Here is a 144,179-nt window from a genome sequence, read left to right as displayed (position 1 = left end):
TTCTTTTTTTCTTTTGTATTGTGTTCTTGTTTATTAATTGGGGCACATCTGATAAAGCGAATCTGAGTCAAAAGAGAAAATATGCACCTAAAGGCTTCCAGATGAGGCTAGACTTCCCAGCTGGGCGTGGCGGTGCACTTCTGTAATCCCAGTACTTCGGAGGCTGAGAAGGGAGGTTCGAGGCCAGCCCCAGCAATTTAGCAAGACTCTCAGCAACTTAGTGAGACTCTGTTTCAAAATAAAAAAAAAAGAAAGAAAGGGCTAGGGGGTATAACTAGGAGGTAGAATGCCTCTGGGGTCACATTACCATACCAAACAAAAGAGAACAAAAAATTGCTCTTCCCTTTCACTTCTGTACAAACAGGCACAGGTGTGGTAGCCCAGGGGAACGGATCATAATTAACACTTTCACTACTTGTGCACAGCTAGAGGCAAATGTCTCAGTCACAGAGGCTCATTCCCCTCCTCAATAAATTGAGAGTAAATAGTACATTCTGCCGGGCGTGGTGGCGCACGCTTGTAATCTCTGCGCTTGGGAGGCAGAGACAGGAGGATCGCACAGGTTCAAAGCCAGCCGCGTGCGCTGGCTTAGGAGACCCTGTTTCCAAATAAAAATGTAAAAATAGCTCTCAGCAACTTAGTGAGACCCTGTTTCCAAATAAAATATAAAATAGGTCTGGGAGTATAGCCCGGAGGTAGAAAAGCCCCTGGCTTCCACCCCCAGTACCACCCCCCCCCAAAAAAAAAGTAAAAATAGGTCTGGGAGTGTAGCCCGGAGGCAGAAGGGCTTCCAGGAACCCTAGTACCACCAAAAAAAAAAAAAAAAAAAAAAAAAAGTACATTCTTCACAGGACTACTGTAAGAATTCAAAACGTGTACCACAGATGCCTTAGTCCAGCCCCTGCAAGTCACAGAAAGCTCTGAGTTAAATGGTAACTATCAGTCATCATGATTATTTAAAAAAACAACTTGGGGTAAGTATCCAAGGGCTCAGCAAAGCAGGCAGCTGCTATGGTATTGTAGGAATTCTGTCAGATGTTCCAGTTACTGGGCAGAGGCATTAGTGTACCTGGCTTTCCTTCTAACTCCTGTTTTTATTGTATCCTTTTTGTATTCTGATATTTAAATGATATAGAAGCTATGAAAGAATTATGCTGTGTTTTCAGCAATACTGAAATTACCTCCTGGTCCCTGATTAGCTTGTTTTCTACTATTCCCAGCCCTGTGTACTGAGAGCACACGATAAAGTACCTATAATAGTTTAGAGTATGTGTTTGCAACAGCACTTTGAACAACTCAATTCCCAACAGACAACTCTCAGTTCGTCTGTTTCAATGCTTCTATGTATGCCTGTAAGATGATTTGACATTGAATATTTTAATTACTTACTGAAGTTTAAAATTTACTTTTTTCTGTTTGCTCATTACCTATTTTAGGATAAAAGCTGAAAACACTTTATTACGTGTATCTAAAATAATGGCAGGACATTCGTGCAGAGAGAGAAAAGGGGAGAGAGAAAGAGGAAATGATTTATTCTTTATAATAACATTTGATATCAGGAAGAGGAAGAATGAAAGAGGAGGAGAAGACAAGTAGGGAACAGGAAAGGCCCACACTAGGGTGGACCTTCAGTAACTGTTCACTGACTAATCCAGTGAATTGGAACAGGGTGTTAAGCGGGAAGCTTCTGCGGAAGACACAATAGCTATCAGATTCCCAAAGCAGTGGGGCAGACCACCCAGAGGAACTTAAGGTAGAATTTTGCCAGAAAGTGGTTAGATGACTTACACAGCTACCCCCACAGAGGCCCAAAAGAATTCAAAGAGGATTTCTCTGGAGGGGGCAGCTGGCATGCTAAGAGCCGCTCTTGGCCCCAAGGGTAAGGTGTGTGTGGGTGCCCACCTCACCTCAATAGGACCACTCAGAGTTGGATCTGTGTTCCTGTAGCTGGGGCCCAGGGGATTGGACTGACTGGAAATTTACTGGAAAAGAGCAGGGCTGGCTAATGCTTTGGCAGCAGAGATGCTGCTGCTTGGGGATTGGCCAGGACTCCCAGGGTCTATTCAGGCAAGGAATGCTCTTAGGAGCAGCTCTGGGCCCCTGTGGGAACGCGGTGTGAGAAGATCTTAGATGGAGAGCTTATGGAGACCCTGGATGTGGGCTGCAGGGATTCTAGGGCCTGGTGGGGAAGCTCTGACCCACTATAGGATGCTTTTGCTCAGATTCAGGAATCCTCAGGCCAGAGATCATAGGCTGGGGGTGAGCAGAGGCAGATATCTAAGGAACCACATAAGAGAAAGTACCATTCCTAGAGGATGTGACGCCATCTTGTCTGGGTTCCCACCAAGCAAGGACTTTCTGCTGTCTTCTCTCTCCTTCCTCTTGCCCCATTTAGCAAGACAAGGTGACGATCTTCACTTTCTGTGGCTTGCGTGTGTGTGAGGAGGGGCACTGGGGATTGAACCCAGAAGCATTCCACCTCTGAACGCTTTTTTATTTTTTGTTTTGAAGCAGAGCCTCTCTAGGTTGCTTAGAGTCTTGCTAAGTTACAGAGGTTTGTCTGCAATCTTCCTGTTTCAGCCTCCTAAATACTGAGATTACAGGTGTGTTCTACCACACCCAGCTTTGTGTGTGTGTGTGTGTGTGTGTGTGTGTGTGTGTGTGTGTGTGTGTGTGTGTGTGTGATGCTGGGAATTGAATCCAGGACCATTCTACCTCTGAGCTACACCCCCAGCCCTATTTCATTTTGTTTAATTTTTTATTTAGGAAACAGAGTCTCGCTAAGTTTCTGAGGCTGGCCTTGAACCTGTGATTCTCTTGTCTCAGTCTCCCAAGTACAGGGATTACAGGAGTATGCCACTACACTCTACCACACCCAGCTTTGCAGTAGATTTTGAGGTAGCAGGAAACCGACAGAGCAAGTGAAGGGGGCTACCAGTGTCTATTCTTTACTCCTTAGGCCTCAGCCTCCTTTGACTCTCCTACTACATTCACGGCCTGTTCAAAACTTCAGCCTCCTGTTCTGCTAAGAAGCGCTGATCATGCATTCATTGCTAGGTGTAAATGAGCTGCAGAGGTGGCTGTATGTTTGTTTCCAGGAACATTGTTTCTCTACCAGTGAATGTGCCCGAGTTCAAAGAACTCAGTTCTTCATGGTGGGTTTTGGGTATCTGAAAGCAGACAAATATCAAAGAGATTGCTTTGGAAAGAGGCTTCCCATGTCTCTGGGAACCAGACTTGGTATGCACCTGCCAGCCTGTTTTCTGTTGCTATAACAGAATACCACAGACTGGGTGGTTTATAAAGAAAATAATTTTTTAAGTTTCCCAAAGTGGAAAATCCAAGGTTGAAGGACCACATCCAGTAAGGGTCTTCTTGCTACATTATAGGAAAGGAATTACATGGGGAGGGAGCAGGTACCTGCAGATGAGAAAGCACCAGGGTAAATTCACTTTTATAACACCTTGTTCTGCTTCCCTGATAATGAACCCACTCCTGCAAGAAGGGCATGAATCCATTCACAAGGGCTCCGCCCTCATGACCCAGCCACCTAGAGGGCCCTGTCTCCCAACACTCTTACATTGGGGATTAAGTTTCAAATACATGAATTTAGGGCCTCATTCGAACCATAGCAGCCCCCGAGCTCTGAACACCAGGGCAGCTGCTTACTTTGCTTTGATGTTAAAAGCAGAAGCATGTTGTAAACTGTAAGGCACCATGTTGGTGCGAGCCACAATGGTTATCGTTGTCCTTTAACAGCCGTAAGTAAGGACAAGAGATTTGTAAACTCTTGTCACAGGGTTACCCACACAAATGCCTCTGCAGTCCTTATCAAATTTTCTCATTAAAATTGGAATTCCTTGAGCATCCCAAAGGGTCAGTAGCATCCTGCATACATCAGACAGACCCAGTTTTAAAATCCAAAGGCTGCATCTCTCCCAGGGCATGTCTTCTTTTTCCTTTTGTCTACTGCCACCTGTCCAGAAGCATTTCTCCGATGGATTCTACCAAAGCCATCTTGCAACCGAGGCAGAAACTCCAGCCTGACCTGAGCGTGTGTGTGTGTGTGTGTGCGTGTGTGTGTTCAAAATGATAAGAAACAGCTGTCTTCATATTAATGCCATCATCCCTGTTATGACTCAGCCATTCAGCTTGCAGCAGCAACTGCGTGTTCGATGAATGTCTCTCTCAATCCAATCACTCCAAAATAAATACACTGCAGTAGCCTCATTAAACAGAATTGGATGCTAGGGGAGGATGGGACTGACTGATAGGAAATGAAAAAGAAGTAGGATCTTTCAAAGCTGCATGCATTCATTTGCCCTTCAGAATTCTCTGTTAAGCCCTCCTTCAGCTTTAGCAACATCGAGTTGAAAAAAAAAAAAAAAGCTGATGTATATGGTACGACTTTCCCCAAAGAGAGATCTTTTTACAAATGGCATAGATGAATTGCATATGTACATGTGCCCCTTTCCCTTGTTGATGAGATACCTTATAAATGAAAATAAAATGTAAACAAGTGGCATATGAGAAAATAATATACATTCATATTAAGGGGTAATCATAGAAAATATGTAAATATGCAGATCTCATGTAGGACATTTAGCATACATTACGAAGCTTGTTTAGTCGATCACTCAAATATTGTAGAGTCTAACCACATGGTAGACACCGTGTTAGGTGCCAAGGTGATGCTAAATTAGATCCATTCACATATTTATTCACCCAGTGCATGCACACTGAGAGCTGCTCTGCACCACGTCCTGTGCTCATTGGAGGCATCATCAGGAACCAGATAGCCCCGACCGGGAGAGGTGCTTAGCATGGGCTGCGGGGCAGGATAAACAGAGATCAGTGTATTGAGAAGTTAGACATGCTACGCACCATAAGAAAGGGAAAGAAAAAGACCAATGAGACTTGCAAAGAGAAAATGGTTGTTTATCTCTGTAAGGAACCTGAAAACCATCAGGCAGGGGACAGGGTTTGGTTAAACCTTGGAGTCTTGTGAAGAATTTCAAAGTAAAGGCCCTTCTAGTCTCAGGGAATATGTGAATAAAAATTGGAATCACATGTTTAGGTGCAGTTTAGGTGAGAGTACAGAAACACACGGGTATAGCTAGGCATAGAGGAGAGAGCCCTGTGCCCTGGGCTAGGGCATTTGAACTTTATTCATAGCTGTGGGGAGCCACTGTGGGAATGAAGTGACCAGAATCATGCTCCAGCAAATTCAGCCCAGTAGCAGGCTAAGGATTGAAGTGTCAAGAGGTGGCAGGCTTTAAAGATGGGAATCGACTTAGGAGACAGACCATCACACAAGTTCAGGTCTGGGAGAAACAAGGGCCCAAGGCAGGACTTTGGCAAGCTGGGTGCAATGGCGCACACCTGTAATCTCAGTACTTGGGAGACTGAGACAGCCTCAGCAATATAACAAGACCCTCAGCAACTCAGCAAGATCCTGTTTCAAAATAAAGAAAAGGGGATGGCAGTATAGCTGAGAGGGGGAATAGAATGCCCCTGGCTACAATTTCCAGTACCAAAAAAAAGGGGGGGGTGAGAATCAATGAATTTATAGCTATAAATGTTTTAGGCTCACTGTGTTTTTCTGGGCATATATTTGCAGATTAGGTCTATGGTGGAGAGGGGTGTATATGGGTCAGGGACTTAGCAGAAAGCAGACTCTAGCTAAGATGACTCAAGAGACTTCAGTGAGGCACACTAGCAGAGGTGTGGGCAGGGTCGAGGGGCCAACAGGGGCTCTAAGAATAGGAAGCTGTTAGCCCATAGGGGCAACGGGAGGAGATAGTATCACTAGTTTCCAGTGAGAGCTGGGACCCAGGAAGAGGATGCCCAGCAGGTGCTGAGGTCTAGAAGGGCAAATAGGGAGTGGGAAAGAAGCAATCCTGCCTCTCTTAGTTGCTGCCCTTTCTCTCCCGCTGGTTCCTTTCATTGGCCAAACTCATTTACAAGGTGACCTGGTGATGCCGCTGTAGCTGTAGCCCGGAGGACTCAGAGCAAGAGGAAAAATGGACAAAAATGTAGAAACAGTAGAAAAAAAATCACAGAGTACTAAATTGTGCCATGATTTAGGTGTTAGTGTCTTGGGCTTCCTAAATCCTAGAAATTTTAGACAGAGAGATCAGCCTTGAACCTGATTCCAGTATGATGTTATCACACACTTGATGAGAAAAAAATAGTAAAAAAAATCTAAGGGCCAAGCCTGGACACAAAATTTAATTGGTGAATCTCAGTTTATCTATGGGATGATATTAATTTCTGCTGTGCCTACTCTGTGAGGGTATTATGAAAATGCAATGAGATGGGAGTGTTTGTTAAATTAACTCAGGATGTAGGCCACTGAAGAGATCCAAGGTGCTGTCCCATTCTTGCCTCAGGGCTCTCCTCCCTGCCAGCCCAGGGTCTGGTCCAGGGGGCTCCAGGGAACTCCCCGAGTGATGGCATGGAGTAACCAGAACTGATTTTTTTCTTTTTCTTTCTTTTCTTTCTCCTTCTCCTTCTCCTTCTCCTTCTCCTTCTCCTTCTCCTTCACCTTCTCCTCCTCCTCCTCCTCTCCCTCCTCCTCCTCCACCTCCTCCTCCTCCTCCTCCTCCTCCTCCTCCTCCTCCTCCTCCTCCTCCTTCTTCTGCAGCACTGGGGACGAAACCTCTGAGCTACACTCCCAGTCCTATTTTCCATTCTTTATTTTGAAACAGGGACTCATTGAGTTGCAAAGGACCTCACTAAGTAGCCGAGGCTGTCCTCAAACTGTGATCCTCCTGTCTCAGCCTCCCGAATGCTGGGATTACAAGTGTGTACCACCACATCTGGCTACTGGAACTGAATTTTGAACACATACCCTGTCTGCTATGCTCCTTGTGCAATCTTTTTGTTGTTACTTTAGGACTTCTTACCTTTCTTCACATACTCTATCCTCAAATGACATGTTGGGGGAAAGTTCAGTATTATTTAACCAACTCCTGATTAAAATAGTTGGGAAATATTAAACTTCATTCATCAAAGGAACATTCCTTCATCTGTTCTTTTTCTTTTTTTTTTCTTTTATGGTACTAGGGATTGGACCCAGGGGCATTCTACCTCTGAGCTATACCCCCAGCCCTATTTTTTATTCTTTATTTTGAAAGAGAGTCTCACTAAGTTGCAGAGGTCCTCACTAAGTAGCTGAGGCTGGCTGCAACCATCATCTGTTCTTGTGATAAGACATCATTAGTAGCTGAGTATCCCCCAAGTACGGATGCAGAGGCCTGGGGATACAGCTCAGTGGTAGTGCGTTTCCCTGGCATGTTCAAGGCCCTGGGTTTTCTCCCCGGCACTAAAATAAACCCAAACCTCAGAGCTAGTGGTGGAGCTCAGCTGGAGCACTTGCCAAGCACATGTGAGGCCCTGGGTTCAATCCCCAGTATCATAAGAAACTATTTTTTTTCCAAGTATGAGCATGCAATCCTTACCCGAACTTACTAGTTTCCTTTCACAGCTGGGAAGAGCTGCACATGCTGTGACCTGAAAGAGGAAGCCCTTAGAGATAAAAAGCCCTCAAAGCTGCTTGAAATTTCTGAATCCCGTGTGTGAAAAGACTGTTCTTGTACTGTAATTGCTTTTCTTAATCTGATCCTCAGGGATGGGTCCTAAATGAGATAGTAGGCTGCTTCCATCTCTAATACTGATGCTTTTGCTTCAGAATCCAGATCCAAGTATGTCTGATGAAATGCAAGCAGAAAGCTACTGGGAAGTCATTGGAGGGAAGTCCTCTGTACTGCTCACTTCAGCAAGTACACGGAGGAGCCTGGGCTCGCAAGGTGTACTCTTCCTGACCCTAGACATCAACGTGAATGAGCAGAGCCAACAGGCCTGTCATCCTGAACCCTGGGTGCTTCCTAAATGCTTGGAGCATCAGCTGGCCATGGATGTGTCCCCAGGTCCTATTGATATAATTGCTTAAAATTGCTTCCAGCACTGAAGGACTGGAGAAAGTGTTTCAGTGGTTTGAAGGAGCTGCAGGCAAAGGGCACAGAGAGGAGAGCTGGGGTGAGGGTGTGATGCAGTTCCCCCCGTAGGGATCTCAGGGGAGGCCCCTCCAATGAGGGGACCTCATGGTGTCCATGCCTTTGCCCCTCCTGCCCAGATTGCTCCTCCCCTGGCCTAGCTGTGTGGCCACTACACCAAGTGTGACCTGCAGGGCAGAAACAGCAGCACCCTCTGGATGCTTGTTCAAAGTCCAGCAATGGCCCCAGAATCTCTGGGTTGGGGCCCTGAAATCTGTGTTTTAGCAAGGCCCCTGGGGGTTCACATGGACTTTGCAGTCTGAGGAACAACGGTTCAGAACACATGTCTTGCTTTGCCACTGATGGTACGTTTGTTTTCATTCCCTTTTGTGTAACATAGATTTGCACATAATTGGGCTTTTTAACATGTGGCCAGTTCCTCCACCTTTCTGGTCATCTTTGCTAACCCAGTTTTTCCTATATTTTCCTAGGATTGTTCTCTTCAGCTCCCAGGGTCCTGCAAGAAGCACAGCCCTTGCATTCTTCCCACTGCGTGCCAGCCTGAGCCCCTGACCTCAATCCCCCGAGCTGCACAATGTCCCTTGTGCTTTGCTTTCCTGGTTCAAGGGCTGTGTTAAATTCCCCAGACACCTTTTGGCCTCCCCTTTCTTCTTCTACCTCTACATTCTTCTTCAACTTCTAAAATAACAGTTCTCTTGACAAAAGTTTATTTCTTGCACATCTGTAATCCCAGTATTTAGGAGGCGGAGGCAGGAAGATTGCAGATTCAAGACCAGTCTCAGTAATTTAGTGAGACTCTCGGTGACCTAGTGAGACCCTGTTTCAAAATTAAAAATAAAATAAAATAGGGCTGGGAGTGCAGCTCAGAAGTAGAATGCCCCTGGATTCAATCTCCAGTATCCCCCACACACATGCAAAAAGAGTTAGGGACCTGTTCTTTCATCTCCATTCATTGTTGGGTTTTCATTTTACCATATTTGATCTTAGCCAAAGGCTGAGAAGTGATTTTTTTTTTTTTTTTTGTGGGTCTGGGGATGGAACCCAGAGGCATTCGACCTCCAAGCCACACCCCCTGCCCTATTTTTATTCTTATTTTGAAACATGGTCTCAATAAGTTGTGGAGGGACTCACTAAGTAGCTGAGGCTGGCCGCGATCCTCCGGTCTCAGCCTCCCGAATGCTGGGATTACAAGCGTGCGCCACCATGCCCAGCCTGGTTTTTCATTTTAAATGGCTCAAGTTTATCACACCTTTCTCCTGATCACCCAGATTGGGGACACTGGGTGGCAAAGGAGAGGTACTTAGGTGCTATGATCAAACTTCCAGATTCTGGTTGGGGGATCCATGTCCTGTGTTGGCCACGGGAAGAACGGCGGGGGGTGGGGGCTCTGAGCTGTCTGTAGGTTCCAGCAGGCTTAAATTGTGCATAAGTAAGCAGATGCTTGTGAATGCCCCAACGAGGACTAGGGTTTGTATTAGGTACTCAGGCACAGTGGAAAGCAGAGCAAGGCTCAGACCTTGTTCTGAGGGCAACACCAGCAGCCCAGTTCCTAACAAGGCATGTTCTTTTGCACATAGTAGAATTTTAAGAAAATGTGGGTTAATGAAAAAAAGAATTTTCAGCCCCACAAGCCTTTGCTTATGTGTCTTTTCACCTAATTGCTATGACTTTGGATTTCCCCAAAAGCTTGCTGTCGTGCTGGAAGGCTGTGAGCGCCAACTCCTTCAGTCCTAGTTGTCTTTCTTCTGCTCCTGTAACAATGGATGGGGCAGCAACAGGATGGAGTTTTACCGGAAAATGTGAAAGAGACACTTGGACTCAGAACAAAAGAGAAATTGTAAACATATTATTAGTCTTTGGGGAAATCATACTGCAAATTGCTCTGAAGAATGTAGACATGGGGAAAAAGAAAGACAGAAGGGGGAGGAAGAAGTCGAGTTTTAAAAGCAAACAGAAATAATAGCTTAGAATGGATGGATTTGTTTTTAATTAATAAATCTAATGATCCAAGGAGTCTCATTTGATTTTTAGCAACTGTACTTAAAATTTAAATACAAAACACATTTTAGTAGGTATGGTGGCACACACTGGCAATTCTAGTACTTGGGAGTCTGAGACAGAAAGATCCCAGGTTCAAGACTAGACTCGGCAGCTTAGCAAGATCCTATTTCAAAATAAAAATAAAAAGGGCTGGGAGTTTAGCTTGGAAGTGGAATGCCCCTGGGTTCCATCCCCAGTACCCCCAAAATATAAATATGCATATATATATACTTTGAAACAAATATATATATACATATATATATGTGTGTGTGTGTGTGTGTGTGTATGTATGTATATATATATTCACCTATGTTTATAAGCCATCCAGAATATGGAAATTTTATTTTTTATTGGTGAGGTATTTTGTTACAGTATTCCCAGTATCTATTTATTTAGGTACTATGTTTTATTTATAAAAATATATGTTTATATATGTATATAAGTTTATATATGTATATATAACATATATGTATATAGCACACATATAACACATATATAATTCACATACATGTAGAAACATATATAAGAAACATGTTTTATACATATAAAGTGCTTATCACACCCTTATTGCCCTCTCTTGGTAGACAACTAATGCAGCTACTTGGGGGAGGTAACTTGATGAAGCAGAAGGAGCAGAAGACACCAAGCTCTAAGCTCTGCTTTCCCATAATCTTAGGGTTTGAATTTTGGCAAGATCGTTCCCTTTTTGGTGCTCTAGTTTTTTCTCATAAAATGAATATTTTATTCATTTTTTTGTCGCACTGTGAATTGAACTCAGAGACATTCTACCTTCAAGCTAAACCTCCAGCCCAATTTTATTTCTTATTTGGAAACAGGGTCTCACTAAGTTGTGGAGGGCCTCGCTAAGTTGTCAAGGCTGGCTTCGAACCTGCAATCCTACTGTCTCAGCCTCCCAAGTGCTGGGATGATAGGCTGCAGGCCACCTCACCCTGTTTGATCAGGTCGGTGGTTCTAAATGTGTGGTCTGTAAGGCAGCAACATTAGCATCATCTAGGAACTTGTTAGACATGTAAATTCTACTCAGTCAGTAACTCTGGGGTAGGACCCAGTGATCTGCCTTTTAACAAGCCCTCAAGATCTTTCTGATGTATGCGCGTTTGAGACCTACTGGGCCAGGCTTTTGTGTATCTCTAAGTTAAGTAATTGAAGCATACACAGCAGATGTAGGCAGTGGAGGCCGATGTCAGTGCTCTGGACCACTGATTCGCAGCTGCTGGGATGGGGTGGGGTGGGGGCCACTCTCTATGGAGCAGATGGAGTCATGGAGCTCATCCTCCCCTTCTTCCAGCACTAGATGCCCCACCCTAGGCATGCCAAGTGCATGCTCAGCACCCTGGCAATGCAGGGCCACACCCCAACGTTAATTTTGTTTGGAAAACAATTGAAGCCAGACATGGTGGTGCATGCCTGTAATCCCAGAACTTGGAAGGCTGAGACAGGAAGGTCAGAGGTTCTAGGACTGCCTCAGCACATAGCCAGACTCAGCAACCTAGCAAGACCCTGTTTCAAAACAAAAAGTAAAAAGGTCTGGGAGTGTGGCTTGGAGATAGAATGGATCTGGGTTTATTCCCCAGTACCACATAAAAAATATAAAAATATCCTCAGTGACTTAGTGAGACCTTGTTTTTTTTGTTTGTTTGCTTGCTTGTTGTTTTTTTAGAGACCTTGTTTAAAAAATATGCAGTAGGCCGGGCGTGGTGGCGCACGCTTGTAATCCCCGCGCTTGGGAGGCAGAGACAGGAGGATCGCGCAGGTTCGAAGCCAGCCGCGCGTGCTGGCTTAGGAGACCCTGTTTCCAAATAAAAATGTAAAAATAGGTCTGGGAGTGTAGTCTGGAGATAGAAGGGCTTCCAGGAACCCCAGTACCACCAAAAAAAAAAAAAATATGCAGTAGGACTGGGAGTGTAGCTCAGAGGTAGACCACTCTGGGTTCAACACTCAATAACACACACACACACACACACACACACACACACACACACACACACACACACTATATCTGATGCTTTCCAAAAACCATTAAAGTAATTCTCACAGGAAAAATCAGAACTTTATCAGATCTCCTTATACTTAGTTTGTAGTTTCATGCTTTCTAAAAAGAAATTTGAAATTCTCAGGGCAGGAATAGGGTCATGGTGTGGGCTATATAACCTTTAGAGTCTAGGGTCTTTGTACTTCTCTATCCTGCCTTGTCTTGCTTCTTCTTGAAGCATATAGGAAGTAATTTACTATCTTAGTATGTCTGGCTGCTGTCCAAAACACCACAGCCCAGGTGGCTTATAAACAATAGGAATTTATTTCCTGTGGTGCCAGAGCCCAGAAATCAGAGATCAACATGCCAGCATGGCCGGGTTCTAGTAAGGACCGTGTTCTGGGTTGCAGACTGGAAGAAGAGAACTCTGGTTTCTCCAGCTCCTTCTAAGGACACTGAGTCCATACATGAGGACTCAACTCTCATGACCTAACACCATTATGTTGGGGATCAGGCTTCAACAAATGAATTCTGGAAGGTCACAACTGCTCAGTCCATTCACAGCATATACCACACTCCACCAACTCTCAGAAGCACACCATTTCTACCTGAGATAGGATGTGCCTTGGATCCAAGGACACATTGGATCCAATGATCCTGTGGTCCACTGTTGGTACTATAGATGTTCCTTAGAAGCTATTCTCTATCAGGCCTTTCTCCATACACTTCACTAGTCTAAAACACTCTCATAGCTCTCAAGTCAGGGATCAGAGCTCATCACAGAAACTGTGCACTATGGTTTAGGCATCTGACAAACCCAGGCAGAAAATAACTGGTTGGTTCTTTGTTGAGCTTCCAGTGGCACCCATGATATTCAGTACTCAGCTTCCCCTAGGCAGCTCGACCACTTCTTGGCAATGATTCACTTCTGGAAGACAGCACAGTGTGTAGAAATGGCTGTAGACTCACACCCTCCCCTCAAGAAGATTACATTCTAGCAGGTGTGACTCAAATGTCAACAATTATAATGTGACATCATGCTAAGTGCTATAATAGAGGCAAACAAACTCTTACAAAAGAAGATAAAAATTAGGTCTATCTGGATGTGTTGAGTGTGACTTCATGTAAGTGGTGATATCACCTGGGTCTTGAAGGAAAAGAGGAGATCATCGAATGGAAAAGGAGGGAAAGAACAGGATGTTCAAAACCACCTGGGGAAACTTACAGTGTGAATGTGTGTGTGTGTGTGTGTGTGTGTGTGTGTGTTATGCTTCAATGAAGCTGATAAAAAAATTCTTAAAAGAAAAGCTTTTAAGCCAGGCATGGTGGCGCACACTTGTAATCCCCACGCTTGGGAGGTGGAAACAGGGGGATCGCACAGGTTTGAAGCCAGTCACGCTGGCTTAAGAGACCCTGTTTCCAAATAAAAAGTATAAAAAAGATTTGGAACTATAGCCCAGAGGTAAAAGGGTTTCCAGGAACCCCAGTACCACCAAAAAAAAAAAAAAAAGGAAGAAAGAGAGAAAGAAACAAAGGAAGGAAGGAAGGAAGGAAGGAAGGAAGGAAGGAAGGAAGGAAAGAAAAGCTCTTAGACCCTAAAGTGCAAGGCACATTTGTGAAATGACAAGAAAATCCTTGTGGCCAGCCAAGAAGGCGCTTGTGTGAAACGGCTCACTTGTAATCAGATTGTGCCATTTTGTACCTCACGGTTTACATGGTAAGATTCTCAGGACTGAGTGGGAAGTAGAGACTGAAGTCAATAGGACAGACTGGGAGGCCCCAGGATTGGCTGCTGTCATTCAGCCCTGAAAGTAACTCAAAATTTCATGGCAGCCTGGGCAAAAAGGATATGCGTGATAAGATAGCTTTCATTAACTGATAAAGGGAAACAGGCCAGTTTGTCAAAAGGGACAAATTATCTTTTTAGCATTAAGCTCTTTTACTCTGTGCACCCTGGTATCGGGGTCACTGAACAACACAGTTTAGAACAATAATCTCACAAATTCCACATTTCTTTAAACTTATCTTGAAGAACTGTTAAGATCATAATTTTCTTAATTCTTCCAGATAACAAAAGTAATACATGATCATTATGATACATACACTGGTAATAAAAGAAAAGAGAATTTCTGGCCATGCTACTCTTGTAGTGTTTTGCACACATAGATATGCTATTCAGCATGTACAATGATGAGATTGTTTAATACATCTATTTGAACCTACATTTTCTTAACTTAAAAATATTTAAGAGCCGGGCGTGGTGGCGCACACTTGTAATCCCTGCGCTTGGGAGGCGGAGACAGGAGGATCGCCCAGGTTCGAAGCCAGCCAGGTCTGGGAGTGTAGCTCGGAGTTAGAAGGGTTCCATCCCCAGTACTGAAAAGAAAAAAAAAATTAAGAGCCGGGCATGGTGGCGCATGCTTGTAATCCCAGCATTTGGGAGGCTGAGATTGGAGGATCACAGTTCGCGGACAGCCTCAGCTACTTAGTGAGGTTCTCTGCAACTTAGTGAGACCCTGTTTCAAAATGAAGAATAAAAAATAAGGGCAGGAGATGTAGCTTCGAGGTCAAATGCCTCTGGATTCCACCCCCAGACCCGCAAAAAAAGTATTTAAGAACATTTTCTCATATTTATCCTTCTACAATAAGTTTCTGTTGTACCATTTAATAGGCTATATCATAATTTAACAAAATCCCATTGTTGAGCCTGCATTTACTTTACTAATGTGTGTTCAATAGGTTCATAAGCACTCTTATAAATAAATCATTGGGCCTATTGACGTTATTTCCTATATTGTTTTTGCTCTTTGGGCTGCTAATATCTGAAACTCAAGTCAAGCTTTTAAACAAGCTGGGTGTGGTGGTGCACACCTGCAATCCCAGTACTTAGTAGGCTGAGACAGGAGGGTTGCGGGGTTGATGACAGTCTCAGAAATGGAGTGAGACTTTCAGCAACCTTGTGAGACCCTGTTTCAAAATAAAAATAAAAAGGGCTTGGAGTATAGCTCAGATGTAGAATACCCCTTGGTTCACTCTCCTATACACACACACAGTACTACATACACACACACAGTACTATACACACATACACACACACACATACACAAAGGGGCTGTCAAATTTTAAGAAAGGAATTTATTATTGTAATAACTGAAAAATACAGGAATATATTGGTTGCAGGCATGGCTATGTTCAAGTGCTCAAAGATGTCCTGAGTGCTTTTTTTTTTTTTTTTTTTTTTTTTTACCCTTCTCAGCTCTACTCTCTTCTCAGGCAAGCTCTCTCTCCACAAAGTAGTAAAGATGACCACTGGCAGCTGCCAGCTTATGTAGTTTTAATAATTCACAATTCTAGAGAAAGACAGCATTTTTCCTGGTAGCTCCGGCAAGCCTCAGGGAAACACTGATTGGCCCGCCTGGCTCACATGACCATCCCCGAGCCAGTCATGATGACCGGGACCAGAATACTGTGATGAGCCAAGGCTGAGTCGTCTGCACGCCTGGTGGGTGTCTACCCTCAAAGCGCATAGATAAGCAGGATTGCCACCTGATGAAGCTAATACAGGATGACATGTTTTTAAAAACTGTTTGAGAGCTGTCCCGGAGCCAGTCTTTTCTGGCTAACGTCACCTGTATCTTATACTTTATCTGTTCTGGACCTGAAGTCTCACTGCTTTCTAGGATTAGATGTTAAATGGCAAATCAACATGAAGATGTTCAGAATATAAATAGTGTTAAAATCATGGATGTTATTGTACCTGGATTTGGGATATTTGCCTAACTGGTTTCTCTTGAATCTAAAGAGTTTAAAGGTTTTTTTGTCTTTCTGGGCGCTGACAACCGCTTGGGAAGAATCAGGAACTATCAGGAGAGAGCAGGCACGTTGGCTTCTGAAGCACAATTTCCTTATCAGTGATGCGAAGGTGTCTGGTTTTCTATTGCTATGTAACAACCACCCAGAACAGCGTGGTTTCAAGCAATAAAAATTAGATATTTCATTTCCAACACTGCCATTTGGACAGGACTCTGCCCAGCATCAGCTGCACAGCACAATTGAGGTCTATAGGATCTCCATTCAAGGTAGCTGGCAACTTGGTGCTGAATGTTGGCTAAGAACCCAGACAGGTTTGCAGATTGCAGACCTTGATTCCTCTCCTATGGCCCGGGCATCTTCGCAGCATGGTGGCAGAGCTCCAAGGAGAAAATGTTTTCAGAGAGAGCGAGCCAGGTGGAGGCTGTGTTGCTTCTTTTTTTTTTTTTTTTTTTTTGGTGGTACTGGGGTTCCTGGAAGCCCTTCTTCCTCCGGGCTACACTCCCAGACCTATTTTATATTTTTGAAACAGGATCTCTTACGTCAGCACGGCTGGCTTCGAACCTGCGCGATCCTCCTGTCTCCGCCTCCCAAGAGCGGGGATTACAAGCGTGCGCCACCACGCCCGGCCTGTGTTGCTTTTGATGCCTTCGCTCAGAAGTCACGTAGTGTCACTAATAGAGCAAAATGCAGGTATCCCATACAGTCATCCTGAGCCCAAGGAGCACTCTTTTTTATTTTTATTTTTATTTTTTGCGGGTCTGAGGAAGGAACCCAGGGGCATTCGACCTCCGAGCTATACCCCCTGCCCTATTTTTTATTCTTTATTTTGAAACAGGGTCTCACTAAGTTGCAGAGGGCCTCACTAAGTAGTAGCTGAGGCTGTCCGCGAACCGCGATCCTCCGGGCTCAGCCTCCTGAATGCTGGGATTACAAGCATGTGCCACCATGCCCGGCTAGGATTACTCTTCTTAAAACACAAATTTCCAGGTTATCCCTTGGAGATTCTGATTCACCAGTTCTGGATAGATGCCTGGGGACTGTGGCCCTGCTAGAATTCACCTTATAGGGTTGCTGTAAAACACTGGGTGTTGTGGGCCTCGCCTGTAATCCTAGTACTTGAGAGGCATAGACAAGAAAATCACGGGTTCAAGGCTAGCCCTGGCAACTTAGCAAGACCCTGCTTCAAAACAAAAACTAAAAAAGGCTGGAGCTGGAGCTCAGAGGTAGATTGCCCCTGGGTTAAATCCCAAGTACCACACACATGCACACACACACAAAAAAATTTAAGTGAGAGAGAGAGAGTAGTCTGGCAAAATGCTCATGGTGAAAGTAGCTGGTATATTTTTGTTATTATCTATATTATTAGTGACATAACTCTGACCTCAGGTATATATAATAAAATGTATCAAGTTGATAGGTCACTAGACGTAGTGGCACAAGAGGATCACAAGTTCAAGGACAGCCTTAGCAACTTAGCGAGATCCTCAGAAATTTCGCAATATTCTGTTTCAAAAAATATTTTTTTAAAGGGCTGGGGGTGTAGCTCAGACATAGAATGTCCCTAGCTTTAATCTCCAGTACCCCTCCCAAATGTCGATAGGTCTTCTGGGTATTTAATCCATTTTAGGCTAGAAACAGAACAAACCCATTCATTTTCAAAGTCCAGTGTATTTCATAAACATTTCAAAACAATGGATCATTCTTGCTTATGTTGTTAATAAAATAAAAATTGTTGGGCAGTTAGTAAGGCTTTAACTTTTATACTACTTAAATTATTTAGAAATATCGACTGATTGATGACATGGGAGTTACTGTGTTGAGTGATGAATGCAGAAAAGACCTGCCTTCAGAGAGGGTGTAGTCAAAGGCTGGGACACAGACATCTAGCTTGTATTTCCTTTGTTTCTTTTTTTGAACTGGGGGTTCAGCCTACCTCTGAGATACATCCCCAGTCTCTTCTCTTTTATGTTTGTTTGTTTGTTTGTTTGTTTGTTTGTTTGTTTTGAAACAGCGTCTAAGTTGCTGAGGTTGGCCCCAAACTTTCAATCTCCTGTCTCATCCTCACAAGTACAGGAATTACTAGTTTGTATTTCAATTCAGTGAAGGAACCCAAGTCAGGCATAGTGGCATACACCTGTAATCCTAGTACGTGGGAGACTGAGACAAGAGGATCACAAGTTCAAGACCAGCCTCTTAGCAAGTCCCTCAGCAACCTAGACCCTCTTTTAAAATAAAAAATAAAATAAAATAGGGAAGCCAGGGCATAGTGGCATATGCTTGTAATCCCAGAACTTGGGAGGCTGAGCTAGGAGGTGAGAGCGCAAGTTCACAGACAGCCTCAGCAGTTTAGTGACAGTCTGCTTCAAAATAAAAAATAAAATAAGGCTGGGGGTATGGCTTGGAGATAGAGCACCCCCAGTCCAATCCCTAGTACCAAAAAGGAAAAAAAAAATTAAAACGGACCCAAGAAGACTTCATGGAGGAGGTGGCATTTGAGTAGCCTTGAATTACACTGAAACGAATGAGCCAAGAGCATTCCAGGCAAAGGCGACTGGACTGTAAGTTCCCAGGAAAGACGCACATGCTCCGCCTCCCCTCTCAGGCTGCGGCTCACTCTCTCAGGCTTAGAAGGAGCCCTTTTTCTACTTGTTTCCAAAGAACTTTGCCTTCCTGAGAAGCTTCGTGGATGTGCCATTTGGAGCCTGTCTATAGATGAAAAGAGAGAAGCAGAGTAAGTCACATAGGGACTCTAAAAATCAGAACTGCTTAGATCCTCAGGTCCAGTTCACCTGCTGTAGACTCTGCCGCCCAGAGTCCTGGCCTCAGAAGTGCGGCAGACGTGGACCTCACAGGAGAAAACCCTGTGTCCAAAGATGGGGTGATAAAGAACTTGGAGGCTAGGTGCTGGTACATGCAAGTAATTCCAGCAATTTGGGAGGCTAAAGCAGGAGGATCACAAGTTCGAGGCCAGTTTGGGGAACTTAGCTAGACTTTGTCTCAAAATAAAGATAAAAGGGCTGAGATGTAGTTCGGTAGTAGAACATTTGCCTTCCATGCAGGAGGCCCTGGATTTAGTCCCCATGACTAGAAAAAATAAAAGCATGGTGAATACTTTTGTATATATGGAACAATTGTGTAAGTACATCTGTTGAATTAATTATTTGAAATGGAATTACTAGACTAAAAGATTTTTTTTTGCTGGATGTGGTAGTGCACTGTAGTTCCCATACTTGAGAGGCTGAGGCAGGAAGATTGCAGGTTTGAGGCCAGCAATCTCATGTAGGGAGACCCTGTTTCAAAGTAAAAAATAATTTAAAAAATGACTTGGGGTGTACCTCAGAGGTAGAACACTCTGAGGCTCAATTTCTAATGCCCCTTTCCCCCCAAACTAATAATATATCATGATAATTGTTTTCAGTACCTAAAGAGCTTTATTTTTTATGGTTACTTGGGATTCCACTAAGTGGAATAATTTATCTGTTCTTTAATAATGGATATTACATTACTTAAAAATTTTAAAAATTTCATAGATATTGTCAAATTGATTCCTGTAGAGATTGTATCAATTTCTACTCTTACCCATAAATAATATGTTGTAGTTGTTGGAATCTGGAATGTTCTCCAGAGGCCCGTGTGTGTGTGTGTGTGTGTGTGTGTGTGTGTGTGTGTGTGTGCAGGGCATGGTCCCAGTGCAGCAGTGATCACAGGCGGGGCATTGGAAGTGACCGGTCAGGAGAGCTCTGACCACATCAGTGGATCCAGCCATCCATGGCTTCATAGCTGACAGCATTACTGGGAGGTGATGGAAACTGCAGGAGATTGGACCTAATTGAAAGGGATGGATCCTTTGGGGCATTCCTTTGGAGACTACATCTTGTCCCCAGACCTTCCCTGGCCTCCTTCCTAGCCACCATGAGGTGAGCAGTTTTGCTTCACCACACCTTTCCACCATGATATTCTGCCTCATCTTAGGCTTAAAGCAATGGAGCCATACGACTATGGACTAAGCCTCTGAAACTCTGAGCCAAACACATTTTTTCTACTTTGCTATTTTTCTCAGGTATGTTGTCATAGCAACAGAAAAGTGACTGAGACGCACAATGATATCTCAGTGTTGCTTTTTTGATGATACTGGAGAGTGAACCCAGAGCAGCATGCATAGTAGGCAAGTGTTCTACCACTGAGCTATGTTCCCAGCCCCTTTATTTCTTTTGAGGAAGGGTCTTGTTAAATTGCCTAGGCTGGCCTAGAACTTTTGAATCTCCTCTCTCAACCTCTTGAGTAGCTGGGGTCACAGGTGTGTGCCACCATGCCCAGCTTCAATGTTGCCTTTTTTTTTATAATGTTTTAGAATGTTGTATATTTTTTATAATAATGAAGTTGAGTATTTCTACAAGTACTAGGGCCATCCACAATTGTTTCCTATAAATTTTCTATTTCTGTCTTTTGTCCATCATCTGTTGAATGGTGTTTCAATTACTCTTAGTGTGCAAAGGCCACCCCAAACTGTCACCAAACAACTGTTTTATTATGCACAAAGATTCCAGGGGCAAGTAATTTGGACAGATCATGGTAGGACAGCTGGCTTCTGTTCCATGACCTCCAGGGCCTCAGTTGGGAAGGTCCAAGGCTGGAGGTGACTTGATAGCAGAGCATGTGATCATTTGGACAGTGGTAGGCTGAACCAGGCTCATACTGGCCATGGAGAGTCAGTGTGCGTCTCTTTTAGTCCCAAGTTCATGTTTAGTAGAAAGTTTAAGTCTTAAAATCAGCCATGGCCAGAAAATTACACCATGAAAATTGGTAAATTTTCTTCTTCTTCTTCTTCTTCTTCTTCTTCTTCTTCTTCTTCTTCTTCTTCTTCTTCTTCTTCTTCTTCTTCTTCTTCTTCTTCTTCTTCTTCTCCTCCTCCTCCTCCTCCTCCTCCTCCTCCTTCTCCTCCTCCTCCTCCTCCTCCCTCCTCCTCCTCCTCCTTCTTCTCCTTCTCCTCCTTCTCCTTCCCCTTCCCCTTCCCCTTCCCCTTCTTCTCCTTCTTCTCCTTCTTCTCCTTCTTCTCCTTCTTCTCCTTCTCCTTCTTCTTCTTCCCAGTTTATTAATGCAATGTTGATCTAAAGGCCTCTGCCCTCTCGTGCTATTGCCTGGAACCTCCGCTGAATTGAGGGTTGAAGACTTGCACTGGCCTCTCTACGTAGTGTCTCTGCAAGGGCTAGTTTGTACCCACAGCATGGCAATTAGCTTCAAAGAGTGAATAACCTCAGAACACCAGTCAGAAGCTGTGTTCTTTGGTCTTGGAAGTCTCATAGCATCACGTCTGCCAGAGTCACGAGGCTACCCAGATTCAAAAGGAGAAAAATATAGCCCCCTACACACAAACTGAACAGAAGTCTAATGCGTCAAAGTCACATGACAAGAAAAGTATGTGGGATGGAAGATACTGCAGTCATCTTTGGAAATACAATCTGCCACCGATAGCTACCTCCTGCAGCTCTCCATACCTCTAGACCCTGGCTAATTTCCTCCTGCAGGGAATAAAATAGTTTGAGACAGTCACAGATTGTTTTCCATGCCAGTTCACTCTGCCCTCTAATTGGCTATGCCAGCTGGTACCCTTGGTAAGCATGCTTATTAGGTTAGTAAATAACTCTTTCCTCCCTTTCCGGCAGCCCTTTTCTGCTCCATTACTATCGTACTTCATAAAGCTCTCATGAACTGGTACCCTAGAAAAGTTTTCGGGAAGTCACATAATCTCACCAGGCCTCAGTTTGCTCATCTGTAAAATGGGCGCTGTATCACTGTCCCCTCTGCCTCTCAGATTTAGTATGAGAACAGAAAGTCTTGCTAGACGAGAAGATGCACTGAGAGGGGTAAAGTTCTACACAATGATAAATGGCCAGCCACCATGATAAAGACTGAGTGAAAACTAGTTCAATCATTGGGTATTCTTAGCTTTTCTCCTTCCTTCCTTCTTTTCTTTTTTTTCTCTTTTCTTTTTTTCTTTTTTCTTTTTCTTTTTCTTTTTTTTTTTTTTTTTTTTTTTTTTTGCGGGCCTGGGGCTGGAACCCAGAAGCATTTGACCTCTGAGCTACAACCCCTGCCCAATTTTTTATTCTTTATTTTGAAACCGGGTCTCACTGCAGAGGGCCTCACTAAGTAGCTGAGGCTGTCTGTGAACCGCGATCCTCCAGTCTCAGCCTCCCAAATGCTGGGATTATAAGTGTGCACCACCATGCCCGGCTCCTTCCTTCTTTTCTTCCTCCCTTCTTACTTTTCCTTGACACTGGGGATTGAACCCAGGAGCATTCTACCTCTGAGCTACACTCCTGGCCCTTTTTATTTTTTTTTATTTTGAAATAGGTTCTTGCTAAGTTGCTGAGGCTGTCGCTAAATGCTGAGGCTGGCCTTGAACCTGCAATACTCCCATCTCAGCCTCAGCCTCCCAAGCACTATGATTACAGGCATGTGCCATAATACCTGCCTGGCACATAGTACTTAACTTTTTATCACAGCAACTGATGAAAACTCAGCTTTGCAAAGATGTGCTGCTATACAAAGGACTGAAGCGTGGTCTGATGGAGGAAAGTGTGAACTGCCCGGCATGTCCACTAGATTCTGAGCATCATTATGTTTCCCTTGAATTCTCAAGGTATCCCACAGTAGCTCTGTGTAATAGCTGCAGCTCCCCTGGCACATCAGTCATAGATTGGCCCTAATGCTTCTGTGACTCTGATAACAAGCACATGCTACCTTCTACGGCAGCTGCTTGAAAACATACAGTGTATCCCCTACTGGAGTCTTGCAGAGGTCAGGACCATGTCTGATCCATTTCTGTGTGCTCCATAGCACCTCTCCGTAATTGTAACTAGCTAGCACTTAATGGGCGCTTACTAGGGCCAGGACGTCCATACATTGCAAGGGCTGCATAATTCCAAAGCTCATGCACTTTCTGGTGTATCACTCCACTCAGCACAGGGCCTCACCCAAAAGCTCCCAGGCGATTTTATTTGAATGAATAAACTGCATATACTTAATTTGGACCTCACCTTGATTCAGGCCAGCAAGGCAAGCAACTCCTAAAACCCAGCAGGCCAAGGAGATGCTTCTGTAGATCCAGTGTGAGGCTGCACAGCCCTCAGCTCAACATGGCTGCTGCACTCACGTCTAACCTCAAGCAAAGAGCTCAACTATGGTGAGCATCCGTTTTCCTCATCCACAGGATGGGACAACAATACTTTATTCAGAGTATTATGAGGGTCAGATGAGATACTGTCTGCACAAGGGCTTTGAAGGGCATGAAGGTGGTATGTTTTAAAGGATTATGGTTCAGGTGTGAGTTATGCAGAACCTATTAAGGACATACCGTGTGTGTGTGTGTGTGTGTGTGTGTGTGTGTGTGTGTGTGTTACTAAGTTTGAACCAAGGTCTCTCTACCTCTGAGCTACACCCTTAGTCCCTTTTTTTTTTTTTAATTTTGAAAGAGGGTCTAGCTAAATTACCATGCACTGATTTTGAAACTGAGATCCTCCTGTCTCCGCCTCTCAAGCCCTGGCACTACAGGCACCACAGCACCCAAATAGAGACACCACACCCTATTCTAAACCTCTCCTGGTAGGACCGAAGGAGGAAGAGAGGCTGAATAGAAAACAAAGTTGTGGGGAAGGTGGGGCTGTAAGTAGCTATTTCTGTTCCCCAGTTGACCATTTTCTAGGCTTGTGAAATTCCCTCTGGCGCTGCACTAATGGACAAATTAGTATCAGTTGACAAAGTACCATGTGCTTTGAAACGTTCTTCCATTAAGCTTCATGGGAAATGGCAGGAATTTCTGGTCCATCGTAGGAACTTGGCCTTGACTTTAGCCTCCAGCAAGGCATATTCCTAGATCTCCTGGCCTCTGAAAGTTCAGGCTGTACGTCCAGCTACACCATGATGCATAAGACATCACTTATTTTAAGACAAAAAGCCTGTAAAATAAGGTTTTCCTCATCTGGCAATACTAGGCTCATAAAAGCATCTTTTATTTTTGGAAGAACAATTAATTTATGTTTTGACAATGGATTATTTTGTGAGTGCTTACTGTTTGGTTTCAAGCTAATCAGCTTATGTGATAGTCATTAGGATCCAAATTATGAAAATATATTGTGTCCTCAGCATCATTAAGTATGTGATTCTCATAATTTCCCATGTTATATTTATGCAAACTTTAGCATTTCTTTGTAAGAAATATCACCTCTCTCTCTCTCTCTCTCTCTCTCTCTCTCTCTCTCTGCGGGTCTGGGGATAGAATCCAGGGGCATTCAACCTCTGAGCTACAACCCCTGCCCTATTTTTTATTCTTTATTTTGAAACCAGGTCTCACTGAGTTGCAGAGGGCCTCACTAAGTAGCTGAGGCTGTCTGCGAACCCTGATCCTCTGGTATCAGCCTCCCGAATGCTGGGATTACAAGCATGCGCCACCACACCCGGCTATATCATCTCTTTTTAACGCCAACAAATATGTATACAAATGAATGAATGAAATTTAAAAAGGAAATAAAGACCCAAGTCTACAAATTGTGAAAGAAAAGGTAGGCAGTGTCCTGAGGATCTGGGGGTATCAAAACATGTAATAATAGCTGCCACTTATTGAATGCCTACGATATCCCAGAGCCCAGTCCAGGGCTTTATCCTGATTATTTCACTTAATCCTCACAGCACTTTCCAAGATCAGTGTTGTCTTCGTGTTATGATGAGAAAACTGAGAAGTTACATTAGTTGTTCAAGATCACAGCTAGTAAGAGCTAGAGCTGGGATTCAAGCCATGTCTAACTTTCTCACCCAAATCCTTTCCAGAACATCCCCCTGATTCAAAGAACAGACTGAAACAAAGTGTCACAGTACCCAGTACATGGTAGAAACATGAACAAAGTCTGATTTAAAAAAAAAATCTAGGTCACACATTCTCTCTCTCTCTCTCTCTCTCTCTCTCTCTCTCTCTCTCTCTCTCTCTCTCTCTCCCTCCCTCCCTCCCTCCCTCCCTCCCTCCCTCCCTCCCTTCCTCTCTCTCCTCTCCCTCTCTCCACCTCACCCCCTGGGCTAAAGATGGAAAGGAACGCCTTCATGACTCCCCCTGTGCCTGGAGCCCTTCTATGCCCTGGATCTCAGAACTCCTGGGGGCCGGAAGGAGTTTTAGCTGAAAGGGGTAGAGGCTAGAACCACCCTCAACACTCCCCGGTTCAGGCTCACCCTGTTTATACCTGTCTTCCACATTGGCTTTCTGATGAACAGGATTTGGTTGAGCAAAGGATTCTACTGGTCTCCCTCCACCAAAATGAGACCAGTGCTGCCGTAGCCCAATTCTCTCAGAAATCGATACTTGGACTTAGTACAGTCTCAAATCAAATCATCCAGAAAGGCAGACAGACCTGTTTCTCTTTCTGGATCACCACAGGGAAATCTTTGTGACAACAAAGAATACTGATGGGAAATATGGTCCAAAGGCCATTCTAGCCTGATGACCTATTGGGATGGTGGCAGATGTAAGTTCTGACTCCAGAGCCTGCTGGCTGGCTGATCTTGACCAAGTTACTTAACCTCACTGAGTCTCTTCATCTGCAAAATGGACACCTTAATACCTGCTTGTTGGACTTTTATGATAATTAATAGTATATTAAAAATACCTAAGCCGGGCGTGGTGGCGCACGCTTGTAATCCCTGTACTTGGGAGGCGGAAACAGGAGGATCACATGGGTTCAAAACCAGCCTCGCTGGCTTAAGAGACTCTGTTTCCAAATAAAAGTATAAAATAGGTCTGGGTGTGCAGCCCGGAGGTAGAAGGGTTTCCAGGAACCCCAGCACCACACACACACACACAATACCTAGCATAGAGTCTTTTTCTTCACAGCCTATTGGTACTGACATTTTACCACTTCGCTGGAAATGCAGCAACATTATTTGCACGTAAGCCCCTTTGTCCTCGCTCCTTTTGAATAGAATATTTTTACTTCTACATAGACTGAGATTGACATCTGACATGCTTTCACCATCAAACAAAAATTTAAAAAATTAAGATGAAAATGACAATCTGTGGTATTGTCTATTATTGTTTACCCTTTCTGATATCCTCTCTTCATTGCTAATATTTCAAGTTTCCTTCTTTTATTATTTTCTTTTTCTTTCTTTTATTTTTTTCAGTACTGGGGATGGAACCCAGGGGCATTCTACTTCCGAGCTACACCCCCAGCCCTATATTTTATTCTTTATTTTGAAACAGGGTCTCACTGAGTTGCAAAGGGCCTCACTAAGTAGCAGCTGAGGCTGTCCTTGAACCTGACCCTCCTGCCTCAGCCTCCTGAATGCTGGGATTACAAGCGTGCGCCACCATGCCGGCTTCTTTTATCATTTTCATTGCATGTGAAGCATTTCCTCTAGTCATCCTTTTATGGTAAGTCTACTGGCCACAGAGTCTTAGTTTTTCAGTTTTATTCCTGAAGGATATTTTTGGTGGGTATAGACTTTGGAGCCGAGACTGATTTTCTTTCAACACTTGGCAAGTGGTGTGCCGCCTCCTCTGGCCTTGGTGATTTCACTGAGAAGTCCACTGTTGTCCACTTTGGTGTTTCCCTATAGCTCACGTGCTTGTTATCCCAGCTTTCAAGATATTGTCTTTGGCCGGGCGTGGTGGCGCACGCTTGTAATCCCCGCGCTTGGGAGGCTGAGAGAGGAGGATCGCGCAGGTCCGAAGCCAGCCTCAGCTACTTAGTGAGGCTCTCAGCAACTTAGTGAGACCCTGTTTCCAAATAAAATATAAAATAGGTCTGGGAGTATAGCCCGGAGGTAGAAAGCCTCTGGGTTCCACCCTCAGTACCACCACCCCCCCAAAAAAGATATTGTCTTTATTTTTCAATTTTAATACGACTATGATTTTTTTGTGTGTGGTACTGGGGTTCCTGGAAGCCCTTCTACCTCTGGGCTACACTCCCAGACCTATTTTCTATATTTTTGAAACAAGGTCTCTTAAGCCAACGCGACTGGCCTCGATCCTCCTGCCTCTGCCTCCCAAGCACGGGGATTACAAGCGTGCGCCACCACGCCCGGCTTGACTATGATGTTTTGATGTGGATTTGTGTTTATCCCACTTGGGGTTTGATCATCTCGCATCTAGGTTGTGTGTGTGTGTGTGTGTGTGTGTGTGTGTGTGTGTGTGTGTGTGAAATTTGGGGAAATTTCTACAATTATTCCTTAGAATACCTTTTCACCTTTTCTGCTCCATTCCCTCTTTTCCCCTTTTTTATTTTTTGAGAGGAGGGGGAATCTCAGCATGAATGTTAGCCAGTTAATGTTAGCATGTGACTGTGCCACTTTTTTACTCTTTTCCGATCTATTTTTCTTCTTGTTCAGGTTATGCATATTGATTCTGTCCTCAGGCTCGGCGATTTTGCCCTCTAGTACCGCCTCCGTTCTGTGGAGCCTATCCAGTAAGTTTTTAATTTCAATGACTGAGTATTTTCAGTTTTGTAAATGTCTATTCACATCTTACCTTCTGGTTTTTAGCTTGTTGAAGTATTCTTTGCAGTGGCTGCTTTAGAAACCTTGTCCAATAGTTCTAACACCAAAGCGTGTTCCTTTTGGCATTCATTGATTGTCTTTTCTCATCCAAGGGGCAATTCTTCTGGTTCTTGATGTAATAAATGATATTTAAAGCTGGATCCTGGAGCTGGGCATGGTGGCCCACCCTTGTAATCCCAGCATTTGGGAGACTGAGACAGGAGGATCACGGTTCACACCAGCCTCAGCTACTTTGTGAGGCCCTTTGCAATTTAGTGAAACTCTGTTTCAAAATAAAGAATTGAAAAAAATGGGGCTGAAGATGTAGCCCCTGATTTCCATCCCCAGTACTGAAAAAATAAATTGGATTCTGGAAGCTGGGCATGTTGGTGTATGCTTGTAATTCCAGTACTTGGGAAGCTGAGACAGAAGGATTTCAGGTTCGCAGCCAGCCTCAGCAACTTAACAAGGCGCTCAGCCACTTAGTGAGATCCTGTTTCAATAATAATAATAATAATAATAATAATAATAATAATAATAATAATAATAATAATAAAAGGCTAGGGTGTGGTTCACATATGGAATGCCCCTGGGTTCAATTGTTCAATCGCCAGGACAAAAAAAAAAAAAAAAAAGAAAAAGGATCTTGGACATTTGGATTTTATGTTATGAGACTCTGGATCTCACTTGAAACTACTTTCGAAGGCCTCAAGTGACAGTGCGCTGCTAGGGGAAGAGAGACACCACTGCATCAATCACCTGGTGGGGAGGGAGGGCGGGATCTCGCCCCCCTCTGCTGACACCACCCTGACCTGACGTGGTGTGGGAGGTATGCCTTGTTGCCCAGGGGAGGCGTGCAAGCCTGAGCCAGGGCAGGGGAGCAGGTAGAGTGGCGGGGGAGGGTTACATGCTATTTTTTTCTCATAGTGTTTGGCTGGAATTGGGGAGCGGGGAGTGCTGTCCCCAAGGTTTCTGCCTTGTTAGGCTTCCCTTCCTGTCCCTTTGGTTGCAGAGATCAAGCTGTTCTCTTCTCTTTTTCTTTGTCTGTGCCTATTGGCATTTCCTAATCCTTGGCTTCTCTAGTGCCTCACCTGGGAGAGAATGCATTGCCATGCTGTTCCTTGAGTCCTGGGGTCCTCAGCCAATTTTTCTCCTGACTCCAGCATTCAGAGTCCTGGATTGTTATATCCATATGCTTAGGGTTTTCAGCTATTTATTTATTTGTTCACTTATTTACTGTGGTACTGGGCATTCTACCACCAAGCCCTGCACCTTTTTATTTTGAAACAGGATCTCACTAAGTTCAGAGGCTGGCCTCAAACCTGCAACCCTCTTTTCAACCTCCCAGGTACTGAGATTAGAGAGGTATGCAGCCACACCAGGTTTTAGCTGTATTAGGACTGGAGATCCTAGATATATGCTTTTAAATCAATACAGTGTAGCAACCATTGAATCTTTTCCAACTGATCTTCAAGTTCCTTCAAGTCCATACATTTTTCTTCTATTGTTTTTGGGTTGTTACTCTGCTCCGCTGGCTTCTTTATTCCATTTGATCCTCCTGTTATTTGCAGATCTTCTGCACAGTTCATCTGTGTGTTGTTGGTTTTTTTTTTAACCTTTTCACTCATAATTTCCATTTCTTTGTATCTTTGGTTTGGGATTGTGGGATAGTTCTCCTTTTATATCTTTCAGGTCAATAAATAAGCTTTTAAAGGTGTCTGGTCTGTTTTTCACTTTCACAAGTGTTTAAATTTAAAAAAACTAGCCAGGCGTGGTGGCGCATGCTTGTAATCCCCACGCTTGGGAGGCTGAGACAGGAGGATCGCACGGGTTCGAAGCCAGCCTCAGCTACTTAGTGAGGCTCTCAGCAACTTAGTGAGACCCTGTTTCAAAAAAAAAAAAAAGGTCTGGGAGTATAGCCCAGAGGTAGAAAACTTCTGGGTTCCACCCCCAGTACCACCAAAACAAACAAAAACCTATCTATTTAGCTTCGAAATGACATTTTTTTTCTTATTCTTATAATTTATTTCCAATTTTGACTTGAATCTCCTTAAAATCCTTATTTTTAGAAAATGTAAGCCAGGCATGGTGGTGCATGCCTTGTAATCCCAGTATTTGGGAGGCTGAGACAGGAGGATCACAGGTTAGCAGCCTACCTCAGCAACTTAGTGAGACCCTGTTTTGAAATAAAAAATTAAATAGGGCTGGTAGTGTCGCTCAGAGCTAGAATACCCCTGGGTGTAATCCCCAGTACCAGATAATTAACAACAACAACAACAACAACAACAACAACAACAACAACAACAAACATAGTCTTTCTTTTATTACATCTATCTCAGAATAAAATGATTTTTCTCTTTTAGTTTTCCAGCTTGGTCTGCGTTGGTCAAGCTTTTAACTCCCTCTCAATGATCTCTGATTAGCTTTGACCTCTGATAGAAGCATCATGTGGGCAGGTCAGGCTGCTTTGGCCTCTTGGTAGCAGGAATTCAGCAATCATGAGAGGAAAGACACTTCTTTTCCATCAGTCTAGTGGGGAAGGAGGCTGGTTGGCTGGCGCCACAACTGTCCCAAGGAGGAGAGTTTGTTCTCTCACAAAGGTATCTGACAGAGAATGCCCTTTAAAAAAAACCCACATAAAGGTGTTGTGTGGGCCAGCAGTGGTCTTGGGAAAAGTATTTTGGCCCAATTGTGACATTTCTCTATGTTGTCAGTAGAGTCAGGGACAGAAATATGTGCAAGACAGGGACAAGGGAAGTTTTTCTTCACCTGCTAAGGGGTCCTGCTCACTTGGGGTCAGCTGGGTCCTCAGGTAGCCCCAGGATTGAAAGCCTTTACAGAAAAATAGTGAGGCAGGCTACCTACCTCTCAGGCTCCTGGGACTTGATTCACTTTTTTTTTTTTTTTTTCGTATTGAAGATTTAACCCAAGGACATTTTATTTCCAAGCTATATCTTCAGTCCTCTCTCTCTCTCTCCTCTCTCTCTCTCTCTCTCTCTCTCTCTCTCTCTCTCTCTCTCTTTCCATATATATAATATATATACACACTATATATGTGTGTGTGTATATATATATATATATATATATATATATATATATAGTGTGTGTGTGTGTGTGTGTGTGTGTGTGTGTGTGTGTGTGTGTGGTATTCGGGTGGAACCCAGGGGCTTTCTATCTCTGGGCTATACTCCCAGACCTAAGACCTATTTTATACTTTATTTGGAAACAGGGTCTCACTAAGTTGCTGAGAGCCTCACTAAGTAGCCAAGGCTGGCTTCAAACCTGTGAGATCCTCCTGTCTCAGCCTCCCAATCTCTGGTATTACAAGCCTGCGCCACCACACCCAGCCTTTATTTTTATTTTTATTTTTATTTTTATTTTTGTGGCATTGGGAATTGAATCTAGGGGCATTCTAGCTTTGAGCTATACTTCTAGTCCTATTTTTATTCTTTAATTTGAAACAGAGTCTAAGTTGCGGAGGGTCTCACTAAGTACCTGAGGCTGGCCACAAACCTGTGATCCTCCTGTCTCATTCTCCCAAGTACTGGGATTATAAGCGTGTACCACCATGTCCAGCCAATTAAATTCTGAAAAAGTTTTAATATTAAGACTTTCATGGATGCCTCTCTTAGTCTGCTTTTTTTTTTTTAATTTTGAAACAGGGCCTTGCTAAATTGCTGAGGCTGAGCTGGAACCAGCAATCTTCCTTTCTCAGCCTCCTAAGTAATAGGGAATTACAGGTGTGTACCGCCACACCCAGCTCGCCTCGTAATTTTTTTTTATTTTATTTTATTTTTGGTAGTACTGGGGGTGGAACCCAGAGGCTTTCTACCTCCGGGCTATACTCCCAGACCTATTTTATATTTTATTTGGAAACAGGGTCTCACTAAGTTGCTAAGAGCCTCACTAAGTAGCTGAGGCTGGCTTCCAACCTGTGTGATCCTCCTGTCTCAGCCTCCCAAGCGCGGGGATTACAAGCGTGTGCCACCACGCCCGGCTAGCCTCGTAATTTTAAATAGCCTGGCAGAAACACCACACTTCCCTGGACCTGCACTGGCTGTCTCTCAGCCACATACTCCAGGGATCTTGTGGGGGCCTCTGCTCCTGCCCTGTGCCTCTGTTCACAGCACACCTCACAGTTTGTGTCGCCTAAGCAGGGAACTAGGTGATGAGATATGCATTGCCATCTTGGATCCCCCTGGGTGGCCATCCTAAGGAGACTGAAGAAATTTCTTTATAATTTGATTGGTTGCATCTCCCTGATGGCTAATGATGTAAAACATCTTTTCATGTATCTGTTGGCCATTTGTATCTCTTCTTTTGTGAAGTGTCTATTCAGTTCAGTTGCCCATTTCTGGATTGGGTTATTTGTTTTGGTAGTATAGAGTCTTTTGAGCTCTTTGTATATTCTGGATATTTGCCCTCTATCAGAGTGGTGGCTGGTAAAGATCTTCTCCATTTTGTAGGCTTCCTCTTTAGGTTCTTGGTGGTTTCCTTGGATGAGAAGAAACTTTTTAGTTTGATGCCATCCCACTTGTTAATTCTTGCTTTAATTTCCTGTGCTTTGGAAGTCTTGTTAAGAAAGTTACTGCCTGTGCCTATATGTTGGAGTGTTGAGCCTATGCTCTCCTCTAATAACTTCACAGTCCCTGGTCTAATTTTGAAGTCTTTGATCTGTCTTGAGTTGTTGATTCTTGTGCACAGTGAGAGATAAGGATTTAGTTCCATCTTTCTTTTCTTCTTTTTTTGGTGGTACTGGGGATGAAACCCAGGAGCCTTCTACCTCTGGGCTACACTCCCAGACCTACTTTATAATTTTTATTTGGAAACAGGGTCTCTTAAGTCAACTGAGGCTGACATCGAACCTGCACGATCCTCCTGTCTCAGCCTCCCAAGCGCGGGAATTACAAGCATGCGCCACCACGCCCAGCTAGTTCCATCTTTCTACAAATGGTGAGCCAGTTCTCCTAGCACCATTTGTTGAAAAGGCTGTCTTTTCTCCGGCGTATGAGTTTGGTCCCTTTGTCAAAGATTAATTGACTATAGGTGTGTGGATTTTTTTCTGTATCTTCTATTCTGTTCCACTGGTCTGTATGCCTGTTGTTGTGCCAATACCATGCTGTTTTTTTTTTTACTACTATTGATCTATAGTATAATTTGAAGTCCAGGATTGTGATGCCTCCTGCATGGTTCTTATTGCTGAGAATTGCTTTGGCTATTCTGGGTCTTTTCTTTCTCCATATAAAATTCATGACTGATTTTTCTAGGTCTATGAAGAATGTCATTGGTATTTTAATAGGAATTGCATTGAATCTATAGATCAGTTTTGGCAGAATGGCCATTTTAATGATATTTTTTCTGCTGATCCATGAGCATAGGAGATCTTTCCATCTTCCAAGGTCTTCTTCAATTTCTTTCTTTAATGTTTTATAGTTTTCTTTGTAGAGGCCTTTTACGTCTTTGGTTAGGTTTATTCCTAGGTATTTTATTGGTGTTGAGGTTATAGTGAATGGAATTCTTTTTATCTAACCCCAATCAGAGTGGCAAGCATAAAGAAATCAAATAACAACAAATGCTGGAGAGGATGTGGGGAAAGAGGAACTCTTTTACACTGTTGGTGGGAGTGCAAACTAGTTCAGCCGCTATGGAGATCAGTGTGGAGATTCCTTAGAAAACTGGGAATATGATCCAGCTCTACCACTCCTGGGTATTTTTCCAAAGGGGTTGAAATCAGAGAACTACAGCAACATATGCATACCTATGTTCATAGCAGCACAATTTGTAATAAGCCAAAATATGGAACAATCTAGGTCTCCATCAACAGATAAATGGATTGCAAAATTATGGAAAATACATACAATGGAATTCTATTCAGCTATAAAGAAGAACAAAATCATACCATTCACAAGAAAATGGAAAGATCTGGAGAACATTATGTTAAGTGAGATTAGCCAAGCACCAAAAGAGAAGGGACATATATTTTCTCTAATATGCCCAAACTGGTGAGCACTGGGGATACCAGAGGGACTCCAGATAATAGAGGGAAAACCTCAGCAAAGCTGGAATGGAAGGATAGGAGAAGAAGAAGGCTGAGGTTGATTAATGGAGGAGCTATATCCGAATATGTGTAAAAGTGTGAATACAGCATGGTTAACCTGGACACTCATTGTTGGGAGGGGTAAGAGGGCACCAAGCACAGTCTAAATGTATACCATTTTTATACCATTTTTTATATGCTCCACATATAAATAAAATTTTTAAAAAGAAAAAAATTAATTTGATTGGTTGCAGTCATCTTTTTCCCACCAAGGCTAGAGCTCTGTTACCCAGATACATCTGAATCTGAATCCCATTTACCAGCTCTGTGACTTCATGCAAATTGCTTGACTTCTCTGAACATGTCTCAGTTTCATTATGTGTAAAATGAGGACCATATCTCCTGCATAACTCAAGGAGCTGGTGAAAAACCAACGTGAGGTCACTTCTCTGTCTGGTGTGTTATTCATTTTAAATTTCTATGAAGGAGTAAAGGAGGTGAAGGAAACAGTGTGGGGCGTGGTGGAGTCTGCTTCTGGGGCTCTGGGGAACAAGGCAGACGTGCAAAGTTGCAGTCACCCAGCAGAATCAGAGCAGAAAGCAATCTGTGGAAATTGGACCAGATGCAGTTGGCGAGACCAGGGTAGGACCACACCAGAGACTGGCCACAACCTCGGGACATGCATTCCTCCCAGAAGCCTACCTTCCAAAAGCTGAACCAGCAGAGATGAAAAGAATTCTACAAAGAATCAGTTGGGTGGGGTGGCACACACCTGTAATCCCAGTACTGGGGATGCTGAGACAAGAAGATTGCAAGTTCGAGGACAGCCTCAGCAATGTGGACTCTCAGCAACCTAGTGAGATTCTATGGCTGGGGGTATAGCTTAGAGATAGAATGTCCCTGGGTTCAATTCCCAGTGCCCCCCCCACACACACATGAGACAAAAAAGAAATGGTGGAAGAGGCTAAAGCCATTCCTACATATGCAAAGCTGTCCCCAGACTCTGAAAGCTTTATCACTGGAGGAATGAAACAAAAATACATTTGACAAGAAACATAAAGACCTTGAATATTTTTCAAAACTGTGATAACCACTTCCAATTCTGTACAGATATCCAACCCTCTCCCTTTATTTCTGTGTCAGATCTATCACATTAGCAATAGATGAGAATACCAGTTTTATCAAGGAGCAGAGACTATGATTAGGGACAGGAAAAGAAATTTAAGCAGACAAGGAAGTGATCCAATAAGAAAATGTTATCTAGCGCGCGGGGGCCGCTGGGTAGCAAGGCTTTGCCGACAAACATAGAGGACTGGAACTGAACACAAATGGCCTCGCCCTTGCAGAGTCAGTAAGGGTAATCAGCAGATTGGAGACAGAAAGATGGTTTGTTAGAGCAGGACTTCTTCCTGGTGGCCCTGATGACCAGCAGGGGCCTGAGGCCCGCCACCAGGCTGCAGACCCACAGGGGCCACAGCTTCTCAGACCTCCGTGACCGTCTAGCTCCTTATCCTCAACTTGGGGAGCCGGCTGGACACTATTGGGTGTCCCTTATATATAGCAGGTTGTATCTGGCTTCTGTTCCTTAATATAAAGCTTTTGAGATGTATGTATGTACGTATGTGTATCAGTAGTTTGTTTCTTTTTGCTGTGTAGTACTCTGTTGTATGGATACACTGAAATTTATTCATTTGTAGGTATTTGGGTTTTGGGGGTGCTATGAATATTTGCGTGCAAGTCTTTGGATAAACACCCAGAGGAACTGCTACTTACATGGTTTGAACCTTTAAGAAATTGCTCAGAGGTGTGGTGGCACACAGCTGTAATCACAGGATTGAGCGTGCTAACCTAGCAAGACGCTGCTCAAATACAAAATAAGGGCTGGGGGTATAGCTTAGGAGTAAAATGCCCCTGGGTTAAATCCCCAGTATCCCTCCCCCCAAAAAAAACCCAGCAACAATGTCGAGTCTTCCCAACCCATGAACATGGTATATATCTACATTTATATCTGCATTTCTTCTAGCAATTACATTTTAATGTTAATGGTTTACTTATTTATGTATTTATTTCTTTAATAGTACTGAGGATTGGTTTCGGGAACATACTACCTCTGAGCTATACCTCCAGCCCTATTTTATTTTTTACTTTGAAACAGTCTCACTAAGTTGCAGAGGGCCTCATGAGGTTGGTGAGACCGGGTGCAAACCTGCAATCCTTTTATCTCAGCCTCCAAGTCCTGGGATTACAAGTGTGTGCCACCATGCCTGGCTAAGAAAATATTTTTAAATATCAACTTTTAACTCTTCATTGAGGATATGCAGGAATGCAGTGGGTTTTTTGGGGGGGTTGTTTTTATTGTTCCTGTGGTTTTGTTTTGGTACTGGGGATTGAACCCAGTAAGTACCAAAGCTATGTCTGAGCCACACCCCTGCCCTATTTGTATTTTGAAACAGGGTCTCTCTAGGTTGATGATAGTCTCAGTACTTGCTGAGGCTGTCCTTAAACCTGTCCTTAAACCTCCTTTCTCAGCTTCCCAAATTCTGGAATTGCAGACATGTACCAGCACACCTGGTCATTGCAGTGGCTTTTATATTGACTTGGTACCCTTTGTTCTTGTTAAACTCATTCTGGTAGCTAATTTTGCAGATTCTTTGTATATATATTATATACACAGTCATGTTTGTGAAGGTGTGTGCCACCACGTGCCTGGCTCACAGTCATGTTTTCTGCCAATAAAGACAATTTTACTTTTCCTTAAAAAAAAAATAAGAAAATGTTATCTACCCACTCAGCCCCTCCCACTATTAAGAAACACTGAATGTTGTATACATGTATGTACGTTCCTATGCCTCAGTCTGATGTATAACTGCAGTGCACTAATAAAAGTATATAAAATGTTTCTAACACCTAATTTAAAATCACTACTCCATACAAAATGACAAGGTCAGGGTTTTATTTTTTACCATATGGAATTTGATCATTATGAGAAAGAACAGAAACTTGTCCCAAATCACCACAGACAGTGATGCTGAAATTTGAAGCAGTAAACTCTTCTATTTTGGGAACAATAGATGTGCCGTCAGGAAGAGTTAGGCACTCTAAGAAGAAAATTGTATAGAAAAGCTAACTATTAAGTCAGCTCTTAGAAGTATCTGAATGCTAAGTAGATTAATACAGATAAAGGGAAGGTATGGGCACTTAGCAGATGACAAATGGCCCACTCATTGCCATAGAGAAAGCAAACTTTTAGCCAAAATGGTACTTATGGGAAATAAATTCAAACCTCAGATGTTTTAGTCAGGAAGTCTCATTAGGATGCAACATGGCGTCTCATTAAGGGTTATTACATGGTGTCACTAAAAAAGGGAGAGACACCCGAGAGGAACAAGGCACGAGCAGATAGCTATAGGAGAAGCTGCAGTCTTGTTACATCTTGCTCTAGATTAATTCTGGATCATCTGATGCTCTCCTCTCATCAAAAGTGACTCTTCAGAGATGAAAACAGATATTAAAAGTGGTCTCTCTTGAAAAGACATCTGTTGGGTAAAGCTCTTTTGAGAATCTTATGTATATTTTATTTGCTGATTTATTCATTCATTCACAAATATTTATAGAATTCTAGGAGACAAAAATAAATGACACTGTCTTTCTTAAGGAGGTCTCAAGAAGATAGACATGTGAACAAATCACTGTAATGAGTGTGCCGGGTGCTTCATTGGAGCACCCGGCACATATATACACCGCATGTAGCAGAGGCATGAGAAGGGGCTGAGAAGACTTCATGGAAGAGAAAATATGTTTGGCCCGGATTTAATGAGAGAAGAGTTTAGCAGGATAGGGTAAAGATGGGGAAATAGGAACGTCCCTGCCCCTGGAGGTAAGAGCTTATGGGAAATCTTTAGCAGTATGAGATTTAGAATCCTATATGAATCTCGCTGGGCTTGGTGTCGCACGCTTGTAATCCCCGTGCTTGGGAGGCGGAGACAGGAGGATCGCACAGGTTCGAAGCCAGCCGCGCTGGCTTAAGAGACCCTGTTTCAAAATAAAAAGTATAAAATAGGTCTGGGAGTGTAGCCCAGAGAAGGGCTTCCAGGAACCCCAGTACCACCAAAAAAAAAAAAAAAAAAAAAAAAAAAAATCCTATATGAATCTCTAGGCAACCACTTTACAGCTGTGGAATCTTAGGTAAGTTACATTACTTCTTAGAGCCTTGGTGGCCTTTTCTGTAAAATAAGCAAAGCAATTGTCACTGCATATAGTGATTACAAGCACCCCTAATAGGTCTGGCCAGGAGGTAATTATCTTTAGAAACTCTGAATTTATAAAACAGTGCTACATTGTAGGTAGGTTTTATTCTTTTTTGTTCTGTTTTTACTGTGCTGAGGATTGAACCCAAGGCCTCACGCATTCTAAGCAATGAGCTCTACCACTGAGCTACACCCTGAGTCCCTTGTTTCAAGTTTTATTTTTGTACTTGTTTTGAGACAGGGTCTCTCTAAGTTTCTCAGAGTGGTCTAGAACTTGCCACCCTCCTGCCTCAGCCTCCCAAGTAGCTGGTATTATGACTGTGTACCACCACTGGGCCTGGCTTAGGGACACAGTGGTACACACCTGTAGGTATTCTCATTATATTCACTTCCCAGAACAGAAAATGTAGGACTACGTGCTGTATCTTTGGGTGGTGAATTGGCTCGAACCCCCCCCCCCATGCCATTCTGGCATGGGGCTGTAACTATCTTCTGTATTTCTATCTTTTTAATAAACTTCTTTAAATCTTAAAAATAAAAATAAAAAAAAGAAAATGTAGGGCTGAGAGGTTATGGAATGATCCTGAATTACACAGGTTAAAGAGGGCAGCACTGGGATTGGATCCCAGATGGTCTGGTCGAGGCTACATGTTTTCATTTGTTTTTGTCTTTTTCTCTAGGCCCTAGGTCCTTTATTGCATGATATACCCTGGGAACATAAGGTGTTCAATGTGGGGGTCTGGACTGCAGTGGTAATAGGTTGGAACATCATACTAAAGCCTGAAGACTTTATCACTAGATTAAAAAAAAAAAAACCAATGGAGGCATAGTGAGCAGGAGAGTGCCTAGACAGATGTGTGGCGTTAAAAGATCCCCGTAAGCCGAGCATGGTGGCGCACACTTGTAATCCCAGCGCTTGGGAGGCTGAGACAGGAGGATCGCACAGGTTCAAAGCCAGCCTCAGCTACTGGGTGAGGCTCTAAGCAATTTAGTGAGACCCTATTTCCAAATAAAATATAAGATAGGTCTGGGAGTGTAGCCCAGAGGTATAAAGCCCCTGGGTCCATCCCCAGTACCCCCCCCCCCAAGATCCCCGTAGGCAATTGAGCAATGAACTGTGAGTAGATGAGACTGGAGGCAGATACTACAAATTGCCTATGGGAATTTTGGGGGGGGGCAGCTACTACAAACTTGGCAAGAAATGTGCAGGCTCCAGTGGAGGCCAGGGCGGGAGGAGGAAGAGGAAGAGCATTAGAGATGTCAGGAAGGCAGAGTTGACCAGACTTAGTGACCAGCAGGGTATGAGGGCCAGGAAGAAGGAAGCAGCTAGAATGTCCCTTGGGTTGCTAGTCACATGCTTGGGGGGAGACAGTGCCAACATCAGGAGAGTGGAGAAACTACCAAGAGGGTCAACTGGGGGAAAGCCATGAATTTGGTTTTTGGTTCTGAGATGTCCACCAGGCAGCGTGTGTCTGGGTTTGGAGCACAGAAGAAGGTCCAGGTGGAAACCTTGGGCAATAGAATTGCTGAATGAGAGTGAAGAGAGAAAAGAGACGGAGAGGAACACGAGGAACGTCGGTATCCGCCAGGCTGGCCGATGAGGAAGAACCAGCAGCGGAGGCTGTGATGAGAACGGGAGCCCGAGCGACACTGTTTGTCCAGAGACACACCAAGCACCTGAGGAGGCAGCACCTCTGCTTAGGAGGCTTGGAAACTGAGGAGGGTGGACCAAAGGCCATGGGGAAAATTTGTACTCGCTGGACAAGAGGGTAGAGCTCTCTTCTTTTCTGACAAGGACTCTCTTTGTTTAACCTGTACCAGAGACCATAATTTGGTTATTAATCTTTATCTACAAGAGACTTAAAACTAAAACTCATTGTGAGAAAACTGTAGATTCATATGTAAGAAACAGTGCAGAAAGATACGTTTAATCTGTAAAAAGCTTACTTTATCTCCACCATGGCTTTGCACTCTTGCATTTTGGTCCGTTTCTCCCGGTGGCGCGTACCTGGGGCAGAACCCTGTGCATCGTGTCTAGAGCAGGGAAGGGTGAGAGGAGCGGCCCCCGAGGAGCGCAAGGCTCACTCAGCCAGGGGTCAGGGTGGCAGAGGACTGGGCAGCCAGAGAAAAGAAAGCCTTGGGTGCAGGTCCCTAGGCCTTTAAGAGATGGAGCCACTCAAGAGGAAGGTTCTGGATAGAGGCCTGGACTTGGGAATGGAGGATAGAGAGGAGGTAGGCGTGGCTGTCTTCATCCAGACCAGGCTGACCCCACAGTGCTGCAGTGCTTTATTACTATTATTTTTTGTGTGTGTTGGGGGGGGTCTGGGGATGGATCCCAGAGGCATTCGACCTCCGAGCAACACCCCCTGCCCAAGTTTTTATTCTTTATTTTGAAACAGGGTCTCACTGAGTCGCAGAGGACCTCACTAAGTAGCTGAGGCTGTCCGCGAACCGTGATCCTCCGGTCTCAGCCTCCCGAATGCTGGGATTATAAGCGTGCGCCACCATGCCCGGCTTTATTTATTTATTTTTTTTTATGAAGGACATCTTTCTGTGCTCCCTTTGATTCCCACAATGGTCTGACATGGCAATTCAAAGCCCCTTCCATCCTCAAATTGCCTCCCACAAACTCACCATTGCGCTGAGAACAGAGTGCCCACTTCCTGACCAGGACCTGGCCTGTGGGACTCCCTGGCTTCAGCGCTCAGTTCCTTCTCCCCTCTGCGTGGGATCTGGCTGTCTTGGGATCTTTGTCCCTGTGGCCTCTGCCTGGAATGCCCTTTCTTCCATTGGCCGACCCACCTGACTTCTCAGGTCTCTGTGTAGAGACTGTCCCCTTCTGGAGGCCTGCACGTAGTCAGTGCCATGGTGCCCTGCACACCCTGGGGTGCTATTGTTATTAACAGCCCACTAGATTGTACCTCCAGAAGGGCAGGATCGAGCTTTGCTGGAGGCAGCATCTCCAGTGTCTTCTTAACACAGCGTGCCTTGTCTCTTGGAGATAGGCACATGGGTCTGATGGGCAGGGAGGTGGTGGGACTGGAGCCCGGGAGTGGGTGAGTTGACCCAGGGCTCAGAGGAGGACCGAGTGCAGAGCCGCAGGGGACCCCAGCAGTTTAAGCCTTTTAGGTCTGAGACGCCTTCAAGGAGTCCAATAAGGAGGGTTGGCGAGGCATGAGGGGAGTAGGGAGCGCAGTGTCCAGGCGGGCCAGAAGGGTTGCAGAGGCAGGGAGGAGGTCCACGGTGCCAAAAGTGGGTCCAGCCCCCATCCCCTCAGCCCAGGGCCTGCAGGGCTGGGGCTGCGGGTGGCGGAATAAAGGAGGCGTCGTCTTTGTCCCCCAGGGGCTTTGGAGCACCGGAGTGACAGGAGGCAGGGGGAGAAAAGGGTCCTTCTGGGCTCCTTATCGGGCCGGACCACCGCGGTTCTCGGCGACCTTGGGGAGTCGCTTTCCTCTCCCGGCCTCGGTGTCCCGGTGGGTGCTTGGCCGGCGCAGGCCGGGCAGGGGTGGGAGCAGGACCGCCCACTGCGGCGGCGGCGGGCCGGGACCTCGGGAGCCCGGGCTGGGGGCGGCGGCGCGCGGGGCTCCTCCCCCGGGCGGGGGTCGCGGCGCCGGCAGCTGGCGGCCCCGCAGCTGCAGCCTCAGCACCTGCCGCCGCCAGACGGCGCGGGCGCGGCCGGCCCGGCGCCCCCCCTCCGGCTGCAGCCGCGGCGCGGGAGGCGGAGCCCGAGCCGAGCCCGAGCCCGAGCCCGAGCCCGGCCGCCGCTGGGCGGGGCCGCCGCCGAGCGCCCGCCCTCCCGCCCGCCAGGTCCGCGCCCGCGCGGGCGCCGCCGCCCCTGCAGGTAAGGGCGAGGTCCCCGCGCCGCAAAGTTTTGGGGGGACCGCCGATCGCCGCGCCCCGGGCCTGCGCCTCGGCTTCCTCCGCGCCGCCCTCCGCCCTGTGCCCGCGTCCTCGCCCCGGGCAGGGCGAGCCAGGGGCGCCGGGACCCGCAGCGCCAACTCCGCACGCGCGACCCAGGTGTCGCTGAAGTTTCCGAGATCTGCATGGTGTAGTTAGTAGAAAGAGCGGCAAACCCGAGCCAACCTGGGCTCAGGTGCGGCCGGCGCCGGTGTTCTCAGCGACCCCAGAGCAGCCCTCCATGCCTGGCCTCGACAGTCACGCCTGGACCTGGAGGGATTCGCCAGGCACGGCCAGCTGCAGCGCCAAGCCTGTATTGCCATTTTGTAAGTCGAGGGGCAACCCCGAGCGTCCCAGCTCCAGGATCTTTGGGGATGGAGAGGGATGTTGGGACCCACAGAAGTCGGGCGCAGGGTCAGGTCGCTCTCCGGCGGCAGCAGCTTTAGCTGAGCTTTAGGAGGGGAGCTGAGAAAGCCTCTGGAAGCCGAGGATGCTCCCAGGTTGGGAGTCACATCCAGGCTGTGTGACCTTGGGCAAGTCCCTCTGGTGTCTGCCGCCTCTAAAATAGGGTGGAAGTAGTGGTTACTAGATATTCGCTGAAGTTCTTCGGCTGTGAACTCCAGGGAAGGGAAGGGGAACCTTGGGGTCTCTGCGCCTAAGGGTCAGTTTGGGTGGTCCAAATTTCATCAAGAATCCAACCAAGCTGGGCGTGGTGGGCCCACGGCTGTGATCCCAGGACTTGGGAGGCTGAAACAGGAGGATCGCAGGTTCAAGAATAGCCTCGGCAACCTAGTGAGACCCTGTTTCAAAATAGAAAGTAAATTGGGGTGTAACTCAGAACACCCCTGGGCTCAATCCCCGGTACTACATAAAAAAAAATGAAAGAATTCATCCAGCACTTGCAAATGGGTATTTGGGAAATAAAGGAAGCATTTGCAGTTTGCTTTGGGAATCCCAAAATAGACATGGCAAGGGTTGGTGAATGCTCGCCTGGCCTCCTCCAGCGCTTTGGACCATCATAAAATATTCAGCAGCATAATGATTTGTTTTCAAAGTGGCTTATGGATCAGGAAATGTTTCTGTTTGTGAGGCAGTTATTTCTGTAAAAACCTTAAAATGGTTGTTTTGAAAAAAAATCTCTCTATATAATCAGAGAGGTCCTGACAGTGTCCAGCATCTACTTGTTCCCAGTCTAAAGCCATGGTTGAGATGTTTCCTAATCAATACCATTGCCAATCACGCTAAGTCAGGCATCCCCTGATGGGCATTCCATAGAGGGGTGATTGGAGAGGCCTACCTACTGTACAGCAAGTATGTGTTTTGCAAGACAGGTGAATTCTGGTGCCGTCATAGCAAAATGACCATAGGTTAACTGTGGTCTGCGAGAAGGTGGTAGTTGTTCTTTTGCCCATTATTGTATTCCTCATGTGCTGCAATTAGTGTTTCCCCAGCCTGTGGATGAAAAGAAGCTCATGGAAGTGATTTTATTACTTCCTTCCTAGAGGTCCTGGTTTTAAATTTCAAGCTGTATGAGGTCAGAGTGCTGGTAAGAGCGTGCTTTGTGACCGAGGCAGAGCTGTGGTACATAAGTTTGCCTTTCCCAAGTGAAATTCTATATTCGAAGCTCATTGGTCCAGAGCCTTTTATCTCTCCGATGCATTCAAATGCAAACCTAATTCCCCCCCTTCATTCTCTGGTGGTTCAGCAAGCACTTTCTCACCACTCATTCAGGAAGAAACAAACATGAAAATTACCAACAGGCCCACCCCTCAAGGAGCGCAGGTTCTCCTGAGGAAACAGGAGGGTTCTACCACAGGGCATTCTGGGCTTAATCACCTGGGCTTCTGAGAAGCAGAGGAGAGTGAGTTCCAACTAGAGAGATTAGAGAAGCCCGCACACTGGAAGGCGGAGGCAAGATTTCAAAGGTGGTGAGGAGCAGGCATGCCATCTTTCTGGGGAGGGGAGGCTCAGAGCTAGGGAAGCACAGGGGGCAGGCACTGCCAGGCGGAGGGCAGGCGGGAGGCACAGCCCACTCCACCCCACTTGAGCCCCACTGGCTTTGGGACCTTGGGCCTCCTAACCTGGCTTTTCCCATTGGTCCAAGGGGAATAGTCTTAACTCCCAACTCACAGGATTAAATGAGATCCTGTGTAAAAGTGCCTACCAGGGTATTTGCATACAACAGCTATTTGATAAAAGTATGTTCCTTTTATCAATGTGTTCGTGGGCAAGTTCAGTATGTTGCGGGGCAATAGGAGAGTATATAATGGTCCCTTTTGTTTTAGCTTGTGTATCGACTTAGAACCTCTCCACAGGGGCCTTTTTGTTATTGGGAGGGTGCCCAGATCAGACACACCGATGGCAGCCAGTGTCCTGTAAGTGCTGTTGGGTGGTGGAGGCCACAGATGTGTTCGTCAGAAGATGTGATCTCTGACTCCCACAATCCCATCACGGGCTCAGGGTCCAGGCAGGAGGATTCGCAGTCAGACACAGGGACGAATGGATCAGCTTTGTCCATCTGTGCTGGGAACTGGGCCCTGGCTCCTTTTGCCTTGGGGTAGGCTGCTGAGCATTTGCAGCGCTCCACACAGAGGACAGGAGGTGAAGAAGACACTGCAACCCCTTGCGGTCCCGTGTGCCACCGTGTGGCGTCCATGGTGCTGTCCCTCATGTGTTCACTCAGCTGTTATGCGTGGTACGCCTGCTCCGCGCAAGAGAGTTGTTCCAAGTGCTTCAGGAATACATTGGAGTAAAAGGTCCCTGCTACACCCTGGGCGTGGTGGCACACACTTGTAATCCCAGTGCTGGAGAGGATGAGACAGGAGGATCACAGGTGTGAGGACGACCTCGGCATCTTAGCGAGACCTTCAATAACTTATTATTTATTTATTTATTTTGTGGTCCTGGGGATGGAACCCAGGGGCCTCTATCTCCAGGCTACATACCCGACCTATTTTTATATTTTATTTGGAAACAGGGTCTCACTAAGTTGCTGAGAACCTCACTAAGTTGCTGAGGCTGGCTTCAAACCTGTGTGATCCTCCTGTCTCAGCCTTCCAAGTACTGGGATTACAAGCGTGAGCCACCATGCCTGGCTTGACCCTGTTTTTTTTTAAGGGGGAGGATGGAGTTTAGCTCAGAGGCTAAATGCCCCTGGGTTTAATCCCAGTACCAAAACACACACACACACACACACACACACACACACACACACACACAGAGTGGCTAGGTCCCTGACTTTATGGAGTGTATATTGTAGTTGGAGAAACATTAAATAAACAAATAAAAGCCAGGCATGGTGGCACATGCTTGTAATCCCAGCATTCAGGAGGCTGAGAATGGAGGATTGTGGTTCGTGGGACAGCCTCAGCTACTTAGTGAGACCCTCTGCAACTTAGTGAGACCCTGTTTCAAATTAAAGAATAAAAAATAGCGCAGGGGGTATAGCTTGGAGGTTGAATGCCCCTGGGTTCCATCCCAGACCCGCAAAAAAAAAAAAATCTAAAAATAAATAAAAATAAATAAATAAACAAATAAAGATCTGGCATGGTAGTACATGCTTGTAATTCCAGCATTCGGGAAGCTGAGACTGGAGGATCGCGGTTCATGGACAGCCTCAGATACTTAGTGAGGCCCTCTGTAACTTAGTGAGACCTTGTTTCAAAATAAAGAATAAAAAATAGGGCAGGGGGTGTAGCTCGGAGGTAAAATGCCCCTTTCCAGACCCACAAAAAATAAAAATAAACAAATAAATACATAAGTAAGGTAGTTACAGCCAGGCACGGTGGTACATGTCTGTATAGTACTTGGGAAGCTTATCCAAGAAGATCACAAGTTCAAGGCCAGCCTCAGCAAGTTTGTGAGGCCCTCAACAATTTAGTGAGACCCTGTTTAAAAATAAAAAGAGACGCCGGGCGTGGTGGCGCACACGTGTAATCCCCGCGCTTGGGAGGCAGAGACAGGAGGATCGCGCAGGTTCGAAGCCAGCTGCGCGCGCTGGCTTAGGAGACCCTGTTTCCAAATATAAAATGTAAAAATAGGTCTGGGAGGGTAGCCCGGAGGTAGAAGGGCTTTCAGGAACCCCAGTACCACCAAAAATAAATAAATAAATAAATAAATAGAGCTGAATAGTATCAGGTGTACAATAAGCACTAAATAAATGTTCATTGAAGGGTGGGGGACTGTTATAGGTAGAGAAACAGCAAATGCTAAGGCCTAGAAGCTGGAAAGGGTTTGGTGTGTTCTAGGACTAGACAGGATGTCTGCAGTTACTGACACTCCCAGCAGGCTCTCTGCCCCTTCAACGCAGAACCATTCTTCAGGAGTTTAGGGCAAAGGACCCCCTGGCCGCTGCACTCATTTGCAGGGTCAGGCTCTGAGCGGTGTGGTGAGCTGCTTCTGCTGCTCTGAGGACACTGCATGGCGGCCCTCAAGATCTCCCTCTCTTCGCTCCTCTCTCACCCCTCTCCTCCTTTCCACTTTGTCCCTCTGTCACTCCACTTTCCTTCCTCTTTTCCTCCTTTCCTCTTCTCTCTCTCACTGCTAGCGCCCAAAAGTGGTTCTCCTAGAAGTGTGCACTGATGTGTGAAGGGAAAGCTGCAGTGGGCTCAGACCCCGCTGCCAAGGTGCTGCCCCCTGGTCACCGCCCCCCTCCTGCAGGAAGCTCTCTAGCAGGGGAGGAGTCATCAGTGACCTTGAGAACACTCATCTACGACCTTGCCCTCTCCCTTATTCGCTCCTTACTGAAATCATCAGTAACCAAGCCCTGTCCATTTACTCCCCAAATGTCTCTTAAACATCCCCCATCTTTCCATTGTCTCTCTGAACAGCAGCAGGCTTCTTCCTCCAAAGAATGGTTCTGATAATATCATGTGCTCCTCTGAGACCCCTGACTTCTTCCTCCCTCACCCTGTTCGTGTGTGTGTGTGTGTGTGTGTGTGTGTGAGAGAGAGAGAGAGAGAGAGAGAGAGACAGACAGACAGACAGACAGACACAGACAGATAGACACTGTGGATTGAACCCAGGAGAGGAGCTCTACCACTGAGCTCCATCTTCAGCATGCTATATATGCATGGTACTGGGGACTGAGCACACAGTCATTTGACCTCGAAGCTATACCCCCATCTCTACTTTATTTTTATTCGAAACAGGGTCCCACTAGGTTGATGAGAGTCTCACTACTTGCTAAAGCTGTCCTTGAACCTGTAATCCTCCTGTCTTAGCCTCCCCCATACTGGGATTACAGGCATTCACCACCATGCCTGGATCTTATTTTATATTTTGAAGCAGAGTCTCCCTAAATTGCCCAGGCTGGCCTGGAACCTGCAGTCTTCCTGCCTCAGCCTCCCCAGTCACTGGGACTATAGGCGTGCACTCTGGTGCCTGCTCTGTCCTCCACCCTTTAATCCCTCACCCCTCCCAGGTCTCCAGGCCTTTGCCCTTCTATCTGGCCTCTCTGCCTAGCACGTACCTCAGCCTCAGGGGTCTTGCCATGCCTGGAGGCCAAGCTCAAGTCCTGCCTCCCCTAGGAAGCTGTCTTTCTGATTCCTGAGTCCCGGGATTTTCATCATCCCCTGAGCACACACTGCACTTGGCACCTCGCGTGGAGAAGCAATTGCTGTCTGCAGTGGTCCATGGTGTATGTGTCTGCAGCCCACAGGAAGCCCGTGGAATGGCAGCAGGACGTCCCACTTCTCTCTACCCCACAGCCCTTTCATAGAGCCTATGCCAGTGCAGGCTTGATAATGCGTTTGCTGTTTGGGGTGACAAAAGCCTGTGGTTTTCCTGAGATCTGGAGTGGTTTGAGTCGAGCCCAAAACACGATGCTACTGCACAGGGGTGGCCAGCTTCCTCAGCTGAAGTTGCTTGTAGCATTCAGAAGCCTCCAAATGTAGGGCCGTCATTTGATCAAGACTTGATGCAGCCTCAAAGACAAATCTAGATTTTTGAATTTAGTTTCAATTTTTCCATGTGCTCTATTTTTTTTTTTTTTTGGTGGTACTGGGGTTCCTGGAAGCCCTTATACCTCTGGGCTACACTCCCAGACCTATTTTTACATTTTTATTTGGAAACAGGGTCTCCTAAGCCAGCGTGCGGGGCTGGCTTCGAACCTGCGCGATCCTCCTGTTTCTGCCTCCCAAGCGCGGGGATTACAAGTGTGCGCCACCACGCCCGGCCATGTGCTCTATTTTAAATAAATATGCTATGTATGACTTGAACCTTCAAGCTTTTGACAATAATTATTTATATTATAAAAACCATTCTTTACCATACCAAAAATTCTAACAAGAACAGCTTTCAAACACCAAACATAACAATGTACTTAACACCATTCAGTGTATAATTATTTATGTACAGCTTTTGTATTTGTATTTCTACTTTTTTATATAGTACTAGGGATGGAATCCAAGGCCTCATACATACTAGGCAAGTGCTCTACCACTAAGCTACATCCCCAACCCTTTTTAAGAATTTTATTTATTTAATTATCTAATATATATGTGTGTGTATGTATGTATGTATGTATGTATGTATGTATGTATGTATATGCATGCTGAGGGTTGAACCTAGGGACATTCTACCTCCAAGATATACCCCTAGCCCTATTTTATTTTTTTATTTGGAAACAGGGTCTCACTAAATTGTGGAGGGCTTCACTAAGTTCTGAAGCTGGCCATGAACTTGCAATCTTCCTGTCTCAGCCTCCCAAGTGCTGGGATTACAAGTGTGCCCCACCATGCCTGGTTTAAGAATTTTATTTTGAGACAAAGTCTTGCTAGATTGCCCAGGCTGGTCTTGAACTTGAGATCCTCCTGCCTCTGCCCCCTAAGTAGCTGAGATTACAGCTGTGTGCCACCATGCCTGGATATTTCTAGCATATTCTAAGATATACACTAAACTTAATATATATTCATGGAAGCAGTAGCAACACTGGTTTCAATTTGTTTGCGTAACTACAGATTACATTTTTTAGCTCTGCAAATATGAGGGTTTGACTTTTTTTTAACTAACCATTTGTCTGAAGGGCAGTGGGAAACCTGATTTGGTGCTTGACCAGTAGACGTGAGAGCAATAGCCATTATTTTCAGTGGAGCAATGTGGTATTTCCAGGGACGCATCCGATATTTGGAGGCCTTTCCATCAGGGGTTAGAAACAGTGCGGACTGCCAATCATTTCCCAAGCCTACAGCTAAGTGATGTGTGTCTTTAACACTGACTCTTTTGGAGAAATGGGAAAGAGAAAACGTAATTACAGGTTAGAAAAGACATGGTGGTAAATCTAAAAGTGTGAAGGTATGTTCTTCTGGCTCCTCCTGAGGAATGACCTGAAAAGCTCAGCTGTTTCAGCAAAAGGGTAACATGGCAAACTTTCAAAGTCCTGAACGGAAAGAGCTTCAGAGGAATTCATCCGGATGCTACAGTGCTTCGTTCTCTGAGATTTTGACTTAAGAGAAGACAGATGTGCAGGCAGATGAGAAATGCCGCGCTTCCTGTCCTGAGCATCCAGGATGTAGAGAGAAGGTTAAGGCCTGAGAACCAGCAGTGACAACCGGGCATGGTGGCGCACGCTTGTAATCCCTGCGCTTGGGAGGCGGAGACAGGAGGATCCCGCAGGTTCAAAGCCAGCCTCGCTGGCTTAAGAGACCCTGTTTCCAAATAAAAATATGAAATAGGTCTGGGAGTGTAGCCCGAAGGTAGAAGAGTTCCATCCCCAGTACCACCAAAAAAAAAAAAATCTGTACAAATACATGTTTTTCTGCTTTCTTCCTCCCTGGAGGTGGGGGACAGTTTTTATACAGGGGCAGGTAGAACTGATAATTTAGTGTGTGTGTGTGTGTGTATGTGTGTGTGTGTGTGTGTGTGTGTGTGTGTGTGTGTGTGTGTGGTGTGTTTTGCTGGGAATCAAACTCAGGATTTGTACATGCTAGGCAAGTTCTCTACCACTGAGCTACATCCCCTGCACTTTTTTTTGTGTGTGTGGTACTAGGGATGGAACCCAGGGGCTTTCTACCTCCAGGCTACAGTTCCAGACCTATTTTATATTTTATTTGGAAACAGGGTGTCACTCAGTTGCTGAGAGCCTCACCAAGTAGCTGAGGCTGGCTTCGAACCTGTGTGATCCTCCTGTCTCAGCCTCCCAAGAACTGGGATTACAAGCGTGCACCCCCATCTCCAGCTCACATTTTTATTTTTTCTTTTGAGACAGGGTCTTGCTGCTCAGGCTGACCTCAAACTTGCAATCCTTCTGCCTCAGCTCCCCAAGTAGCTGAAATTATAAGTGTGTGCTACCGCACCCAGCTAAGAATTGGTTATTTTTTTCCCAAGCTCATTTTTGGGTAGTTTCTGTACTTCTTCACAAAAGCTGCATAGTAAGTTTCTTAGTGAGAGTGTGACTCGTTTATATGTGGAAAACCTAGATTCACACATACATTACAGGGTATTTTAGCCACCAGACATAGACCCTCAAACAGGATTGCCAGCTCTGGAGATGACCAAGCGTGGCCTTTGTCTGGCACAGGAATTCCCCCAGCACAGCCAGCCTCCCTCTGCTTGGACCTGCCAATCCTCAGGCACTCCTATTCCACTCTTAGTTGGCTCTGATTATTAGAAAGTTCTCTATTGTGCTGAGCCAGAAATCTTCCTCTAGGCCATGGATGCCCCATTGGCCTTGATTCTGTCCTTTGAGGCTCCGCACAAAAATCCATTTCTTCTTTCGTATGACAGGCACATAGGCCACTTGGACATTCAAAGACAGGGGTCAGGCCCCCGGTTCTTCACTTCTTTAGAAGGAATGCCCCAGTTTATCTCATCTCTGAAAAGAACAGAGCTAAAAAGCCTACAGCTGTTCCAGTGGGGGCTGATCAGCCCAGAGGGGGCTATGTGTTTGCATAGGAACAGTTAGGCTCCCGGAGGGTCCCCTTCTGGGCCCTGCACTTGGCCTCTAGGGAACTCCATGCACTTTGTTGGAGAGACCTGGTAGGCTGTGGAAGAGTGTCCTGGGCCATGGCTGATAGCAGTGGCCCTCAGTGATTGGGTTCCACTCCAGCGCAGATCCCTCTGGGGACTCTAAGGTTTTTAAAGTTTCCAATGGGTGCTGTAACACATAATCATAGACATGGCCTGAAACTATAAGATAGGATCCGCTCCCGGTCCTGGAGGCCAGAAGTTAAAAACCGAGGTGTTTCCAGTGCCAGTCCAGTTGGAGGCACTAAGGAGGAAATCTTCCTTTGCTTCTGGTGGCTGCTGGCATATCTTGACCTGTGGCCCCATCTCCCCAGTCTGGGCCTCATTGGCCACATTACTCTTCCATCTGCATCAAATCTCTCTCTGTCTCACTCTTATAAGGACTTTTGTCTTGGTATTTGGGGTTCACATAGGTAACCCAACTACGCTCCTCATCTGAAGATTCTTTTTTTGGTCTGGGGATGGAACCCAGGGGCATTCGACCTCCGAGCTACACCCCCTGCCCTCTTTTTTATTCTTTATTTTGAAACCGGGTCTCACCGAGTTGCAGAGGGCCTCACTAAGTAGCTGAGGCTGTCCACGAACCGCGATCCTCCGGTCTCAGCCTCCCGAATGCTGGGATTACAAGCGTGCGCCACCACACCAGCTTGAAGATTCTTAACTTCATGTACAAAGACCCTTTTTCCAAATAAGATTGCATTTCTAGGTTCTGGGAGATGGGTCTTATATGTATCCTTCCTTCCTTCCTTCCTTCCTTCTTCCCTTCCTTCCTCCATTATCATTGCTGTCTTTGCAGTACTAGTACCCAGAGGCATTCAACACCCCCAGCCCATTTTATTTTATTTTATTTTATTTTATTTTATTTTATTTTATTTTATTTTATTTTATTTTGAGACAGGGTCTCGCTGAGTTGCCCAGGCTGGCCTCAAACCTGAGCTCCTTCTGCCTCAGCCTCCCTGGTAGCTAGGATTGCCGCTGCGCACGACCTCGCCAGGCTGGCCTGGACGTATTTCTCAGGGCACCATTCAGCCTCTGCTCTGGACTTTCCACACTTCTGCAGCCACCCTTTCTCTTGAGTATATTCCCCAGGACCGCCAGCCTCAGGTCTTTATTCCGCGTGTTTTGTGTCCACCCTTCCTTCAGCCTCCTGGCTGCTGCTCCCATCATCCCAGTTGTATGATCGGGTGGGGCGATTCAGGGACCAGGCTGCCCAGAAAAGCACAGGTCTTTGTGGTCCATGCCCTTCTTCTCACCAGGATGCTCTGGCTGGTCTGTGGAGTTTTTATCAATGGGAAAGAGAAACTGCAGCTGTTAAAATATTCATTATCAGTTGTTAGGCTGAGGGGTGATCCCACAGTGAATGTGCTCTGGGCAAAGAAGGAACACTGAAGAGGACTTGGGGCTCCCTAATTTAGTCCAAAGTTGACTTGACTAAATTGGAACTTGAAGGAAACTATATTTTTAATTATCAAATTCACATCTCTTTGTGTTAAAGCATAGGGATGCGTTCATTGGCAGCCCTAGAAGAGTGCTGTAGTGTGATGTCCTGGCCCCACAACTAGCCCGTTTCAAAGCCCCACTGGTCCTCTGCCTGTGATCTGCAGTCTGCTGCTGGTTTCTGAGCTCTCCTAATGCAATTCGCGTGGGCACCACTTTGCAGTTGACATTCCCAAGCACCAAAAAAAGCCTTGGGGCAAGCAGGAGTGCTGGATCTGGTGTCGCTGGGTGGGGAAGCTGGTGAGGAAGTGGCCTGGGGGACCCAGGAACTTCCAGACTCTCCACTCAGGCTCAGTGTTGACCCTGCTGCTCCCAGTGTCACCGTCTCACATCTGCCCGGAGCAGCCCGTGAGGCTTCTGCTCCACTCAGTTCACTCTACTTTGTTCAGAAAGTCCTGTGCAGAGCTGGGTGTTGAGAGGTAAGGAAGGTTCTGATGAATTAGCAGCCCTGCCCACCTGCAGCTGGTAGGAAGTGAACACCAGGCAGGGTGCTGCACCTTCTAGCACCCCTTGGGAGCACAGAAGGCTGACTATGCCTTGGGGAGATCCAGGAAGGCTGTTGGGAGGGACTGGCATTAGAACTGAGCCCCAGTGATAAGAGATAAAGAGGGAAAAGGCAGATAGAGCAGAGCACCCATAGGTAGCCTCCAGCTGTGCCCTCACCAGGCTTCATTCAGGTCACCCTTCCTGATCACCAGCCAGAGCCATCCCGGCAGAGCCTCAGGTTTGAAAGGGATTTTAAGGACCATCCAGGAGGGCAGCTGTTCAGACTGCACTGCTTGGAGTCCTCAGGGCAGTGGAAGACTTTGTTCTCAGAGATCTCTGCTTCTCATTTTGCTTGATGGATTCAAAGAACAGTGATTTCCCCATTGCGGCAAGGCATGTTTGGTGTAGCCACTTTGAAACACCCCAAATTACAGTGTTCTCCTCTATCTGGGATGTCTTTTTGAGGCCAAGGGTGCCTTGCCCCTTGCCTCCTCCCTGCTCTGAGATAACACTCCCCAGCATGCGTGATCACAGAGGGGTTCCATGTAAGCTGCCCCACCGGACTGGGAGCTTCTCCAAGGCAGGCACTCAGCTCTGCTGCTCACTTGGTCCAGAGCCTCAGAGAGGGGCTGGTCCAAGGCAGAGGCTCCGCCTACTGTGTTGACTGGTGAAACGAATGAATGAACGCAGGATGCTGATTATGATGACTGCTGTCTTAGTTGCATCTGGCTCCCAGCTGCCCTGTTTCTTTACCGTTGCCAGTGCTGTGCTGCCCGGGTGGAGAGCACAGTTTGGACTCTGTGTTTCCCTGTCTTATACCTGCTTCTGGAGTCTGCCTGCGCAATCAGCCAGATGCTTGGCAGGAACTCAGAGGGTGGTGCCCATTCTCTGCTCTCTTGGAGGATGGAGGACCACCCACCTAACATCCGGCCTCTGGAGTGGCTGCCTGTTGTCCTGGGCATGGCCACCTGACCTGTAGTCCAGCTGGCTGTTTTTTGATACCCTGTAGCCTTAGTACTAGGGATGCAGGAGCCTGGAATTCTGGCTCCACCAGACCTGGATCACTAGCTGCATGAATTAAACCCCTTAGTCTGCTGCTCAGTCAACTGATCATCTGAGCATGTTAAACTGACGGAAAACACAGGGAAGACAGAATCCGTTTTCCACTTGCCCATAGTAAATACTCAACAACAATAATTTCCTTTTTATATTATCTGAAGGGTCATCATGGAGAAGAGAGATAAGACTTGGGCTATGTGTTAGAGATTATCTTGAACCAAACTTAGATTGTCTCTAAGTTGTCAATCTTTCCAAATCCCACCAAGCCCCCAGTCTCCTCATTCCTCAAGTTCTAAGCATTGCTGACATTTTAATTTCTTTCTCTCTTCTACCTGCTGGTTATCACTAATTTCACATGTGAATTTGGAGGTTGCTTCCCTTGTCTGGGCCTGTTTCCTATTTTCTTTTCTTTCTTTCCTTCTTTCTCTTTCTTTCCTTCCTTCTTTCTTCTGTGGTACTAAGGATGGAACCCAGGGGCTTTCTACCTCCAGTCTACACTCCCAGACCTATTTTATATTTTATTTGGAAACAGGGTCTCACTAAGTTGCTGAGAGCCTCACTAAGTAGCTGAAGCTGGCTTCGAACCTGTGTGATCCTCCTGTCTCAGCCTCCCAAATGCTGGAATTACAAGTCTGCACCACCACACCCAGCTTGACTGGGCTATTTCTAAGGTCCTTTGTGTCTCTGACACTACATTTGATTGCACAGAGATAGATAACCTACTACATGGTGGGCGGTTTTTTAGATCTCGGGGACACGGGTGGAAATGCAGTCCTCAGCCTTGCTTGCAGGATAGCTCTGGGAGAAGCAAAGAAGACAGCATAAGAAATTCTGTGGTAGGTGATGACCCAGGGCTGAGGGACTCCAAATCAGAACAAGGAAAGTCTGGCCACTTGAGAATGTTTGAGCTTTTTTTCCCCCTTGGAGAAAAGAATTATCTGGAAATGTTTGTTGCCTGCATAAAAACACGAATGATAAAGAATAGGTCTTCCCAGGAGTTTTGCTTTGAATTGGAATCACCAGTATAGAAAACCCTTAGAATTGAAGTAACCACTATGGGAAATCCCAGTAGAGATGGCCTGCATTTGGTGTTGGGGCGGGGGGTGACTTCTTTCCTGTCTTTTCTTTCTGCCTTCCTGCAAAGAAAAAAAATTCCAAACCTCTAGAATAGATTAACCTTTTTACACAGAAGCCCTTGAGATATGAGCTCAGCTAAACAAGTACCTTTTGTGTGCCTAACTGAGAAATGTTTGGGTAGATGCAGAATTACAGGCCTAAAGAGAGTTCATCTGTCTTTTGCCATGATTGCATTCAAGAGCTAATTTTCAAAGACAATCTAAAAATTTTCAACTTTCAAACTTAATCTTCCAGCTGCCTTGGTGACAGAAACATCTAACCTGTGTACACTCAGCCCTTCTCATGTATTTATTCTGCTCAATTTAATTTAGTTGGATTCCATGAGCTTTTATTGATTGCCTATTAGACAAGTTTAGCCCAGCGCTGTGAGCCTATGGGCGTGGGAGAACATATCACTAGCTAGACCTATAAGACTTACACTTGCGAGTCAGTGAACAGTCATCTATTCACCGGGGATTGCTGAGTAGATTGGTGCGTGTGCCAGGATTCTTGCCCCAGGCGGAGAGGTCTGGATAGATGGATGATGAGAGGATTCTCAGGAAGGCTTTTGGAGGAGTCTGCATTGGAGATGAGCCAGGCAGGGGACTGTGAGCCAGAACGGAGATGCAGAAGAGAGCAGATAGGCAGGCGAACTCCGCCTGTGAATTCAGCATGAGCTGACTCTCCAGTCGTGCACAGCTTCCCCTTCTCATGCCCTAATAATGAGAATATTCCCTCCACACAGGGTGCTCCGGCCTCCCTCTGGGCTTGCGCATGGGCTACTCCCTTTGCCTAGCCTCCCGTCCGCCTGAGGCCAGTGAAACTCATTGTCTTTTGACCTGAGTGTACTTCTGCTGTTCTGGCCTCTTTACTTCCCTCTCCTGGCTACTCAAGCATTTTGCCTTTTCTTCTCTCTTAGCATGGTGCCAGGAGCAGCAGACCCCCAAAGATACCAGTGGAATAAATAAATGATGGAATAAATGGCTGATGGGTTCTGTGCCTCTCTCACCTGCTGGAACCAGAGGAGTGGAGGGTGTGAAGGGGAAATGGCGGGCTGGGTGGGCAGATGCCGAGCAGGGGAAGCCGGTGCTGCCCGTGGAGAGGGAGTAGGGTATTGCATTCTGATGGCCAGGGACACACAGTAAAAAATACTCTGAAAAAATATTATCAACACTGAACATTTGGGGAAGAAATCTGCTTCTGAAATAATGAAACAACTACTTTTTAAAAAGCAGCAAAACTATAAATCTACCAAATTAAAGGACAATGAGCATTTGGAAAAAGTGGCTTTCTCATCGACTGAGGGTGAGATTAGGATAGCCTCTCTGGAGGGCAGATTCGCTGTATCAAATCTTTCAAAACTTGTGCACAGTCTTTTACCCAGCAGTGCCAGTCCTAAAAACTTACCCTAAAAGGAAAACTAGGGATGTAACAGGCAAAGGTGCTTATGTCAATGTTATTTGTAATACAGACATTGAAAATAAACCAAGTGCCTGGCAGAAGGGGATTAACTTAAAAAATACTACCATCTATATGACATAAAAATAATGTAGAATAATAATGATACAGGGAATATTCACAGTATATTTTTCTGAGAAGATATCAGAGCCAGGTATGGTAGCATATGCCTGTAATCCTAGTACATGGGAGGCTGAGGCAAGAGGATTGCAGTTTCAAGGCCAGCCTTAGCTACTCAGCAAAACCCTTAGCAACTACTTAGCAAGACCTTCAGCAAGACACTGTTTCAGCCAGGCATGGTGGCCCACTCCTGTAATCTCAGTACTTGGGAGCCTGAGACAGAAGGATCACAAGTTCGAGGCCAGCCTCAGCAACTTAGTGAGGCCCTCTGCAATTTAGGGAGACCCTGTCTCAAAATAAAGAATAAAGCTGGGCATGGTGGCAAACGCTTGTAATCCCAGCATTCAGGAGGCTGAGACCGGAGGATCACGGTTCACGGTCAGCCTCAGCTACTTAGTGAGGCCCTCTGTAACTTAGTGAGACTCTGTTTCAAAATAAAGAATAAAAAATAGGGCAGGGGGTGTAGCTCAGAGGTCGAATGCCCCTGGGTTCCATCCCCAGACCCACAGGAAAAAAAAAAAAAAGAAAGAAAAAAAGAATTAAATGAGCTGAAGATGTAGCTCAGAGGTAGAATACCCCTGGGTTCAATCTCTTAGCAGCAATAAAAAAAAGAAAGAAAGAAAGGAAGGAAGACAGAAAAAGGAAAGGATTCAAAAATTAAAATAAGCATGGGTGTGGTTCAGTGGTAGAATGTCCCTGGGTCCCTGGGTTCAATGCCCCAGTACCAAAATGAAAAAAGAAAAAGAAGGAAAGAAAAACAAAATCAGGTTATAGATCAGAATATACAGTAAGTTCCCAAGTTATGTTGAAAATGTATATTTTTATACACAAAGAGAAGAGTAATTAGCAACTTTCAGATTTTAGTGGATAATTATTTTCTACTTTCTAAAAAATTTCAAAATTTCCTGCCAGACACATGTGTTACTTTTAATCAGAGAGGGAAAATGAGTGTTACCTAAGAAGAGGAGATAAGCTTTGGAGAGCATTGTTAAGCTTCTGCGGGCTGCAAGCTAGCCTGGAACATCATTTATCTTGCAAATTCTAGACAGGTAGTGTTTTCAGGAGGAAGAGTGGTCTTAGGTCCATTTGTGTGCCTATATTTATAGAAACGAAAGCTTTAGGGGGAGGAAATAGATTGATTTTTTTTCCCCTTGAACTTTTGAAATTATTGTCTGCACTCCATTTGTAACTGAACCCACAAAGCTATTCTTATTTCTTCCTTTCTTGGACACTGCATTAGACCTAAAAATATTAACTTGCTTAGGATGTGGGTTTTGCTAAAATAGTTCCCCTTGAAACCTTCACTAGACTCTCTCATGCTTAAAAATGGGGTGCCAAGGAAGACCCCCCCTTTGAATCTATTTTGCCCTTCTCGCTGATGTGTTTTGCTCCTAAATTATTTGGCAACCTCAGGGCCCCCCCACTGGAAGCCATTCCTGCAGGCCTCCTCCACCTGCCACTCCTGAGGGACTCTGAAGAGCACACCTGTGTTGCGTACTGTGTGTTGGAAATGTTTATTTAGGGGCCAATCTGGCATCACCTTATCCTGCAGACGTAACATTAGTCTGCAGAAAAAGAGATCAGAGCTGGGTAGCATCTCATTAAATATTAATTGCAGTGATGCCTTTTGCCACATCTTCAAAGAGCTCTGGGCATTTCAAAGACATTATCACACCATTAATTTACACAGTGCTGTTGGGTAAGAAGCTGGTGTCAAGCATTATGGTCTCCGTGGCGGGGGTGGGGGGGGGTGCGATACATGCTTTAGATGGTTAAAGGAAACTTAGAAATGGTCTCGACTAGATAACAACTGATACAGGAAAATAGAGGCAGCAGGGTTGGCCGGTGTCTCCTCCGCAGTTGCGCTGCACTCCCCATGAATTGGATTGCCTTTCTGCATTTTACCTCACTCCCATTTATCGGCCACCATGAGCGAGGCACAGTGCTGCGCTCTGTGGCCAGGAGTAAAATTTGACCCCTTTCGTCCACACTTAAGGCCTCTGGTGGTCTGCCTTCCGAACCCTCTGCCCTTTGTCTGCACGCTCCTCATCCCGGCTGAACCTTTGGTCGTTGGGGTTGTGCAATGCCGTCTCTCTCTTGTGTACTTTCAGCGTCCTGCGAGCATCGTTCCCCCACCCGGCAGGTCCAGATCTCTGTCCTTTGCCCTTGGTCACCTCCTGCACCTCCTTGATACCTCACTCTGCTGTGTTCACAGCTGGATGTGACCAGCCACCACCAGACTCCCAGGCGTCCACCAGCACTGTCCTTGTATTGTAGTGATGTACGGATGCGCCTTGATGGCATCTCAGGCTTCTTCACTGCAGTGATGGTTCCGTTCATTTGCTCGTCTCAGTGCTGCCCACTCGTTAGATGGACAAGTATTCACTGTGTGAAAGAGTGAAATGAGCACTGTTGGGGGCCGGGGGTCTGCAGTTTGTGCAGAAGTCAGAGGTCACACGTGGGTAGCGCCTCACTCACCTGACTCCTCCCTTGATCCCATTCGCGGAGACCCTGGCTGCCCACCACCCCGCCGGCTCCCCCTCCCACTGCACCTGTGCGTGTCTTTAAAAAATCATTCTTCTCACACACTGATCTAGGGGCTCATAGGACAAGAGAGACAATGGCAGCAGTTTTAGGAAGGTTTTCTCTTAACCTCTATGGTGCAAACTATTCGTGTTGCACGGGATCCTCGAATTGCAAAGAGCCGTATCCACAGCATTCTCCGTGAGCTGGCATCGGGGCCCGGCTCGGCCTGTGCTCCACCTGTGCAGGCTGTGCGATCCTGGGCAGGTTATTTAATCTTCCTGTGGCGTCATTTCCCCATCTGTTAAGGGAGGATGATGTGCTTGGGGGTGACCTACCTCCCTGGGATGCGTGGGGCTTAGCGGGCTAATGCCATGGCTATTAACTTTGATCAAAGACAACTGGGCAGAACCAGCCGGAGACTCAGTATTAGGTGGCATGGACTGTCCTCTACCACCATAAAATGGATGCATCCTAGGACCTTTGGTGTCATCGTCTGTGTCGTCCTTAGCAGAGGACAACCATTTGTCAATCAAGGGCCTCCGGGCTTTCCTGTCTCTGCTGACTCAAGCGCCCAAGGTCTTGAGGATGGCAATGACATCTGGAGGACTTCTGGGCCCGTTGTGCTGAAAGGAGAGAAGCCAGCCTGGTTTTGAGAGGCGTAGCTGCGGCTGCCCAGGATCAGCAGACACCGAGGGCCTGGCCCGCCGGTAGTGGGGCCTGGGCTGCGGAGAGACTGTCCAGTTTCGCCCACAGGACCCTGCAGGCTGCTCACTTGGGCTTATTGACGAGCTATGGGAAGGTCATTTAATACTTACATTCTTGTGGCTGTGATCTTGGGAATGTGGCCTTTTGTTTTTAAAAATAGCAGTGTGCCGGGAGGCCCAGGAGTGGTGTCCAGGGATGGAGGGGAGGTGCCGGCATGGGAAAGATACATGGGGTTGGTTCCTCGGAGGAGTCCTTTCAGCTCTGCTTGACTGGTGAGTTGTTTCTGACTCTGGAACATGTCCTGTTTTCTCTAGACTGTTCCCAGAAAGAGAGCTGCTTTGCTTTCAATTGTAATAGCTGGTGTGTGTGTGTGTGTGTGTGTGTGTGTGTGTGTTACTGGGAATGGAACCCAGAGGCATTCTACCTCTGAACCACATTCTCAGCCCTTTCTTACTTTTTATTTTGAAACAGGGTCTCCCTAAGTTTCAGAGGGCCTTACAAGGTTCCTGAGGCTGGCTGTGAACCTGGGATCCTCCTGTCTCAGCCTCCCAAGTATACTGGGATTACAGGCATGCACCACTATGCCGGGCTGCTTTGTGTAATTTTAATATGTTCCTGTGGTGTATGAGTTCTTGAGCACTTATATTTATGGAGACTGTTTAAGTAAAAGTTCTTTCAGTCTTCCTAATGGTGACTTAATTGTCAAGGGTTCTCAAATTCAACTGATAATTATGTCTCACATTTATACTTTCTTTTTTTTGGTGCTGGTACTGGGGGTTCCCGGAAGCCCTTCTACCTCAGGGCTACACTCCCAGGCCTATTTTATAGTTTTGCTTTTTCTTAATTTGGAAACAGGGTCTCTTAAGCCAGCTCGGCTGGCTTGGAACCTGCTTGATCCTTCTGTCTCCGCCTCCCAAGCGCGGGGATTACAAGCGTGCGCCACCATGCCCGGCGTCACATTTGTACTTTCAAATGGCAATATCTTTAATCATTTCATGTATTGATAGGATAATTCTTAAATACTTTTGGACCTCAACTGCCCACAGGTTTTGAAAATTGTGAAATTGTAGGATATAGGGCCAGAGAGTAGAGAAATTCAGGTTGAACAGCCATGTGTGTCCAGTGGTTCGGTGATGGTCTGGGCGTTGATGATGTTCTGAGTGGTCTTTAATTACACTGATAGCTAGAAACAGACTCAGGACTTGAACCCAGGCCCCTGATCCCTTGTCCACACTTCTCTGGTCTACTCTGTAGAATTTAGCCTCTGCATGACAAATGAGTCTTAAGAAAGATCCCTATTTAACTTTTCTGTATGCCTTAATCCAATTAAAATGAATTTTCCAGCTTTAGACATGCCTGTGCCATTTACCACAGCCGATCCCCGGCCCTTGAATCCCTTGATCTGACCGTTTGCATGGATAATCCTTCAAGTGTGACCCCCATCAGTATTACCTGAAAGGCGAAGTCTCCGCCCCTGCGGATACTCTGAGGGTGGGGCCCTGCAATCTGTTTGAACAAGTCCTCAGGTGATCAGTGCTCAGCGAAGGTGCAGAACCACTGCCTGATACGACCTGCCGTCCCCTGCCTGGTTTTGACAGCCAGTGCGGTGACTCACCTTGGCTCTTTTTGGATTTTGAATTTTCTTCACTCAAGAGTGAGTTTTTCTGTTGCTGCTGCCAGCTTTTAATAATAATCCCCCTTTTTTATTTTTTATGTGCACACCTATAAGGGTAGCAGGAGTGAAATACATGTGGGCCAGTAATGAAATCAAATAGAGAATTTCAATAAAAACAGGTTAGCAGATTGAAAAAATGTTTCAGACACCGGTGTGTTTCACCTCCAGCCCATCCCAGCTCACCCTGTGCCCTACCACTGAGCTACATCTCCTTTTTAAATTTTCCTTTGTTTTTTTCTTTCTCTTTCTTTCTTCCTTTCTTCCTTCCTTTTTTTCTTTCTTTTTGAATAGGGGTTGATGTCAGGGGCATTCTACCTCCAAGCTGTGCCCCAGCCCTTTTTCTTATTATTTTGAAACAGGGACTTACTTAGTTACTGAGGGTCTCAAACCTGCAATTCTTCTGTCTCAGCTTTTCAAGTACTGAGATTAAAGGCATGTGCCACCATACTAGGCCTTTTTCTCTCTCTCTCTTTCCTTTTGTTTTTTCTCTTTTGGTACTGGGGATTGCACCAAGGGGCATTCTACTTCCAAGCTTAGCGCTTTCTATTTTTGTTTGGAAACAGGGTCTCACTAGGTTGCTGAGAGCCTTGCTAAGTTGCTGAGACTGGTCTGGAACCTGCAATCCTCCTGTCTCAGCCTCCCAAGTACTGGGATTATAGGCATGTGCCACCACGCCCGGCTCTTTTTTTTTTTTCTTTTTTTCATTTTTCATTTTGAGACAGGTTCTCGCTAAGTTGCTCAGGCTAGTCTCAAAATTGCAATCCTCCTGCCTCAGCCTCCAAGCCTCAGTCTCCTGAGTTGTTGAGATTACAGGTATGAGCCACCACACATGGCTCTGAGAAGTGCTTCCTAAATTTTAAAACTTGCTACTTCTCTAAGCATAGTAATAAATTAGGCTGCTTCTGACCACACTGTGCTACGCTGTTTCCTATGGGTTCTTATTTTACTCGTTCATTTGACAAACATTTTAGTTCCATTTATTTGTGTGACATATGTTAAGTATGTGTTCGAGTTTGTGATTTATCAAGGGGTGGAGAACATAGTGCACACCTGTAATCCCAGTACTGGGAGGCTGAGACAGGAGGATTTCAGGTTCAAAGTCAGCCTCAGCAACTCTCAGGAAGGCTCTCAGTGAAACCCTGTTGCCAAATGAAAAATAAAATAGAGCTGGGGAGCCGGGCGAGGCGGTGCACGCTTGTAATACCAGCATTCAGGAGGCTGAGACTGGAGGATCGTGGTTCATGGACAGCCTCGGATACTTAGGCCCTTCGAAACTCAGTGAGACACTGTTTCAAAAAAAAAAAAAGGACTAAAAAATAGGGCTGAGGGTGTCGCTCAGAGGTATAATGCCCCTGGGTTCCATCCCCAGTACCGTAATAATAATAATAATAATAATAATAATAATAATAATGGCTGAGGGTGTAGCTTGAAAGTAAAATGCCCCTGGGTTCAATTCCCAACACCACCAAAAACATAAAAATAAAAAATCAAAGAACATGTTCAGAATTGGTATTTTATAAACCAGCCAGCGGTAAGTGCAGGGGCATCGCCTTTAGGACATGGGCTGTGGATACTTAGAGAGAGGAGAGAGCACGTCTACAGAGGAGGGCACCGGAAGAGTTCCCGAGGACAGTGGCGTTTGGGTGAAGCTCAAAAGGAGGTAGGAAGTCTCCACCGATGTCTGTATGTCGGAGACTTAGACCTGTGCCCTCTTCTAGAATTAAAGTCAGAATACTTTAGTGATTCACACACACCCACCTTTGGAGCAGCACCATTCACAAGAGCCAGATTACGGGACCAGCCAAGGTGTCCGTGAACAGAGCTGGGTGGATGACGGAGGCGGGCTACGCATCCACAGTGGACTCTTACTCTGCCCTAAGGGAGAACGAAATCATGTCATTGGCAGGAAAATGGAGAGAACTAGAGAACAGCGTGCCAAGTGAAATCTGCCAGCTCCGAAAGTCAAGGGTCAAATGTTTTCTCACAAATATGGAAGCTAGGCGACAATAAGAAACAAAGGGAACTTTAGATAGTTGAGGAGAATGACCAGTACCATGGCGGGAGGGGAGAGAGGGGGATGCAGAGACGTGAAAAGGAACGACCGAGGAGAGAAACAGCGCAAATCCTGCCACCCATGGACGTCCCGCTGCCGATCTCACGAGTGTGAAGGGGCGGGTGGGGGTCATGGGCGGGAGTTGAGGGAAGTCTACCCAGACCGTGTGCGTGTTTGTGTGCGTGAACCTCGCTCCGATGTCGAATGACAATCAATGCATCGTTAACTGTATATTTAAAAAGAGGAGGTGCGGTTTGACATGGGGGTTGGGGTGGGTAAAGAACATTCTCAGCAGAGCTGGAAATGATAAAGGCAGGACACTCAGTGCCAGTCTGCTTGGATGGGAGTTATTTGAAGGTGATTAGAAGAAAATGAAGTTACCTAAGTAGGTCAGTGCCGAAGGGAGAAAGATCTTCACGTACCCACGAAAGAGCTCTCCTGCATCCTGGAGGCAATAGCTTGCCATCGAGGGGCTTCCAATAAGTGGGAGACATGTTCGGGCAGGTGGATTCTGCCACCGGTGCAGGAGCTGGATGGAGGGGTGTGTGGAGGGGGAGAAGCGTTTGCTATCTTTATTTTGTAACTGTTTTGTCACAGTGTGTTGATATACTGAAAATTGTCTTCATGTTTAATTAGGAGGTAATTGCTTTTCTTATGATGGTCATTGGATTTTGAAAGAAGCATCCAGGGCATAGATTATTATCTGGGGGAGATGTAGCTCTAATTTTATAATGGGGAATCTTGCAGGAAAATAGAAATTGCCAAAACAGAATGGCTCTGTAGGAAACTTTCAGAACTAATTTCTTCCTTCCTTGCTTTTTAATCTTTTCTTTAAACAAAATGTTTAAGCAAATAGGCTGGAGAGGGGAGTAAAGCTTGAAAATGTGGAGCCTTGAAGGGCTATAAATAATAACAGGGTAGCTAGGTATGAGAGTGCACTCCTGTGATCCCAGTACTTGGGAGACTGAGACAGGGGGATCGCGCAGGTTTGAAGCCAGCCGCGCTGGCTTAGGAGACCCTGTTTCCAAAAAATAAAACAGGTCTGGGAGTGTAGCCCAGAGGTAGAAGGGCTTTCAGGAACCCCAGGACCACCGGAAAGAAAGAAAGAAAGAAAGAAAGAAAGAAAGAAAGAAAGAAAGAAAGAAAGAAAGAAAGAAAGAGGGAGGGAGGGAGGAAGGAAGGAAGGAAGAAAGAACTAACTCTGTGGTGTGCGGGATAGACGGGAAGGAGAGCAAGTGTGAAGGCCGGGAGGCAGGCACCATCAGGACCCTGTGATCACCCCAGCCTGAGCGCGTGTGACATCAGTGTGGGGTGGGAAAGAAGCGGGAGGCCGCACTGGCAGGAGCTAGAGAGTGGATGATTCGGGGAGCAGATGGATGCCTGGGCTCTGTGCTTGGGAAGTTGGGTTAGCAGGGTATTTGGTGCTCACAGCGGAGCGCAGGTGTGCCCCAGTAGCAGATAGTTGGTGGCTGCACATGAGAAGATAGATTCAACTTTTGACCTCTCTGCCAGTCAGAATCATGGTATCAAGGTTGTGGGGACCTCTGAATCCTCCTAGGTCTATGGGTGGAAGTGGAGGCGCTGAAGGGAGAGGAGGCTGGGGGTCCTGCAGGGGGCAGAGCCAGGGCAGCAGAAAGTGTGCACCTGCCACGCGGTTCCCCCCAAGGAACCAAGCCTTGATTCTCTTCTCAGAGATTGTGTCTCGGGTCCTTAAGAGAGATATCATCGATGCCTGAACAATATTAATGGAAATTAAAGAAGAAAATAACTTACCGCCTAACTCCATCTCCATCAAATCAAACTTGTTCTGTGTTCCTGTCTGTGCCTAGCTTCACTTTTTTTTTTTTTTTTTTTTTTTTTTGCAGGTCTGGGGATGGAACCGAGGGGCATTCAACCTCTGAGCTACTCCCTCTGCCCTATTTTTTATTCTTTATTTTGAAACAGGGACACACTGTGTTGCAAAGAACCTCACTAAGTAATGAGGCTGTCCACAAACTGCAATTCTCCGGTCTCAGCCTCCTGGACGCTGGGATTACAAGCGTGCGCCACCACGCCCGGCTCCAGCTTCACTTTTAACTTTGTTCTCAGAGCATAAGCCGGGCATGGTGGCCCATGCTAATAATTCCAGTACTTTCGAGGTTAAGATAGGAGGATTGCAGGTTTAAGGCCAGCCTCAACAATTTAGCAAGACCCTGAGCAACTTAGTAAGACCTTGTTTCAAAATAAAAATAAAAAGGACTGGGAGTATAGAGTTGGAATGCCTCTGGGTTCAATCCCCAGCACAAAACAAAAGGTGGTTGTGCTATGACTTATTAACCATTCCCCTATTGTCATTTGTTCTGTTTTTCATTCTTAGAGGACATGTCTCCCTGAGCGTCGTCCTGCACGGCCTTTCCCTTTCCTCCCTTTCCTTCCTAGGCAACTTGCCCAACCATGATAGTCTCTATGAACTTCTTCTTTTTCTTTGTGTGGTACTGGGGGTGGAACCCAGAGGCTTTTCTACCTCCAGGCTATACTCCCAGACCTATTTTATACTTTATTTGGAAACAGGGTCTCACTAAGTTGCTGAGAGCCCCACTAAGTAGCTGAGGCTGGCTTTGAACCTGCGCGATCCTCCTGTCTCAGCCTCCCAAGCGTGGGGATTACAAGCGTGCGCCACCACGCCCGGCTAGTCTCTATGAACTTCTAAAGTGGGGTGACCCAGCTGGACATGGTGGTGCACACCTCTAATCCCAGTACTTGGGAGGCAGACCCAGGAGGATCACAGGTTCAAGGCTAGCCTCAGCAACTTAGCAAGGTCCTTGCAACTTAGTGATACTCTGTTTTAAACTAAAGGATAAAATAGGGCTGGAGGATGTAGCTTGGAGTAAGATGCCTCTGGATTCAATCCCCAGTACAACAAAAATAAATAAATAAATAAATAAATAAATAAATAAATAAAGTGGAATGACCTAAACTGGACATGGCTCAGCAAGGCATGGCTTCTGGGTTTCTGGATCCTGTGGTTTCGGGCTCTTTGAATGCAGTTGGCATTCCTAGGCAGCTGTCAGTACCACTCCCGGTGGCTGCCACCTCCAAACAGCTGACCTGGTTCCCTGAATCATTCGCTATAAACCGGGCAGTTCTACAGAAGGGAGAAGAGGTTTCCGGGCAGAATACTTAATTAGGGCTTAATTAAGACAGCCAGAGCGGCCCTTTGGCCTGAACCCTTGCATAAGGTCCCGATTGGCAGGCGGCACCTGGCGTTCTTGGCTGTCTGACAGAAATCAACTGTTCCAGAGCCCCAGGCATCGAAGAGCAAGGCACACAGGCCCTGCGGTCTGGCAGGAACTGTGTCTTAGACTCCCCAGAGCATCCTAGACATCTATTTTCTGTGGACCCCACTGTCTGCCTTATTTTGATTCAGAGCTATGCGTCTTATCTTCTCTAGGACATGATGAACTCTCCAAGGTCAGGGGACACATGTGGTTAACCTAGGTCTTCTCTCCCACACCTGGCACAGGTCCCAGCAGAAGAAAGGAGCTGGTTACCAGGGGAATGAATTGCATTGATTTGGGGGCTGAATGGTTTGAACGGAGATGACTATAGATCTTTCAAACTGGAATCTGAACTTCAGGAACTGGATTTGAAAAATGTAAAGACCCAAGCCCTGGCCGGTACTAAGTCTATAGGAAAGGTGAGGACATCAGAGAAGGGACGTCCAGGGCAGAACACAGCCTCAGTGCTGTAGGTCACAGGTAAGAGCGCTCTGAAGCATACCTTGGGCTCAGCCCTGGAGACCTTTCTCAGCCACATCTGCTGTGGTTGTGGTTGCTCCTGTTTCTTGGTACGATGCGATTAGAATCCTGCCTTCCTTCCCCAAATACAGACACATGGAATCAGATCTCAGTTCTCCAGGCTGGCAAGCTATAGCTCTGGAAGTCTTCCATCTATATTTTCCAAGCACTGCAGCTACTGCGTGTTTTTGTTTTTGGTATTTGTGGTATTACGTGCCCAGAGGCCTTTGAAAATTAGTTGGTGTGTAATGACATTTGATGAATCATTTGATAGTGAAAAGCAAACCTGGACTTTGAGTTCACATTCTACAATTTTGTTGAATTATGCCCAGATGGTTGTCAAGATAATTTTAAAAAAAGAAAACAAATTTAAGGCATTTGCAATAACCAACAGGTTTATGGACAAGAGAAGAACCTCATATTGAATGGCAAGGGGATGCTAAAGACCACAAGAGTTTAAGCTCCTCTCAGCTGGGAAGCCTAACGGACTTCTAGCCCAGCTCCTGTGTACCTGGGGGCCTGTGCACTAGCGGGCAGCACCAAGCAGAATGTATCACCATGTGGGCCTTAATTGCCAAATCTGTGGACCCTTTTTAAGACAAATCTTTTGGCTCTCTTGATGATACTTGATTTGGTTGCCCATGTACTTTCTTTAATGGAAAAACACATAATATAAAATTTATAAGCCGGGCGTGGTGGCGCACGCTTGTAATCCCCGCGCTTGGGAGGCAGAGACAGGAGGATCGCGCAGGTTCGAAGCCAGCCACGCGCGCTGGCTTAGGAGACCCTGTTTCCAAATAAAAATGTAAAAATAGGTCTGGGAGTGTAGCCCGGAGGTAGAAGGGCTTCCAGGAACCCCAGTACCACCAAAAATAAATAAATAAATAAATAAAATAAAATAAAATAAAATTTATCATGCTTTAACCATTTTACATCTTACCCTCCAGTGGCATTAGTTACAGTCACAATATTGTGCAACTATTACCACTGTCTAGTTCTGAAATTTTTCATCACCATCAAGAGGATCCCATAGTCACTAAGTGCTCTCTCCACTGCCCCCTCCGTCCAGTCCTTAGCGACCACCATCTGTTTTCTGTCTGTTCTGGCCATTCCATGGAGATGGAATCATACAACATGTAGCCTTTTGTCTCTGGATTCTTTCCATCAGCATAAAGTTTTCAAGGTTTGATTTTGCTGATGCTAATGCATTCTTTTATTGGCAGAATCATGTTCCATTGTATGGATATACCACAGTTTATCCTTTCATCCATTGATGGATTTTTGAGTTGTTTCTAGTTTTTGACTATTGTCAATATTGCTCTATAAACATTAATGTGCAAGGTTTTGTTTAAGCATTTTTTCAGTATTTTGGAGTATATACCAAAGATTGGAATTGCTGGGTCAAGGTTATTCTAAGCTCATCTCTCCTCCCTCCCTCCCTCCCTCCCTCTTTCTTTCTTTCTCTCTCTCTCTCTCTCTCTCTCTCTCTCTCTCTCTCTCTCTCCTTTCTTTCTTTCTTTCTTTCTTCTTTCTTTCCCTTTTCCTGCTACTGGGGATTGAATCCAGATATACTCTACCATGGTGCTATATTCCCTGGCCCTTGTTTTTGGTTTGGTGTGTGTGTGTGTGTGTGTGTGTGTGTGTGTGTGTGTGTCGCTGGAGATTAAACCCAGGAGCATACTCTGAGCTACACCTCCAGCCCTATTTATTTTTTATTTTTATTATTTATTTATTCATTTATTGTGGTACTAGGGATTGAAACCAGGGACATTCTACCTCCGAGCTACATCACCAGACCGATTTTATTTCTTATTTGTATCAGGGTCTCACTGAGTTGCAGAGGGCCTCACTAAGTTGCTGAGGCTGGCCAAGAACCTACCATCCTCCTGTCTCAGCCTCCCCTTACAGGCGTGTGACACTGTGCCTGGATATTTTTGGGGGGGTTCTGGGGATGGAACCCAGGGCATTCTACCTCCGAGCTACACCCCCTGCCCTAATTTTTATTCTTTTTATTTTGAAACAGGGTCTCACTAAGTTACTGAGGGCCTCACTAAGTAGCTGAGGCTGTCCGCGAACCACGATCCTCCTGTCTCAGCCTCCCAAATGCTGGGATTACAAGCGTGTGCCACCACGCCTGGCTTATGTTTTTATTTTTGAAAAAGGGCCTTGCTAGGTTGCTTAGAGTCTTTCTACGTTGCTGAGACTGTCCTTGAACCTGCAATCCTCCTGTCTCATACCCAAGTACTGGGATTACAAGTGTGCACCTCCTCCCCCGCCCAGCCCTTGTTTTTTGTTTTATTGTTTCTTATTTATTTGTTTTGTTTTGTTTTTTTGAGACAAGGTTTCTTGCTAAGTAGCCAGGGTTGTCCTCTAACTTGGGATCCTCCTCCTGCCTCAGCTTTCTGAGTTGCTGAGATTATAGGCATGCACCACTAAGTCGGACTTATTCTTATTTTAAATTTAATGTATTGAAAAACTACCAGAGTGTCTCCAGAATCCTTTCGAGCTCTTCTTCCCTGCCCCTGGGCTTCTCTGCTTGTTCTCAGGCCTCTCTAAGCAGTTCTTCATCGCCCTCTAAAGCAAGCCCACACCCGTTAAGCAATCTCTCCCTTCCCTCGTTGTGCCCTTGGCTTCCTTGGTTCTTCAGCTCCCGAAACCTGATGCCACATCACTCCTTTCTGGGCCCTGTTTATTCTGCCCTTGGTGCTTACCCCTAGCTGCGCATTATAATAATCACCAGGGGCTCCTTTAACAAACTGTGCCTCCGCCCCACCCAGCTTATATATTGTCTAATTTACTGTGAGATAGGTAATAGCAGCCCATTTCACGGATGACAGTATAAACACAGAGAGCTTAACTTGTCCACGGATGCAAGGTGAACACGTGGCTAGTGAGACTCGGGGTTGGAACCTGTGCCTGTCAAGGCCAGTGCTCTTGACATGAGGGGTCCCTGGGGAAGACTCCCGAGCCCAGCAGAGCACTACCAAAGGACGGAAGGAGGATCATGCTGTGACCATCGAATGAGATCACCCATGCCCGTGAGAGTGCTTTGAAAAGCGTAGCGGATAGTGTAAGACCTGGCAACCTTGGCTCTGGTCTAACAGCTCACTTCTGCTCTGAGCTATGATTAGTGTCGAGCTCTGCCTGCCCTGGTGAACTGGGGACTCCTTGAGCCTGAGCACTGCGCTCTCTTATCTCCAGGTCCCCCAGCCCGGTGCCCTGGGCCTGCTGCATGGCTGCTGGTCAGTGCGTCTTGAAGAAATGTATGGCTAAGAGAGTTGCCTCCAAGAAGAAAGGGAAACAGCACTCGCAAGCAGCCTTTTGTCCAGGTGTGTCTTAGCTAAACACTTGCCTGGAGATTTGACTCAGAGACTGAGAAAGAAAGGACAGAACCCCGTGGTTCTCTGGAGAACCTACAGCGGGATCTCAGAGTATAAAAACTCGCCTAACTCCGAATGCCAACTTGGAGGAATGGATGCGGACCCCCCCCCCGCATCCTCCCCCCGCACTTCTCACTCACTTGCCAACATTCTTAGTGTGCTGTCTCCTGCTCACTCTTTCTTTTTTTTTTCTTTTCTTTTTTCTTTTCTTTTCTTTTTTTTTTTTTTTTTTTTTTTTGCAGGTCTGGGGATGGAACCCAGAGGCATTTGACCTCCGAGCTACACCCCCTGCCCAATTTTTTATTCCTTATTTTGAAACAGGGTCTCACTGAGTTGTGGAGGGCCTCACTAAGTAGCTGAGGCTGTCTGCGAACAGTGATCCTCTGGTCTCAGCCTCCGAATGCTGGGATGACAAGCGTGCGCCACCACGCCCGGCTCACTGTTTCTTGTCTAGGGCCAACCTCGCTAGAATATAAGCTCTACCAGGGCGTTGAGTTTTGTCTGTTTGGTTCCTGATGTATCCCAAGACCTAGACTAGGTTCAGGCACATATGGGATTTCTCTAGTCTACATTTTCATATGAAAATTATAAGCACAATTATTTTCTCTCTGTGTGTGTGTGTGTGTGTGTGTGTGTGTGTGTGTGTAACTGGGGATCAAACCCTGGGGCATTCTACCTCCAAGCTACCTCCAAGCTACACCCTCAGCCCTATTTTTTATTCTCGATATTGAAACAGAGTCTCACTACGTTGTGGAGGCCTCTCTAAGTAACTGAAGCTGACTGCAAACCTGTGATCCTACTGTCTCTGCCTCCCAAGTACTGGGTTCACAAGGGTGCGCCACCATGCCCGTCTCTAAGGATAATATTTTCAGTGTTCACCAATGCCTAGCCTCTTAACTTTACAGGTAGGAAAACTGAAACTCAGAGAGGGAAGGAACGTGACTTGGACCACGTGTCCAGCTGAGAGCAGAGCAGGAGCCTGATGGAGGCCTTCTGTCTCCCTCGTGCATACTCTGTCCCTCGCTCAGTGGGGACCAGCGGTCAGCAAGCAGCAACTGCCTCAGTAAAGCCATTTGCCTTCCATTTCCATGGCTGCCTCAAGGACACCAGCAAGGAAACCAGGCTCGGTGTGGTACTGTGAGCTTGTGATCTCAATATTTGGGAGGCTGAAATAGGAGGGTTGCAGGTTTGAGGTCAGCCTCACTCAACAACTTAGCATCGGTCCTGTCCCGCATCCTTTCTAGGGCCCGTTGCCCACATGATAAAGGGGTGCTTCATGTGGCCAACTTCACCTTCTACTTGGAGCCGTCTGAGCCCCTCCTCTCTCTTCACTAGCGAGAGAAAGGCACAGCCTGGGTCCCCATTAATCCTGACTGTTCCGCTGCTGCCCAGTCGTTCCCAGAGGGCCAGGAGGAGGCCGTCTGCACTGAGCTAGATAAGAGGCTAAGCCTTTTCGCAGAGACGTCTAATCCTGTTAGGCAGATGTGAAATCTGAGGGGCATGACGATGCCCTGCGCCAGTGTTCCCAAGAGCTTGTCTGTGTGCCGTGTGGCACCCGAGATAATTTCAGAGATATGTGAACGGAGGTTATTTTTTAATTTCCATACATTTTTTATGATGTGCGCTTGGAGAATAAACATATCCAGCACAATCCAACTTGGGATGTAAAGAATATCCTGGAGCGAGGTGCGGTGGTGCCAGCCCTTAATCCCCGCACTTGAGAGGCTGAGATGATGGGAAGATCACAGGGTCCAGGGGAGTTTCAGCAACTTAGAAAAATCTTGTTTCCAAATAAAAAATAAAAAGGCCTGGGGGTATAGCTTGGAGGTAGAATGCCCCTGGGTTCAAACCCCAGAATTAAAAATAAACTAAAAAGCATATTGTCTAGGGTGAGCTCAAGTGGGAGTCACCACACCACAGGCTTTTTTGTGCAGACTGTACATGCTACAGGTGTGGTCTGGGGGTTTACTGTCACAGCAAAGGTCACTAAGGGCAGTCTGAGGCCAGCTGTCACTTGGGGACTGTTCCTGCAGGATGGTGGTGATCCCGGGTGCCTTCCCATGAGTCGCCTTCTGTGTCGCCTGTTCACCTGGTGCCAGGTGAGGTGGCAGAGGGCACCACAGCCAGAGCCCCTTCACATGACCTTAGAAACCTGGAGAAACAATGTCCCCCCCACTTTGGTCCAGGCCTTCTTTGCAGGCATTCAAAATCCTCTGTGTGTGTGTGTGTGTGTGTGTGTGTGTGTGTGTGTGTGTGTGTGGTACTGGGGTTCCTGGGAATCCTTCTACCTCTGGGCTACACTCCCAGACCTATTTTATACTTTTTATTTGTAAACAGGGTCTCTTAAGGCAGCGTGGCTGGCTTCGAACCTGCACGATCCTCCTGTCTCCGCCTCCCAAGCGTGGAATTACAAGCGTGCACCACCACACCCAGCTCAAAATCCTTTTTTATTAAAAAAAAAGGAAGGGGCTGGGTTGGGCGTGGGATTCTATTGGAAAGACAGAGGCTGAAGGAGGGAAGGACAATGGTGGAGGCCCAGGGATGCTGTGTAGTGCTATTCTAAAAATAAGAAATGAAGCAATTTTGTGTGTGTGTGTGTGTGTGTGTGTGTGTGTGTGTGTGTGGTACTGGGGTGGAACCCAGGGGTTTTTTTACCTCTGGGTTATACCCCCAGACCTACTTTATACTTTATTTGGAAACAGGGTCTCACTAAGTTGCTGAGAGCCTCACTAAGTATCTGAGGCTGGCTTCTAACCTGTGCGATCCCCCTGTCTCAGCCTTCCAAGCGCGGGGATTATAAGCGTGCGCCACCACGCCCAGCGAAATGGAGCAGTTGAATTCAGCTTTCCCTTGGCTCTTGGCATGGCCACAGGTGAAGTGACCTGTAAGGCGTCACATCCCAGGCCCTGTGTTGCAGTGAAAGGCTTGGCTGCCGTCCCATCCATGGGGAGGAGAGAGCCCAGACCCTGAGTGGGGTCCTGGTTGAAACTGCACTTTGAGGAGTAATTCCGTGGGTGATAGATAAAATCATTTTTCTGATACAGCATCATCTTGCTCTGAATTCCTTTAAAGAAACTCATGGCAGTGTGAGACACCAGCCCATTATGTGTCACTGAGCTATGGTCACTGTAATGAACCAAGGCAATATTAAATGAGAGAGATTAGAATGTAAATATGAGTTTCCCTAAAATATTTCCCAATAACTCTTCCTTTGGGCTTAAAAGATTCTCCTCCCTGAAAAGAGTTTACAGTCTTAACAAGACCTCACCCTTGAAAACACACCCTTTGCCCATTAGTAGTTAGTGTCCATTTCATTTCCCCTATACTCCTGGAAACCACTGATTGATTTTCTAGTTCTGGAATTGCCTGATATGGGCATTTCATACAAACAAATGGAATTGTGAAGTGTGTGATTTTTTTTTCCAGTACTGGGGATGGAACCCAGGGGCATTCTACCTCCGAGCTATACCCTCAGCCCTATTATTTATTTATTTATTTATTTATTTATTTATTTATTTTGGTGGTACTGGGAGTGGAACCCAGGGGCTTTTCTACCTCCGGGCTATACTCCCAGACCTATTTTATACTTTATTTGGAAACAGGGTCTTACTAAGTTGCTGAAAGCCTCACTAGGTAGCTGAGGCTGGCTTTGAACCTGTGCGATCTGCCTGTCTCAGCCTCCCAAGCGCTGGGATTACAAGTGTGCGCCACCACGCCTAGCTTTATTCTTTATTTTAAAACAGGGTCTTACCGAGTTGCAAAGGGCCTCACCGAGTAGCTGAGGCTGACTGTGAGATACAGTCCTCCTGTCTCAGCCTCCCAAATGCTGAAATTACAAGCATGCCCTATCATCCCCGGCCCCAGCCCTATTTTTATTATTTATTTTGAAACAGGGTCTCACTAAGTAGCTGAGGCTGTCCTTGAATTTGCAATCCACCTGTCTTATTCTCCCAAATGCTGGGATTACAAGCGTGCACCACCACACCCAACTTAGTATGTGGCCTTTTGTATGTGGCCTTTCTTCACTTTGCGTGTTTTCAAGGTCCCTCCATGTCTGAGCCTGTCAGGACCCAGTTCCTTCTTACTGCAGAGAGAAACTGTATTCTTTAAATTCTTGCCTCAGCCGCATTGAGTCACAGCTGAGCTCACATTGCCTCAGGAGAAGATGTTCTACTCAGTCGCTACATTCTAACAGAACACTAGAGTTTTCAAAGTATTGTCACAACAGCATGGAATTCTGGCTTACAGCAATGCTGGCACATTCCTGGCAGGGATCGTTATTACTGTTTTTGTGGATAAGAAAACAAGCCAGGAGGGAAGTGCTCTGTGGTAGGTGTGCATCACCATGCGCCGTCATCAAAGTGCAAGTCGGAATTTGATGGGCAGGCAGGCGGGGAGTGTGGAGCAGGCAGAGGAAGTTGTGCCTGGAGAAGCATGAGCCCATGAGAAATCAGGGCCTGCCTGGGAACAACAGGTGGCAGCTTCCTCTAGAGTGTACAGCGTGCGGGAAGCAAGAGAGACAGACGGGCAGGGATCTGAGCACAAAAGGGTGTGTGTGTGTGTGTGTGTGTGTGTGTGTGTGTGTGTGTTACTGGGGGTAGAACCCAGGGGCTTTTCTACCTCCGGGATATACCTCCAGACCTCTTTTTATATTTTATTTGGAAACAGGGTCTCACTAAGTTGCTGAGAGCCTCACTAAGTAGCTGAGGCTGGCTTCGAACCTGTGCGATCCTCCTGTCTCAGCCTCCCAAGCACTGGGATTACAAGCCTGCGCCACCACGCCAGGTGGATTTTTTTTTAAATGGGGGTGATTGAACCCAGGGACACTCTACCACTGAACTACACCTCAGACTTTTTTATTTTTATTTTGAGACATGATCTCGCTAAGTTGCCCAGGCTGGACTTAAAACTTGTGACAAGCAAACGAATCTGATTTTGAATTCCAGCTCTTTCACTTCCTTGTTGTATACACTCTTCGCCAAACTATTTCTTCATGCCTCAGTTTCCTTTTTGTGAAGGAGGATTGTTATAAGCATTAAATAACACCTGTAAATTGCTTAGCCCAGTAGCTGACATATGGTGAACGGTAGTCTTGTTAATGTGGTTGTGTTATTGACATTACTTTAAGACTTTATCCCAAATATGAAGGGGAGCCACTGGAGGATTTGGAAAATAAAAATGTTGGGCCAGTTGGGTGTGATGGCACACACTTACATTCCTAGTAGTTGGGAGGCTGAGACGGAGGATCAAAGGTTTGAGGAACAGTCTCAGCAAGTAGTGACACTCTCATCAACCTAGCAAGATACTGTTTCCAAATAAAAATAAAACAGGGCTGGGGGTGTAGCTCAGAGGTAGAATGCCTCTTGGATTCAATCCCTATTGCCATACACACAGCAAAAAAAAAAAAAAAAAAATGTTGGGCTAGAGGTGTAGTTCAGTGGGAGAGCATTTGTCTAGCATGTGAGAGGCTCTGGATTTGATCCCCAGAACTGCAAAAAGAAATGACTAATAAAGAAGTGTTTCTGGTTAGAATTACATGTTCTATTACTTTGGCAGTCCTATGGAAAATAGATAGATTGGTGGAAGGTGAAGCTATGGAGACTGGCTGGAGCTTATGATAGTACTTGAGGTGGCCCTGAGAAAGGAGAGGTGGTGAGAGGTTAAGGTGGCTGGAAGCAAAGCCTCAGACTTGGAGACGGGATCAAGGTGGGGTTGGAGACAGGAGGAATCAAGGGTGGTTCCACACTCTTGACGTGGGCTGGTAGAGAGTTAAATGGTAGTCTTCAACAAGACGTTCCATCTTGGGAAAGGAGGGATTCCACTTGAGAAACGGAACAGAGAAGGATGGTCAGCCCAAGTTCCTCTAGGACCTCTTGGTAAAGATACAAACTAGGCCATTGGTTCTCCAAGCAGCTGGAACCATGGGAATAAACTTGCCCATGGAGAGTGTTTAGAGCTGTGAGCCCCATACTTTTCTGTACATTGAAATCACTTGGGGGAAGGGATCTTTAAAACTACCAATGTCTGGTCTATATCCTCAAAAGTTCTAATTTAGTTGATCTAGAGTACAAGCTGGGAGCTTATGCAGATGATTCTAATATGCAACAGAGTTTGGGTACCACAGTTTTAGAAACAATAGGCATCATTTTTAAAATTTTAGTTGAGAACCAATCCCTAAAATTCAGGATGGTGAGAAAAGAGGTTTATCAAGAAAGCTGAGAAGGTCATAGTCCAAGAGGCTAAACATGTCATAGGAGCCATGGAGGAAAGCTGAAAAACTTTAACACTTTTATTTATGTTAGTTTAAGAGAAAATGCTAGTTTGGTATTTTATTTCTCTCATTATTCAACAGGTTGGGTGTTTGTCTTGAGTTTTGGGTTCTTTTTTGTGATCTTTTCTTGTGCCAGCAGCTCATAGCCTTGAACCTTGTATATGCTGGAGATTAAGTGCTGTAGAAAGGTTTATATTTTGTTTTTCTTTTCTGTTTATTACTATTGTGTGGACAACCCACCATCCTATTTTGTATTCCATTTATTCATTTACCATTTATCACTTTAATAAACATTTATTGAATTTGTTGAATGTCTGTTTTATGTTAGGAGCTAGAGATACAAAGATGACTAAGATTAAAAAAACAACAACCCTGTCTTCCAGTTGTTTATGATCTGACTGGCCCAGTTCACAGTTCAGAGTCACCTCTCCTAAGTTAGCCTCAGGCCCGGAAGGCGTGCTCAATCCAGTCCCCATCCAATCTTGATTGTCCTCTACAGGGTCTCTGACCTGCTAATATATTTTGTATTCTCATACACCTAGATGAGAAACGCTGGTGTGTGCCCAGAGGGGGGTGATCTAAAGTGACTCTGTGTTATTGAAGGACTGTTAGAGGAATGGAGAATGTATAGTCTGGAGTAGAGGAGACTTAAAGCCAGCAAGCTTTCCATAAGCAGGTCAGAAAGCCCAGTGTATAGAAGAGGGAGCCTGCTTCTTCTTGGTGCTGTTGCTTGGGGTGTGACACTGCTGCCGAGGACTGAAGCTGTAGATAGGTGGAACCCAGCCTTAGGTAAAGAGCTTTCTAACAAGATGATGGGTCCAGCAGCGAGTGAGAGAATCCATAGAGGCCAGATGACTTTTTGGCAGTGGAATTGTAGCGAAGATTCAAATGTTTGAGGATTATCTGCCTCCTACTTTGCTCCAGAGGCTAGTATTAAAGCCATTAGCAGGTCATTCTCTTGACTTTAAACTCCTACTTAGACCTTGCTGAGTCAGGGGGCATTTTTAATGGCTTCGTTGGTGTCACCATTTCTTTGGCCTTTGGAGATCCCTGACTGAAGGCACATGCTTACCCTCAGTCCAGATACATAATGCAAATTGGTTCTTTTAACTAGAGTCATATATGTTTATAAAATGAGTTAGCTAAATTGCATTGGGCAGCAGTTTCTTAACGGTTCCCTTTAGGTAACCACTACAGTTTGACGACCTTCAAAAAGAATGGAAAGGCTTGCTGATCCGCGGTACTTATGGGCATGTTTGAGACCCCTGTCAGCTCCACAGTCATTCAGAGACAGAAACAATGAAGAGGTTAGAAATGCTGGTCTTCTGGCACGGTGGTCACTCCAGGGCTTCCAAATACTCTAGGCAATATGCTTTCCTGATTTTCAAGACAGAGGCAACAAATATCACCTTCTCTGGCTCCTAGATCGAGCAGAGGCCTCCAATTGCAGAAGTCATCTGGTCCATGTGCTTCACGCCAGTGTCCCTGGACACTATATACATGCAGTTAGTCTCTGCTGAATGTGTGTGTGTGTGTGTGTGTGTGTGTGTGTGTGTGTGTGTGTAAGAGAGAGAGCAGGAGAGAAGAAAGATACCTTCGAACTACACCCCAGCCCTATTTTTAAATTTTATTTTGAAACAGGGTCTCACGCAGTTGCAGAGGGCCTCATTAACTTGCTAAGGCTGGCCTTGAATCTGCAATCCTCCTGTCTCAGTCTCCAAAGTACTGGGATTACAGGTGTGCACCACCATACCCAGATAGTGACTAAGAATTTTTTTTTTTTTTTCAGTACTGGGGATAGAAACCAGGGGCATTCTACCGAGCTATACCCTGAGCTATTTTTTTATTTTGCCCTATTTTTTAAATTCTTTATTTTGAAATAGGGTTTCACTGAGTTGCAAAAGGCCTCACTAAGTAGCTGAGGCTGTCTGAGAAGCCGGTTCCTACTGTCTCAGCCTCCCAAATGCTGGGATTACAAGCGTGTGCCTCCATAACTGGCTGACTAAGATCTTAATACTCCTTGAGAAAACCCATTCCACCCTTGGATCACTAGGAGCAGTACAGAGGTCTGCTTAGTCTCAGCTAAGACTTCCTCTCTGTGGCATTCTCCCATTAACCCTGGCTTCGCATCTCAGAATCATGTGGAATCTGACTTTTTCTACATGGCGGTCTTTGGGCTGTTTGTGAACCGTGATTATTATAGGCTACCCCCAAGTTTCTGTCTAATAAACATTGTCTGAAATTTTCAGTGAGTCTTCGTATGACTTGGTTTTAAGGCTCCTTACATTCCTAAATCCCTGAAAATATGATGCTCAGACAAGACAAAGTTAATATCCATCTCCTAAAATTTGCCAGCTAACTTTATTCTAAAGAAGGTCTTAATAAGGTCATGGGTATTTGAAATAATATCCTGAAACTTTGCTAGATATTTATTCTGCCCTCTGTAATTAGTCCCTGTATTGTCAGGAAACCAGAACCTGCATTTTTGAGTAAGCCTCAAAGAAATATGTGATTCCATGTCCTCGGCAAAGGAACATCAAGTAATCCTTATTATAAAAGAACATTTACAGATCAGTAACAAAAAGGCAAACATTCCAGTAGGAAGACAAGGAAAAGCCAGAAGCAGGGAAGTAACAAATAATAAATACAGCCGGGCGTGGTGGCTCACGCCTATAATCCCAGCACTTGGAAGGCTGAGACAGGAGGACACAGTTCTGAGGACAGCCTCAGCAACATCGCAAGATACTCAGCAACCTAGTGAGATCCTGTTTCCAAACAAATAATAAAAAAGGTCTGGGGGTGTAGCTTGAAGGTAGAATATACCTGGGTTCAATCCCCAGTACCAAAAGAAAAAGGGGGAAAAAAAACCACAATGGTCAGAGGATATGAAAAAGTAGAGATATACTAGTAATCAAATAATTTCTTCCTTACTTTCTGCCTTCCTTCCTCACTCTCTCCCTCCCTTCCTTTCTTTCTTTTGTGGTCCTGGGGATTTAACCCAGGGTCTCTGAGCTAACCCTCCAGCCTTATTTTATTTTTTATTTTGAAACAGTTGTTATCCGGGCATGGTAACACATGCTTGTAATCTCAGCATTTGGGAAGCTGAGACAGGAGGATCACAGTTGGCAGACAGCTTCAGCAGCTTTAAGCCCTTTGCAACTCAGTGAGACCCTCCAAAATAAAGAATAAAAAGTAGGGCTTGGGGCGTGTGGCTTGGAGGTAGAATGTCCCTGGGTTCCATACCCAGTACCAAAAAAGAAAGAGAAAGAGAGAGAGAAGAAAGAAAGGAAGGAAGGAAAGGGAGAGAGAGAGAGAGAAAGGAAGGAAGGAAGGAAGGAAGGAAGGAAGGAAGGAAGGAAGAGAGAGAGAGAAAGAAAAGAAACAGGGCTGTGCTAAATTGCTAAGGCTGACCAGGAACCTGTTTTAGCCTCCCAAGTACTGGGACTACAGGCGTTCACCGTTACACCTGGCTCAAATAGTTTCAAATCAAAACTAGAATAAGCTGTTATCTGAAAGATATCCATGATATAGTCACAGGTTAAATAAAATACTAAGTAGAAGCCAGGTATAGTTGTGCACACCTGTAATCCCAGTACTTGGGAGGCTGAGACAGGAGGGTCATAGGTTCAAAGACAGCCTCAGCAACTTAGTGAGGCAACTTAATGAGATCCTGTTCAAGATAGAAATAAAATAAGGCTAGGGGTATAGCTCAGAGGTAAAATGCCTCTGAGTTCAATTCCCCAGTATCACACACACACACACACACACACACACACACACACACCACGCACACGTACAACCAAAGGGCCAATGATATATGTATGTATCATTCCTCATTGAGTTATGGAATTAATTTGATAAGTTGAGACCAATATTTTAAAAAGTGAAATAGACTATAATATAAAATATCAATATATATTGATCTATGGAACATTAATCTTAAGCATATATCTTTTCCTGGTAACCCGACAATATCTATCAAATCACAAGTGCATGTAACTTTGGGCTGAACAATTTAATATTGGGAACCATCCAAGTATGAACTTGCATGCAAGCAGAAACAAAGTATGCACAACAAACTCACTGCAGTACTGTTTATAACAGCAAATGGCGATAACCCAAATGTCTATCAACAAAGGACTTCTTTTTAAATTACAGTACACTCACACAATAAACTACTCACTAGTTGTCAAAAAAGAATGAAAGCCAGGCACGGCGGTGCACGCTTGTAATCCCAGCACTCGGGAGGCCGAGATGGGAGGATCGCGGTTCACTGACAGCCCTCAGCTACTACTCAGTGAGGCCCTCTGCAACTCAGTGAGACCCCGTTTCAAAATAAAGAATAAAAAAAAATAGGGCTGGGGTGTAGCTCGGAGGTAGAATGCCCCTGGGTTCCATCCCCAGTACCACCAAAAAAGAAAAAAAGAATGAAGAAGGATTCTATATACCGATGTAGAAAGATATCAAATGAATATCTAAGGGGGGGGGGGAGCATGGGACAGAACAATGTGTGAAGTATACTGCTCTCTGTGTTACTAAGAGGAAATATAAAATCTACATTTGCATTTACTTGCATAGCCATGATGAAACTCTGGAAGGACAAAAGAAAGAGAACCGTAAGGACATGGGAGCTGGGTGGAGGGGGGCAGATCAGGACAGTAGGAGACCTTCCATGTGTGTGTTATTTTACTGTGGTAACAACACAACATGAAATCTACATCCAAGCTACACCCCCAGCCCTTTGGATATTTTTATTATGAAGCAGGGTCTTACTAAGCTGCAGATGGTCTTGCTAAGTTGCTGAAGCTGGCCTTGAACCTGAAATCCTCCTGCCTTGACTTCCCAAATCCTAGGATTACACGTGTGCACCATCACACCCAGCCACAATTTTTCTAAGTGGAAAACACAGTAACTATATGTCTTTTTTTTTTTTTTTTTTTTTTTTTTTTTGCAGGTCTGGGGATGGAACCCAGGGGCATTCGACCTCCGAGCTACACCTCCTGCCCAATTTTTTATTCTTTATTTTGAAACAGAGTCTCACTGAGTTGCAGAGGGCCTAAGTAGCTGAGGCTGCCCACGAATCACGATCCTCTGGTCTCAGCCTCTTAGCCTCTTAAATGCTGGGATTACAGGTGTTCGCCACCACACCTGGCTACTATATATCTTTTTTAATAGGCTGATATTAAATTATACAAGTGAATTTCCTATTCAAAAATTAAATATAAAATATTGAGAAAAAAAGCAACACTCAGAAAACATGTTCAGTGTGATTAAGAATGCTTTCATGAGCCAGGCACGGTGACACACATCTGTAATCCCAGTACTTGGGAAGCTGAGACAGAAGGGCTGCAAGTTCAGAGCCAGCCTCAGAAACTTAGCAAGACTCGGTTTCAAAATTAAAAAGACCAGTGGGTAGCCGGGCGTGGTGGCGCACGCTTGTAATCCCCGCGCTTGGGAAGCGGAGACAGGAGGATCGCGCAGGTTCGAAGACAGCCGCGCTGGCGTAAGAGACCCTGTTTCCAAATAAAATATAAAATAGGTCTGGGAGTGTAGCCCGGAGGTAGAAGGGCTTCCAGGAACCCCAGTACCACCAAAAAAAAAAAAAAAAAAAAAAAAGACCAGTGGGTAGCTCAAAGGTAGACTATACCTGAGTTCAATCCTCATTACCCCCCCACCACCACCATCACACACACACAGAACTGCAGTTCCCAACACAGGCAAAAAAGCTGAACTGTGGTCCAGGATGCACACCGTCAGGGGAGGACATTGTCACACTGTCAGACGTATTTCTCACTGTGGGTCACCGAAACAAAGTTTGAGAAACTTCTCTACTTTACTTTCTCATCCTTGCCTGTAAGAAACAAAGGCACTCTGTTTACAAGCCCGGACTCTTCGGGGCAGAGGTTGCTGAAGTGCTCACTGCGGGCGCTGAGCTTTCTGTGGATTTCAGGTAGAAGGAGAACGCTAGTTACTTGCTCAGCGTGTCTTCAAATGGCAAATGGAAAGCATTGTGCTGATGTGACAGAGCCCTCATCACAGTGTTTTGGGCAGCTTCTTAAGAACACTCTTCTTTTCTTTTTAGGTAAATGGAAGAGCTGGAGACCAGTTTTTTCCAGACTCGGAAAGCACACAGGATAGAACAAATGGTGGCCAGATGGCTTCGGCGCTCCCGGGACAGCTCGGCCCGGTAAGGTTCTGGGCCAGCCAGCAGAGATTCTATCCACGAAGGTCGGGTGTTCCTGTGGGAGGAGGTTTTGCCCGTCCCAGCAGCACCTGGGCATTGCTCTCTCTGGCTGGCTTTGTTCTTACACCATGTGATGGGAAAAGTGTAAAAGATCAGCTGATTGGCTGGGGTGCCTTTCTGGTACCCCCACCCCAACATATACCCACAAACAGTGACACTCCCTCCAAACTCACACACATGTACAGAAGCAGACCCACACACACAGCCAGATGTATTCGCACAAACACGATCGTGTGTAAGCATTTTTTCTGAAACATATATTGATATGTTTACACACTCTCTGACACACACACACCTTGTCTTGGTACTTGATATGAAAGTCCAGCAACCTGCTGTTTATATTCTCAACTGGTCTGGGTTTTCAGCAGCTGTTCCTTCCCCGTCATCCCTATTTCACTCTAAACCAAATAAAATGAAATCAAATACAGATCTGATTTGACTGCTACAAGAGAACTTGAAAATATGTTCTGTTTCAAAGCGTTCATTTTCCATCTCAGGTTTCCCATCTGGCCCTGCCACAGAGATGAAATATCATGTGTCAGGTGTTTCTGAGACACACATTCTTCCGAAGGAACTGGAAACAGCTGCTCTGTGGCCCAGTGATACACTGCTCAGAGCCCACTGCGCCGGCCAGGTCCTCTGATCCTCACACGCTGAGGTGAGGTGAGGCCGGTAGAAGTAGCCCCGGTTTACAGATGGACTGCCCGAGGCTCCGAGAGTGACTTCCTTAGGACCACTCCCACCCCTGCTCAGAGACCTTCGATGGGCCCTCATTTCTTGCAGAATGGAATTTAAACATTTCTTTTTTGGTTTGACATTTTAAGGTTCTCCGTGATCAAGCCACAGTCCTTAAGGCTACTTATCATACTACTCCGCTCCATTCATATTGTGCTAAAGGGGACAATATTCCGACCACCGTCTGTGTTCCCCTATTCCAACCACCCTCCTTCCTCTTTCCCCTTGAACCTGGGCCCCTGCGCCTCGTCCCTTCCTCCTGGAGCCCACCCAGGGTTTAAGTCCTGGGTGAAGCGCTGGGTCTCCCTGAAGTGTCACCCAGTCAGTCAGGATGACGCTCTTCCTGGTTCGTGGCATTTGAGTTGTGGCATCGGCCCATCGGGCTCCTCCTGATGAATTACGTTCACTGAGCACATGCGTCGTCTCTCTTCTGCCCCGCTGTTCTGTGAGGTCAGGGACGGCACCAGCCTCATCTCTGTAGCATTGCAGCACTCCATGAACAAACAGAAAACTACATAGCATCTTGTTCCCCAAAGTAGGTTCTGCAAAACCTAGTTTTGTTTGAGGCTCTCCACTGAAAAGGTTCTGTGATTTTTTTAGGCTATCTTGCAGAGTTACTGAGGCCATCCTCAAACTTAAAATCCTCTTGTCTCAGCCTCCCAAGTACTAGGATTACAGGTGTGTACCACCATGCTCAGCTCAGACATGTTTGGGAAATGATGTAACCTATATCCCACCTCTACCCACCCACCTTCTTGCTTCATTATGCAGACCGTGCATGTTAGAGCAATTAAAGGCTCTAAAAAGTCCTGCAGAAAAGAGACCTGTTTAATTTTTTAATATATATTTTTATTGGCGCATTGTATTCATACATCATAATGGGATTAAAAAAAAACTTGTGTAGACATACATGCACACATCGCCCAGTTAGCCCCTACCCAATTCCCACCCCATTCCCTCCCCATCCCTCCTTCCCATGCTTGGCTTAGTGGTTGAGTTTGATGTGAGTAAGTACATCATGTGCTTTAAAGCGTTTCCCTCTCCCCCCCTCCATCCCCACAGTTAGGTTGCCTTTTTGCTCCTCTATAGGATCTCCTTTTTCACCTGGAGATCCTCCTATGACCCCACTCACCCTAGCTTTCACATATCAGGGAAAGCATCCGATTCCTTACTTTTTGCGACTGACTAATCTCGCTTAGCATAATGCCCTCAAGCTCCAGAGACCTGTTTTTTTTTAATTATTTATTTTTTTTTATAAGTGGAACATATTGAGAGTGGTGTACATTTACATTGTGCTTCATGCCCTTCCTCCTCCATTTCCCTCCCCCCTCCCAATAGAGAGTGTCCAGGTTAATCATGTTATATTTATACTATTACACATATTCGTATGTAGCTCCTCCATTGAACAACCTCAGCCTTCTTCCTCTCCTATCCTTCCATTCAAGCTTTGCTGAGATTTCCCCTCCATTATCTGGAGTCCCTCTGGTATTACCACTACTCCCTAGCTTGGATATATTAGAGAAAACATATGTCCCTTCTCTTTCTGTGCTTGACTAATCTCACTTAACATAATGTTCTCCAGCTCCCTCCATCTTCTTACAAATTCTATTATTTTTTCTTTATAGCTGAATAGAATTCCATTGTGTGTATTTCCCATAATTTTACAATCCATTCATCTGTTGATGGAGATCTAGGTTGGTTCTATATTTTGGCTATTACAAACTGTGCTGCTATGAACATGGGTATGCATATGTTAACGTAGTTCTCTGAATTCAACCCCTTTGGAAAGATACCCAGGAGTGGTATAGCCAGATCAAATGGTAGATCTATTCCCAGTTTTCTAAGGAATCTCCATACTGATCTCCATAGTGGCTGAACTACTCTGCACTCCCACCAACAGTGTAAAAGAGTTCCTCTTTCCCCACATCCTCGCCAGCAACTGTTGTTGTGTGATTTCTTTGTTTGCCACTCTGATTGGGATTAGATGGAATCTCAGTGTAGTTTTGATTTGCATCTCCTTGATGGCTAGTGATGTTGAACATCTTTTCATGTATCTATTGGCCATTTGTATCTCTTCTTTTGCGAAATGTCTATTCATTTCAGTTGCCCATTTCTTGATTGGGGTGTTTGTTTTGCTAGTGTAGAGTCTTTTGAGCTCTTTGTATATTCTGGATATTAGCCCCCTATCAGAGTGGTGGCTGGTAAAGATCTCCCATTCTGTAGGCTTCCTCTTTAGGTTCCTGATGGTTTCCTTTGATGAGAAGAAACTTTTTAGTTTGAAGAGATCCCACTTTCTACCTCCGGGCTACACTCCCAGACCTATTTTATATTTTTATTTGGAAACAGGGTCTCTTAAGCCAGCGAGACTGGCTTCAAACCTATGCGGTCCTCCTGGCTCCGCCTCCCAAGCACGGGGCGGGGATTACAAGCGCAATAGCATCTTCTTTTAAGAGACCTCTCCTAGACCTGTGTAATGGAGCATGTCTGTAATTTCATTACTTGGGAGGCTGACACAGTAGGATCACAGGTTCAAGGCCAGCCTTTGTAACTTAGAAAGACCTTGTTTCAAAATAAATAGGGCTGAGGGTGTAGTTCAGAGAGAGAACACATCTGGATTTAATCCCCAGTACCATATGAAAGAAAGAAAGGAAAGAAGGAAGAGAGGGAGGAAGGGAGAGGAGGAAGGAGGAAAAGAGGGAGGAAAGGAGGGACAGAAAAAAGATAAAAAGAGAACCCTTTTCTGCTGGGCACAGTGTTTCATGCCTGTAGTCCTAGTTACTCAGGAGGCTAAGGTAGGAGGATCAGAAGTTCAAGGCCAGCTTGGGAAACTTAGTAAGACACTATCTCAAAATAATTTTTTAAAAAAAGACTGAGGATGAGCCAGGTGTGGTGGCTCATGCCTATAATCCCAGTTCTTGGGAGGCTGAGACAGGACAACTGTAAGTTCAAGGACATCCTTAACAAGTTGTGAGACCATCATCAACCTGGTAAGAACCAGTTTCCAAATAATAAATATATCAGGCTGGGCATGTAGCTTGAAGGTAAAATGCCTCTGGGTTCAATCCCCAGTAACACACACACACAGAGAGAGACACACACACGCTAAAAGATTAAAATACAGCTCAGTGATAGAACCACCACTGGGTTCAGTCCCTCCCAGTACCACTAAAAGAGAGTCCAAGTGCACTTTCCTGACCCCTAAGGCACAGTAGGTCTATCTCCATGGCAGTCTCCTCCATTCATCTCACTTGATAAAAATTGATTTATTCACTTCTACCTCCCCTACCTGTTTATTGTCTGACCCTTCTCCTCTGACCCTCCTGTCATGATGAGACCAAGGACCACAGCTGTCTTGCTTTACAAAGTATACTCAGCCCTGGCAGAGTGCACACTATGTTATCTATGTTTAATTATCTTTTACTAATAAAAAGCTTTCACAATAAGAGACTGTATCATTTACTCAATAAACCTGAAATTTTCATCCTTCTTTCAATAGGAATTTACTTGATTTACTACTGTTGTCATTGTTGTTATACTGGGGTTGAACCTAGGGGCATTCTGCCTTGGATCGGCACCCTCAACACTTTTTTAAAAATAATTTTGAAGCAGTTAGCTGCTGAGGGACTTCCTATTTTGCTGAGGCTAGCCTCAGACCTGTGATCCTTCTGCCTCAGCCTCCCAAGTACTGAGATTACAGGCACATGCCACCATACCTAGCTCCGACAGCAATTTTTTGATGGCTTAGATTTTTTAAAACATGTAGGAAAATTTAAAGTAATAATAACAGTGTTATAAGTAGACTGCAAACCAATTCGATTTAGGATTTAGCATTTTTAGACTAACATTAGCCCTGAGTTTCCTGGTACCTGGGCCAGCAATGAAGGAAGTACCTTGAAATGCTTTCTATGTTCCGTAAAAAGAAAACAAAGACATTCATCTTCAGTCAGATCATTTTTCATTCTGTTTTTTTCACACTATTAAAAACTTCCCATCATTTCAACCCATCCTTACTTTACTTATAATTGGTATTTTCCCATGAAATGTAAGCTTTATTTCTGGCTCAAAGTGAGTTGTCCAGAGTAAATTAAGTCAAGAATAACTGGTTTCTATTTCCAAACATGATCAACAAGTAAATAACTTTTATGTGCCTGGAGGAATATTAGAAATGTATAATACAACTTTAATAGGTGTTTCCTGGGGTAAGGGGTTGTCAACTTTCAGAGATACTCTGATTTATTAAATTTTAAATGAACCCCAGCCACTGTTATTGTTGCAGTCATTAGCTAAATTCAGATGATGGCCCTTGGTTTGAATGAGTGAAGTTTGTGGTTGGGTCAGTAGAAGCCTAGTGATAACCTGTGATTAGAGGAATGGGAAATAAGATGAAGCTGCCTCCTCTGTGATCACTTGATTTCATCTTCCAAAATGAAAATAGCATTTCCAGTATCAAGTGCTCTTTTAAAAATAGCTAGCCTCTCAAATGGCCTCAGTGAGATGTTTTGAATTTTTGTATAAATAATGCAGTATGGGACTGGGGATGTAGTTCAGTGGAGGAGTGTATATTTTCTACAAGCATGGCCTGAGTGTGCTCCTCAGGACCACAAAACAACAATAACAACAAAACAATAATAGTAACATAATACAAACTGATTTTTCTTTTCATATAAGTATATACTTTTTTATTTTTGCTCTACTGGAGCTTAAACCTGTGGTCTCACGCGTGCTAGCCAGTGCTCTGTAAACTACTTAATAAAAGCATGGCCTCACACATGCTAGGCAAGCCCCCTAGAAGATGCTTAATAAAATCTGCAACACAGAAATTACATCATAAACAAATTAATCTTAACCATTTTTCTTTCAATTAAATTATCACCTTCTTTATAGCTCTGTATGACTGTAGGTGTGATGAAATGGGGCTGAGGGTGTAGCTCAGTAGTAGAGTGCTTGCGTAGCATGCACAAGGCCCTGAATTATAGCTCAGTGTCACAGAAAGAGAAAGAGAAAGAGAAAGAAAGAAAGAAAGAAAGAAAGAAAGAAAGAAAGAAAGAAAGAAAGAGAAAGAAAAGAAAAAAGGGAAAGAAAGAAGGAAAAAGAAAGGAAGGAAGGAAGAACAATAAAGACTTATGTGATAGTATACCTTTCCACTTAACTATGTCAATTTTTTTCTATGAAAGTTTACATTTTCACATAATGAAATTGAATTTCCCCTTTACTTCATGATTGTTTCTTTGTGTGTGTGTGTTGGTGGGGGGGGGGAGTACTGGGGGGTAGAACCCAGGAACTTTTTACTTCTGGGCTACATACCCAGCCCTATTTTATAATTTATTTGGAAACAGGGTCTCACTAAGTTGCCGAGAGCCTCACTAAGTAGCTGAGACTGGCTTCGAACCTGCACGGTCCTCTTGTCTCAGCCTCCCAAGTGCAGGGATTACAAGCGTGCACCACCATGCCAGGTGATTGATCAGTCTCACTACTTGCTGAGGCTGTCCTTGAACCTGTGATCCTCCTGTCTTAGCCTCCCAACTACTGTGATTGCAAGTGTGTGCCACCATACCCAAGTTACTTAAGTCTTTAATTTGGAGTTTATTTTAGTATATGCCAGGAAGTGATTTTTTTTCTGAGATGGGAAGTCCAACACGATCAACTCTGAGCTGTCTTTCCCTTCTCACCTGACTTATTCTTCCCTGAATCTCCTTTATTATATATGAAATTCTTGTGTCTTTGAGTGGGAGATCATATCCATTTCTTGGCTGGCATTCTGTTCCATTGATCTAATTGTCTATTTTAACACATCTGTGTTAAAATTATTTACATTTCTATATTTTTCTTGTGGCACTGGCAATTTAACCCAGGGGCTTCTGTGAACTACACCCCCAGCCTTATTTTTTATTTGGAAACGGGGTCTCACTAAATTGCCTAGGATGATCTCAAACCTGCTATCCTCCTGTCTCAGCCTCCCAAGTATTGGGATTACAGGTATGCACCCCCATGCCGAGCTTACATTACTATACAGTAGTGTACATCTTAATATCTATAAAGCTAGGCTTTTATTGCTCATTCTCAGTATCTTTACTCTTACCCATTTTTCTGCCACATGAACTTTAGAGTAGTTCAGCTTCATTATTAAAATAATTGAGCATGAGATTCACTGAATTTTTTTTATGCTCAGTCTAGAAATGTTAGTTCTACAGAGTAAGAGCTAAAGAAGCAACAAGAGCTCACTGCAGCTTGGTCCTTCTTCACTATTGCTTAGTTTTACCCTTTGGGCTTGAAAAGAAGACTGTTTCCACCTAGCTTGAATCTTAATACTAACGAGGACACACACACACACACACACACACACACACACACACACACACACGCCTACACACAGGGGCACACGGCGCCTATGTGCATCCCGTGCACACACCACACGTGTGCTCACAGGCATACACATGTACACGTAGTATGGCATCTTAGTGTCAGAAGCTCTTGATGCTGGTTTTATATATGTTGCAAGTTTATTTGTTCATTATAACTATAGGTAGCCTACTTACTAATCAACAGGGCTAGCTTTTTTGGACCTCTCTAATATTGCTGGCAGACTCTTTCAGGTGACAATTTTTTTTTTATTGCTGCTTGACCTATGAGTGAAAGTGGAAATATTTAATAACAATCTAGAAGGTTCCTGAGCTGCATCTGCAAGTTCTGTTATTTACCAAATCCTGTTTTTAAAATGATAAGGAAGTGAGCCAGGCGTGTTGGCGCACACTTGTAATCCCTGCGCTTGGGTGGCGGAGACAGGAGGATCGCACAGGTTCGAAGCCAGCCGCGCTGGTTTAAGAGACCCTGTTTCCAAATTCAAAAAAAAAGTATAAAATAGGTCTGGGAGTGTAGCCCGGAAATAGAAGGGCTTCCAGGAACCCCAGTACCACCCAAAATAAATAAATAATAAGGAAGTGATTTCTCTTTCTTTGAACTGTAGGAGCATTGAAATCGCGCTGTCTACACTGAACAGGCCCCTAGAACTGTCACAACCTCAAGCATATTCCTCTGATTATGACTACATGTTAAGTATATAGACTACTGCCTGTTTCTGCTTTCTTGAATACACTTCAAATTACAAAATCCATGGTATATCAAATTTAGCTTTTAAAATCACTGAAGCCAAACATATTAAAGTGTTTAAACAGATTTCAAAATAGATTCTCCATATCCTGCTGGAAGATGAAGGCCAATTCTTTGGTGTTACTGGATAAAGGTAAAATATATTTTCCAACATATCAGAGAAGCAGATAAAAAGCCAGAGAATATTTGAGGCATAATCTGTTTCCATCTGGCAATATTTCTTCTCAGTTTTGTTGATCAGCTCAGTATGAATTTGTGACCCATACATTTTAGAATTAGCCCACACAAGAGTGTTTTCATGATAAGTTTCACGTGTTTGTTTCTCATCCTTAGGGTAACTCCAGTTACCTGACAGGAATTTCATTAGTGTGATCACGGATCTTGTGTTGTTTCAGAGCAAGATGGCAGAAATGCCTTCAGATGCATTGTCTAAACCCATTAGCACGGCTGCAGGCATATGTTTTTGTATCTGTGCTTAGTTTGATATTTATAAGATGCTTTGAAGGAGGAAATTTTGTTGCGGAAATCATTTCCTTCAGCTTACTGTCAAATATTAAATGTTCTCTGTGAGAGAGGCCACAGTTTGGTCATGTACTTAGGTAATCCCTTTCCAAACAAAAGCTAGAACATGGCCTTTGGGGAAAATGTCAGATCCAGACTTTGGACCAAAGCCACTGACACTATCCAGGGATTAGTCAACATGGCGGGGCCTCCTCTGTCTACCACGGTTGAGGAATAACCCCTTCCAAATAGAAAATGTCTGATAGCCGAAGCTCATATGTTTGGAAAGCATCAACAAGGATTCTTTGGAAACCCCATTGTAAAACTTGTTCTTTCTTTTGTTCTCCAGACAATTGTTAAACCTTACTCTATAGCTGGCATTGAGTTCAGCATGTAGAATAAGGAATGCTCAGTTCTTGCTATGCAAATTGCAGGTGAGAGGACAAGAGACTTTGATGGCTCATTATGAATGTAGTGTGTGTTTCAGAAAGGCGAGTATGGTTTTGTGGGCACACTCAGAAGATGGAGATACGTCCACCCACTGAGAAGGCTGAGTAGGAGTCGGGCAGGTAGAATGCATGGTTAGCAGGTATGTTAAGGAAAGAGAGAAAGAGAAAGAGAAAGAGAAAGAGAGAGAGAGAGAGAGAGAGAGTGTGTGTGTGTGTGTGTGTGTGTGTGTGTGTGTGTGTGTGTGTATGTGAGAGAGAGTGTGTGTGTGTGTGTTGGGGATTAGGGGATATTCTAGAGAGAGGGAAGAGCTTATCCAAAGGCCAGAATGTTTGAGGAACTCAATGGAGACTAGTTTATCTGGGACAAAAATATCAGAGGATGAATGGCTTGGTCTCGGAGACGAGTGATGGTGAGGGGCTATCTTAAACTCTATTCAGGAGTTTGAATTGGACCATTCAGTTAGGGGAGGCATATGAACAAGGCTACATCTGTAAAATTGTTCTGGCTGCTAGATGGAGAATGATTCAAGCACAGAGAAGAATGAAAAGTGGGGAACGAGTTAGAAGCCTGTTGCAGAAATCTGTTGTCGGGACTAGCAATAGGGGCCTGAAATTGAATGGCAGCTGTGGAGATGGAGATGAATGGATATCTGGAGAGATCTTTGGTGCTGGGACTGAGAGGACATGAGGGATGAGAGGATGGGAGCATCAGGTGTGACGCCCAGGAGTCTGGCTTGAGCAGCTAGCATCATCCTCATGATACTGTCTACCGAGCTCTGGACATGGACAAGATGAGTCCCGATTAGGACAATATTCACAGGGCTGGTCCATACATCAAATTAAGCAAACATAGAGGAAAATGACAAGCATTTAACTATGAAACATAGCCGGGCGTGGTGGCACACGCTTGTAATCCCCGCGCTTGGGAGGCAGAGACAGGAGGATCGCGCAGGTTCGAAGCCAGCCGCGCGCGCTGGCTTATGAGACCCTGTTTCCAAATAAAAAAGTATAAAAAATAGGTCTGGGAGTGTAGCCCGGAAGTAGAAGGGCTTCCAGGAACCCCAGTACCACCAAAAAAATAAATAAATAAATAAAAATAAAAAATAAAAAATAACTATGAAACATATATTCAAATCGGTATTTATTGGTAGTTTTGCAACTTATTTCAAATGGACATTTATTAGTAGTTTCATATATCTTCTCACCTTTGGCTAATTCTCCTTCCTCTGAGCAGAGGTCTTCACTTGATGCTGTGAGGAATGCAGAGAGGGTGGAATGTGGACTCCTGCTTCCAGTGTCTATGATGGGTAGTGATATTTGGGGTCAGGTAACTGTCAATAAAAGTTGGGGTGCTGTGGGCCATGCAAGACCGTCAGGGCTCTGAGATGAGAAAAATTATGTCTAGTGAAAATCAGAGATAGAAGAGCTGGATTCTGACTCAGCCTTATGCTTCCCTGGAGAAACAGCTGGGGAAACTGAGGCCCAGAGGAAAACTGGGGAGGGAGTGAGATTAGTCCAGAGCCTGGGAAGGGGAAAGGGAAAGGGAAAGGGCGCAGGTGGATGATGCTGCCTGAGGTCCAAGGGCGCAGGACTGTGTGGACAAGGCTGGGGAGTCTGATTTTTGTTCTGTGAGTGGTGGGGAATTGTGGGGGCAGAATAATCCCAGGTCTCCCTCAGGGAAAGGGATTCCCACCACAGCTTAGAGGCTGCTCTGGAAGGGCATGCTTTGTTATGGTTTTTGTTTGTTTACTTGCTTGTGTTTTGTTTTGTTTTTGTATTGGAGAATAAACCCAGAGACATTCTACCTTGGGCTGCGCTCCCAGCTCTATTTTATAACAGTGTCTCACTGAGTTGTGAAGGTTTTCTTTAAATTGCTGAGGCTAAACCGGGCGTGGTGGCGCACGCTTGTAATCCCAGCCTTCGGGAGGCTGAGACCTGAGGATCGCGGGTTCGCAGACAGCCTCAGCTAATTAGTGAGGCCCTCTGCAACTCAGTGAGACCGGTTTCATAATAAAGAATAAAAAAAAATAGGGCAGGGGGTGTAGCTTGGAGGTTGAATGCCCCTGGGTTCCATCCCCAGACCCACAAAATAAATAAATAAATAAATAAATAAATAAATAAATAAATAAATAAAAATAAATTGCTGAGGCTAGCCTTGAACCTATGACCCTCCTCTCTCAGCCTCCCAGGTACTGGGATTACAGACATGAACCACCACATACTTCTGGGAGGGCATTTTCTAAGCCTTGGTTCCTGTGTGTCTAAAGTTTAAATTCCTGTTATGTCTAACGTTTGGGCCTTATTTTTATTCATACTTGGTACTATAGTAGACAGTGTAATAGTACTATGTAACCCTTTCTGCTGTGCTTCTTAGTTTAAAAGGTTGTACATTTTCTGTTATTTACCAGTTTTATTTCTACATGTGAGAGTTATCAATTCACTTGCTTTAAACATATGAAATCTGGGTATTTATCATGTATAATTATGCCTGTTCTTCATATTTTTGTATTGTAAACCTTTTCCCCAGCCGGGCATGGTGGCGCACGATTGTAATCCCCGCGCTTGGGAGGCAGAGACAGGAGGATCGTGCAGGTTCGAAGCCAGCCGCACTGGCTTAAGAGACCCTGTTTCCAAATAAAAATATAAAATAGGTCTGGGAGTGTAGCCCGGAGGTAGAAGGGCTTCCATGAACCTCAGTACCACCAAAAAAAAAAAAAAACCTTTTCCCCCCATGATATTATTTTCTAGTTGATTTACTTATTTTAACCTACTTTATTATTTATTGAGATATAATTTACATGCATAGAGCCGGGCATGGTGGCTCACGCTTATAATCCCAGCATTTGGGAGGCTGAGACAGGGGGATCCAAGTTCGGGGACAGCCTCAGCTACTTAGTGAGGCCCTTTGCAACTCATTGAGACCCTGTTTCAAAATAAAGAGTAAAATATAGGGCTGGGGGTATAGCTCGGAGGTAGAATACCCCTGGGTTCCATCCCCAGTACTGAAAAAAAAAAAACTTTAAAAAAATTTACATGTATATAGTTTGTCCATTTAAAGTATACAATTTATTGACTTCTAGAATATTCATAGAAATGTGTACACATCATCACAGTCAATTTTGGAAGATTTTCATCACCCCTAAAAGAAACCCCATACCTATTAGTGGTCACTTCTCATTTTCTTCCAGGCCTCCTTCCCAGCCCTAAGCAATCACTCATCTACTTTCTATCTCTATGGATTAGCCTTTTCTGGATAGTTCACATAGATGGACTCATATAATAATTAATTTTGATTGGCTTCTTTCACGTAGCATAATGTGTTCAAGATGCATCCATTTATAGCATGGATCAGCATATCCTTTTCATTGCTGAATAATATTCTGTTTGGGGATATTTTTGTGTGTGTGCGTGTCATTAGTTGATAGGCGATCAAATTTTTTCTACCTTTGGACTGTTATGGATAATGTTGCTATAAAAATACAAGCCAGTTTTTGTGAGAACATGTATTTCCATTTCCTTCAGATATTTAACCAAGAATAGAACTGCTGGACGTACTATACTCCATGTTTAGTCTTTTGAAGAACTGCCAGACAAATGAAAGATTTTCCAGAAATTCGATTAAGTTTCCCTGGTGAAGGCTGCAGCCCCGCAGTTGTGATCCTTATGGGATCTCAGTGGAGGAGAGAGGAGGTCATGAGCGTGCACACACTCATATCCGAGCGTGCACACGGACTGTGCTATGTGCACACACTCATATCCGAGCGTGCACACGGACTGTGCTATGTGCACACACTCATATCCGAGCGTGCACACGGACTGTGCTCTCGTGCACACACTCATATCCGAGCGTGCACACGGACTGTGCTCTCGTGCACACACTCATATCCGAGCGTGCACACGGACTGCGCTCTCGTGCTTGCAGCGTCATTTGGTATTTAAAAGCTCAGGCTCCCAAGTCATATGATCTAGGTTCAGACACGGCTCTTTTAAAACTTTGAGGCCTTAAGTTTTCTCATATTTTAGAGGTCCATCTATATGAGATCAGACCTAAAACATGAAATATACCCACCTCTCACAATGAATATTTCATGCAACTTTATACCATTTGACAAATTGACATAAAAGTACATTTTTAGATATTTAATATGTTAGTTACAGTTTCTGAGTTGAAGGTTTTCTTTTTATATATAGCAGTCTCATACATTTTTCATGCATTTTCATAGAATCTAGATTGCTGCTGTGTAGCAATCTAAACTACTACCCACAGATGGATTTTTTTGTGTGTGTGTGGTACTGGGGTTCCTGGAAACCCTTCTACCTCCGGGCTACACTCCCAGACCTATTTTATATATATTTTTTGGAAACAGGGTCTCTTAAGCCAGCGCAGCTGGCTTCAAACCAGCGTGATCCTCCTGTCTCTGCCTCCCAAGCCCAGGGATTACAAGCGTGCGCCACCACGCCCAGCACAGATGGATATTAAATATTTGAAATGTGAGCGGGTATGGCAGGGCATGCCTGTAATCCCAGTACTAGGGAAGTTGAGATAAGAGGATCATAGCATATGGTAATTTAGCGAGACCCTGTTTCAACCATAAATTTTGTGAAACCTAAGTATTTCTTTTGAAAGTACAGGGTCCAAATGTATGCATTGTAAATGTAAAATATGCACTGGATTTTGAAGACTTCTGTGAGAAAAGTACACAATATCAAAAATTTTGTATTAATTACATGTTTAAATGACAATATTTTTATTTTATTTTATGGCACTGAGGGTGGAACCCAGGGGCTTTTCTACCTCCAGGTTACACTCCCAGGCCTATTTTATACTTTATTTGGAAACAGGGTCTCACTAAGTTGCTGAGAGCCTCACTAAGTAGCTGAGGCCGGCTTCGAACCTGCGCGATCCTCCTGTCTCAGCCTCCCAAATACTGGGGTTACAAGCGTGTGCCACCACGCCCAGCCTAAATGACAATATTTTAAATATATCTTGTTAAATAGGAATATGTTAAAATTAATTTGACTTTGCTTTACCTTTTTGTTTTTGTTTGTTTTGTTTTGGTGTATGTGTGTGTGTATCTGGTATCGGGTGTTGAACCCAGGGACATTCCACTTCTGAGCTATACCCCAGTACTTTGTAGTTTTTATTTTGAAAAAAAGGTCTTGCTAAGTTGCTGAGGGTCTCATTAAGTTGCTAAGATTGGCCTCAAAACTGCCATTCTCTTGTCTCAGATTCCCAAGCACTGGGATTACAGGTGTATGCTACTGTACCCAGCTCCTTTTCTTCCTTTTTAATGTGGCTCTTGGAAGTTTGTTTTTTTTTTTTCTCTCTCTCACAAGTTGGTACATTCAACCATATATGAAAAACACACTTCCATACTAATACAACTACTCACATTGTTTAAGTCATGTTCTTATAGAATGATTATTTTAAATAGAATGGGAAACTAACCATTATTCTTATGTTAATATTCCAGGACTTACTGTATCACAAAATATATGCAGTTGACACACACTCCAAAAATAAATACTCTTAGGTAACCCTCAGCCTGAAATAAGCCTTCATTTATTGATTACTTACAGTACAGTGATTTTGTATCTTAGCTGGTAATCAAAGCCAGTTATATATTGAGAGAAGACATAATCTCTCTTCCAGATTTCACCTCTGAAATCTGGAAAAATTCAATTTTAAGAACTAGAATTACTTCTCCTGGTGGCAGCTGTCACCCTGAGAACAGGAGCAAGACGAAGAAAGCATACAAGAACTTAAATCTCCCACACAGGTGCGCATAAAGTTAGCTTAACTTGACATAAAAGGTTTGCCTTGTACTTCATGTGAACGCATGCAACGTTGTCTCTTGAAGAAAGTAGCCTCAGCTTGAAAATTGCCTCACAGCCATGTGACTATGCAAGATAAAACCTGTCGAAGCAAGAGCCAGTCTCCTTATCCGTATGTAAAAATGCTGACAGCGACCAGACCTGCCTCCGATGCCTGTTGGGAGGACTAAGCGAGTTAGGCCATTCCCCGGTAGATGGTCAGCGCTCACGGTATTAATTACTATTCCTGTCGTTACCACTACTATTCTCATCAGTTTCTCAAGTTTATTTTTAGTCTGGAAGGATTTGTAATCTATATTTTAGCTAAGTTAAATATAGATTAACTAAGCTAAAATCTAGATTAAGATATATATTTTTTTCTAAAAATGTGTTTACTTCTTTGTTTTACATGAATGCAATTTATCCTGTTCTCAATGATTAAGAATAATTTTAGTAATTTTTTTGTATTTTCACATTTTTTTCCTTTTAACAATTTTTTATTGAACATAAATAGTATACATTTAAACTATATTTGGTGCCCTCTCCCCCCGCCCCCGTTTTCCCTTCCTTCCTCCCACCAATGGTTGTCGAGGTTAACCATGTCATATTCATAATTTTACACATATTCATATGTAGACCCTCATTAATCAAGATCAGCCTTCCTCCTCTCCTATCTTTCCATTCAAACTTTGCTGATATTTCCCCTCCATTATCTGGAGTCCCACTGGTATCCTTTGTGTTTCCTAGTTTGGGCATATTAGAGGAAACATATGTACCTTCTCCTTCTGTGCTTGGCTGATCTCACTTAACATGATGTTCTCCAGGGCTTTCCATCTTCTTGCAAATGATATAATTTTGTTCTTCTTTATGGCTGAATAGAATTCCATTGTGTGTATTTCCCACAGTTTTGCTATCCATTCATCTGTTGATGGTGATCTGGGTTGGTTCCATATTTTGGCTATTACAAATTGTGCTGCTATGAACATAGGTATGCATATGTTGCTGTATTTCTCTGAATTCAACCCCTTTGGAAAGATACCTAGGAGTGGTATAGCTGGATCATATGGCGGATCTATTCCCACCTTTCTTAGGAATCTCCACACAGATCTCCATAGTGGCTGTACTAGTTTGCATTCCCACCAACAGTGTAAAAGAGTTCCTCTTTCCCCACATCCTCGCCAGCATTTGTTGTTATTTGATTTCTTTATGTTTGCCACTCTGACTGGGGTTAGATGGAATCTCAGTGTAGTTTTGATTTGCATCTCCCTGATGGCCAGTGATGAAGAACATCTTTTCATGTATCTATTGTCCCTTTGTATCTCTTCTTTATATATTTTAATCTATATAAATATAGTTAAAAATCTGTATCTATTATCTATATTTTTGTGGCATTGAAAGTTGAACCCAGAGGTTCAACATAGATATAGATTGAACTCCAAACTATCTCTCCAGCTCTCTATTTTTTTTATTCTTTATTTTGAAACAGGGTTCTGTTCTTTATTTTGAAACAGGGTTCTATTCTTTATTTTGAAACAGGGTTCTAGTGAGGCAGAGGGCCTCACTAGATCCTCCTGTTTCAGCCTCCCAAGTATTGGGATTACAAGTGTGTGCCACCACACCCGGCTTTAAAATCTATATTTTAACTTACAGCTTTTGTGTCCCAGCTAGGAACTCAGCATAACTTTGGCCCAATTACTTGTATCTTCCTTTATTGCTTCAAAGAAAGTTGTATTGCTCTCCTTAAAAAAAATTTCTCTTTCCCTGATTAAATTAGTACACAGCACTAATGCTGTCCCTGGGATCTGCTCATGGGATTTTCTGGCTGTTTAATATTAGCTCATTCAAGCTGGGCATGGTGACGCATGCTTGTAATCCCAGCATTGGACAGCCTCAGCTACTTAGTGAGACTCTGTTTCAAAAAATAAAGACTTAAAAATAGGCCTGAAGGTATTGCTCAGGAGGTAGAATGCCCTGGATTCCATTCCCAGTACTGCAAAATATATATATTGTATATATGTATTTAAATACAATATATATGGGTTTTGGAGGGTTTTTTGGTGGTGGTACTGGGGGTGGAACCCAGAGGCTTTCTACCTCCAGGCTATACTCCCAGGCCCATTTTATATTTTATTTGGAAACAGGGTCTCACTAAGTTGCTGAGAGCCTCACTAAGTAGCTGAGGCTGGCTTAAGAGACCCTGTTTCCTAATAAATATAAAATTGTTCTGGGAGTGTATCCCAGAGGTAGAAGGGCTTCCAGGAACCCCAGTACCACCAAAAAAATAAATTATGTATACATATATATATACATATATATATATATATATATATATTATATATAATCTCATTTAGAGTGCCTAGCATCTAATGTGCATCCAACTCGTCTGTTTCTAGTGAGTTGTTGATATATTTTGTGGGGTTTTTTATCCTGCAACTCCTTTTATTTTATAGCATTAGAAATCTTCTTTGCTCTTCATTATCTAGGTATATATCATTATCTGCTCTAAAAAAATAAGTGGTACTTTTTATTTTCTATGTCTGTTATTTCTTTTTATCATTTTTCCTTCCCTGATTAGCACTATAAACATTTCTCCTGCCATATTAAATAGGAATGGTTTTGGGCATTCTTATCTTGTGGCTTTTTCAAAAGAAGACAAATGTTAATTTTTTAACTTTCTTTTTTAAAATTTTTATTGGTGCATTGTAGTCATACATCTTAATGGGATACAAGATGGTGGAGACATACATGCACACATCACCCAGTTAGCCCTTACCCAATTTCTGCCCCATTGCCCCTTTCAATATAAAATATATTAATTTTCTTTTGTGCTGTAGATTTAACCCAGGGGCATCTTACTTCTGAGCTATACCCACTAGTCCTTTTTATTTTTTATTTTGAAACAGGGTCTCGCTAGTTGTCTAGGCTGGCCTTAACAGCAGTTGTCTAGGCTGGCCTTAACAACAGTATGCCTGGCCACAGTATGTTAATTATTATATTTAGAAAGGCCCTTTTATAGCTGGGCATGGTGGCACACACCTATAATCTCAATACTTGGGAGGCTGAGATAGGAGGATCACAGGTTTGTGGCCAGCCTCACAACTTACTGAAAGCTTCTACAACTTAGTGAGACTCTGTTTCAAAAAATAAATAAATAAAGTAGGGCTGGAGGTGTAGCTCAGAGGTAAAATGTTCCTGGGTTTGTTCCTTAATACCACAAAATCAAATAAATAAAGATGCAGGCTCCTTGCCAGTCGTGGTGGCACATGCCTATAATATCAGTACTTGGGAGGCTGAGATAGGAGGATCACAGATTCAAGGCTAGCCTCAGAAACTTAGCCAGACCCTGTCTCAAAATAAAAATAAAAAGCGGGTCATGGTGCATGTTTGTAATTCCAGTACTTGGGAGGTTGAGATAGGAGGATCCCAGGTTCATGGCCAGCCATAGCACCTTATGAGGCCCTCTGCAACTTAGTGAGACCCTGTTTCAAAGTAAAAAAAAAAAAATAGATAGATAGATAGATAGATAGATAGATAGATAGATAGATAGATATAGATAGTTGGGGGTGTAGCTCAGAAGTAGAATGCCATTGGGTTCAATCCCCAGTACCACAAAATAAATTAATTAATTAAAATAAAAAATTAAAAAGGGCTGGGATATAGCTTGGAGGTAAAATGCTCCTGGGTTCAACCTCCAGTACCAAAGAAAAAAAGATGCAGGTCTTGCTCTGTTGCCCAGGCTGGCCTTGAACCCCTGGCCCTAAGCAATAATTCAGTCTCAGCCTTCTTAGTAGCTGGGGCTACTGGTATACCTGGTGGCCCCTATTATAGCTTTAAAGTTTTGATTGATTGATTGATTGATTGATTGATTGATTTAGTGAGTGTGTGTGGTACTGGGGTTAGAACCCAGGGGTTTTCTACCTCCGGGCTATACTCCCAGATGTATTTTATACTTTGTTTGGAAACAGGGTCTCATGAAGTTGCTGAGAGCTTCACTAAGTAGCTGAGGCTGGCTTCGAACCTGTGCGATCCTCCTGTCTCAGCCTCCCAAGTACTGGGATTACAAGCATGTGCCACCTGCCACCACATCCGGCCTAAAGTTTTGGTTTTTTAAATCAAGAACAGCTTTGGGTTTTCCTCAGTGCAAATTTTCACGGTTCTGCATGGTCCCAGGTGTTAGGTTTCTGCTGACCCTTCTCAGTATTGTGCTTGCCTGGAAGAAATCCTCCTCCTGCTTCTCTGAGCAGAGTGGCTCCGGTCTTCTATTTGGACAGAGCCTGAAGCTGCTTATCCATTGCCGGGCTCGTCAGATGATGCCTGATGTGCAGGAGGCTTGGTACTTGGCCTTGTCACCTGCATTCTGGCTCAGTGGGACAGTTTTTCATATTTCCTGATTCTTGTTGAAATTTAAGGTCGTTACAAATGACAGAGAGGTGAGTTTCAGCTAAGTGCGGTCCTGTCGCTTTGGGCAGAGTTCCTGACAGTGTTTGGTAAATGGATGAGAATAAATGATGACTTGAACTGCCAGAGCCCTGAGGGAGCTGTTACTTCTCTGTATTTCTGTTGTTTATAATGATAATAAACACCTCGTCCCATCGCTATTTGACTTTTCTCAGAAAGAACCCCTGACTATTACCAGGGGGAAAATAATTTGCCGCAGACAAATGAAAAATAGCTTGTGACTCGCTTTGTGGTTTTAAGAGATAGAAAATACAACTTTCAACTTAATCTGCTTTTAGATATAGAGAGAACATATGTTTTTAGAGATTAATATAGAGAGGGAGCCTTGCTATCTGGAATTTCATATTGGAATCCTCACAGAGACTAAGTTTAAAGGAAAGTGAAATTTATCATAAAGTAAAGAAATATTTTTAAATCACCAAAGAAACAGCCCATCTATAAAATTAGCCATGATATAACATCCAAACTGAATGACTCTTTGTTCCTGGTCACTGCCCATGCTTTTCTTCTCCTGTACCCCTGCTTAATCAGTGCCTCCTGCCTGAAATGCCCATCCACCCACCCACCCATCCATCCATCCACCTGTCCATCCATCCACCTGTCCCTCCATCCACCTGTCCATCCATCCACCCGTCCATCCACGCACCCATCCATCCATCTACCTGTCCATCCATCCACCCGTCCATCCACCCACCGTCCATCCATCCACCCGTCCATCCATCCACCTGTCCATCCATCTACCCGTCAATTCATCCACTTGTCCATCCATCCACCCATCCATCCATGTACCTGTCCATCCATCCACCCATCCATCCATCCACCCGTCCATCCATCCACCTGTCCATCCATCCACCCGGCCATCCATCCACCTGTCCATCCACCCACCCGTCCATCCATCCACTTGTCCATCCATCCACCCGTCCATCCATCCACCTGTCCATCCATCCACCCGTCCATCCATCCACCCGTCCATCCACCCACCCGTCCATCCATCCACTTGTCCATCCATCCACTTGTCCATCCATCCACCTGTCCATCCACCCACCCGTACATCCATCCACCCGTCCATCCATCCACTTGTCCATCCATCCACCTGTCCATCCATCCACCCGTCCATCCACCCACCCGTCCATCCATCCACTTGTCCGTCCATCCACCCGTCCATCCATTCATCCATTCCCTTTGTAACGTATCAACTATCTTGTGAGCTCCAGGATCTGGGCTGTATAGAGATACCCTAAATCTCTAAAGGTACACCCCAAATCCTACCTCTTCCAGGTAATGAATGTTCCCTGTTTCTCTATCCCCTGCCCTGTAAAGTGGAAACTGTTTTCTACCTTCTCCTAAGTGTCCACGGGACCTCATAACCCCTTTTTAAGAGCATGGTGCTAAGTTCTATTTGGTGGTGTAACTGGTGGCGTTTGTGTCTCGTCCCTCTCAAGAGGAGAGTTGGTGTGTCCACTGAACTCTTCTGTCTCCGTCATGCCTGGGGCTGTTTGTGGTCACCAGCTGAAATCATCCCTTTCTCTTTTTCATATACTCCTTCTCTTCCAGGGCTAAAGTTGCTGCAGCCGATGGGCCTCCCGGGACCCCAACCCATGCCCTCACCCCCGTGAGGCACACCATAAAGATAGACAAGGATGCCCTCCTCCAGGACTATGGATTTCACATTTCTGAGAGCCTTCCTCTCACAGTGGTGGCCGTCACAGCAGGTAGGGATTGACGGAAAAATGTGGCAGGAGAGGAGTAGGGCTTCTTGGGGAAGGGAACCCTGCTTCTCCTCTATCTCTCTGTCTATAGCGAAAGGCATACATTGCTACCCCCAGAAAAGTTAGAAAATTCTGACCTCATTCTTCTGTCTTGGGCTTTGCACGTTCCTTTGGTGCTGGGAGACAGGGAATCCCAAGTGCATGTGAAGCTCTGAGCCCCAGAATCCCCAAGGCCTCTGTGGGAGCTCTACCCTCCCACACCTCAAGGGTGGTGGAAGTATTTAGATAAGCCAAGCCTCCGTTTTGAGCCCTGCAGGCTTCTAGCTGGCAGGAGTTTCTAGGCAGACAATAATAGAAACTATTGATTTGTTTTCACTTGAATCTTTGTGAAATAGAGGCTGTCGGGGTGGAGAGGAGCAGGCTGGGAAAGCCTAATGTTTATTTTCATACATGAGCTATGTATTGATGTTAAATTCTGGACTAGTTAAAATATATTAATTTCAATTTATATACACACGCGCATGCACACACGCACTCCCGCACACACACCAGCACGAAGGTTCTTTAGAGATGGACGTAATAGGTTCACGGCCAGCTCCGTTGCTTTGGAAGGTGCTCTTTTCAGGATGGTCTCCTAACATGAAGTTGAGGGGTGATAGACATAACACGGGTTATAAGGAGGAAAACTGCGATCCATGTGAACCAGTGTGCAAGGGACTCCGGCTGCTGTCCAGCGGTGCCCCTGTGACACGTGGGGTCTGGGCACTCCGGCCTGAGCACCAATTACTTATGTTCTGTCCAACAGGAGGCTCCGCTCAAGGCAAGCTCTTCCCCGGTGATCAGATCCTCCAAATGAACAATGAGCCCGCCGAAGACCTTTCCTATGAGCGAGCAGTCGATATTCTGAGGTACTAAATTGTCTCCTGTCGTCCAGAGCCGCACAGCGGCTCACAGAGCAGAGATGAGTGATAGGAGTGGCAAAACTGAGCCCATGATTTTAGGAAGGTCCAGTCTCCTTGGAAGCTGCAAGCAAAGCCTCGTCTGAGAGTTCCAGTTCTGTCTAGTAAGACAGCTTCTTGGATCTAGAGAACAGACCATGCATCTGCTCCCTTCACCTGCCTGCCGAGGAGCTTGGCAGGCACAGAGTGCTTATTTATCCACACCGTTCTAGGCAGAGTGAGGAATGCCCTACCCTCTCAGGAATGATAGGCTTGTCTTAATATGTGCTGAAGGTTGAACTAAAGTGATACCAAGTCTGTTTGTTCTTCTTTAACCCTTTGATATCGCTTCTTATGCATCCTTGAATGTATAGCCGACAGTTTCATTGACACGGCACCTACCGCCCTCTCCTGGTGCCCCTGTGACTTGTGTAAAAGCCTCGTTCTCTGCCCACACTGTGGCCTCCTGAGACCAGGTCGGGCACACAGTGGGCGCTCAGCTGACCAAGCGAATGGGATTAGCACTTGAAATCAGCAACTCTGGTTCTGCGGAAGAGGAACGTCAGCGATGGGGTTGGGGGGGAGGACTGCCACCTCACACGGGCTCAGACAGGCTTCGGCGTTGACAGTTTCCACTCAACAGTTTTAATATTAGTAGAGAGAGATGAGAAGTAGCGGTAGGTAGAAGCCAACTTGAAGACACGTCCATACTTCACTCCTTTCTGTGAGCTGGCTGACATGGCTCACTGGGCGGATGTGCCTTCATGAGGGTGTGTCCGGCACACACGGGAAACAGGCCACGACCTCAAGGCAGAGGGGGAAGCGCAGGTGCAGCATGCAGTCTCCACCCCCAGGAAGCCTCACCTAGAGACAGACACATCTGTCTCTTATTCTTGGTATTCACTCTCTCTTTCACATCCACACAGATTTGTGTGCGCAGACACACACACACACACACACACACACACACACACACACACGCACACACACTCATATGGAATTTAATTTAAGATTTATGGAGAGCATCTGTCAAAATGTAGGAAACAGAATCCCTCCAACCAAGCCCAGTTTGCTTCAGGAATGCCAGAGACTAATTTCAGTGGGCAAGAGGAAAGGATCAGATGATTTCACTTAAAAATAAAGAAGTACAGTTATGGAAATCATGAAGTTCACTTTTCCAGTCATGGGGCTATTTTCCTAAGGACGATCACTTCCAGCAAATGAATTGTCGATTTTCAGCGCTACTGATATTTCTGTCAGATCAGATCAGATTCTGACGAGTCAGCAAATGTATTTCTAGACAGAGGCAGTACAGTAGAATCTGATGTTTGGGTAACATTTAGCCCGTCTGTTCGCGGAGCGCTCAAATCTACATGCGCACAGCCCTTTGGGATTGGGGGGCAGAGAGAAGCGGAGGGAATGGGAGACACACACTGGAGACGCCTCCATCTTGAGAAGCAGCTGTAGTCTGACAAAGCAGAGAAGGATCCAGAGGCGTTTCAGCCCTACCATCAATGGTGGGTGGAATTCAGCCCGCAGAGGGAGGCGATCGAGGCAGAGTGATAGACAGGAGCAGCAGCCACGGGAGGAGCAGGTGCTGAGCAGTTCGGTTTGCCTGAGAGGTGAAGCCCGGACCACAGAGGGTCCTTGATGCCAACGCAGAAATCTCTAGTGTCCTCCTCCTGAGAGGGCAGGCCATCACAGGCTCCCCGGGGGCCGAGGCTCAGAGGGTGCTGTGCTTAGGTGCCCTGCGCCGTGTCGTGCATGTGAAGATCCTGGGGTCGCTTATCTTTTTAGCTTGGCTCCTGGTGTTTAAAAGCAGCTTGTATTATTCATCATCACTTGTAAAAGGGGAAAAAACAAAAACAAAGCAAAATGACACAATAACAGTGGCAATAAAACCTCTCTAATTCCCTCGAATATCTGTGAGGCCAAAATGTCCTTTTGAGAGCCTCTAGGACTTTGGTTTATTGTGATTTTTCTCCAAGGAGGCCTGTTCTCACACAAAATGGAAAAAAGTCGCCCCCCAGACACTAAGAAAGCTCAGACTGAGTTTATCTATTGGAGGAAATAACTCACTGCTGCTGTTGGCTTCAACGATCATATTGCAAGAAGTCAGATGAAGCGATCGTGCTGCCTGCTTTCCTGTGGAGCAATGGCAAAGAGAAAGGAATATACAAACCCAGCTCACGGTTCCATCTGCTAATAGCGATGGAGATTTGGCAATTATCTGGTTGATTTAATCACTCTTAAAATCTATGAGATAATACAAGGCAGAAGCTCTTAGTATTTTGATTATGTTTGGACTTGTCACTTATGTGCGCCCAAACATCAAAAACCGGGCAGCTCTTATCCAATAAAAGTTAGATATAGATATCATTCTACTTACTGAAATGTTTAACGTAAGGTTTCTGAAATAGCAACCTAGTTTATCTGCGCTGTTGCCATGTTTTCTTTAAACATTTTCTGAACAAAAACCTAGCTAGTGTCCACTGGATTAATTCTCTGTCACATGAAACTAAATTAAGGGCTTCATTCAGTGAGCGTAGACCAGCTGGTGCAGTGCGTATGGGAAGGCTCCTTGAGGTGGAAGGAGCGCTCCGGGTCAGCTCCGTTCCTTGAAGATCGGTGCTTTCCTGCGTCTCCCTTGTTTTTGCTAAGCCAAAGGAACTGGGAGAGGCTGCTTTATAGGAACGCTCTACCATCTTCTTGACACACATACACATTACACAGAATGACTGAACATTTTTGTCTTCGTTCTTTTTCCAGGGACACCGAGGATTCTCTTTCAATCACAGTCACCCGCTGCACGTCGGTAAATCTCTTTCTCTGTCCTGTGTATTAGCTTCTCCCTTCTTGGTCCTAAGACCCTGAACCCCTGGAAAATATTCCTAGGAAAATAAGCAGAGGGTGGCAGCTGCCAGGCCTGGGTGTCCAGTCAACATGGCCTGATGACCTCCTGCACGCAGGTGCCGTGGAGGGACGTGGTCTAGGCCAAAAGGACATGTGGCCCAGGGAAGGGACACCTGTGCATCTGCAGAGAAAGTCCCAGAACTAGGGGTTCCGAGGCAGCTGTGAGTGGTGTGGATTCGGCTATCTTTAGTTTCAGTTTTCACTTGTGCACAATAATAGGAAAGACAATAATTGCTTGGACTGTGGGCATGGTGGCACAGGCCTGTAATCCCAGTTCTTGGGAGGCTGAGACAGGAGGATTGCAGGTTCGAGGGCAGACTCCGCAATTTAGAGAGATCCTATTTCAAAATTAAAAAAAAAAAGGCTGGGTGGTCCATTTGGAGTTAAAATGCCCCTGGGTTCCTCTAGTACCCAAACTTTTAAAGTATCCTTGCCTGTCTAATGGGTGCCCCGAGGGCCAGATGAGGTGGTGGCTGTGCCAGTGTTTTAGTGGCCCTGAGGCTCACCTCAGCAGGGTGCAGCAGAGATGAGGCACAGGGAGGAACTGGCGACCCTGGACCCCCCAGGCCCAGGCCCCTTTATGTCTCACACAAGGAAGAGCAGATGATCAAGTTATAACAGCAAAAACTACCACGGAGGAAAAGGTGGCCGAAAATTGTCATTGTGAGAAACTAAAACACACCTTTTAGCCTTGGACACAAATAGACCCCAAAATGTGGGGGCCATAGAGAATTTCTGTGTGTGGTGCTGGGGACTGAACCCAGGGTGATTCTCCTCTGAGCTACACCCCTAACCCTATTTCGATTATTTATTTATTATTTTTGTGTACTAGGGATTGAACCCTGGGGCATTCTACCTCTGAGCTATACTCCCAGTCCTATTTATTTTTTATTTTTAAGCTAAATTGTAAAGGGCCTTAATAAATAGCTGAGGCTGGCTGTGAACCTACAATCCTCCTGTCTCATTCTCCTAAGTACTGGGATGACAAGCATATATATTCAGCTGGCTTTCCTCTCTCTTTCTGTCTTTCTTTTCTTCTTTCCTTTTTTTCTTTCTTCCTTCTTCCTTTCTCCTTCCCTCCCTCCCTCTCTCTTTCTTCTTTGTACTAGGGATTGAACCCAGGGACATTTTACCTCCAGGCCACACCCCCAGCCCTATTTTATTTTTTTATTTTGAAACAGGGTCTCACCAAGTTACTCAGGGTCTTGTTAAATTGCTGAAGCTAGCTGCAAACCTGTGATTCTCCTGTTTTAGCCTCCCAAGTACTGGGATTATAGGTGTGTTCCACTGCACCTGGCTGACATAGAGAAATTTAATAGTGTATTTAAAGAACTAACCTAATTGACCACATGCAAGGCAATCAAGAAAGTGTAATAAATTCTCCAAATAAAAAACTGCATGGAGCTGGGTGTGGTGTGCACCCCTGTACTTAGACCTCTTCTAGTACTTGGGTGGCTGAGACAGAAGGATCGCAGATTTGCAGGCAGCCTCAGCAAGGTCTTCAGCAACTTAGTGGGATCTTGTTTCAAAATAAAAAATAAAATAAGAATGGAGGTGTAGCTAAGAGATAGAATGTCCTTGGGTTCAATTCCAAGTTAAAAAACAAAACAAAACTAACACTATATAGATTCCTAAATATTATTTAAAATCGAAACTAATAACTATCAAAAACTCTAAGCTGGGCGTGGTGGCCCATGCTTGTAATCCCCGTGCTTGGGAGGCTGAGACAGGAGTATCGCACAGGTTCAAAGCCAGCCTCAGCTACTTAATGAGGCTCTCAGCAACTCAGTGAGACCCTCCTCCTCCTCCTCCTGCTCTTCCCCCTCCTCTTTCCCCTCCTCCTCCCCCTCTTTCTCCTCCTCCTCCTCCTCAGTACTGGGACTGAATTCAAGGGTGTCCTGAACTATATTCTCAACCCTTTTTTGTGGTGCTGGGAATTGAACTTAGGGGCTAGAATGTAACTCTGAGCTACACTCCCAGATCTATTTTAGTCTTTATTTTGTAACAGGGCCTCACTAAGTTGTGCAGGGCCTCACTAAATTGCTGAGACTAGCCGAGAACCTGTGATCCTCCTGCCTCAGCCTCTCAAATACTGGTCCCAGATGGTTTTATATTTTATTTTGCAACAGAATCTTGTGAAATTGCCTGACTTCAAACTTGTGATTCTTCTGCCTCAGTCTCCCGAGTAGTACAGGCATGCACCACCATACCTAGCCAGAACTCTTCTTAAAAACTTATGTGCAGCCGGGCGTGGTGGTGCACGCTTGTTATCCCCACGCTTGGGAGGATCGTGCAGGTTCGAAGCCAGCCTCAGCTGGCTTAAGAGACCCTGTTTCCAAATAAAAATATAAAAAATAGGTATGGGAGTGTAGCCCGGAGGTAGAAAAGCCTCTGGGTTCCATCCTCAGTACCCCCCCCCCAAAAAAAGAGCTGGCCTGTGTGTGCTTCAGTAGGAGTTTCACAAAACATTCTAGGTTCTAAGGTAGGTGGCAGCCGTGCTGACACTCAGGAGGAATGGAGCCCCTGTGGGTCCCGTGGGCTGGGCAGTTCCAAGACAGAGAGCATATTCTTTCTCAAAGCAGCCGGTTTTCGTGGTTGGGTGGCACCAAACATAAGAGGCCCTTCTTTCCTGTGTCTCCCACTGACTAGTCCTAGTAAAAAGCAAGTGTCTACTAGGTATGAGATAGCTCACCAAAGATGGGGAAGTGTAGCATTCTCTTTTTTTAGGCTACACAACTATTCCATCAACTCTTCCTCGTAGCTGTGTTTTTCTGAATTCTCCCTTCCCTGGGAGCTTTCAGGACAGATTCCAATTTCATGATGACGCTCTTAAATGGTGGCCCCAAGAGCAGGTTCTATGGGTGGCCAAAGAGTATCACAGGGAATGGAGGGTGCACTTCTGAAGTGCCCCCAGAATGCTAGTGAGGCCCAAGGTTGGGGTGACATTTTGGCCAGCCCCATCACACTGTTGGCTTGGGTAAAACTTGTGGCCAATTAAATACCGAGCTGGTTTCAAGCGAATAGCTTGTAGGCTCGCCTCCCACAATGCTGCGCTTGTGCAATTGATTTTTTGACCCTCAGTACCACACTTCACATTAATCCCTGACAGGTCATGTTCCTTTGGCTCAGTGTTCTTGGCACACTGAGATTGTATAGTCTGGGAATCGTGGGGCTTATTTGCACATTCCCCAGCTCTAGTCATTTTTCCTTCCTGCTGGGAAACCTCCTCTTCCCAAGCCTCCCCAACTTCTTCTAGTTCCGGGACAGTTAATTTTCTTTAGCATGATCCAGCTCCAGGCCTAACTCTTACAGGTCTTCTCTCTCTGGGGTTAGAGATGGCAGTGTTTGCTTCCTGCAGATTCTTCTTCTCTCTGCATCTGTCCTCTGGTTTCTCCTTCCTTTGAGTCTTTAGAGTGGTATTGGTTACACCAGTTGCTTGGACCACTCTTTCCCTGTTCCCTTCAGCTCTTGACAATCCTATCTCCCTAGCCCTTCTTATGTTTGCTCTTGGTGATTTCCTGAATATTGACCCATCGCTTCTCCTGGTCCTCAAGTTTCCTGTGCACCCCTCTTGTAGATTCCTAGTTTCTTGATATTTCCCCTTAATTTCTGTGGCATGAGATCTCCTGAAAGAGACTTTGCAGCTCTGTGTCATTTATAAGTTTGATAAATTCACTTCCTCTGACTTCATCCAATGCATTGTTAAACATTGTCAATAAGGACTGAGCTAAATGGAGCCTGAGTTGCTTAGAAATAAGGACTGTTTTGCTGGGGATGTGGCTCAGTGGTAGAGCACTTGTCCAATCTGTGCAAAACCCTGGGTTCAATCCTCAGCACAGCAAAAAAAGAAAGGAGGCAGGAAGGGAGGAAGGGAGGAAAGAAGGAAGGAATCAGGACTGTTTTGGGCACAGATTTACCAGTTTTGAACTCACCTAATGGCTCTGCATCTGGCATTCTCCACAGGAGGATTATAGGAGAGATTATCAAATGCTTTTCAAGAATGAAGGAATACCACTATATCCACAGGACTCTGGCTTACCAATCTGGAATTCTATCTTCAAAAGAAAAATGAACTTGCTTGGCTCTGACCTATTCTTGGTAACTCCGTATTAGTTGTTAGTGATCACTGCATAAAAGCTCTCTGACCCTCTCTTGTCTTAGATTTCACCAAAAAATTAATGACAAGCTTACCAGTGTGTGTTTTCCTGAGTCCTCCATATTTATTTTCTGGGAAACTCGATAGTTGACCATCTTTAGTTTCCTAATATTTCCTCCATTCTTTTATCTTGGGTGATGCAGTTGTGACATTGCCCGTGAGCCCCCTAGATTCACCTGGGATAAAGTTTTAAACGCATGTGGAGCAGTCTGGTAGCCTCATCATTAATTTTGGATTGTAACTTTCTCTTTCATTTATTTCTTCCATCTTTTCTTATTGGAAGACCAGTAATTTCTATAGGTAAATTTCATCTCTGGGAATATTGCTGTTTCCCAGATTCTATTAAATGTGTGTTGTTTAAAAGCAAATGGTGTATTGAGGCGCTAAATCATATTTACCCATTGTGTTGCAACAAGGTTCTAATTGCCAGTTAGATCATATTTACCTTCTTGCATTAGAATTTCAGGATTATTTGTTCAGTTCATGTACCCGTGGTGCTGATCTGTTGATACCTGAGTCTGTGAGCGTTATTTCCTCTGAGTGCTGCTCTGTGTCTCTCCCCTCAGCTACACAGAACATGACCCAGAGCTCCTTCTTTGGACTCTTACACGTGCAGACAGTCTAGAGGCCAGCCTGAAGGACCATCCAGTCCACAGGATCATAGGGTGCTAGGCTGTATAGTGCATTGGGCTCTCATCTGAGAAGACCACAACCTGTGGCTCTGGGTCATAGAAGATACTTCTCAGCAAGTGTTGCAGACTGTCCTGATCTAGGCTACTCCAAGGGCTTCACCACATACTCATTCCAACCGATGGTGACTCTTCCTACCTCTGGAGAGAAAGGATACCACCCAAAAGAAAAGAGCAAAAAGGGGCAAATGATAAATCCCAGGGGTCAGAACTTTGGGGAGCCCTGAAAATTCCCACATCTTACAGATGGGAAGATTAAAGGCCAGAGAGGCAAGGACTTGGCTGAAATCACAGTTATTTTGTTTTGTTTTACACACACACACACACACACACACACACACACGAATTTGTGTTTGAGGTAATTCTTACAACTGTAGAGTAACGGAATCCAGGTCTCCTCCCTCACGGGCCAGTTCTCTCTGTCTTCATCGTATCCCAGCCGTTTGTTGCCATATTGAATTCCCAACTGTTAACACAGGTAACAACGTTGTTGGATTGGGATGCCTAGATTTAAGGAAAAGAGATCTTGATATGGGATGTCGTCCTTCCCTGCGTGCTTTAATTGAATCTCTACTACCTGTCAAAGTTTGTTTTAAGAAATGAGAAGCTATGCATGGCTTGTATGAAAAGACTTTTCTAAAATATGTCATATTAACATTTTTCAGGGAGTCCCCAAGTCGTCCTTCTTGACTGAGGAGAAGAGGGCCAGGCTGAAGACCAACCCCGTGAAGGTGCACTTTGCTGAGGAAGTGCTTGTCAGCGGACAAAGCCAGGTGAGTCCCCAGTCAAGGGATTGAAATTACTTGAAATTACTCTGATGAAGTAGCTGATGATGAAGCCGTGCACAGTGGCCTCCCAGCTATTTGGGAGACTGAAGTAGGAGGATCGCAAGATCAAGACCAGCCTGGGCAATTTAGCAAGACCCTGTCTCAAAATAAAAAGTGCTGAGGACGTACAGTACTCTCCCCACAGGTGCATGACCCTGGTTTCAATCCCTAGTACCAGACATATAAAAAACAAAACAAAACCCTCTGGAATCCTGCAGCTCAGAAGGGACACAGAGGGAGCACAGCACATTTTCTAGAGGCTGTGAGCACCCTCCAGCAGGATGCCTGCAGATAGGGGAGGCTGGTGGAAGCTCTGGGCTTATGGATGGGATCAGGAAAGAAGCCCCAGGTATAGTTCTGTGTTATTCTGAGACTCCATTGTCCTGCCCATGAAATTTCAACAGATCCCAGGAGTTAAGTTTTCATTATGAATCGCCAAGCTTCTTATGCCCTCTGAAGTTGATATATTTATAGTAGTGATGGTGGTGGGTGGGTTGCTTTTTTTTATGTTTTTAAGAGCTCATCATCTATTGAACCTGTATAATGTGACCTAAACCTTTTGTGTATATAATCCTTAGCAAGTTACCCTGAAGGGATATATTTTAACAAAAGAGGAAGCAGAGGCTTAGAAAGATTAAGAGAATTAACCATTAAGATCACACAGTAAGGACAGACGGGAGTCTAGGGCTGTGTGAGTTTACATTCACTGTAACACACTGTCTAGTCCTTGTTGATATATGGAGACCAAGGGTTGGAGGCTCAGAGGACCCATTTGTAAAGGGAAAATGTTAGCTAAAGTTTGAGAGTTTTGATGTAGATTGTGGGATTAAAGGCTTGTTTATTCATAATTTACATAATGGTCTTTAACTATTGCCATTCTGAATTTAGCAACCAATATTAGATTTTGAAACTTTCAAGTCTAAATTTTTCCAGCCTTCTCACCACAGAGACCAGAAAATGGTGGAGGGAGGGAGGCTGAGGGCACCCACAGCCATTTTAACAGTGTATACCTTCATTATACCAGAGAGAAAGGTGGCTTTGTTCAGGAGGGGCCAATGGGAGGCCCTGGACATTAATCAGAAAAGACCTGAGATAGCCAGGCATGGTTGCCCATGCCTGTATTCCCAGTACTTGGGAGACTGAGAAAGGAGGAATGCAGGTTCAAGGACAGCCTTTGTAAGTTGTGAGACTCTCACCAACCTAGGGAGACCCTGTTTCAAAAATGAAAAATAGGGCTGAGGGTGTAGCTTAGAGGTGGAATGCCTCTGGGTTGAATCCCAAGAACCATAGGGGAGAGAGAGAGAGAGAGAGAGAGAGAGAGAGAGAGAGAGAGAGAGAGAGAGAGAGAGAGAGGATATAATAGAAAGAAAGAGAGAGAGAGAAGACCTGAGATGCAGTGAGTCAGTCCTATTGAGCTAAGTGTGTCCATGTTTGGGAAAATGGATTAAACATCTTTAGCAGATTAAATTTGGCTTCAGCACATGTTTTCAAGAGAAGTGCAGTGACAGGCAGCAGGGCTGAGAACCAGCTCATGGGACAGGTAGAGAAGAGCACCATAGGAGTGGACCAGGCCACCTGGTGATTATCTGTTAAAGTGACCATTCATTGGTATCTGCTGAGACCAGAGGAGGACAAGTTTTTTTTTTTTTAAACAAAAATTTTTTGAACATAAATGGTATACGTTTAAACTATATTTGGTGCCCTCTCCCCCTGCCCCCGTTTTTCCTTCACCCCCTCCTACCAATGGTTGTCCAGGGTAACCATGTCAGAATTTTACACATATTCAAATGTAGACCCTCATTAATCAAGATCAACCTTAGAGGACAAGTTTTGAGACTTGAACGGACTGCCATACTGGGTCAGAGTTTGGGGAGGAATGGAGTTTAGAGGAACAAGGCTCTAGAAGGGTATCTTTGGAAAGACTTGCATGTCTGGACACCCAGGAGAATTTGGGGGTGGGGTTCTTTGAATCAAGTGTGAGAGTTCATCACTGCAACACTTCAAGTATTTAAAAGAAGATAAAACTGATTGTTACACTCTTCCTTCCCCTTAAAAAATGGTAAGACTGCCTCAGGGACACATAATCTCTCTAGAAGAATCTGGAGTAGTGAACCAACACTTAAAATCTGTATAACTTTGCTCACTGTAAAGAAATGCCAAGGAAAATATTATGAAGTGACCCTTTGTACTTAGTAAATGAGCACAAGTTTTAAAAAATGTAAGTCTTGATATTGAAAAATAACTACAGTCTTGCACCAATGAGGAGCCTTGTAAACTTTTAAACATTCCCACGTGGAAAAACACACACACAACTTGATGACTGATAGAGAAAGTGGCCCAGGAGCTAGGCACAATACTTGAGAGGCTGAGATAGGAGAATCGCAGATCAGAGGCCAGTCTCAGCAACTCAGTGAAACCTTCAGCAACTCTATGAGATACTGTTTCAAAATTAAAAATTTAAAAAGGCTGGGGTTGTAGCTCAGAAGTAAAATGCCTCAGATGTCAATTCCCAGTACCAAAAAATAAAGTAGCCCAGGGATCACATTCCTATTAATTTATAATATCAAATAATGTAGTGCAAAAATCCATATATTTAAAGATAACTATGCTATCAGCATTTTAAATAGCAAAAAATAGGAAAATGCTAAATATCTAGGGCAGAGGCATGATTACATCAATTCAGATATTTCAGCTCAACAGAATATTAGAAAGCCAGTAATATTGCAAACATTAAGCCCAGATAAAAAACTGTATATAAAATAGAGGTTGCATTAAAAGAGTCGTGCATATTCTATTATTATAGCTATCTAAAAGCTATCTGCAAATATAGATAAAAATTGTAAGAAGCCTTCGAGAAAAGTAAATGGTGTTAGGTATGTGATGTTGTCATGAATATGTTTTTTGCAAACCTTATAAACCACAAATAATAAAGTACCAAGGGAAAAGATACCTTCATGAGAAATCTAAAACTTAAGATTTCTAAACACCTAAAGCCAAAAAAAATGAAATGACAGCGGAGTGAGCAGTTTAAAATCCCTTATCTTAGCCAGGCGTGGTGTCACACGCTTGTAATCCCCGCATTCGGGAGGCTGAGAAGGAGGATCACCCTTCGTGGACAGCCTCAGCTAGTTAGTGAGGCCCTCTGCAACTCAGTGAGACCCAGTTTCAAAATAAAGAATAAAAAAGGGGGCAGGAGGTATAGCTTGGAGGTCGAATGCCCCTGGGTTCCATCCCCTAAACCTGCCCCCAAAAAAATCCCTTATCTTAGTTGAACAGGGTGGCAATTCTCATAATCCCAGTACTTGGGAGGCCAAGACAAGGAAGATCACAGATTTGAAGATCCTCAGCCACTTACTGAGACTTTTATTTATTTATTTATTTATTTATTTATTTATTTATTGCAGTACTGGGGATTAAACCCAGGGGCATTCTTTCTCTGAGCCCTTTTTTTTTTTTTTTTTTTGAAGCAGGGTCTCACTGAATTGCTGCGGCTGGCCATGAACCTGTTATCTTCCTGTCTCAGCCTCCTAAGTACTAAGATTACAGGCGTGCACCACCACACGTGGCTGTGAGACTGTTTTAAAATTTAAAACTTAGGCCAGGTAGGGTGGTACATGCCTGTAATCTCAGTACTTGGAAAGCTGAGACAAAGGAATCGCAGATTTGAGGCCAGCCTCAGCAATTTAGTAAGAATTTGCTTCCAAATTAAAAATAAAACAGGGATGGTGGTATAACTCAGAGGTAAAATGCCCCTTGGTTCAACCCCAGCACCACCAAAAAAAAATAAAATAAAATAAAATAAAAAAGAAATAAAAATGTAAAGCGCTGCAGGGTTAGCCCAGAAGTAGAATGCCCACATTCAACCCCTAATATCAAAGAAAGAAGGAAATTCCTCATCCTCATCAAGCATGAAATAGCACTGGAATAAGACCATATCCCCTTTTCCTCCATAAACACTATGTTTTATTTTATTTTAAGTTATAGAGAATGGCAGTGATTGTGAGTCTTGTTTAGAAGATTTGGGTTTCTCATCAGAAAAGGCTGTCAGGTGTTTTGAAAAAGAGAGGATAAACTTTTTTGTGTGTGTGTGGTACTGGGGTTCCTGGAAGCCCTTCTACCTCTGGGCTACACTCCCAGACCTATTTTTACATTTTCATTTTGGAAACAGGGTCTCCTAAGCCAGCGCGTGCGGCTGGCTTCAAACCTGCACGATCCTCCTGTCTCTGCCTCCCAAGCGCAGGGATTACAAGCGTGCGCCACCACGCCCAGCGAGGATAAACCCAAATGGGCTTTATAACAAATGTTTGTAGATACAGGTGTTGAAGTCAATTCTAGACCAATTCTTAGGGGCTCAGACTCTCTCACTGGTTCTAGAGGACACCAGCTCCAAGGGCCCTTTTTACTTACAGCCACACAGAGGTCACTTGGTATGAGAACTGGCTGCGGGAGATACTCCAAAACCTTGGCCTGCGCCAGGAATTCTGACTGGCACGAATCATCAAAGACCGACCCCGTGCCTGCTTCACAAAAAGCCCTGTAGGAGTGGCAGAGTCCCTAGGAGACCTCACAGAGCAGGGGTGATGGTTGGGTGAGTGGGGATGGAGGGCAACCCTGTGCCTTTGTGACGCTTAGCTACAGGGAATGCAACAGTAAAAGGGGGGTCTGAGGGAGCATTTGCTCCTATTCCATGCCAACCCTACACTTTAAAGTCCAAAAATCTAAAAAAAGGCCCAATTTTGAGTGTGCATGCTAGTCTGGTTTTCCACATGTGTACTATCAGATCAGGTTGGCAATCAGCAGAGAAATGTCAACCTGTGGTCACGTGACCTTGCACAGCGAGGCTCATGCAGTGATATTAGATGCTCATGCAGGGCTCGCTCTCCATCCGTCAGATCTAATAGTTCTCATGGGTGTCCCTTGACAAAGCATGCCTGTCCTTTGGAGACATTTCCAAATGTCAAGAAGCAACCCCTGACATGGTGCGGTTAGGGAAGATCCAGTTCTCTGAACCAGGCAGGGCCGGCCAGCCAGGGCTTTGGCACACCTAGGGGCAGGGGCAAGAGCAAGGTGCCAGCGACACAACACTGCTCTTTTGTTTTCCAGGGTAATTCTCTGCTGTGTATGCCAAACGTGCTCAAGCTGTACTTGGAGAACGGACAAACCAAAGCTTTCAAGTTTGAAGCAAACACAACCGTGAAGGTATGAAGGGTAAACCCGAACCCCTTTCCCAGAACATGCTGGTTCCAAGGGCCCCCGGGCATCATCTGCCGTGGTGGTCTCACAGCCACTATGGTCTCAGTGCCTGCGATAAGCCGAGCACCGTGTTGTTCACTAAGTTGTACAACCACCAGCAAGGTGGTGCTTTATCACCTCTTAAAGGGAAGGAAATCAGGACTTGGAGAGGTGATATGACTTGCCCAAGGTCATATCACAACTCCTGAGCTTTCACCCTTAACTACCAGGCTGCCCTGTCTCTTGTCTGTGGCTCCACCTGCTACCCAAACACCGGAGCAGCTAAACACCGAGGTTAGATGTGAGGGCAGGCCCAGGCCCCTGCATATTCTGTTCTGCCTTGAAGTCAGTTCAACTTACACTAACAAGCCCCCAACTTGAGATGCCTTGAGAGGGGTTACTGAGCCTGGTAATGGGTGGTCTCTGTCTTCAGGCACCTGCAATCTGGTTGAGGAAGAGTAGGCGTTCGAGGACCTCCTGGTAGTGTAGGGTGAGAAGAAATAAGGGCCATAAAGAGCAGATGAAGATGTGCTGCGTGTGCAGGGATACCACCAGGATGTCAGCCAGGGCTTGGGCAGGACGTCAGCCGGGGCTTGGGCAGGATGTGAGCCGGGGCTTGGGAAGGGAGCCTAACCCGAGCTGAGCCGTGAAGGGCTCCTGGGATTTCAGCAAAGCCAGGCAGGGATGGGTGGGGAGGGTGGGGAGGAAGGACACATGAGGGAATCACGTGAACAAATGCAGAGAGCCAGGAAAACAGGCATTGCCCAGGAAGCATCGAAGCATACAGCACGGCTCAGCTGTTTGTTTAGAGGGACTAGGGAGCGGCCACAGAGGGCCTAGGATGCCAGGCAGCAGAGTCAGGAGTCTATCTAAAGACAGGGATGCACTCAGAATTTTTGAACAAGGGAGGAAGCAATGTTAGAGTGAGGCTGCAGCAAAGAAATGAACCAGTGAAGTTGTTCTATCATTAAAAGTCATGTAAGAGCGGACATGGAGCCCAGCTCTTCTGGGACTGGGGGAAGAGCAGGTTCAGGTGGGCCAGTACAGCCACAGGGATTGTAGAGTAGCCAAGACACACACACTCACACTTACGCACGCTAAGTGCACACCTGGTGTTCCTCACTGGCATCTTTGTGACACTTCCTTGAGCTGCTCCAAAGGCCCTACCTAAGTGTAACTTAACAGAAGCTAGAGAAGGCCCTTCCGAGCCCAGGAAGCCCGATCCCAGAGGAGAAAGGGGAGGGAATGGTGGATTTGAAAGTATATGCTACACCGGACGTGGTGGTGCATGATTGCAATCCCAGCATTTGGGAGGCTGAGACCTGGAGGATCGCGGTTCGCGGACAGCCTCAGCTACTTAGTGAGGCCCTCTGCAATTTAGTGCGACCATGTTTCAAAATATAGAATAAAAAATTGGGCAGGGGGTGTAGCTCAGAGGTCAAATGTCCCTGGGTTCCATTCCCAGACCTGCGAAAGGAAGGAAGGAAGGAAGGAAGGAAGGAAGGACAGACATGCTACACACCAGCCACTCTGTGCACTTCCTGTGTGCTATCTTGCTTAATGTCCCAATAACCATGTGAAGCGACTAGTGCCATTCCTGCCTTGCAGATGGGGAAACAGACCCCAGAGGTCTAGGACTCGCCAAGGTCCGCTAGCTCCCAATGGACTTCAGCTTGCTCTGTGGTTAAGCTCCGCACTGGACCTGGCTGCTCTGCCATTCTGTATTAAAAGGGAAGTTTTCCAAGTGAATTAGACAAGGGCTCCACTTCTGTCATCTTTGATCGAAATGGATTTGAATGGAAGGGTTGATTTATTTAAAGTGAGTCCTCCTGTGGTGTCCAAAAACACTTTGAGGTGATTTACGATGAAAGTCACGTCCCAGGGGAATTAAACCCAGGAGGATGGAAGGAACAAGCTCTCAGCCAGTATAATACTGGCTAATCTTATCTAAGTAGCCAAATTTTATAAATCAAACCCTTTATGACAAAGAGAAGCAGATATAAAATCTTAAACGTGGAAAAAGAAAAATGTCTGTGGGCTCCTCAGGGACTTCTCTTTCCCTCACCCTTACCAAGAGAAGAAAAGTCTCTGTATCAGAATACCCTCTTCTGTAAATCAAAGAAAGTTGTCAATACTTACTGACTTTTTTTTTTGTACCAAGCATTGCGGTATCATGTGGCTATTGGTGATATAGAAATAAATTGCCCAGAGTCACACTCTTAGGAAGCCTGCAGTCTTGGAGTGGGGCTGGCGTGAAGACAGCCCACTCTGAAACAGGTACCATGTTATAAGGACAGAAATGGTGTAGTGCGTACCAGAGGAGAGAGGGCTTCCAGCTGATGGCGAGGAAAGGCTTCGGAGAAGAGCAGCCTACAAAGCAGACATGTAAAAACAGATGGGCTTTTGACAGGAATGGACCAGTAGTTGTGTGAAGACAGTGTCCAGGCATGGGGCACAGCACCAACAAAGACCCAGAGAGAGGCACGGTCGGCAGAGACATGAGGCTTGTTAGCAGGGTGTACTGGGAAAAGCTGCAGAAAATAGTGTGGGGGGAGCGGGTTGGCCCTTGACACTTGAGACCTTGACTGTTATTAAGCCGAGGACTTTGGGTTTGGACCAGTGAACCCTGGGGAGCCACTGAATATTCTTGACCAATACAATTGTTCATGACCAATATAAGTCTTAAGACAAGTTCCTCTAGATCTGGATTCAGCAAACTTTTTCTGTTAAAGGCCAGGCAGTAAATATTTTAAGTTCTTCAGGCCATCGGTCTCTGTTATAATTACTGCTACCCAGAGCAGCGGGCATGGCTTTGTTCCCATGAAACTTTAATTACAAAAATAGGGCTGGATTTGGGCCGTGGGGTATGCTCTGCCAATGTGTGCTCTAGATACAACGTGGAGGACAGATTGGTGGCAAGAGGGTCCATAGAGTCTGCAAAGCCAAGAGAAATGCGTGTGCTCAAGCCAAGGTGGATGTGGGGAAATGGGGAAGGGACAGAGTCAAGAGACAGGCTTCCCATCATGGCCAGCACTGTGCCTGGTACACTCTAGCACTGAATTAATGTTGTTGGGTTGCAGAAGCAGATAGACTCTTTAAGATGTAGTCACTGGTTAGTTTGGGAGGGTAATGGAGCCCAGTAGAAAGAGGATGCAGAATTAGGAGTCATGGAAAGCAGGTAGCACCTGATGGTTTGAGACTTACTAAGTCTGAGGTTCTGACAGGACTTCTCTAATGAACTGAAGGTGATGATTCAGCTGGGCATGGTGGTGCAAGCCTGTAATCCCAGTACCTGGGAGGCTGGGACAGAGGATCGCAGGTTTGAAGCCAGCCTCAGCAATTTAGTAAGCTGTAACTTAAAGGGAAAGAAACAACCTTGTGAAGAGTACTGGAGAAAGTGTGTGTATTGGAGGGAACAGCAAGTGTGGGGCATTCACGATGGCAGAGAGATGAGAAAGAAAGGGAAGTCCTTGCTGCTCCTCAGGGGACCCCATGCCATTTTATGCCCATTAGGACATCATCCTCACTGTGAAGGAGAAGCTATCCATCCGAAGTATTGAGTACTTTGCACTGGCCCTGGAAGAGCAATACAACATCTCGAGGCTGCACCTGCTGCATGAGGAGGAGCTCATCCAGCAGGTAGGGAGGACCCATCGGGAGGATCTGCTCCTGGGTGGGCTGGACTGGGCTGGCTGCAAGCTTCTGCCAGAAGCTTTGGGGACAGGGCTCAGCACTTGTTCAGGTTTGATGTGCTTGCTCCTGCCCCAGGAGACACAGAGCTCCTCAGCCTTGAGGATGGCAGGATGAGAACCAGGCTGATTTTCATGTGCTCCCAGGAGGCAGGCAGGGCACAGATTCCAGATCCCCATTTTGCTACTGCAAAGATAGAGGCTTAGAGACAAGAAAGATTGTCTCAAGGTAACACAGCCAATGGAGCCCCCATCCCTTGCTTGCAGCTCTGTCAAGCTTCCCCTGCACCTGCCACCTTTGAGCTGTCAGAGAAGCATTGGCTGCTGAGTCCCAGCCTCTCTCTGTGGGAACCACACATGATGGCAGGTCAGGGCAAGACGGGTGGTGCGTGGCATCAGTTGTTCAGCCAATCAGTAATTTGCTGTACCCACTTTTAAGCCAAACAGATCCGTTCAACAAATCCTTGTTGGGTGCGTACTATTATAAAGATGGAAAGGAGCAACAGTTGGGTGAGGGAGAAGCTTTTTAACTAAGGAAACAGCATGAGAAAGGCCTGGCCGCAGGGAGCCCCCGAGCAACCTCACTGCAGAGGAGTCTGGCCCAGTCGCTCACTGACTAGGCTCACTGCTGCAATCTCTTTAAAAGTACTGGTGTCATAGTTGGGCATGATGGCGCACGCCTGTAAGCCAGTACTTAGGAGGCTGAGACAGGAGGATCACAGGTTCAAGGATGGCCACAGCAATGTAGCCAGACTCTCAGCAGTCTAGCGACACCCTGTTTCTAAATAAATAGATACATTGATAGATGAGGGGTGGCTATGGGTGTGGCTTGGAAATATAATGCCCCTGGGTTCACACAAAAAAGAACAACGTGTGTTGAAGCTAGGTGTAATGGGGAATGCCTGTAATTCCAGTACTTAGGAGGCAAAGACAGGATTGAGGCCAGTCTTAGCAATTTAGTGAGACCATTTAAAAATAAAAATAAAAAATATGGCTGGGAGTATAGCTCACTTTGAGTTCAACCTCCAGTACAGGAAAAAAAAAAAAAAACTTATATGCAAGCCAGGTATGGTAGCACACACCTATAATCCCAGTACCTAGGAGGCTGAGACAAGAAGATCACAGATTCAAGGCCAGCCTCAGCAACTTAGCAAGACCCTGTTTAAAAAAAATTTTTTTAGCCGGGCATGGTGGCACACACTTATAATCCCCGCACTTGGGAGGCTGAGACAGGAGGATCGCACAGGTTCAAAGCCAGCCTCAGCTACTTAGGCTTTCAGCAACTTAGTGAGACCCTGTTTCCAACTAAAATATAAAATAGGTCTGGGAATATGGCCCAGAGGTAGAAAGCCCCTGGGTTCCACCCCCAGTACCACAAAAAAAAATTTTTAATTTTAATGGTCTGAGGTTCTAGCACAGAAGCAGAATACCCCTGGGTTCAATTTCCAGTACCAAAAAATAAAAATAATAAATTATCTGTGTCAAGCCAGGCATGCTGGCACATGCCTATAATCCTGGTACTTGGAAAGTTGTGTTGCATTTGCATTGGAAAAAGAAATCAAATTAAGCCCCCAAGATAGTTCAAGTGAAAATAAGTAAGTTGCATACTGGTGTGCAACTTATTATTATTTTTAGGAAAGAATATGCATCTATCCAAGCACACATGTGCATATACTATCTCTGGGAGAGCACTTAAGGAATCAGAGAGGGCTCTCTCCTGGACAAGGGAACTGGCCAATGGGTTGGTGGGAAACGTTCACTCTTTTGAGCCTTTTACATTTTACGCCTGTAGGTAAACAAAGTCAGATTAGGAGCAAGGTCTGTGGCTGTCTTGGGGCACACCAAACTAGAAACTGGGGCTCTCTGACGTTGTTTTCCCTTTCTGGAGTGTTTTTGTGCAAGAGCTGTGCATCAGGAAGCCATCAGAGGACTAACAGTATCTTCTTCACCCCTCTGGCAGGTGGTAGAAAGGGAGGAGTCACATGACTCCCGCTGCCTCTTCAGGGTGTGTTTTGTTCCCAAGGACCCCCTGGACCTCCTGAAAGAAGACCCCGTGGCCTTCGAGTACCTCTATCTGCAGGTGACTGAGGCTGTGCTTTCTGAAATAACAGTGGCTGTCCTCAAAGATGGCTCATCTGGTTATTCCAAGCATGAGCTCCAGGCAATTAGGCAGCTCTCTGGTAGGGATGATCTGTTTCTGAAGAAGAAAAGGCCTGATTATTGCTCGCAATTCTCTTCCCTGTTGCTGAGTTGCTGTAAGAGGAGATTTGTGATATAATAATGACATTCAGGCTTAGTCCTGAATGTGGATGATACACTTTCTAATACCATTTAAGGATCGCTATCAGTTCAGTTTTTATTGCCAAATGGGGCATTAGTGCTTCGAAGCCTCGTTTTAGAGATGATGAAACTGAGGGTTGGAAAGGTCAGGTGGTTTTTCTGGGTCACCCACTTAGTGGCAGAGCCAAAACCTGGTTCCTTGATTCCTAGCTTGGTCCTCCCCTCTACTCTTCCTTGTTAGGTGAGGTTTATTATATTGTTTTTATTCAGATGAAAAGAACCATTTGGGAGGCATCACGTTTCTACAGAAGAGATTACCTAGATAAAGTGCATTGGCATACCCAAAGTCTTACAGAAATGTGAGCTTTCTGAAAATAATAGTGACCTCAGTGCTTTATATTTACATGTGTGCCTTATGCTTGCATTATGTTATTAAAGTCATTTAAGTCTCACAGAAACCATGCAAGGTAAATTTGATTATCTGCACATAAGCAATAGAAGATACCAAACTTTAGAGTCTCAGTAACTTAATCAAGGTCACACAGCCAAGAACTGTTGCAGCCAGGTCTCCACGCTGAGCTCCTGGTCCTGCAGCTTCTCACCTGAAAGAATTAGGGACATGATACGAGTGTCCTTGTTCCCCGATGGCCGGATCTCTTCTCTTCCAGAGCTGCAGTGACGTGCTCCACGAGCGCTTTGCTGTGGAGATGAAGTGCAGCTCGGCGCTGCGGCTCTCAGCCCTGCACATTCAGGAGCGGATCTATGCATGCGCCCAGCCGCAGAAGATCTCTCTGAAGTACATCGAGTGAGTGGCAGGGGACAGCCACTGTGCTGTGTCGCAGTGTCGGTGACCCACCTGCCCGTCTGTCCTTGACACTCCTCATTTCCCTCTCCACCCTTCCCACCCAGCCGGCTCCCCCGATGTCCTAGCCTGGCGGCTCCCTCTGGGGTAGAACCAACTCCAGGCATTTTACTCCACTAGGGCGGTGCGAACCCTAGGATCCCGAACTTTCTGATTCTGAGCTTAGAATTGCTCTGAGTGGTATCGCCCAGGTTTGGGAGGCCCCTCCCAAATCTCAGCTCCCTCCCAAATCTCAGGGCATCAAAATCATATGGATAAATCATAGTTTTTATTTTCCTTTTTAAAGATTACTCTAAATTTTATTTTAATTAATTTATTATTATTATTGTGTGTGTGTGTGGTACTGGGATGGAACTCAGGAGCTTTCTACTTCTTGGCTACATCACAGACCTATTTTATATTTTATTTGGAAACAGGGTCTCACTACGTTGCTGAGAGCCTCACTAAGTAGCTGGGGCTGGCTTTGAACCTGCATGATCCTCCTGTCTCAGCCTCCAAAGTATTGGTGGCATGCGCCACCACACCCGGCTTATTTTTATTTTTAATATACTTTTACTGGTGCATTATAGTCTCACATCATAATGTAAGTCATGTTGATAGTAACATACCAGATTCTTGGCTTTATCCTAGATGCACCAATCAGCTGTATGAAGTAGAGTCTGAGATGCTTTATTTTTACCATATTTGTGAGATTTGGTAGGGTTGCTGGAGATCAAACCCAAGGTCATTCTACCTCTCAGTTAGAATCCCAGTCCTATTTTATTTTTTACTTTGAACTTGCTAAGTTGCGGAGACTGACTTGAACCTGTCATCTTTCTATCTCAGTCTCTCCTAAGTACTGGGATTACAGGTGTGTGCCATCATGCCTGGCTGATTTGTAGGGAGCCATTCTGAAGCTTGGCTTGGGGACTCACTGGTTTTCTGTGTTGCCCCTACAAGAGTATGTTTGGCTGGGAATGTAGCTTGGTAGTGGAATACTTGCCCAGCATGTGTGAATCTGGAGGTTAAATTCCCAGTAATGAAAAAAAAATGTGTGCTATACATGTGTGATGGTCATGTCATACATGTTGTCACCTGTAATAGTGGAAATGGAATATTATATCTCACCAAGAATAATCTGCTCCCAGAATGGTCAGCGGGATTTAATTCCTATATGCCTGTGATAGTTTTTTTTATGAATGTGTATATTATGTGTGTCTATGTGTCTACGGGAGACACACACACACACACACACTCACAGTCCTCTGGATGGAGGCTGATATTTGCTGTATTATGGGAACACTTAGTACTCTAATGTAAGCCTGCTCTTCATTAGAGCCAAGTACACTGTACAAATGGGATTCTTTGTCTCTGGCAGGAAAGACTGGGGAATAGAGAACTTCATATCTCCAACTTTACTCCGGAACATGAAAGGCAAAGACATCAAGAAAGCCATCAGTTTTCACATGAAAAGGAACCAGAATTTGCTGGAGCCCCGACAGAAGGTAACGTAGCTGTGGCCTCTGCCCACCCGCCCAGGTCTGTGTTATAAAGCCTCAGGAAAAAAACATTTCCAACTTGCCTGGACTCTAGACAAAAGAATAACTCTGACTTCAATATCTCCTTTTTTTTTTTTTCCTATTTAAGCAACTTATTTCTGCTGCTCAGCTACGCTTAAATTATCTACAGATCCTTGGGGAACTCAAGACGTATGGTGGGAAAATCTTTAATGCTACATTAATGGTATGTATCAGAGAACTGTGGAATCCTGCTCTTACGTGAGGCCGTGGTGGTCCTCAGCAAATCACGTGTTTTTTAGCCTAAGATTCCTGAGGACTCTGCCTTGTAGCCTGAATTTGTTCAGGGAACTAAATATAATGCCACCAGCAGGCATTTGTCCTGCCCTGCCTGGTATTAGACCTGTGGGAGATGCTGCGGGAAGCAGAGCTGAGTTCTCTACTCTTAAGGATGCAGCAAGCTACCCTCAAGACAAAGCAAAGCCATGAGCTGGGCAGAGGGCTGTGGCTGCAAGGCTTGGAGACAGGGCACCGCTGCTGACTTAGGTTGGGTCTAGGAAGGAGATAGCATGGAGGACAGTGAGACAGTTGGATAGGGCCAGGCTTTGGTATATGTTAGCACTGTACTGTGGAGCTTTGGGTACATGAAAATAAAGAGGAAAAAATGGGATTCATGAGGGAAAGATGGGCATGTCAGACTGACTGTCAGGCGGAGGCCCTAACTGTTCAGAAGAGGGAGGAAGTGGGAGGTGGGTCTGGGAAGGGACAAGAGAGGCAGAAGAGCCTTCTGTTATCCCCATCCTCCTCTTTCTTCCTTTCTGGAGCCACGGCCTAGAGGACATGCTTCCCAGCAGTCAGGGTCTGGGTGTAGTTTAAGGGAATTCTTCTCACTGCACAGTCAGCCCCAGAATTCTCCAGCACAAAGCCAATTTACCAGCAGAGGTTTAAAAATAAAAAAGTAAATAACAAGTTGGCTACAGAGGCATACACTTGTAAGCCCAGTACTTGGGAGGCTGAGACAGGAGGATCACAGGCTCAAGGCCAGCCCCAGCAACTTTGTGAGGCCCTCAGCAACTTAGCAAGATCCTGTTTCAAAAATAAAAAATAGCCAGGTGTGGTGGCACATGCTTGTAATCCCAGTATTCGGGAGGCTGAGACAGGAGGATTGTGGCTCATAGACAGCCTCCGCTACTTAGTGAGGCTCTTTGCAACTCAGTGAGATCCTGTTTCAAAATAAAGAATAAAAAATAGGGCTAGGAGTATAGCTCGGAGGTGGAATTCCCCTGGGTTCCATCCCCAGTACCACAAAAAAATAAAAATAAAAATAAAAAATAAAATAGATCTGAGAGTTTAGGCCAGAGGTAGAATGCTACTGGGCTTAGCCTCCAGTGCCCCCAAACAATTAAATTTTAAAAATTAACAAAACTGCTTTCAGAGGATTTGATGTGCCTCTCAGTTACTCTGTGTTGGGTTCATTTAATCAGACTGCTGACTGAACACTACAGATTAAAGAAGAGAATCAGTGTACTGAGAGAAGGAGAAACATGGATAGCTAGAGGAAGGGGAAACACAGGTGGATTTTTTTGTGCAAGCAGAGGCCCAAAAGGTGGAAGAGGCAGGCGTGGTGGCACACGCTTGTAAACCCAGCACTTGGGAGGTTTAGACAGGAGAATCGAGTGTTCGCAGCCAGACTCAGCTACTTAGTGAGGCCCTCTGCAACTTAGTGAGACCCTGTTTCACTATAAAGAACAAAGAGCCGGTTGTGGTGGTGCACACTTGTAATTCCTGCGCTTGGGCAGCTGAGACAGGAGGATCGCACAGGTTCAAAGCCAGCCTAAACTACTTAGTGAGGCTCTCAGCAAATTAGTAAGACCCTGTTTCCAAATAAAAAGTATAAAATAGGTCTGGGAGTGTAGCCCGGAGGTAGAAGGGTTTCCAGGAACCCCAGTACCACCAAAAATAAAATAAAATAAAATAAAGAATAAAAAAATAGAAGCTGGGGGTGGGGCTTGGAGGTAGAATCCCCCTGGGCCTGATTCCCAGTTCTAAAGAAAAAAGAAAAAAAAAAAAAAACGGTAGAAGAGAGGTTAGATCACAGAAAGGAAGGTTTTGAAAGTACAAGAAAAACTTCTCAATGTTTTCAAGGGCTAGCGCTCCTGTCCCCAGTCCCCTTTTATCTGTCCTATCTAAAGAACTAGTGATAGGGAAAGCAGCCAATCACACAAAACGGCTCAGGGTGCCTGCTGGGAATATGAAACTTGAGGAGAAATTGTTAGAATAAGTCATACTTTCTCCGTGCTATCAGAGATGTACAGAGGATGTAATATGAGAACAGTTCAGAGGAAAGGAGATGTTCTGGTTTGGAGAGGCTGGGACCAGGCAGATGCTTGCTATAGGCAGCAGGCTTTGATGTCAGCTTCTAAGGAAGGACCAGGGTTGCAATAGGTACCGATGGCAGGAGAGATTTTAAGAGGAGACACCACGGGAATTCAGGCATACAGGTGGGAAAGCACAGATTGTATTTATGGAACAGGTGGCAGTCCTTTGTTGGAAAGGGTCTTATCGGAGATAAACTTATTTTCAATTCAGCTATAGATGGGGCCATGCTCAGTGACAGTGTGGAGTGGGGGTGGGGAGACGGGCCGTGAGGACCTAAAGCGGGAATCATGGAGTCTGCAGAGAGAGGTATTAACTTTTTACATATGTGCTGTATTTTCATTAGCTCGTGAGTGGAAACTCATTCCCCTTCCTCCCTTCTGCAGTTACAGGATAGAGAATCCTATGTTGCCCTTCTGGTTGGAGCCAAGTATGGGATTAGCCAAATTATCAATAGCAAACTGAACATCATATCCACGCTGGCTGAATTCGCCAACATCAGCCGCATAGAGCTGACGGAAGAGTCTGAGAAAGTGAGCGTCGTTAAAGTGTATCTTCAGGACATTAAGGTAACTTAACAGGGGAAGATGTTCTGCATTCGGCTCCTGGGATGTGGGGCTAAATGATTCCAGAGCAGTTATGTGAGCTGAATAGTGAGAAAGTCATGTTCAACATGTTCTTACGAAGATGGATCGTCCAACCTGTTCCATCAGATGGAAGGTGGTTAACCGAGTACTTGGTCCTGAGAAGTCCCAAAGTGCTTTTTCTTGTTTGTTTTTGTATTTGCTTGTTTATATAAGGAACAGAGACTTACTTCTCCAGAGACAGTTATGGAGGCTGGAAAGACAGTATGGAGGAAGGGAGGGAAGGAGAGAAAGAGAGAGGATGAGGATGTTTGTTTTTGTAGAATGAGTTGGACCACGTGCTTCCTTGATGGAAAGTTCTGAACCCAAAGTTAGTTGGATTCAGAAAGGTATATGGGAGCCAGGCACGATGGTATAGGTTAATAATCCCAGTATTTGGGAGTTTGAAACAGGAGGATCACAGGTTCACGGCCATTATATAATAACTTAGTGAAACCCTATCGAGCCAGGCGTGGTGGTGCACACTTGTAATCCCAGCATTTAGGAGGCTGAAACAGGAGAATCATGGTTTGCGGCCAGCCTCGGCTACTTAGTGAGGCCCGTTGCAATAAAGAATAAAAAATAGGTCTGGGGATGGAGCTCAGAGGTAGAATGTCCCTGGGTTTCATCCCCAGTACCGCAAAAATAGATATTGAAAAGGGCTGGTGGTATAAAAAGCAGACTATTTCTGAGTTCAGTCTCTAGCATGATCAGAAAGGAGGAGGAAGAGGAGGAAGAGGAGGAGATATTAAGAAATAGAAAAAAACGAAGAAAGAAAGAAAGGAAGGAAGGAAGGGCAGGCAGTTAGAAACACCAGAGGATCTTATCACAAGCATGGCAGCTAGATGACTGCCCAAGAATTTTGAATGGTAGAAATTAAAGTGGACGAACAGTTCAGGGCACCTCATGGAGCTTCCCCTGCTTCGACTTGTTTTTGCTCCTTTTCCTTTTCTAGGTCGTCTTGAAGGGGTCCCTTTCTATGAATGAGCAAGGTGAGATGATAGTGAGGAAGGAGATGTGGGACAGAGTTGATGGGAGAGCCCGCTGAGCCTGTGCTGGCGTGTGTGCACATGTGCAGGCGTGATTGTGTGTGTGCATGGCCGTGCAGTAATTAGAGCCTCCTAGGTGAGAATACGGGGGGCACTGTGAGGCCTATCTGTGGACCATGACTGAGTTTACTTGGAATCTTTCTTCAGCCCCACAAGGCCTTGTTGTCCCTTGGCCCTCTATGTTTGTTTGTTTGTTTGTTTGTTTGTTTGTTTTCCAGGGGCATTCTACCTCTGAGCTACACCTCCAGCCCTATTTTTAACTCTTTATTTTGAAACAGGGTCTCACTGAGTTTTGGAGGGCCTCACTAAGTAGCTGAGGCTGGCCGAGAACCTGTGATGTGATCCTCCTGTCTCCACCTCCCAAGTACTGGGATTACAAGATTGTGCCATCACGCCCAGCTCCCTTGGCCCTTCATAAACAGAAGAGTTCTCTTTGCTTTCAAAGGTTCTGACGTTACTGCTGGAATCTAACAGCGCAAAAGACCTGGCCTGCCTGATCTCTGGGTACTATAGGCTATTTGTCGACCCAGTTACCCCCATTTTCCTCTGGCCTGGAAACAGACAAGTGCATCGGGTCTCTGCTGAAGAAGGTGAGGTGCTGAGTCTCCCCCGGTAAGGCCAGGCCCATTCCCCAGCCACAGAGGTAAGGGCAGCCTCAGGGGACATGGTGAACTGAGTTAAGCCAAGACTTCAACTAAATGAGAGCTGTTTCTCCATTTACTTCCAAGTAAACTATTGTCTTCCCTGAATACTATAAAAGTTTTCTTTGTACCTGGAATTCCCCTAAAGCCAAGGAATGCTATGGAAGGTCTCTAGTCCCCTAAAGTAGTTCCTGAAATCACCTCTAAGGTCCCCTGCACTTTATCATCATTTCTCTGCAAAAAAAAAAAAGGGGGGTCATTTATTTGGTGAGAAAGTAGACAACCTGGTTCCCTTCCCTTCCTCTGTACTCTTCTGCACCCTTTTGAGTTGAAATAGAAATTCTCAACTGTACACATTTAGAAGAAAGGGACACCTAGAGACCGAAGAGACTTTGACATGGTTTCAGTACCAGGTAAGGAGTGAAGGCGCGGAGGGCAGGCAACATACAGGTCCAGGCCAGTGTGCTTTGGCTTTTGTGCTTTTGCTGTTCTGCTGACGCAGGGTTTCCCCAGTGGTGTGCTGATAAATGTTTAACAACGGTGTCTGCAGGGGAAAATCACCCTGGCTTGAAACAGCGACCTAGTTCCGCAGCATAGCCACTCCCACCATGGCTCATTTCAAGCTACCAACACACATTCAGTGATGTTGCTGAAGGTGCAGGTGGGAAGAGGTGCTCCGCTGCACAGCATTGTATAGCAAACAGGTATAAATCATCTCAGTATAGTAAAACAGGTATAAATCCTCCCAAAAGCATAGATAACGGTAAAAGAAAATCAGATGCAATCATCCCATGTTATCTGTGGGGGACTGGCTCCAGAACCAACCCCTCTCTGTGGATTCCCAAATCCACAGGTGCTCACAGCACTTCTATAAAATGGTATAGAATTTGTATATAAGCAACACACATTCTCCCACATACTTTAAATCATCTCTGCACTGCACAACATCATGCAAGTGCTATGCACTTAGCTATGCACTTAGCTGTTATGATGCATTGTTTAGGAAATGATGATAAGAAAAAGGACTGCATGTGTTTAATACAAATGCAGTTTTTTCCCAAACACTTTCAACCTGTGGTCAGTTGAATCATGGCTTCAGAACCCACAGGCACAGAGGGCCGACTGCGGTTAGGAGGTGGCACATTTGGGGTATTTGTTTCCTTTGTTGCTGTGCAGTGTATTTCTAAACAAGGGTTCCCTCGGAGTCTGACCAGGGAACTGAGGGAACACCAGAGGATTTTATCACCAGCATGGCAGCCAAGTGGCTGCCAATATGGAGCCTGGTGGCAAGAGGGTCAGGCTGGCAGTGGTCAGAGAACGTGTTCTAGAGAAGGCAGTACCTGGACTAGATCTTGAAGAACATGCTGGAGTTAACCAGGTGAAAAAGGCAGAAAGATCATTCGAGGAGCAGGAACCTGGAGGCAAGACGCCGGCAAGGTCTCGGTGCTCTAGAAGCCCTGGGTGTGGCTGGAGTCTGGTGGGGAAGGGTGCAGCAGACAACCAGGTTGCACAGGCCGGGTCAGGCCATACTACAAGGGGTGTGACGAGGATGCTGGAGGAGGGATTGAAGCCACACTGTAAGAAAAACAACTGACTAGAGAAGAAGGGCCATTCTGTGAGGCCGGGCTGGATAGGCTGCTGGGGAGGGGCCGGGCATGCTGTGTTGTGGAAGGAGTGTTAGTCACCTTTTCATTGCTATGACAAAATGCCTGAGGAAAAACAACTTCAAGAAGGAAGGATTCATTTTGGCTCACGGTCTTAAGGGCTTCGGTCCATGGTCACAGGGCTCTGTTGTTCCGGCCTGTGAGGAGGGAGAACTTTATGGTAGGGGAGGGGGAGGCATGGCAAAGAAGAGCCACTCATCCCATGGCAGCCAGAAAGCAGAGGGACAGGGAAGGAGGGAGAGGAGGTCCCAATATCCCCTTCCAGGGCATGCTGCCAGCACCTACTTTTTCCAACTAGGCCCTACCTCCTAAAATTTCTGCCACCTCCCACTAGAGCCACCAGCTGTGGACAATGAATGAACCTGTGAGGAACACATAACCTACAAGCCATAAGCCAGGCTGGGTGGTGCGCACCAGTACTCCAAGTACTCGAGGCTGAGGCAGGAGGCTCCCAGGTCCTAGGCCGGCCTCAGCAGCTTAGTGAGCCCTCCAGGTAGACTGCCCCTGGGTTCAGTTCCCATTACCAAAAATAAAAAAGATACCAAGCATAGCAGGTATGTGACAAGGATCAGAGCCACACTGTGTGGGGCCACTGGACCACGGAGGAGGGGCGGCCTTCCTGTGCGCAAGCAGGCGGGCTGCGGAGGGGGAGGGCAGGGTCCATCCTGTGAGGGGGCTGCAAAGGCCTGTGAGAATCTCACTCTCACGGGAGAGCTTCGGCCCTTCCTTCCCTGGAGGCAGGCGAAGCCGCCAGGGTGTAGGCAGGCTAGGAGGTGCTCCGAGTGAAGCTTTAGAAAGAGCACCCTGGAGGCTGTGGGAGGAAGACTGGGGAGCTGTCTCAGCATCCCCCGCCCTCCCGCCAGGAGTTCTTCCCAGGTACCTGCAGGGAGATGAGTTTCAGCACCCCAAAAGGCCCAAAGCACTAGCAGGTCTCCAAGGTGGGGCTTCAGAATGGTGCCGGCCTCAGAACCCCTCTAAAGTTGCTAAAAATACACTCTGAGGACCGACTTCCTAGAGATGGAGTTCAGTATGTCAGGGGTGTAGCTGGGGATCTGTTTTATATCTTAGATTTAGTTCCCCATGAGATGCCCAGACATCTCATGAGGAAGTCATGTGTCTGATGCCCGGACAGAGGTCAGATTGGAGGAGCTTAGTAACCCTGGGTGAGGCTGCCCATGGCAAAGTAAAATTCAATTAAATACCAGCCACATTCTCAGAAACAGACAGGCCTGCTTGGAAGGAGGGATGGTTTACTCGTCTCCTTAGGTGGCTCACACAGATGTGGGACACTATGGGGAGAGCCTGGGATTTGGAGTCCTTGGGGTCCTGTGTCACAGCCACGTTTCCCCTCTGGCAGGACGAGAGGGTGGGGGAGGAGGGCGCGCAGGCATCTGCCAGACCTGGAGGCTGCTCCGTAAGCCTCTGTGTCCTCTGCGTTGCAGGCTACGAGTCCAGGGCCTGCAGCGACTCTGAGGAGTCCTCTGAGGTGGACTGTGCGCTGGAGCCTTTCTCCGACAGATGCCTGGTGAGGCTGGGCCCCTGCAGAACACTCAGCAGAGAGGAGCGGCCTCCTGGGAATGGCCCTGCGCCCGAGGCTGCCAGGAGGGGCCCAAGCATCTGCGGGACCAGCAGCACCACAGACAGCGCTGAGTCCGAAGCGTCCGACTCCGCCAACACTGACAGCCGGGGCTGCAGGACCAGCGGCTCGAGCGAGTCCATGGAAGCTCTGGAAGAGGACGACTTGGACGCCTGCTCCTCCAGCAGATCGGGCTTCTTCCGCTTCTGCTCACCAGGCTTCTCCGAGGGTCTCCGTTCGGACAGCCCTGAGGAGAGGTGCAGGATCGAGACCAGTGGCTTCCTCTGTCTCCTGGACCTGGCCCAGAGCGCCAGCGCTCAGTGCCAGAAGATGGAGTGCTCCCAGAGGCGAGCTCCCGAGACCTGCAGCTGGGGGCCCGAGCTGAGCGTGGGCAGGCTGGACCCCCGGCTATATGAGGGCAGCCGGGACACCTACTACAACCTGTGCTCCAGCGGCTCCCCGGCCAGCCACCTGAGCGATAGCTCAGAGAGCACAGCTTCTCGGCAGGGCACCCCTCCAGCCTGGGGCCAGCCCAGCTCCAGGCGGGAAGCCCTGGCCCTGCACGCACCGCTGGCCTTGGAGGACGGCAGCTCGGATGAGGAGTACTACGACGCGGCTGACAAGCTCACACCCCCAGACACGCTCTCAGGTGAGCCTGCCCCTAGGTCTGCAGACTCACAGGTGGCTCCTGAGGGCCCAGGGCCAAGCCCCAGGGGACGCATGAGTAGAACAGGGCCCTTGTCCACTCTGGAGGAGGCAGACCTGGGTTCCCTGGGCCAAATTACCAGCATCCTGGCTTCAAGCCAGGGCCACAGAGGGAGAGGCAGAGAAATGTGGGCACACTGAACTGGGAGGATTCACTCCATAGTGCATCAGGAAAGGCTTCCCAGAAGAGGTGCCAGATGGGATGGGCCAGATTCACAAAGAAGAGTTTTTGACTGGCATGCCCAGCAGATAGGATGGTCCTTGTTGACTCCGAGGCTCTCTTTAATGAGTGAGGTCTTGAAGCCCAAAGACCCTAGTCGACAGGCTGTCCATGGCACTGAAGGGTTTCTTTGTTTTGTTTTGGTTTGGTTTTGGTGGTACTGGGGTTCCTGGAAACCCTTCTCCGGGCTACACTCCCAGACCTATTTTATGTTTTTATTTGGAAACAGGGTCTCTTAAGCCAGCGTGGCTGGCTTTGAACCTGCGCGATCCTCCTGTCTCCGCCTCCCAAGCTCAGGGATTACAAGCGTGCGCCACCATGCCCGGCAATGAAGGCCATTTTGAGGTCCAAGGAACCCTGACTTCAGAAGGAAGGGGGTCTGTTGGCTACGTTTCTGTCAGGTTCTTCGTGTTTTCCCTAAAGAGTGAGCTCCAGACAGGACCATTTCCCAAGCTGACCTGAAGGTTGTGCAGGACACACACACACACACACACACACACACACACACGTACTCTCTCTCTAACACTTCATACACTCACAAACCCATACACCCTCATACACACCCTCCTCATGCATACACTCTTCATACCCCCTCGCACACTCACACACCCATGCTCATACACACATACACATTCACATAACCTGGGACACGCTCACCCTCACACACATACACACACACTCACACTCAGTGCACACTGGAGGGAAAACACTGGAAGCGGCACTTGGACCTGGAGGTCACCGCCTAGGAGCTGGAGGGCTGCAGCTCTTCCCTTCTGCCACACCCTTCCCTGTTGCCCCCGGGCGGGCCGGGGAGGCGCTCTGCCCGCCCCCTCCTGAGCCATCTCTACCCAGATCTCTGTGCCATTTCCCCCTCCGGCCTCGTGCCTGCTGCTTTCTGCCCCAGTCCTCACTGCTGCTGCCCATCTGCCCGTCAGGTGTCGCCTGCAGGTCCACTTCCTTGGGGAACAGTTCTCAGATTTCCCAGACCAGGACCGGCCTCCCCATCTCGGTCCCAGTTCCTATAGACCTAGGACTTCTGCCCGCCCGGAGCCCTGCCGCGGCTGTGTATTTATTTGTATGACTTTGCGTTGGTGTTTCTCTCCTCTAGACTGAGCACAGCTACCTACTGCCTCTCACTCCCCACCGTGTCCCCAGCACACAGAGCCTGGCCGCTGTTGTGCAGTGGACGAATGGGCTCACCACCATCCACCCTGGGGGCTTTCATTGGCTGTGCCCGGGGGGGGGGGTACGAGCAGCCCTGGCCAGATGGCACTGCTACCGCAGGGGCCCCAAAGACAGCCTTCCGTGCCCCCCACCTTGCCCCTATGGCCAGCCGCCATGCTGGGGCAGGGTGGGGTGTGACAGACTGTCAGCCGGACACTCTCACAGGATAGTCAGGCACGTAAGGGCCAAGCTGGAAGCTGTTTTTCACAGGGAGGAAGCCTGTGTGGTGCTGAGCAGAGAGCCCAGAACTGGGGCTCCCGCACCTGGGTTCCAATCTGGCCCTGAGTCACTGCTGCAGCCCCTCCTTCCCAGGCCGCAGAAGGTCTTTGGTCAGTGCCTACATGTAGCCCAGAAGCACATTCCGAATAGAGCCTGCTACCAGAATCACCCAAGGGACCTTGTTTTAAAACTATCAATTCTGGTCAGGTGTGGTAGCAAATGCCTGCAGTCTCAGTACTTAGGAGACTACGACAAGAGGATTGCAGGTTTGAGGCCTGCAATTTGGTGAGGCCTTGTTTCAAAAATAAAATATAAGGCGGGCTTGGGATGTTGCTATAAGTTAAAATGCCCCTGGGTTCAGTCCCCAGTATAAAAACAGCAACAACAAAGCTGTCATTTCCTCGGTGCCAGTTTCAGAGACTGTGGTTTAGGAAGCCTAAGGAGTGGTCTGGGACTTAGTCAGATGTTTAGGACTGAGCCACACGTGGTGGCGCACGCTTGTAATCCCAGTACTTGGGAGGCTGAGACAGGAGGATCTCTGTTTGAGGACAGCCTTAGCTACTGAGGCCCTCTGCAACTTAGTGAGACCCTGTTTCAAAATCAAGAATAAAAATGGGAGTGGGGTGTAGTTTGGAGGTAGAATGCCCCTGGGTTCCATCCTCAGTACCACAAAAAAAAGAAAAAAGAAAAAGAAAAAGATGTTGAGGACCGCACAGCCAGGCTGGGACGGGCCGGTCTGAGCGAGCGAGCAGCCTCATTCTGCAGTGCTGGCCTGTGGCCTCGATTCCTTCTGGCTGATCCCCAAGTCCTTCGCGGCAGAGCTCCTCTTCCCTGAGAGGTGTCTCCCAGTATGCTCAAAACCCCTCATGTCTGCGACTGAGCGGGGCTCCTATTTGTCAAAGAAAAGAAAACTCTTTCAGGACCCGACACATAAAATGACAGTAATAACAGCAGCGGCAGCAGCTCTGTCTTCATAAGCATGTTACGCACAGGCCTTGAGCCAGGCCCTCTACAGACACACCGCTTCCTCTGACCTGATGGCAGCCCAGCTGGCTCCATGGGCACCACCTGCCTGGGTTAACGTACGCACAAAGAAAGAGTGTCCTCAGGATGGAAGAGCTGATGGATCGTGGGCAAGCCTGAGAACTGGTTCAGACATGGGCAGCAGCTGGGTCAGGAGTCTGCTCAGCAGAATTCCTTATCTGTATTGTCTAGATATTGTGGCTGGAAAGGGCAGTCTCTGCCTTGTTTGTTTGTGACCGGGGATTGAGCCCAGCAGCATTGTACCTCAGAGCTACACCCCCAGCCCTTATTTTGAAACAGGTCTCACTAACAGGCTGAGAGTCTCACTAAGTTGCTGAGGCTGGCCTCAAACCTACAATCCTCCTGTCTCAGCCTCTCAATTACTGGGATTATAGGTATGTGCCACCACACCCTGTTTATTGTTTGTTTGTTTGTTTTTGCGGTATTGGGGGTGGAACTCAGGGATATTCTACCTCTGAGCTACATCCCCAGCCTTATGTTTTATTTATTTATTTATTTATTTTGGTGGTACTGGGGGTGGAACCCAGGGGCTTTCTAACTATGGGCTATACTCCCAGACCTATTTTATATTTTTATTTGGAAGCAGGGTCTCACTAAGTTGCTGAGAGCCTTACTCCGTAGCTGAGCTGGCTTCAAACCTGTGTGATCCTCCTGTCTCAGCCTCCCAAGTGCTGGGATTACAAGCGTGCACCACCACGCCCGGCTTAGTCTTTTATTTTTGAAACAGGGTCTTACTGAGCTATGAAGGGCCTCCTAAGTAGCTGAGGCTGTCTGCGAACCATGATCTTCCAATCTCTGCCTCCAGAATGCTAGAATTACAAGTGTGTACCAACATGCCTGGCTTGCTTATTGTTAATTAATTAATTAATTAATTTGGTGGTACTGGGGTTCCTGGAAACCCTTCTACCTCCGGGCTACACTCCCAGACCTGTTTTTTTTTTAATTTTATTTGGAAACAGGGTCTCTTTAAGCCAGTGCAGCTGGCTTCGAACCTGCGTGATCCTCCTGTCTCTGCCTCCCAAGCTCGGGGATTACAAGCGTGCGCCACCACGCCCCACTTATTGTTATTTTTAATTAAGGTGTTTTGAGTTTGAAATGCTGGAGAATTTTTAACTGGATGGATCATAAGTCAGATCACGTGGCTGGTTGGGAGGTACCTCTATAAATAATTCTAGGGGCTAACTCAGTGGTTGAATGTTTCCCTAGCATGTATGAAGTCCTGGGTTCAACCCCAGCCAGGAGTGGTGGCACACACCTGTAATCCCAGTACTTGGGAGGCTACGACAGGAGGATCAGAGGTTCAAGATTAGCCTCAACAACTTAGCAAAACTCTCAGCAACCTAGCAAGGCCCTATTTACAAGTAAAAAATAGGAAGAACTGGGATATAGCTCAGTGTTAGAATGTCACTGGGTTCCATCCCCAGGATCACAAAAAACTGTTATTACTATTATTGCCACTATCATTATTCCAGCAGACCATAACCACCGGGGAAACGTCATCCCCAGGGAAAGGAAATCTGGGCGGTGCACTGAAAGACAAGGAGATAGGCAAGCAGAAGTGAGGACATGCCCATCACATGTAAGCCATCTTTCAGATGAGGGAATTCAGTTGAGATTTAACTTGCTTTGGGTTTCGCAACCCAGCTAGGATTTGAATCCAGGCTGACCCACGTCCTGAGCAAAAGTTCTCTAAACCTTTGTTTCTCTGCTCTTGATGTACTTGTCCCTTTCTCACCTCCCAGGGCACGGAGCCATTCCTGCCACAGAACCCAGTGCCACAAGCTCACAGAGTAAGGCCAGCGTCTGCAGCCCTGAGGACAGCCTGCACCCTGGGCCAGATGGAAGAGAGCCGAGCAGGAGGGGAGGGCTGAAGAAGTATGCCAAGACCCTGAGGAAAAGAAGATCCTTTTTGCAGACCGAGTACACCTCCCAGGTCTCCTTTCCCCTGGTGCCGTCAGCCTCTGTGGAGAGTGTGGACGACGTGTGCTACTATGACCGGGAGCCCTACCTGAGCCTCGGTGCACCCTCCCCCACTGTGTCTTCCCTGCAGGATGTGCAAGGTGAGCCGGGCCTCCTGGAGACCAAGGCCCTGGGGCTGATGGCTCCCTTGAGGGAGACAAAGAACAAAAATCCAGCCTCCAGGGTCATGGAGATGGAGCCCGAGACCATGGAAACCAAGTCGGTCATCGACTCTCGGGTGTCTTCTATCTCTGCCATTCGCCTCCGGATTGACACCAACAATAAAGAAAATCCCGGGGTTCTTCAGTTGGCTGCCACTGTTGACGGTTCCTCAGCAAACGCCCCCCATGGTTTTGACCCAGGTTCTTCTGGCCCAGAGCCTGCCCAGACAAGGCCTTCCCAGATCTTATCTCCATTTCTAGACCCTGCTGACACTGTCGCCAAAGAATTCTCCATAGAGCTTGGGGACAGCCCCCAGTCTCGTCTCCAAGAGGACAGAGGGAGACAGTACCCCCTCTCCAGTGTTGACGCTAACCCAGACAACCCAGGGCCACATAATACCTCCCAAGGAGACACACTGGAGCTGGGAGACATCCAACTAGAAGTGGAATTGAGATCTTTTTTTACACCTAGTATGCAAGAAACCATCCCCACACACACAGAACCTTGGCTGTCTCTTGGAGATGGGCCTAGGAGTGAAGAATGGGGAATGGGTTCAGGAGAGATGGCCTCTAGCCCTACAGAGGATGACCAACCATCTTTGGAAAGGGACAGCAAAATTTCAAACAAAAATGGTACCAACTTATTTCAGGAGGAATCTGGGAAGGACTCAGGTGGCCCCAAAGGCAATCTGTCAAACACTGTTCCACAGGCTCCTGATGTTAGTAGCCCTAACATCACCTCCCTCTCCTTGGAGGCTCCTGGAACAGGGACTGAGCAGACCCCACCACATACCCTCAGACACCCTCAAGGAGAAAGCAGAGAAGCCCTAGGCCAAGTCTGCCAGGCCCAAGAACAAAAACTTTGGGCGGAGTTGGATTTAGACCCTGATCTCTTTCTTAGGGAACAGATCATTCCATCAGCCTTCCCTCCAGAGGGGGTCAAGGCTGAGCCACCTAACCATGTCACAGAGGAAGACCCCACCCTTAGAAACACTTCTCAGCCGGTCTGTTTTAAACTTTCCTTGCCAAAGCCACCACCATGTCAAGAGGAGCCCCACTCAGAAGCTTCAAACCCATGCTCACTGTCAGAAAGCAAAGAAGGCGGTTCTAGCATTTGCCTTCCCACTGAGAAGTCTTTCCTGTGCTTTGCCCCAGAAAGCCATCCTGAAGTTTCCGCCAGCCTCAGGAAGGCCACGTCTTTGGGTTTTGCAGGCATGAGCGAGGTGGTGGCCCCCGGGATTGGGATAGAGCAGTGTAGCTGCCAGTTCTCCTATGCCACATGCTTCCGTGGCTCACAGCCTGAGACAGAGGAAGAAGACAGGGGCCTGGAAGCACACCCCACTCTCCCCCTCACCTCGCCACCCACTGCAGGAAGCCGGCTGGTTCTGCCCTGGAGGCCTGGCAGGGCCCATAGCTGCAGCACTGAACCCCTGTCTCAGAAAAGCCACATCTGGCCAGAGTACTGCTCCAGGGCACTGAGACAGCTAAAAGCCACCCCCGCCGCCGGCACCCTTGATGGCTTTGTCGTACTCACGGAAAGCTTGCTGGAGCTACAGGACCTTTTAGAAGCTTCCTGGGGGGTTGGGAACAAACATCCCCCCGAGAAGTGCACCTGGCACTCCTCAGAAAGCCGGAGCCGCCTCTGCATGGGCTCCCAGAAGCTCCTGTCCAGCTGTCAGCACGTGCTCCGAATGGACCAGTCCCCCGAGGAGATGCAGGGTGCCGTGCGCAACACCTTCCAGCACCTGGTCCAGCTAGCTGGCGTGTGCTTCCAGTTCACAGACTGTAGCCGCTGCTCTGCGCGGCACAGGGAAGCGGCTGGGAACCTGAGGGACGTGGTGTACACCTATCACCAGTTTGTAGAAGCCGCAAAATTGACCTGCGAGAGAGGCTACCAGGACCTCAGTGTCAAACTCTTGGCCCGTAAGTGCACGGCCCTCACAGCCGCCGTGTTCTGTTTGACCCAGAAGTTCCGGGCATCCACTGCCCTGTGAGGTCAACTGCCCTGGACACTTCTCTAAGGATTCCCTTCAGTCCTTCACCCACTCCCTTCAAATGTTTACTAATAGAATATTTAAATAAACTGATGCTTCGGTCTTGGTCTGAATCCTACAGAGTGATGATGAGTTTGGGTCAAAAGCACTCACTCACATTCATTCAACAAACATTCACAAGATATTTACTTCCTTTGTGCTAGGAGCTTGAAAACTACACACAACATCAGTAAAGTGTGCACCACAAAAGGAGGTATGGGACCAAGAAGTCACAGCTTTGTCCCAGGAGGGCAGGAATGAGGGAGAGAGGTGGAGGTCACTGGGAAACACAGCCCATACTTCTCATATCACACTGATTTGGAAACAACCTTCACTCCTTCAGCAGGGGTGAACACGTGTGATGTCTGGTGGATTTTACCTTCCAGAGTTTTCAACCTAAGTGCCAGGGTGGGAGATTCTTGGCCGACCTCGCTGCAGTGAGCACAGATTGCCACTAGGTGGTGGTAAACACCTCAGTTGCAAGGCCACCGACCCACATGGCTGTGTATTCTGTGTTCAACTGAAATTGACTGCACCCCTGAATCTCTAGCCCTTTTTCTGTTTAATATATAAAAGGAAACTACCAAAGTCCCGAATTAGATTTGCCTTTTTAAAAATCATATTAGATCAAAAATATACTCGGTACCTTTCTAACTAATCCCAGCTGAGCCGGTTAATCCCAGTTGGTGAGGGCAGACCTAGCTAATTAACCTCTCAGCGTTTTGGTTTTTTCTTTTGTAAATAAGGGTACTGATATTGCCTACTTGGTGGGACATAAACCTAGAAAATGATCATTCTCTTTTTCTTTGTTTTTGTTTTTTTGTTTGTTTGTTTGGGATTTTTGTTTTGTTTTTGTTTTTTAGTCCTGGGGATTGAACTCAGGGGCATTCTACCTCCAAGCTACACCCCCAACCCTCCCTATTTTTTATTCTTTATTTTGAAACAGGATCTCACTAAGTTGTTGAGAGCCTCACTAAGTAGCTGAGGCTGGCTGTGAACCTGCAATCCTCCTGTCTCAGCCTCCTAAGTACTGGAATTACAAGCGTGCGCCACTTCGTCCAGCCAATTTAAATTCTCAATAAGTTTTAATATTGAGACTTTCGTGGAGGCCTCTCTCAGTCTGACACCATCCCCTACATTTTATTTTCAGACTTCAGGAAAACATTTCAAGACTCCTTTGAGATACTTTTTGACTTGACTTCTCTGTTCAGGCCAAATATGGTTTAGAGGCTCAACTCTGAGCTACTAGAGGTCACTAAAAGGCTCCTTTACCTGGGCCTATAAATCCCAGTACTTAGAAGCCTGAGACAGGAGGATCACAGACTCGAGGCCAGCTCCAGCAATTTAGCGAGGCCTTCAGCAACTTAGTGAGACTCTTTCAAATTTTAAAAAAAAATAATAATAAAATAGGGCTGGTGTGTAGCTCAGAGGTAGCATGCCTCTGGGTTCAATTACCAATGCCCCCTCCACAAAGGGGTCCCTTTGTCCGTCTGGGGCTCCTAGCCAGTAGAGAACTCAGTGCTCCCCTCCTTCTGCAGGATTCCCTAACTCCTCCCTTCACTTAGCAAAAGTAGGAGCAAGAATGAGAGTCACATACCTAACCTTTCTCCAAGCAGAAAGAAAGCAATATTTGAGAGAAGAAAGGAAAAGATAATCCTTCCATCTCTTGTTACCAGTTACTCATTAACTAATTAATCAGTACTTGTGCCAGGAAGAGATTTATTTTCTTAGAGGACTGTTTCTTTTTACAGAATACTTTAAATAAAATTTAAATAAGACCCCTAAACAGATTTGAAGTGATTTCATGGTAATGAAAAATAGGAACAGGCCGGGCGTGATGGGGCACACCTGTAATCCCAGGACTTGAGAGGCTGAGGCAGGAGAATTGCAGGTTTGAGAACAACCTCAGCAACCTAGCAAGACCGTATTTCTAAA

General features: G+C 45.8%; 1 protein-coding gene across 2 annotated transcripts; it reads left to right on the top strand.

Annotated features, from left to right (window-relative positions):
• Positions 1-82,737: 82,737 nt before the first annotated feature.
• Positions 82,738-142,205, top strand: FRMPD1 (FERM and PDZ domain containing 1; the record flags this gene model as incomplete). 2 transcript variants are annotated; one of them, XM_080708514.1, is made up of 15 exons in its annotated part: positions 82,738-82,838; positions 103,514-103,671; positions 104,474-104,576; positions 107,376-107,421; positions 113,030-113,137; positions 118,295-118,390; positions 121,937-122,062; positions 124,073-124,192; positions 125,061-125,197; positions 126,612-126,738; positions 126,881-126,976; positions 129,513-129,695; positions 131,244-131,388; positions 134,546-135,328; positions 139,843-142,205. In XM_080708514.1, 15 exons carry the CDS (start codon positions 82,738-82,740, stop codon positions 142,203-142,205), a joined length of 4,692 nt encoding a protein of 1,563 aa, XP_080564640.1. The 2 variants fall into 2 exon arrangements, with proteins under 2 accessions (XP_080564640.1, XP_080564639.1); XM_080708513.1 differs by having other exon boundaries at positions 139,834-142,205.
• Between the last annotated feature and the right edge of the window lie 1,974 nt (positions 142,206-144,179).

This window comes from Muscardinus avellanarius, assembly GCF_963383645.1.
Source record: "Muscardinus avellanarius genome assembly, chromosome: 13".
Taxonomy (NCBI): domain Eukaryota; kingdom Metazoa; phylum Chordata; class Mammalia; order Rodentia; family Gliridae; genus Muscardinus; species Muscardinus avellanarius.
Note: the sequence above shows the minus strand (reverse complement) of the source record. Positions and strands in the feature narration are given on the sequence as shown.